At 32.1% G+C, this 116,546-nt stretch overlaps 14 protein-coding genes across 23 annotated transcripts in view; 8 read left to right on the top strand and 6 right to left on the bottom strand.

The window, feature by feature from the left end:
- LOC148239457 (uncharacterized) overlaps window positions 1–56 on the bottom strand; it is an 11,396-nt gene extending 11,340 nt beyond the window's left edge. Inside the window, exon 1 of the mRNA XM_088186139.1 lies at window positions 1–56. This exon is cut by the window's left edge and continues 221 nt beyond it. The gene's annotated coding sequence lies outside the window, so the exon portion shown is untranslated.
- The window catches only part of LOC148239456 (tRNA (guanine(10)-N(2))-methyltransferase TRMT11), a 3,940-nt gene extending 882 nt beyond the window's left edge, over window positions 1–3,058 (top strand). Inside the window, exons 2-9 of the mRNA XM_088186264.1 lie at window positions 848–1,132; window positions 1,207–1,584; window positions 1,657–1,791; window positions 1,870–2,059; window positions 2,136–2,209; window positions 2,266–2,404; window positions 2,467–2,665; window positions 2,729–3,058. Of these exons, the coding sequence (XP_088042390.1) occupies window positions 1,058–1,132; window positions 1,207–1,584; window positions 1,657–1,791; window positions 1,870–2,059; window positions 2,136–2,209; window positions 2,266–2,404; window positions 2,467–2,665; window positions 2,729–3,029 (1,491 nt within the window). The 5' untranslated portion in view covers window positions 848–1,057 and the 3' untranslated portion in view covers window positions 3,030–3,058. The remainder of the gene's footprint in view (window positions 1–847; window positions 1,133–1,206; window positions 1,585–1,656; window positions 1,792–1,869; window positions 2,060–2,135; window positions 2,210–2,265; window positions 2,405–2,466; window positions 2,666–2,728) is intronic.
- Window positions 3,059–3,127: 69 nt separating this feature from the next.
- On the bottom strand, window positions 3,128–4,679 carry LOC148239455 (ER membrane protein complex subunit 2-A-like). The gene is made up of 7 exons (XM_088186370.1): window positions 4,547–4,679; window positions 4,370–4,483; window positions 4,161–4,311; window positions 3,956–4,099; window positions 3,738–3,894; window positions 3,578–3,673; window positions 3,128–3,500 (listed from the first exon to the last, which is right to left on the bottom strand). Exons 1-7 carry the CDS (start codon window positions 4,575–4,577, stop codon window positions 3,282–3,284), a joined length of 912 nt encoding a protein of 303 aa, XP_088042496.1. The 5' UTR covers window positions 4,578–4,679; the 3' UTR covers window positions 3,128–3,281.
- A 2,438-nt stretch (window positions 4,680–7,117) lies between these two features.
- LOC148239454 (uncharacterized) lies at window positions 7,118–12,225 on the top strand. The gene is made up of 4 exons (XM_088191568.1): window positions 7,118–8,469; window positions 10,415–10,524; window positions 10,593–11,132; window positions 11,209–12,225. Exons 1-4 carry the CDS (start codon window positions 7,183–7,185, stop codon window positions 12,107–12,109), a joined length of 2,838 nt encoding a protein of 945 aa, XP_088047694.1. The 5' UTR covers window positions 7,118–7,182; the 3' UTR covers window positions 12,110–12,225.
- Window positions 12,226–15,286: 3,061 nt separating this feature from the next.
- Ppcs (phosphopantothenoylcysteine synthetase) lies at window positions 15,287–19,682 on the bottom strand. The gene is made up of 5 exons (XM_088191405.1): window positions 19,492–19,682; window positions 19,193–19,421; window positions 18,132–18,346; window positions 17,875–18,060; window positions 15,287–17,815 (listed from the first exon to the last, which is right to left on the bottom strand). Exons 1-5 carry the CDS (start codon window positions 19,624–19,626, stop codon window positions 17,630–17,632), a joined length of 951 nt encoding a protein of 316 aa, XP_088047531.1. The 5' UTR covers window positions 19,627–19,682; the 3' UTR covers window positions 15,287–17,629.
- A 791-nt stretch (window positions 19,683–20,473) lies between these two features.
- Tango10 (transport and golgi organization 10) lies at window positions 20,474–24,286 on the top strand. The gene is made up of 11 exons (XM_088198849.1): window positions 20,474–20,626; window positions 20,695–20,786; window positions 20,851–20,991; window positions 21,052–21,351; window positions 21,413–21,549; window positions 21,742–21,980; window positions 22,048–22,230; window positions 22,296–22,477; window positions 22,619–22,818; window positions 22,928–23,069; window positions 23,193–24,286. The coding sequence occupies exons 2-11, from the start codon at window positions 20,703–20,705 to the stop codon at window positions 23,256–23,258; spliced, it is 1,674 nt and encodes a 557-aa protein (XP_088054975.1). The 5' UTR covers window positions 20,474–20,626; window positions 20,695–20,702; the 3' UTR covers window positions 23,259–24,286.
- Window positions 24,287–24,316: 30 nt separating this feature from the next.
- Window positions 24,317–28,108, bottom strand: Dnali1 (Putative inner dynein arm light chain, axonemal Dnali1). Its single transcript, XM_088201193.1, has 5 exons — window positions 27,911–28,108; window positions 25,880–26,173; window positions 25,674–25,802; window positions 24,462–24,659; window positions 24,317–24,389 (listed from the first exon to the last, which is right to left on the bottom strand). Exons 1-5 carry the CDS (start codon window positions 27,995–27,997, stop codon window positions 24,354–24,356), a joined length of 744 nt encoding a protein of 247 aa, XP_088057319.1. The 5' UTR covers window positions 27,998–28,108; the 3' UTR covers window positions 24,317–24,353.
- Window positions 28,109–28,137: 29 nt separating this feature from the next.
- Window positions 28,138–29,723, bottom strand: MED4 (mediator complex subunit 4). The gene is made up of 4 exons (XM_088200066.1): window positions 29,582–29,723; window positions 29,173–29,505; window positions 28,595–28,767; window positions 28,138–28,530 (listed from the first exon to the last, which is right to left on the bottom strand). The coding sequence occupies exons 1-4, from the start codon at window positions 29,647–29,649 to the stop codon at window positions 28,343–28,345; spliced, it is 762 nt and encodes a 253-aa protein (XP_088056192.1). The 5' UTR covers window positions 29,650–29,723; the 3' UTR covers window positions 28,138–28,342.
- A 6,294-nt stretch (window positions 29,724–36,017) lies between these two features.
- LOC148239449 (salivary peroxidase/catechol oxidase-like) lies at window positions 36,018–41,901 on the top strand. Of its 2 annotated transcripts, none has more exons than XM_088195573.1 (9): window positions 36,018–36,196; window positions 38,033–38,142; window positions 38,214–38,749; window positions 38,825–38,987; window positions 39,103–39,299; window positions 39,724–40,123; window positions 40,195–40,643; window positions 40,716–41,020; window positions 41,091–41,901. In XM_088195573.1, exons 1-9 carry the CDS (start codon window positions 36,096–36,098, stop codon window positions 41,221–41,223), a joined length of 2,394 nt encoding a protein of 797 aa, XP_088051699.1. In that variant the 5' UTR covers window positions 36,018–36,095; the 3' UTR covers window positions 41,224–41,901. The 2 variants fall into 2 exon arrangements, with proteins under 2 accessions (XP_088051699.1, XP_088052481.1); XM_088196355.1 differs by having other exon boundaries at window positions 36,018–37,960.
- Window positions 41,902–52,796: 10,895 nt separating this feature from the next.
- Pxd (Peroxidase) lies at window positions 52,797–78,719 on the top strand. The gene is made up of 10 exons (XM_088197579.1): window positions 52,797–52,946; window positions 74,905–75,102; window positions 75,170–75,360; window positions 75,429–75,605; window positions 76,392–76,588; window positions 76,651–76,849; window positions 76,918–77,266; window positions 77,402–77,729; window positions 77,805–78,109; window positions 78,183–78,719. Exons 2-10 carry the CDS (start codon window positions 74,918–74,920, stop codon window positions 78,310–78,312), a joined length of 2,061 nt encoding a protein of 686 aa, XP_088053705.1. The 5' UTR covers window positions 52,797–52,946; window positions 74,905–74,917; the 3' UTR covers window positions 78,313–78,719.
- A 6,011-nt stretch (window positions 78,720–84,730) lies between these two features.
- Fa2h (Fatty acid 2-hydroxylase) lies at window positions 84,731–88,574 on the top strand. The gene is made up of 6 exons (XM_088186696.1): window positions 84,731–85,143; window positions 86,405–86,627; window positions 87,703–87,878; window positions 87,938–88,064; window positions 88,135–88,254; window positions 88,323–88,574. Exons 1-6 carry the CDS (start codon window positions 84,850–84,852, stop codon window positions 88,409–88,411), a joined length of 1,029 nt encoding a protein of 342 aa, XP_088042822.1. The 5' UTR covers window positions 84,731–84,849; the 3' UTR covers window positions 88,412–88,574.
- Window positions 88,575–89,561: 987 nt separating this feature from the next.
- On the top strand, window positions 89,562–94,645 carry LOC148239446 (peroxidase-like). 2 transcript variants are annotated; one of them, XM_088191953.1, is made up of 10 exons: window positions 89,562–89,755; window positions 89,823–89,996; window positions 91,189–91,382; window positions 91,446–91,638; window positions 92,448–92,645; window positions 92,705–92,888; window positions 92,978–93,205; window positions 93,269–93,332; window positions 94,072–94,270; window positions 94,332–94,645. In XM_088191953.1, the coding sequence occupies exons 1-10, from the start codon at window positions 89,563–89,565 to the stop codon at window positions 94,508–94,510; spliced, it is 1,806 nt and encodes a 601-aa protein (XP_088048079.1). In that variant the 5' UTR covers window position 89,562; the 3' UTR covers window positions 94,511–94,645. The 2 variants fall into 2 exon arrangements, with proteins under 2 accessions (XP_088048079.1, XP_088048090.1); XM_088191964.1 differs by lacking the exons at window positions 89,562–89,755; window positions 89,823–89,996 and adding an exon at window positions 90,052–90,283 and having other exon boundaries at window positions 94,332–94,525.
- Window positions 94,521–98,243, bottom strand: LOC148239445 (leucine-rich melanocyte differentiation-associated protein-like). 8 transcript variants are annotated; one of them, XM_088191996.1, is made up of 7 exons: window positions 98,107–98,243; window positions 97,693–97,754; window positions 96,691–96,807; window positions 95,586–95,762; window positions 95,330–95,440; window positions 95,117–95,266; window positions 94,521–95,043 (listed from the first exon to the last, which is right to left on the bottom strand). In XM_088191996.1, the coding sequence occupies exons 2-7, from the start codon at window positions 97,737–97,739 to the stop codon at window positions 94,791–94,793; spliced, it is 855 nt and encodes a 284-aa protein (XP_088048122.1). In that variant the 5' UTR covers window positions 97,740–97,754; window positions 98,107–98,243; the 3' UTR covers window positions 94,521–94,790. The 8 variants fall into 8 exon arrangements, with proteins under 8 accessions (XP_088048122.1, XP_088048132.1, XP_088048139.1 ...); XM_088192006.1 differs by having other exon boundaries at window positions 95,586–95,747; XM_088192013.1 differs by lacking the exon at window positions 96,691–96,807.
- A 4,304-nt stretch (window positions 98,244–102,547) lies between these two features.
- Window positions 102,548–111,555, top strand: asp (microtubule assembly factor abnormal spindle). The gene is made up of 7 exons (XM_088191543.1): window positions 102,548–102,624; window positions 102,781–102,966; window positions 104,001–104,189; window positions 104,257–110,176; window positions 110,246–110,430; window positions 110,897–111,016; window positions 111,082–111,555. Exons 1-7 carry the CDS (start codon window positions 102,613–102,615, stop codon window positions 111,442–111,444), a joined length of 6,975 nt encoding a protein of 2,324 aa, XP_088047669.1. The 5' UTR covers window positions 102,548–102,612; the 3' UTR covers window positions 111,445–111,555.
- The last annotated feature ends 4,991 nt before the right edge of the window (window positions 111,556–116,546 follow it).

The following is a 116,546-nucleotide window of genomic DNA, read 5'->3' as shown; positions in this document are numbered from 1 at the left end:
TCCACGCGGTCGCCGGTCACCGGTCACCGGCGAGGGCGAGCTCGACCTTCAGATCTAAAGGTCGCCGATCGCGGCCATTGTCGCAAAATAAACAACATGCGCCTTTTCGCCATCGAGCAATAGAGCGTCCTGTCCATGACCACTGGTAAATTCAAAAGCCTCATTAATAAAAAAACTTTTTAAAATTCTGTGTTGCCTATCATATTTTTTCTCCACTTCAGATTTTATTGGATTTGATAAGGGAAAAGTCTGAATTAAAAAAATACATGTGATAAAATGTGTAATCACATACAATTTCAGGAATATTGTGAAATGTTTCATGAAAAATATAGAAATCAAAGTGTTGAATCGTTGTCTGATTCCCAAAGAAGCAAGTTTGTGAAATATAAGAAACGTATACTTACTATTCAAAACAAGTACATATATTTAGCAAAAAATATACATTTAAATATCACAAGAAAAAAATATTATTAAAATATAAAAAAATTGCATATTCAATATTAATAAACATCGTTATAAAAGTAAAAAAAAAATGTCAGTTTAAAAATGTAGAAAAATACATTATGCATTCATAACCTATATAAGGTTCGTAAATTTTTTTTTTAATTCTATGTCTTTTAACAAAAAATAGTAAATAAAAAACGATTATCAAAATTATCATAAATTGGCAAAATAATACCAAATTGAGTCATTGTTTCCGAAAGTTTCATATGCTTTTTATATTTAGGTTTATCTTTTTCAAGGTTCTCCATTTCTTTTTATCAACCTATGTTTTGCGTTTAGTATGACATGGAAACAATGAAAAACGATTTATATTTTATAAAAATAAAATACCATTTTTTTTCAGTTTTCATAAATCCAATCCCGGTATTTTGAAGCATCCGTTTTAGTCCGGTATCCTGGTATTTTCGAGAGTTGAGATCCCGGTTTAATCAAGTCTAATTTCAAGAAAGGTTTTCAAGTTACTAAAAGAGCAGTTTTCAAATGACAAAAAAACATGGAAAATAGTGGATGGCAACATTAAGCACGTGTGAGCTGTCAAATCGGTTCAAACTGTATGCCGCAAAGAAACACAATGACCAAGAGATATCTCTTGTGGTTCGCCCACGAGCATGTAGATTTCCGAACGGCGGTATATTACAAATTAACCTAAAATTTAAATTAATGAAACGGTTTTTGACGACATTAATACATTTTTTTATGTAGGAAATTAATTCTCTGCTCCAATTGTTTAATATTGAAATGAAATTTGTGGAAGAGCCCCAAACTGATATTTTGTATTGGATTGTGGAGTTGGACAGCGAGGAATCTGCGAAGAAGCTGGCCTCCCGCTCGATTTCCCTCCGTTGGTGTTTAGAACTGTGGGGCAGAGCGAAGACCACGGAGCATTTGCACGATAACTTAAAACAGTCTCTCTCTCAACCGATAGACGACTGGACTTGTGTGTCGCACGAAGATTATCAGAGCTATGTCTGTTCCAGGAGTACTATTGAACCGTATTTTTGTTCGAAACATTCGTTTAGATTTACGGTTGAAACGTTTTGTAAACATTTTAGCAGTAAAGAAAAAGTTCAGAAAATAGAGGTGTTATTAAAATTTAATAATATTATAAATTATGTTTACACTTATGTATTTATACAAGTATTATTAATTTAGGATTTCAGTTATATGCCTTTCGAAGGTTGTGTTAATTTAAAAAATCCCGACATCGAAGTCATGTATTTAGAATATTATGGACTCGATCAAAACAAAATTCCGCAAATGCCTTATGACGTGTTTATCTGCCGATTTGTTAGTATATTCATTTTATAAACTGAACTAATTAATCTTGCATAGTTATACTTTAAGTAATATTTTTTTACTAAATAGATTGCTGAAGGCCAAAGACATCTTATATCAAAATTATCGTTAAAAACAAGAAAATTTATAGGAAACACGAGTATGGATCCTCAATTATCGCTGCTTATGGCGAATCAGGCTCAAATTAGAAAAGGAGACGTTGTAATAGATCCGTTCGTCGGCAGCGGTTCTTTGTTAGTAGCCGCTGCTACTTTTGGTGGTAAGAAATATTTTAAAATCTGTTTTTACTTATAGATAAATGTAAATATATTACATAAATATAATACATTTTACAGCTTACGTGTGGGGTTCGGATATAGATTTTCTAGTTATTCACGCTAGGTCTAAACCGACTAGAGTTAAACAAAAGGTATTTATATGTAATATTACATAACTGTATCTAAAAATAATTTAATTTAATAATAGGTTAGAGAAAAAGATGAAAGCATAAAAGCGAATATGAAACAGTATGGAATTCATCCTCAATATTTAGATGTGGTTGTGAGCGATTTTTCAAAACCTTTATGGAAGGATTCGATGAAATTCGACGCTATTGTGACAGATCGTAAGTTAGATATTCTAATAAAATCATATAGATATAAATTAATAATTATGTTAAAATTTTAGCTCCATATGGAATCCGAGAAGCGACTGAAAAAATCGGAATTGATAGAAAGAACTACACGCTTTCGGCCGAATATTTTAATAATCATATACCGTCGAAGATAGATTACGGTCTACCTCATATATATAAAGATTTATTATTATTTTCCGCACAGCATCTGACGATAGGGAAAAGGCTAGTGTGTTGGTATCCGTATTATAGGTCAGTGTTTGCAATCAATTTATGGATTTGAGATTATTTATTAACGACTTGTTCGACCTTTAGAGAGGATTATTGCGAAGATGCGCTTCCGACGCACGATTGTTTAAGGCTCATAGCAAACTCTGAACAAGTTCTAAGCAAGTTAACAGCCAGGAGATTACTAACGTATGAGAAATTCAAAGACCTTAATGATCAAGTAGAACAAGCTGACGGTGTGGACATTGCGATGAATGGGAACAATAATAATCTGATCGACAAAGACACCCCGGTGTCGTCGTTAAAATTAGATTTTAGGCAAAAGTACTTTTGTCAAGAGAAAACCAGAAAAGAACGGAAAGCTAATAAAGGTCTCGACGAAGATTGAGAATATAATAAATATTTTTTCTATACAAACATCCTAATTTTATTACCTTTCATAATTTCAATCCTGTTAAATGGTAAATAACTTTCACAGAAAAAAAATCTTCAGCAATACTCGATTATAAAATTTTATTTCTTTTATAATTATGTTTCATATAATATTAATATAATGAATGATAAATAATAACAATTTTATTCACACTACGTGAATAATGTGTATAATTACATAATTTGTAATAAATTATTATATAAAATTTTATGCGACTACAGATAAAGCTAGAAGAGAATCGATGATTCCTTCGGCGGGATCTGTTTGTTTTTCCGATTCTTCGGGACCTTCTAGGGCAGGTATGTTTTGTCCCAATGTTTGGTATCTGGCTTTGATACGTTTTAGAGCCCAAGCGCCCAACTGAGCAGATTTCTTCTTATTGTTACTTCCTCCGCTCTTGTATTGCGATATCAGATTATTGCAGACCTATCAGAACAATTTTAAAGAATAACTATGCAAAATTTGATTTAATTCGGTCAGTGTAGGGTTGAATAGTTTTATACCAAATATAGGCCGAGTAGAGCTCTCATGTTGGTCGAGTTCAAGTGAACAGCTTGACAGTAGTATGTTTTCGCCAATTCCAGATTCTCGATTCCTCCCTGGTGGAACGATAAAAAATAAATACATTTGTGCATAAGAAAGACGACATAGTAACACGCTCACCATAGTGTAGCGAATATCAGCTACTCTCTGATAGAATAGATGCGAATGGGGCTGATGTAGCAGAAGTTCTTCAGCGCAGAAAACTGCCTTAGCGTATTCCGACTGGCTCAAATACAAATCGCACAGTTCTTGCCACGCTTCCACGTCCGACATGAATCTAAACGAGAGATTAGTTTTAATACAAAATTGTCAGGAATTCGAGGGAAGTAGGGCTATACTTTTTCAAATATTCGGTGAGTTCTTTGATAGCTTCGGGTATGCGTCCTCTAGCTTTGTATATGGCGACTTTTCTCTTTCTCGGTGCGGCGTTGGTCTCGTCGCGTTCAATGAGTGAGTCTAGCACTTCGATCGCACGGTCGTACCTAAAGAAAGAGAGATGTAAAACGACCTATAAGCTCTGTCGTAAAACAGAACGACGCATACTTCTCGCCAGCCTCGGCCTGCATGGCTAAATAGCGACGAACTCTGAGACTGTTGGGAAACTCGTCGTTCAGGATCTCGATGCACTTATCGGAGACGTCAAACCGGTGGCAGTCCAGTGCGGCAAAGATGACCTGCTCCAACAGGACGTGCTCTGAAAGGCGACATACGATGAACGCTCGGACGACGCGAATCGAAGGCGTACCACTCACTTTCTTTTCCCAGTCTGTTGATGTTGTTTGATAGGACTGTCTGCCACATTTCCACGACTTCTTCGCTCGCCCTTTTGTTGCTCTCGCGCCATCCTCTGAGCAACGTCAGGATCTCTGAAACGAATCGGATTGATAATATCGTCGCGACATTTCTCTTGAGGCGAAGGATTTACGAACCGCTCAAGCTTGCCGATTCATAGTCGCACATCTTTTAACAAGTTCGATTTGACAGGTACTGATCAGGGTTGCCAGATTTAAAAAAATACAATGAAACCACAGAACAGAAATTATTCTGTTCTATGAAAGGGACAAATAAAAAAGAAGCTAAGTCACCAAATTATTTTGATTTAATGTTGGCAGATTCATTTTTCAAATTTAGGAATATACCTTATACCTTTTAAAATCCTGTTTCCATAAGGGATAGTAATGCTGGAGACCATTAGTAGCTAAATCGCGACGTTCAACCCGTCACTCGGACGATCAAAGAAGGAGGCCTAGCCTAACGCCTGTCCGTGCAGCGTGCAGGCGCGAAAGCTAGGCTAGGTAATAACCGGTCGCCCATGGACCGAAACTCCTGAGCCTAATGCGACCGTAGGAGGAGGGCGTGGGCCCGTTTTAAAATGAAATACCTTTTAAAAATAAGACTGTTTCGAATTTTGGCTAAACTTTTTAATAGGATTTTTAGTAAGGCAAAGAAAAATGCGTTTGCTTATTGTGTCAATAGCAGTAAAAGAAAAAAAGCCCGGAACGGCAAAAGGGCAATCATAGTTATTTAAATCTAAGTTTAGAAAAATGATCAATTTGAATCAAGATTATCTATCAAAAATATAAGAAACTTGTACACTTTCGAGGGTAGTATGAATAGTGACATTTATGTTTCAATGTTGAAATTAACTCTGAGGGATTCTTACGGGAAAATATTTCCAAGCACAGATCGCGCTAGCATCCTATTCCAGCAATAAAACGCTCCGTGCCATACTTAGCTAAAAATCAGGGGTTGATTTGCGTCGAATGAACCTAGGACCTGCCCTGATTAACGTGATGACATATGTTGTGTGTCAGTATACGCAAACTGGTTAGTTTTGAGGTTTGAATGCAAAACACTTGAATGTAAGCTGAGTTCGACGTGATCCGACCGTTTCGTAACGACGATCGGACCCGACTGCTTATCAAAACATAAGTATTTCCGAACGCCGTAAGACGGTGCTTGCGAACGTATACAATAGGGCTTCAACAACATCTGAAGTTATGGATATCGATGATATAGTGGACAGTCACATCCATGAAAACTTATTTGATGAAGAATTATCTTGTGAAGAAGAGGTAAACTAACCCATCCAATTCCAACAAAAGAAGATGCTATGAGGCCTATTGAGGACCTTAAAAGCTACTTTACTAGCATTGAAAACATACAAGACGAAACATTATTGTAAAACAGCAGCAAAATATGTACCATTGATTAACGTGATTATCCAAATAAAAAATAATTTAATGCCAAGCTTACAAGATGTTGAATCTACTAGTTACTAATTCGTAGGTGGATAAAGGCCTATGCTTGATAACGAGGAGCAAGTGGGAACATCTAAGTTAAAAAAATGTTATGATATTTGATTATTATCAATTCTTTAATCCCAGTGTCTTTTTACTAGAAGAATTGGTATACGATTTGCTGAGTTCTCATAGAAATTGTATGTTGCTACGCATTTTTTCTACTGAAGGGCGCTGTCATCAAACAAACTATTCTCGAAGAATTCCAGTTTTGGGTTCTGCGTTAGCCGACTATCTTATGGCACGGCGCATTATTACTGATCTGTTTAATGTACGGCCCATTAATACCGATCTGTTTAATCTCAGCTACGGAGAGATGATCCGATATTTTATGATTTTGCGGCTAAAAAAATTACGAAATCCCTGTGACATAATTTAAAGAAGCAGCTAAATTAGTTTATTTCCGTTTTTACTATTAGGCAGCTTCCATATATTATGGAACAGGTTTAGGGGGAAGGGTCAGGTGAATTGTAGCAAAGAGAGGGGGTTGTGTGGTTTTTTAAGAATGTTAAATCACCATTTTTTTAGAACAGTTTTCCTACTACAGAATAAATTGTATAATTCACCAAACTCCAATGTGTCAACGTGTGAATAATTTACAATATATGCTTGTAATTATCGAGTACATATTATACAGAAATAGTGAATGAAATTATTCAACAACATCGCTTCCGCACAAATATATATTATACTACCTACGATATTGTTGCCTTTGCAAATCAAATTGTGACGTGGCGTACGGGGAGAGGGGGTTGAAATTTCACTAAAAACCTGTGACATAATTTATGGAAGCCGTCTTATATGTTATATTATAGTCTTAATTGAATAAAGTAGTTATTATATATATGATATGTAAGTAATTATATGTAATTGTTGCGCGGTGGTTGTTTTAGTTCATTACGGTAGCAAAAAAATATGCATATTACTAAACGAGCGTCAATTCACTTTTCTCCGTAAATCACGGTGTGTATAGTTAGATTAGACGCACGTGTATAGTTAGACAGCGCATGCGCCGCGACGACGTCGTCCGTCAAAAGTGACTGTCGCGCGCGTGCGCGGGCGCGACCCGTCAGCTGCGAACGCGAGCGCTCCCCGCCGCGCGCTCTTCGATTTTCAAAATGCACAATCGGCGGTACGACGTCGACGCGGAATAGTCAAAATGGACGATTTAAATTGAGATCGAGTCGAGAGGGCCGGCTCGAGAAGAAAAACGACGGAGGAAGAGAATAATAGGATGAAATAAATCGGTCCAAAATAAGGATAATATGGAGTTGGATTATCCGTACGAAATCGGGTCGGAGTCGCAGGAGTCGCCGGTTCGATTTTCGATCGGGCCGGACCTCGTCGAGTTGGGAGCCTGGTCGAATTCGAGTTTCGCGCTCGCGAACCGGCGAAGCGCGACCCGCGACGGGGACGAGACCTCGGAGCCGCGGGTTGTCGACCCCTCTCCCGGGACGACAGCGGGGCGGCGCGCCGGGCACGTCCCGACGCCCCGCGCCCCGATCGCCATGGAGCGCAACGCGCAGTGTCCCGTGTGCACGCTGTACCTGCGCGAGGGCATCACCCTCGACGTCCACCTCGACACCCATCCCAAGGACCAGGTGATCCGGGCGCTGTGCGCGCTGGCGAGGGCGCGCTCCCCGCCGCCTCCGCCCCGACCGTCCTCCTCGCTTTCGTCGTCGCCATTCTTCGAGGCCTTCCCGAGGCGCCGCGTCGGGATCGAGGTCGCGACGGCGGCCCTGGTGCGCGCCCCCCCGCCTCCGCCCACCCCCTCGCCGGCGCCCTTCTCTTACTCTCCGGCTTTCGTCCCCTCCCCCCCGCTGTCCCGGACCTACGAAGAGGAGCGCCGCCGAGCCCCCTTCACCGACCGGGTCCCCGCGCCCTCCCGCGCGCCCCCCTTCGGTGGTGTGGTCGTGCTGCAAACGTGCCAGCCTCCACAACGCGCCTCCGGTTTCCGGATCATCAGCGACGTGAAGATCGAACCGCACGTCCAGGCTTCGGACGACTCCGGTGCTCCGCGTTCCTTCCTCGGTGCCGCGCCGACGCCCCGCGACGCCTTCTCCGTCATCAGGAACGTCGGCAACCCGCCCGAGGTATCCGCGCCCCCCTCGCCCGAAAAGTCAGAGTCGCCGGACCGCGGGATCGAATCGCCTCCTCCGCCTGAGCCGGCGGACTCGGAGAAGGACGGGCCCGACGAGCGCGCCGACTCGATCGACCCCCTCGAGGACGACAAGAGGGAGCCCTACTCGTACGGGAGCGCGTCCGTTTCCCCTCCGCGTGAGCCGTTCGAAGAGGCGCCTGCGGAACCGGACGCGGACGACGCTTCTCGGTACGCATGGAGCGGTCCGCCGCTCGCAGACGACGCCGAGTTCGAAGATGCCGGCCCTGCCAAGATCGAACGCGACTACGTCGACGCTCCGGATCTTACTCGCCGTCGGACGTTCCCGGGCGGCGAGAAGGCGGAGCCGCTCAACATCCGCAGCGACGAGCGCATGCCGCCCAGGGGAGAGCTCTCCGAACAGGAAAGCACAGGCGACGCCGACGCTCCTTGGGTGAGCTTTCTTTATTATTTCAATTATTCACTATTTTCACTCGTAACTCGTATTTAGTTAAGATTGTATTATATACCTATATATTTCTTGATTTTCCACTTTTAATTACATGTTTCCTCAATTATACTATTATGATGTTCGTAGTGAACTCCATTCAAACTCAAGACTTCCTTCTCTTATCATTTTGTCATTAGTCAAATTAATATTACCAGAAAATATATTTAAAAATAAAGTCGAAAACATTCTAATTTATTAACTTTAATGGTCTAATTTAATATATAAGTGTATTACAGAAAAATACCCAAAATATGCATTTTACTTGACATATTTATGGAGACATTTAAACGATAAGATGACATGTACACTCGGGGCCGGCTCGTGGTGTGTGCAAAGTGTTCGGCACATACAGGCATCATTAACGGGGGATCTAGGAAATTGGCAGGGTTTATGACATTACCTCGTTGTACATCAATTCCTAGTTCTTGCCGGAATAGTATGTATACCTACTTTTTTCCAAGAAGCTTGCGAAATTAACTGCATTATGTTAAAATGTTTAAACTTCCAATGTGTATATATTTTTTTGGGTAAATTTTTACTGCATATATGTACATTATGTAATTCTCTAGGGTGGGTGCCATTGTTCCCATACCCTCCCCTTGGATATGCGAGTGGACGCCATAAAGGAAAGTTACTCAAGAGAATCATTTAAATTATTTTAAGCATAGGGCCCCATGCTCAAAGTAAAAATTTAATAAAAACAGACGTTAATATTATTTTTATCACAAAACGTGAAATTACAATTCATATAGCAATATTTCATTTTCCTAAAAAACATAAAATCAAAATTGTCCAAATTCTTGGGTCAGCTATGCAGTCTCAGACTTTGTGTATCTTTGTAAAATTCTTATACCTAGACAGAGCCAGCTTCATGCTCCACCAAAACTCCATCGTCAATTTGGCCCTTAAAACCGGTGTAAAAGAAACAAGTGCCAAAACAACTTGAATGTGTCATTTCTATTAATCATTTCTTAATGTTTGTTTTTGTCGCAATAATTCAAGAAAATATACAAAAAACTATGCAAGACGCACATGTTAGATCTTATGTTTTCTTCTGACAGTATGTTTCGGAAATAATAGACGTTTCAAATTTCAACATACTTTGATTGCTAGCTGTGATTCAAAAGCTTTTTATGTCGCTATCTTTTTCAAAGTTAGCAATATTTTTACCAATGTATAAATTTATTAAGATTCAATAATGTAAAGATTTGCTATATAATATATAGTTCCAAAATGTATTACTGTGATATTGGAAATAACAAAAAATTGTTTTGCAGTTTGTGTATATGTATATGCAATTAATTTACTTGCGATTTTGAAGAATCAAAATGTCGAACTGATTAAATTGAAATCATTTGTAATTTTATTTGGAAATACTATATTAGTGTATTTTATTTATTACTAGCGGACCTGGTAATGCTTCGCTATTGCTAAATTTGAATATACATATGTACTGTGAATTAAATAAATACAATTTAAGTTTGATATCAATTCATTCAATTAAAACTACATGAATTAAATTGTGGAATAATTATTTTTTTCTGTTTCATTGCTGTTTCGTTTTTGATTGTGTTTTTTCTTTTTCTTTTTGATTAATAAGAGATGATAATCTCCATCATGCCAGTATTAAATATATCCAGAAAGTAAATGTTATTTTTATTCTGTTCTATTTTGTCTTTTCATGTTTTGTTTCTTCCGGTTGCCATTTAGAAGGTATCAAGATCTTCCTCTATATCAGTTATGTTATGCAGTACTCGATGACATGACAATATAAACAGTTAAATGCTATTTAGATACGATCTGGTTTTATTATTATTGCAATAAATAATATTTAAGCCAATGTCTCGATCCCCGATTACTTCACTTGATGTTTTTTTTATTTCTTTAGGCGTTTCGAGACATGGGCGGGTCGACATCTTATGACATTCTAGGAGGAGACGCGTGGCCTTCGGACGGCTCCGAGGCAGACGCGCATATCGACTCGCCGGGTCGCGACTCGTGAGTGATCCAAAACGTCAGCTAGTAGAATTTGCCACGATGCGAATTTACATTTTAATATATTTCAGCGCCGGCATCGAAGACAATCCTATTGTAGTCTCCGTCAAACCGCCGGAGAAAAATTACAAATGCGCCACTTGCGGCAAAGCGTTCGATTGCCCCAAAGAAAGGAGGGTGCACAGAACTAAGGAGCATCCGTCGACACCGAACATCGTCGAGAAGAGAAAGCGAAAGCAGACTTTCGACTGTGGGTCAGTCTCCGTCAAAAAGGAGACTTACGTGAAGACCGAAGTAGCGCCGATCGCGACGCATTCGTCGACCGATCTGGTCGCTTCGGTGTCCGTCGACGTGCCGATCGAATACGACCCGAATCCGAACACCGACGTCAAAGTCGAGAACGAGGTCAAAGTAAAGATTGTCAAAGTCGAGAAGAGAAAGCGGGGAGACTACGTCTGCGCCATATGCAAGACTGACTTCCTCAACGACACAGCCTTCCACGAGCACTTGAAGATTCATCCGTTGGAGTGCACGATTTGCGGGAAACTGTTCAACCGTAGATCCAATCTTCAACTGCATCTCAAGAGGCATTTGGGAATCAAAAATTACAAGTCAGTATTTATTCGATATGTTTATGCTATGCGGTGAGCGAATTTTAATATCGATACGATTTTGCGTTTGTTTCAGATGCGACGGATGCGGAAAAGCATTTATAACGAGACAGAAGATGTTAGAGCATAGAAACGTGCACACCGGAGAAGCTCCCGTCAAGTGCAATCTGTGCGATCTCACATTCCGTCGTTATTCCAACATGGCCCAACATCGAAATCGGCACCATCTCAAAGTGAAAAAAAAGCTGCGAGACTATATATGCGCGTGCGGGGAAGTGTTCCACTCGAAGAAGAAGCTCGCCTGGCACAAGGAGATCCACGACGACAAGCCCAAGGCGTGTCTGCACTGCAACGAGAAGTTCGTCCACGTCGCTTCTCTCACCAGGCACATGCGGCGGGCTCACAATAACTACTTTGTGCCCGACGAGAAGCGAATCAACGAAAACGTCCCGTGTCCGGTGTGCAACCAGGTGTACCTAAAGTCGTCCATCGAAGCGCACATGAAGACTCACGCGGGAGACAAGCCACACGCGTGCGTCATCTGCAACAAAAACTTCACCACCAAGTGGAATTTGAAGCTGCACAAGTGGACGCATGCTAACCGTTCCAGCAAGCCGTTCAAGTGCAAGCTCTGCAAGGGCGCCTTCGTCAGGCAGGCGGATTACACGTCTCATATGAACTCGCACAAGTCCATTAGGCCGTACACGTGCAACTACTGCGGATGCCAGTTTATCAGAAAGTACAATTGCTTAAGGCACGTGAAGGAACACGAGAATAAAAAGATGTACGCATGCCAAGTCCCCGATTGCGGAAAGTCCTTTCATAGAAGTTACTACCTCACGGAGCATCTGAAGGTGCACTCGGGGGTTAGGCCGTACTCGTGCAACATTTGCGGCAAGACGTCCGGTACTAAATCCAATCACAACAAACACATCAAGATCCATCACGCGAGGGAACCCGTCACGACCGAAGGATGAGCTCCAAAGGAGGACTTTTGTATGTTTATATTTTTTCCAACAGACTGGACGCGTTCGCATCGAGTAGAACAAAGTTCGAGGGTGCGATTTGTGCGAACGTAGTTTTAGTAGCAAAATTGAATTTCGATGAACGAAACGAGAGACTCGCACGTCAGTAGGATAGATACGTTCCGGAATAAATTATATCATTTTATTACGTATATTTATGGAATTTTATCGCCGGCCGTCGGTTGTACATATTCTATTCGGCGACTGGGTTAGTTGTTTTATTTTTACGGAGTGACTCGTTCGATTGAGAATCGTGTTTTGTATTGCCGTGATGATTTATATAATATATGTATTGTATATAGTATAGTATGTAAAGTCTTTGAGTTTTCGTCGTGACGACGACGATATTGAAGATATTTTTATATTCAATTAATAGTAGTTCAAATTGACAGGATATATATGCGTATTAGGCGTGGGCGGTGAGATACTTTCCCTCTCGATCGCTTGCGTGTGAAGTGACAAGAGTGAGTGAGAGATAAGAGCATGCGGTCAGCGTGCCCTTATCTCTCATTCACTCTCGTCGTTTAACACGTGAGCGATCGAGAGGGAAAGTATCTCACCGCCCGTCCCTGATGTGTGTGTATATATATATATATATATATATATTGAAAAAGATCGGCGACAGGTGTGGAAAATGTGCAATAAGATTGTAATTTTACATGTTGACATAACTGTTTCTTTTTTTTTGTATTTTTTTTACGGTAATGCCATAGAATAATATGTACAATTAGAAGTGTAACAAGCATTTATTTATTAAAACTGGCGGTCATATGTGAACTATGCGATTCTCATATTTTTGGGTTGTATATTACATATCATACTGCACCGTTCATGTACACTCATAATTTTGTTAGACAGCTTCGACTGAAAGCACTTATCAAGTATTTCATTATTTCATCGATCATATAGACTTTTTTGGTGTAGGATTTTGCAACAATAACAATAAAAATATTTTCTGAAGAAATATAATTTTCATCACAATAAAATAAATATTTATATTGCTAACAATATCGAGTGTGATATCAATATTATTTTTTGTTAATGTATCAGACAAGACTGGGTATATAGGACAGAGTGAGCTGACCGTATTCCCACTTTGAATAGTTTTTTTTTACCATTTTCTATAAAAATAAACTTAAAATTTCTTAAAATTAAAACTTTGAAGAGCCAAGTAAACCATATTTCTTTCATAAAAAATAATGTTCTACAGTTTATGAATTTTCCTACTTCATCTCTGACCCTGTGTCATTTTATCTTAGGGAATTATGGTCGGTCTACGTTTGTATTTAATAGAAATATTCAGAGGAATTTTACATTTTGTTACTTAATCCATTTATAAAAAAACATTTTAGATAAATAAAAATTAATGATATAGAACGCTTTGCAATCCTGAGAGAAATCCTCTCAAGACTTTTTGCAAAAATAGTAGTTTATATCCGGTACCGTTGACATTTCATGTCTATGAAATTTGTGCTGCATTTGTTCATTTATATTTTCATCTCTTACAATTCTTCTTGATTCGCATATGACATATTTGGACGTTAAATTGCGAAATTGGCGCAGCTTTGTTTTTAAGTATTGGCCAGTGATTCGCATCGAGTCGGCAATTATTAATTGACGAATATTTAAATTTTCACCAGTATTACAGTTAAATCGATGATTTCGTCTATCCCGGCGACTGAGCTGACTCGATGTGTAGGGCTGGATTTCTAAGTTATTCAGTTTTAAGTACTCAATGTCCGCATGAGGTGTTCACTTATATATACATATTTATATTATATTATATATGCGTTTATTTTTATATACAATTTGTGGATAACTGATGTTCAAGGCTGGATTTATTTTACTATTTCGTTTTGTGATATTAACCTTTTTGTTATATAAGAAATGTATTAATTCGTATAAAAATAAGGTAATTATTTTAAGTTATATATATATATATATATATTTCAAAAAATTAAAACAATAACTACTTTTTTTAATTATCGAACTTTTAGAATCCAGCCCCGTGGATGTTACTTTAATTTATAAAAAAATAAAATCTCAATCAATTTAATTGATTATATCATATTTGTAAAGTGGTGTAAGATTGTATATTGAATATTTTGTTTACGATATTTTTAGAGTGGTCGTTCTTAGTCAATCTATTGTTTTAAGATCGCGTCAATAATTTGAGGTATCATCGATTATTTTTAATTATCGAATGAAATCTGAACTAATTGACAATGAATTAATTTAATAGCGAATAAACCAATTGTTCTTTATTAAGACTTGATTTTAATTTAGTAGTGCCTGAATATTGTAGTGTTAATTAACAATCTGAAAGATCTACAACTGTAAATAGCAAATACAAAAATACAAAGGTGAGTAAATAATAAAAAAAAAAATTTTTTAATTTAAATGTGCCGTTCATTCAATTCTCAAGTCGGCTAGTGTGATATTTAAAGGAACTGCATGACATTGTGGTGTACTGATACATGATCTCCATGTGAGGCTATTTCGATTCTCTGCGACTTTCCTTCACGACGCAGTAAATTGCTGCAATGGAATGGTGTTATTACTCAGTGTGTGTAACCTCTGCTGATATGGACATGCATCAACTACCTGAATTTACGGATTCTGCTCCTACTACTGCGTTCTTGTGTTTCATATTGCTGCTTTTAAAACTATATGTGGCACTGCTCAAAAATTGAACAGTGAGAAACTGCCAAAGTGAGTCTCTTCTTTCCCTAAGTAAGCAAGCGCCGAGACTGATATGTTCTCTCATATAAAACACAATACAGTAAGCTGTTTAGTGCTAACAAACGTTAAATTTAGAAGTCTCTTGTGGTCATTATATACTAATATGAGAATTTTTCGTAAAGCGCCTATGTATATTATTACACGTTTAAGTTTTGTATATACAGTAGACCCCCCAATAACACGGTAAATTGTTAGTGACTAGAAAATACTCATACAATTTTTTGTCATATGTACGCATGAAATAGACGCGTGTGGTGAGATATCATCCCTTTGGCTCGCTCACACCTAAAGTAAGGGACATCCAAATAGCACGTCCCCAATTTACCGTGTTATTGGGGGATCTTTTATAGGTAAAACCAAATTTAGGCATCAAATAATAAAAATCAATTTTAAATATATGTATAAATATAATATATTCATTATCAACATTCATTACAGTTTTAAATAAATATGATCGAATCACCCACATAAAATTTTGACATTGATAAAGTAAAAAAACATTTTTTTTGATATGTTACATGATATTTTTAAAAAAGAAACAATACATCTAACACGAAAAAAGCTAAAAACTTAACGCTTGATCATAGTGATTTACACGTAACAACATACACGTATTAACGTAAATGCACTGGGAATGCATAAAGTATATAATAAATACAAACTAATCAATCAAAATAAACACATACATAATACAACACGAACAATAGTATACCAAGCTAAATTCATAATACATGTCGTTTGGCTAGTTACTCAGCATATGCATAAAATTCCTCTACGCGCACTGTGATGCAAAAAACCTATTTTAAATTTTGTTTACAATTTTTTCAGATAAATTTTACCCTGTCGTTATCTTAAGACTATTCAGTCTTAATCGTGAAATGATAAGCAGTCGACGCAACGCTTGCATTCAGCCTGATAAGTCTCCGCCGCCTATCTAAATTTTGCTTCAAAGTAAAAGTGTACGTGCGTAGAGTAATTTTAACATTCATACGAAAGCTACATATTTGGCATTTTATGCGCATGACAATGAAGCGCTAAAGAATTATAAATTTCAACAATAGGCATTTATTAGTTTTAACCGATTCTGCCACCGTTTGGTTTTTATATGTACATAAGTTTTAATATAGGCTTTTGTATTTAAAACACTCCACTCACTAGTTTATATATAACAGATGTTAAAACCGTGTACTGTAGCAAATCTTATAATTCAAAATATAATATATAAAAAATCAAGGGTTTTTACAATGGAGTAATAATACCAGGGAATAAATAACAATTATTCTAAAATCAATATTGTAGAAATATTCATTGAACAAAATTTTAGATTAATTCTACATAAATATTTTATTAAAATCTGATAGAATTATTTCTAGTTCTGAATCGTTGCATTGATTGGTTCCTTCGTCCTTATCAATCACTTTTTCTTTCTCTGGAATATTAAACTTTCCGGATTATTATTATGATATTATTAGTAGGTATGTAGGTACTGCCCTTTAAATTGTTAGATGGATATAAAATAGATGTAAGTATTCCAAATTTGTTAAAAAACAAATCAGTGTTTCTCAATCTTTATACTTCATATGGAATTGGAAAGATATATCAATACCTTCTATTGATTGGCACTTAAAAAAATACATATACATTGGCTTAATATAAGAACAATCCAGAGCTTTCTTATATAAGATATTTCATAACACTATCATTTGAATGCAATATAAACTATTGTCTTGTATACTTGAAAATTAACAAAATATCAAGTTTGGTTTAAATATTCTGGTTATGTTCCTTACTAGTTCTATTCCCAGATATATTTAAAGTAAATGTGTGTTCTGATTCTTAGAGAATTGAAAATGATCATCTTAAATAGATATGTTATTTTGTAAGTGGAACAAAATCAATTCTTCTTGTCTTTTAAATATAGATACAGAAGATTAACCGTTTAGTTGTTGATGGAGCCTTGGAGATATGTTCGTAAAAATATTATTTGAAACAAATGCCTTACAGCCCATTAAAAATGTATCCGACTCTTTCTTCAATGATGACGTCAGATCCAGCCATTCTCTCTAAAGTAACAAAATCCAATATATCGGACTTCGGTAATTAAAGGGTCAAACACCGAGGAGAAAATAGTTTATAAATTAGCTTTCAGCTCGGAAGAAGACTACGATGTTCTATATATATATATCAATAAAATGTGGTAGATTAAGCCGATATAACAATGTATAAAAACAAAATGTTCAGTCAATATCTTTTAAAACTTCTGTTCCACTCATCTTGTGGCTTAAGGAAGAAATACGTTAATGCTAAATAAACCGCATCAGTAATCAATATATTATAATAAATATTATTAGTGTTTTGGCCGTTTTTACAAACAATTGTTGCTTTTTACTTTGGTCATTCTTGTAACAAGCCATAGTAATTTTTGATCTACTTTCCTAATTCCAAAAAGCACAGATGAGAAAAGAATCATAAATTCAGCATTGTTATCCTAGCCGTCCAAGTATTTGTTAATTTTTTGTGACATAATACACTGAATTATATAAGTTTTGCTACATACACTGTTTACGTTTAAAAATACATATACATTTATATTTTGTGATTATTAAAAATTCTCTATCAGTTATACTAGTATATTACCGCTACTTGAATATACTTTTGGTTCTGTCGGTATACATTTTAGTCGAACAAGACGACGCGCTTGCCTAGAGGGTTTAGGCAAGTTGCGTGTCCTCAGGGAATGACCTCGTTGTGCTTCACGTGCTCGTCGTGTCTCTGAACGACACACTCCACTATAAACGACTCTATCTCCATTCCGGCGTGGACTTCTTCGCGCGTCAACACAATCTTGAAACTGTCGGTCGGCGTGACGAATACGACGCTGTGCCTCCTCGTTTGCAAACTATTGGCGATCACCAGCTAAAACCACGAATTAATTAATCGTTTTGATTAAAAAGTCACATACAACGAAGACTCACTTTATGTTTGTATTTGCTGAGCGACTCTCTCGATTTTGTGATCAATAAATTATCGTCAGTCTCGAGTTTGAACGACACAACGTACGCTTTAGGCACCCATAAGCTTACTAAAGGAGACAACATTTTAGGAACGAGTTGAAGTTGAATTATAGGAGCGCCTTGACCCGATTGTATTTTATGCGTTGGCTGAAAATAATCAATCGATTAGACAAATTGCCCTAGCCCTCGTATTCTTGTAGCTTATATATATGTCATACCATTTGATTACTGGGTACGTAAAAATCGGAGACGGCTGCCGCTAAATATAACAGAGCATTTGGTCCCGAAGGCGCAAGGCATTCGCACGCGGCTCGCAACAGCCATAGATAATCAGCAACTGTAGTAAAAGACACATACAGTATTTTACCGGCGCTTTGTGCGGCTTTGTACCGATACAAAATGGGCGCCACCACATCGACATTCTCGGGCTTAACTGAAATTAAATAAATAATTAATTTATATGGAAAAGGTATTTTTTTTTACGGTAAGAAAGAAAACAAAACAGATTTTAATCAATTATATTAGTGGTGGGCGTGAATAAGTGGACAACTGGAGATGCATGAAATTTTAAATTAATAAAACAGGACACCATTTTCAAATTCACCTCCCAGATTTCCATTCACAGGTAGCCCCGGAGTAAAATTTCAACCAAATGATGATTTACTTACATCAAAGTCATGTTTTTTACTATTTTTGACAAAAAAAATTCAGTAGCATGACACCAAATAGATTGGCATTACAAGTGGCATAACTATTTGTGATGACTTTTTTCTTATCGCTATTAATACTTTATAGAACATTAAAATTACAAGGTTTTATAAACGTTAAAATATAAATGACGCATAACTGAATCAGCGGCTTTTTAACAATAGTTTTAAAAATTACACATAAGTGCATCAGCGGTCTATAATATGTTAAGTATGGCAAAGATTTATGATATATAATATCAAATGTGAAATTCAATAATATAGGTTTGAAACCTCGACACTTGGATTAATCAACTATCGTAAACTAAGAACTAGAATCTAATATTTTTTTGTGATTCGAAGAACATGCAGATTTTTTAAACATTATTATAACGAGTACACATTTTTATAAGGTATTATTTGATTATTTTGTTATTGTGAAAATTTATATTAGTGATTGAAATTTTATTATTGTCATGGTGCAACGAATCGTTTTAAATTATTTTTTTTTCATTTTTATAAAGCAATTATGACTGTAGCCTTTTTCTGTGAGTTTTTATCCATTCTTTTCTAAAAAATAAGTAATTTAATACCTATAATTGTGGTGTTGTCGTCCTTCTCTTGTATATCCAACATATCCATGAACCGCTGTCCGTTGAAATGTCTGACGAACGGCTCGAGCGACTTCTGTCGATACATAAATATGACTGCATACCCGTGATCTAAAAAGTATTCAGCGGAGGCTGAGCCCCTGGTGCCGGCGCTGAAGTTATCCACAAATCGTACGGTGTTGTGCTCGAGCGGAACGGTAGTTCCGCCGGACTGTGAAGTAAACATTTCGATCATTTATACGTTCTTGTATACTGTTAGACTTTAACACTCGGTAACTGACAGTGACGAGGGCGAGACGCTGTCGATTGTCTCGGTGGCGCTGGCAAAACTCAGCCAGCAGCGAGCGGTTGTCTTCGAAGTCCGCCGGCGGCAAATGCGACCCGTAAAACTCTTCCCATTCCGGCGCCGTATTCATTGCTCCGACACCTGAACTGTCACACGGATGCCTGTTGATTGGTCTTAACAGTGCTAATAATAGCCATTACTATGATGGGATAAAATAATAATATTTGTTTTCCAACTCACTGTACAGAATTACTAATACCAGGGACGTCATTTGGAGTTGTTGGCAGGTAAGGGCATTTGCATCCCCTTGAATTTGGACAGAAAAATACATGTCATTTACTAAAATACAGGTGGCCCTCGACTTTCGACTAAAAATTTACAAATTATATTAATTACTAAATTAAGTGACATGTTTCACAGTTAATCAGTAACGAAGCAGAAAATACAGCTTATTTAGCGCCACGGGCAAAAAATAAGTTGCTCTTCTCCCCACATACTATCTACACATTACTTTTAAAACATGAGCTGATATATATTTAAATATTATACATTAATACTACTTTATCGTCAATTATCTTTCGAAAATAATTTTTAAATAAATAATAATTAAAATTAACTACAAGCATTTTAAAATTTATAGTTATAAAATATATAATAGTAGCCAACAAAAGGATGCACATAAGAGCGACGAGGTGCAGAGAGTAAAATATATAGTCAGTGATACTGCATAGCCGCTGAATTATTGTACTACAAATGACTACAACTACAAATATTGTAATATGTTACGATTTATGATTTAAAAAAGGGATTTTGCTGTTTTGTTACTATCGCTTCAACTACAGTAAAGTGTTTATTATTTTTTCTCTTATATTATGAATGGTGGTTAAATACATTTTTTGATAGAACTGTTTGAAATCTCATTACCGTAAAAATAAATAATGACATAAAGCTGGCCACTAAATATCATACTTAAGGCCGAAGTATCATTTTTTTGTGTCAATTTCAGGCAGGTTGACGTTTCGTTCTTTGGTGTAATTAAATACACACCCAACGCGATGATTTGAGGAGTCAGTCGTCCAATTCTTGAGAATTTAAACGTTCAATTTGTTGTATATTTTATATTGCAAACTGTAAGTGATCAATCTCATTACCTTCATTGTACACAATTGAATGAAACTTTCATTTATTTTCAATCCAGTTTCAACAATGGATCGATCGACGCCATCCTCTAGTGCCAAAAAGCGAAAAGAAGAAACAAAAATTAGCGTTGACAATTCAGGAGTTGTGGAAGTGAGTTTGTAGTCGGTTCAGTTTAACGTTTTATATGCTATATATTTTTTTTATATTCATTCAGGTCGATAACTCCGGCGCTGTGTTGACGAAGATAGCCACTTTGTACGCAGAGCAGCTAATGAGCGACATTAACCTTTTAGTCGGCGGTAGAAATTATCCGGCTCATAGACTTATACTTTGCGCGACCAGCGAAGTTTTTCAAGTAATTTAGATACGGCTTGCATATGAGTATTATATTATTTATAATTGAATATAATTTTAGGTTATGTTGATGAATCGCGAGTGGTCCGAGTGGCGCGAAAGTGCGATCGAATTGAAAGAAACGCCCCAATGCACCGAAGTGTTCCCCCATTTTCTCCGATACTTTTACACGGGTCAGATTAAAATATCTCAACAAAGTGTTCTTTCCGTGTTGTCTCTAGCGGATAAGTATAACGTTAAGGATTTGGTGAACCTGTGTCTCGATTTTATGCAGCAGCATATGGCGCACGCGGTCAAGCAAGGTCAACTGGTATCTTGGTGGCAATACAATATGGCTTGTGGTCATATTAAAGTGGCAAAGGTATTTTAATATACTTATATATTGCTTACAGAGTTATATTTATTTACCGTTTATTTTTTAGGAGTGCCAAAACTTCGTCAAATGGAACTTGGAAATGTTGGCGAATACTAACGACTTTGGAAACTTTGAGCCGGAAGTTTTAATTAGTCTTTTGCAGCAGAACGATTTGGTTGTTCACAACGAGATGACTCTTTACACGTGCGGATTATATTCTTTATATTATAATTAGTTACTGAAGAAGTTGTGTCAATTTTACACAGTAAAACGTATTATATAATAATAAAACAATATTTTTTATAAGAGCAGTAAATTTTTGTTCTAATATTAAATTAATAGTAGATTATTATTTATAATAATATATATATATATTTACAAGTTTTTTTTAAATAGATTTGTAACTCGCTGGTTGGAGCATCAACATAAAAGGCTATTGGCCGCTGAAGGGCAAGATTTATCAGAAGATGACGTAAAAGGTCATATGAAAGAGTTGGTTCTTGCTACTCTATCCCACATAAGATTTTCAATGATGACTCCCCGACAACTTGCCGAATTGTTATTGAATCCGTTCACTAAGAACTACAAAGAGTTTTTACTCGAGTGTATGGCCATCGGAATGAGCTATCATTCAGGTTCTTGTTATTATAAAATAAAATATACATTCATAGACATAATCTTATCATAATATTTGTTATCCAGGGCACGACGATAGGATCAGGGAAATTTTCAATACATCCGAAGGCAAATATCTATTCACGCCTCGTCTGTACACGGAAGACAAATGGAGCTGTATGTTAAACATTGAAAATTTCAACTCTTTGCAATGTTATCATACTAGGACTTTCATGTTTTCGTCACACGTGGCAATGCAAGAGAGTGCATGTAATATCTAGATGATACAGCTATTTCTTAAATAAATATAATATTTAAATATTTTTGCATTTTAGGCGATAAAATTTGTGAGTGGATGGTAGACGTTTATCCCAAAGGCGTTTGGTTCCACAAGTCTTTTATAATCTTCTGGAATAGAAAATACGAGGTTCCAGAGTCAGTTTTAAGAACAGTTCGTATTGCTGTGTCTTGCTGCAATCCGCCACAAGGAGATGATGATCCACATTTGAGAGTTAAGGTATATGTGTTTTCAAGCATTTGATGTTTACACGGAGGTGAAGTAATGCGTTGTATGTATCAGAAGTCGAACAATATTGATGGATTAATCCATTTTTTGTTCATTTTTAATAGTCAATTAACCAAGTGCTTATGATTACAGATTGGTATACTGATTTCTGGCGTTCGATGGGGCATAGAACATGTTACAAAAGTCAAAGAATGTATCTTTCATTTTTCAAATCAACAAAGAATATTAAACATTGACAATGTTCTCGATTTCGACGAACTGAATACTCCAATCTATTCGATGCCGCACCACGGTCTGCAACCGACAGATCATATTCCATCTGCCTGGTCTCGGTGAGTCTTATTCATTGACTAAAAAGTCTTGTTCATTGAACAAAATGTCTTTAAAACAAGTCGATTTAAGTCCGTTAATATAATATTAATTTTATTTATTTATTTACAGTCCGAATCCAAATTGCGGCAGTTGTTATCAACGTGATATTGCTAACGGGGCACCAATGGGAGTGCGTGACTGGGCATCTCTTAAACTAAGCCCCGAAGATTTGCCTATTAATCTCATCGGAGAAGCGCGAGATCAGTTGAGCGTAAGTAATTTAATATATTTTCAATCTTTACTCAATAAAAGTTAATTTATAAAGTGATTTATTTTTCGTTTGATTTATAAAGTTTTTGTTATTATTTTTAATACAAAACGTGTTTTGTTTCAGATACAAATTGTGATCATGCCACTGTCAAACGTATGCTGCGTAGCATCCCCAGAATTTGTTAAATGAAAGTACTTATGAGTACATCGAAATATATGTAATATTGTTACTATAAGATTATTTTATTTTTATTACTCGTTGCCAACTGTACGCACAAGTTAAAGGAATTTATGTTTTAAATGTCTGACAATCAATATTGAAATGAAAACAAACTTACTTATATTAAAAATTTAATTAATAAATTATTAATTTAATATATGCATACTTTGAGTTTGGATTTATATTCACCTCGATTTATTTTTATTTCATCAACGCACTATAATTTCATAACTTCTTATTAATAATATATCATCGCTATACAAAACAATCTGACCATCTGTTAAAACTCCTCAGATTAACTGGTTAAAAATATTATTACATACAATATGACTTAGTCTAAAGTATTAGTCATTTATCTCAATTTTTCAGTTGATCACATTTATTGTATTGCGATGATATGGTCTTCTAAAGTTTCAACTTCATCGTGTCGATTGTGATGATTATATTCTATGTAAAGCCATCTAGTCATTTATTGTTTGAAGGTTTATAAAATGTTTATATAATTGACTGGTTATTTAATGGCAATTAGTACTTGCGTTAATTCCTCAATTTAAAAAATGTGATAAGCATAAGTAAATATAGTTGAGGACCAATTTATGTATTATAATAAAAGGTTCCGTTCTTAAATAGCACTGCCATTCTGTAATTTTAAATGAATGCTTCATTTCGAATACTGTAAAAATATTTGCTTATCGCAATGCAATGCGATTTCTTATACGGTAAGATAATAATTTGTTAAATATTAACATTTGAGAAGACTGTGTATTTAACCAAATTTAATTGATTCTCACTATTAAGTTACTTGCCACGTGATTCTTATTGAATTGCACATTATACGTATAATTCATTGTACATTTGATAAAAATATGTAACATTAAAAATTTATATTTAAGCTATTGTAAATAAAATATAAAAAAGCTGATACTAAGTGTTTATAAATTATTATGTGTATTGTAAATTCGTTACCGACATGTTAATAAAAAAAATCAAATTCTCAATTACTTAGTTATTTATAAAATAAACATTAATTAAGTTTAAAAAAACATTTTTATTAAAAAAAATACATTATTTTTTCGGTGTAATAATTCCCTCTAGCTGAGCCTAAATTAATAAAAATAATGTATATAATCAATTGTATTTATAAAGTATTAAAAAATAAGATTAATCGTATACCTTCAATTGCATATTAGTCTTTTTAAGTGTCTCTACTTCCTCGTGATGTTTTCTTTCTTCGGCTGCTTTTAATTCTTCAGCCCTGCGTTCGATCTGTTCAGTCTTTTGCATCCATTCCGTGCATTGTTTTTCTAGAGCTTTCTTCTCATCTTGCAGACTATTAACTTGTTTAATCAGATCAGCTTTACCTTGCTCGGACTTAAAATACGTTTAATATTATCATAGTGAATATCTTATACATACAAATAAGGTTTCGACCCCTAAACTTTTTATTATAATTATAATATAAAAGCCTTAGTAGAGTATAGAGTGTATCAACTCAAGATTTAAAAATAGACTGACCCAATATAATAAACATTATTTGATACTTTAAGAGAGCAACTGTGAATGGTTTATATTATATAATAGATTGTATGGCAAGAAGCGCTAAATTTTCCATAATATAATTTATTATTTTATAATAAAACTACAAAAAAAACACTAATATACAAATCCCAAATAAATATCATCAGAAACAGCACTAAAATGAGGGCCAAAGTCGCCGCACGCATTTAGCTGCTGTTTGTTCTGTATAAAATAAATAGCACTATTTTATGACCATATATATTTCAGACTTTAGAGTCATTACATTTTCTTAGATAATGGAGAAGATTGATTTTTATAAATATTCATGAATTTCTTTATTATTTTACTGATGTAAACAACAACTTAATGTGGATTTTGTCTCCATTTCCCTCAATAATTTTTTGACACATCTTGCAAAGGAAACCGCAAAAAACTAACAGCAAATTTTGAATCGGAGCATAAATGTACTCGTTGACCCCACAGACTAACACATAATTTTATTGAAAAAATTTAATCTTCATAGTAAAAATTGTTATCATGTTTAATTACAGCAAAATAATGCATCCTTTGGTTGTTCTAAGAATGTATTACTAGCCACTCCCGATAATAATTATTTACTTTGATAAGTGACGTAATCGGTAGATAGAGCTATTTTCGTAGCAAGCAATAAGATTTAGATTAACTAGAGTCATCATACTTAAACGTAAACAATGATTATTTAAGATCTATGATAACAGTAAAACAATACATAATAAAAGAACTAAGAAATATGTTAAAATCATAAATGGTAAATCTATCCGCGAAGAGTATCAACTTTGTGATAATAAAAACTTCTTAATCCTTCTCCTTTATACAAAAAATAATAACCTGTAACGCCTTTCGCATTCCAAAGGCAATCGAACTACAATATAGAGTCTCGTACGCTTCCATCGTCATGTTGACTTCGTCCCGGATCCTCAACAGCAATAAACCTCGTTCCGCACAATTAATGGTGACCTATTGCATAAATTACTCATAGCAGTCATACGCATTCAATATTATTGTATTAACCACAATTAAAAAATAACAAATACTTGTCTTATCAATTCGTCGAAACATTGAGAGTACAGTTGCCTTCTAACGGGACAAATTCCAGTTTCTCGTGCTTGTCGTTGTTGCAACTTTGTGTCGAGGGTCTCTTGCAGATTCATCACGTCCAAACGAGTCGCTGGCGTGGAGGACACTTGCTGGATCCATATTTGACCTTCTTCCTCCCATTGCTTCGGTGGTAAGATGGCGTTTAATATTTCTTCGGTCTCTTTCTTTGCTTCGGCGGTGATATGTGATAAGCCCGATGTTCCTTGTGATGGAGATATGGGTCTTCTAGCCTTGATTTTTAAACATAAATATTGAATTTAAAAGTATTATTAATACTAATAAAAAATGACGGAGTTTATTTGTAGAGGCCAAAACATTGTCAATATGTTGCCTTTAAAAGGATTTACATATAAATTATTTTTGCCACAAAGATAAGAAAACTCTTATAGCTTCAAATTTTACATTAGTCATATCATTGTTTTAAAGGCTTTTGTTCCAACAAAATACATAAAACTTATTCTTTGTTACATAGCATATTAGAAGTTTTCGACAGAAAAATTTTCCGCTATGCGGCACAATTGGCTTTGAGATTTTCATTAAAGAAATCAACAGCTAATGTGAAAATATCCAAGAATTTGGTGCTACGTATCCAAATGAGCTTCCTTTGAAATCGGTGAAATCTTACAATATAATATGCTTTTTTAAAAAAGGAGTACATTGTAATGGTGATATAACATTGAAACCACGTTACACAAGTTAATTAACCCTTTGATTGCCAAATATCTAGGCGAGAATTCTCCGATTCTACGTCATGACTTAAAAAATAATATTATATTTTTAATGTTTTTTTCTGGTTTAGATTCAGGAACGTCATTTCAGCATTTTCCGGGGAGGGGGCGCGAAAGTTGACTAGTCAGTGGATGTTTTTTTTAATATTTCGATTTGATTAAGGTCATAAAAATAAGCCGTTTTTCTCAAAATGGACTAAGTACACGCAAAAAGGTGATTACGAAATTGCATTTGAAAGCGTTAATGTTTGCCGATAAAGACATGTTCAAGCTCTCCAATATATTTAATACCCATTTCAGGGAATCTATCAAAGCTCTCAGGATGCGTGCTTCCATTTAACATACATTAAATATGTAATATATTTAATATTCTTAAACTAAACTAAAATTGATCGCAAAAGTTTATTAAGACCAACAAAATTGGAAGCTGGCATACAAAATAAATAATAATAAATGGGGCGCGCCGCTCCACCTGTGCATTTAAACATCCATCAAAACAACATGCTGGATAAAAGTTAAAAATCTTTCTGTTGAAAGCTTTTAAACATAGTTATTTAGCGCTTTGTATTATGGATATAGAGGCATTGAGATGTGCGCAGGAAATGACTGTCAGCTATTGATTGATTTTAAATGGTTTGCAGTAATTTTTCAATGTCATCGAAGGGTCGCCCAACTTCTTAAGTACCTACCGAGTGTTGACAATGTACGACACATTCATGCCTTATAGTTTTTTATTTGTTTTTAGTTTTTCTTTACACCAATTTTTGCCGCCCCAAGCAAATGCATTGTTTGCCTACCCTAGCTCTGGGCCTGCCAGTAATATTGTATACACAATATATCCCAACTTAATTATTTGTCAATCTAAGCCAGGGGTGGGGAAACCTGCGGCCTTTTGACTGACGCCAGAATTTATTTGGTTTTTTTTTATAAATAAAAATATATTTCCTTTGATCAAAGAATTATAAGCAAGCTTTTGAAAAAAAAGCGTAATCAACCCATGATATGTTCCCAAAATTTGTGGTACTGATTTTGAGGTCATCAATTGAAATTTCTTGAACGCGGCCTTTTTTGTTTGGAACTAACTTAATGCGGCCTTCCAACGAGAAAATCCCTAATCTAAACTATAGTTTTAAATAACCATTTAAATGCAAAAAGCTGTTCTTAAGTTTAGGTAAGACTAACTTGTATTTATCTTAATTTAAATTTTTCACTATCAACGAAAATATCACAGCAACTTACCGATTTCTTTTCAGGATGTGTCGTAAGCAAAACGGGATTTTCATATTTCACTAACGTCTCATCGGAAGAAATTATTTTTTCCGCCATTTTATTCTAAGATAATAACCAAGTAGCAATAAGGAGCACGTAACGAACAAAAATAATTTTAGCTGTAACTATGCACTCAAATCAAACATTTCAACAAATAACCATAGCAACGCAAACGAGATAAATAAAAAAACGAACGATTAAGGTAAATTAGTTTATTTGAAAATTACGATTCATGAGATTTCACCACAAATACATAGATGGCAAAAATATGATTTTAATTAATGGTCATAAACATAAAATCTTTATATTCTTATAATATCATTGGTAAATAATCATATACGTATAATATAAAAATAAAAAAATAAACTTAGTCTAAATTACTATAAGAAAGGATTTGGAACATTATTGCGAATCACTACTAGAGCTTGAGCTGGAATCTGTGGACATGACTTCTACGTCTTCTTGAGGAGCGTCTTTCGGACCTCTAGTACCCGCTGAGCCCTCTAATGGAACAGAAGCACCTCCGACGGCCAAATGGAGCTCTCCAGATGGATGCCAAGCAAACTGATTAGCCGCTGAAGCCGGCACATCTAAAACATTCAACAGAACGTTATCTCTTTTCATCGATATAACCTTCCACACCTACAATAATACCTCCAGTGGTGATTCTATGAAGGTCGCTCAGAGACGGCGCGTGACCATTCAGAGGCAAGTCACATAAACGGCCCAAAAGTCCCAATCGCATTTCTATGTCGGTCGGATATGGACGACGTGGATCTCCCGGCTGCCATGACAACGGTGCACAAATAGCATTTGAGGCGCTTATCCTAAGTTAGTAAAAGAACATGTTTAGTTATATTTCCCATATGTATTTTTGATGAGATAGTTTTATCATTATAAGTATTAACGGTACTTTCCTGTTATCGGGAGAAAATTTTATTCTAAAAAAATATTTATTCATTTCAAATTATTTATACACATAAGTAAATTGGTTGCAGAGTTATTCATGGAGTGTTCACGTTTTGACCAACACTCACTCAATCACGCCTAACCAGTTTAAAGTGAAAACGTATTTACTGTAGGGCTTCTATTTCGGTATGAGGCAGTTTGAACAGGTTCATTTTCAATAAAAATGTAATTGTATATAAATAAATAAATATTTTTTAGAATAAATTTGACCCCCACTAACAGGAAAGTACTATAAATAAACAAATGAACTATAGAAAAGTAACCTATGTGCAAATTTGATAAGCTCTTCCGATGGTACAGGCCGCTTCCTCGATTTGAATATGGAAGACAGTTTCTGCCGAGCTTGATACAAAGACGTGGCTAAGATTTGTTCGGCGTCTTTCAACTGTCGTTGCAATTGACTTATATCTTGATCTTGATTGTCAACCTCTAGTTTTAACCTATTCATCTTTTCGTGTATCTTCGCCTGTTCGTCGGCCAACTCTAGGGTTTTCTTTAATTCCGCGTCCTTAGCTAAGAGTAATTCAGTTATCTGAGCGTGCTCGGCGGCTGACATTTTCTGCGGCTTCGGTGCGATACTGTTTTCGATTATTTCCCTGCAATACATCATTGATTGGAGGAGTTCATTGGCGAATAGAGCTTTATAGTACTTATGGTTTGAATTATAATTACTTGGCTATCAATTCAATGTCGTCTATGAGGCCTAAAAGACGATCGCGAGTTCCTAAATGAGCCGCCATTCCGGTGTGATATCAGTTGTTGACAAGCAAGAACACAACCTATAAAATAATTGCCATATGAAAAAACTAACTACCGCCATTATTCTGTGTGAAAAAATTAAATTAAAAAAATGCGTTTGTTATAATATAAATTTAAATAATGTTTTTAAATTAAAAAATGATCTAACATTAATATATTAATTATGAGGGGGTAAAAAAAATTGGTAATGTGACACAGAATTATTAATATTATTTATTCAGTATTTACCTAATTGTATATTTTATTACTTTTTATCACTAATTGCAAATTACAAAAACAACACATAATTTGAACAGACCTTCCATTCTATTAAATGTAAACAATTTTAATTTAGGTGTTATTCTGATTTCCGGATAAACTGTTTTTTCTTTTTGCCAGAAACTTGATTTTTAACAAATTTCGTTGACAATGCTCCATTATATATGCTGCTAATCTTCCAAAGTCCAATATCTATAATATATATTTTTTACAAATTCTTTTGCTTCTTATTTTTCCATAAAATTAGTTTTTTAGCTGTTACGTGCCCAGTTAACTCTAATTTATTTATGTGTCTTTGAACGCTTGAAAAATCAACCAAGGTAGATTGTGTAGAGTAAAAATCATTAGCCAATTCCGACGAAAACTTCTAAAATTAGGGCCGTCCGTATTAAACCTTCAAATATTAAAAAAAAACTGTACATTCCTGTATGTACGTATTTTTATGCAATTTACCATCTTTGATGAAAGGATTGCCATACCAATTAAGAGAAGATGAGATAGGAGATACTTTAGGGTACTAATTTCTAGAAGGGGGAAATTTTACGGCTTTAAATATTGAATGAAAAAAGACCACCACTAGTATATGTCACTTATGGCAAAAAATACTTAAAACGTTTTGCAAAATTGTAATTATTTGTATAGTTAAATGACCTAGGTAATAAAATGAGTGTAAAAAAGTAATTTATTTAATTATTATGGTAATAAGTACTTAGAAATAGTACCTATTAGAAATATATATTTCATTAATTTTCATTTACCATTAACTGCGTATTATCATTTTACCAAAATTAAATTTTATAACAACTATGCATAGTTAGAATCCTAAATTTTTCAGGTGAGGGATAATAAAAAATGTCGGAATTCGGATTTAAAATTAAGTAATTTCCTGAGTTGCTTAGAAAACGCCGTCAGCTTAGATTTATCTTATTGTAGGTTGCTATGTGACTGTCTGTTAATCAAGAGGGAAAAAAATATTTTGCAGTGCAATTTTCTTTGCATTAAAATGAAAGAAATGAAAATTCCAGATCTATATATAATTTTATTCAGTATTCGTTTTATTAGGCACAATACAGCATATGTACCTTTTTAATAAATCTATAATAATTTCTTATATATAAACGTTAATTTATGTATTTCATATTTTTTATATTATTTTAAAGACCGTGTTTTATAAGCCTGTCATTGTTCATGTTGTATTATTAATAAAAAAATGTCCGCATTTAACTTAATAGTTACATACCGTTGTTTTTTATGTGGATGTTTATAACATCTCTATATGTCTTATAGTTATCTTTAATTAGATAATATTTTACACTTTATATAGTTTTAATTAGACCCAGTAACTAATTTATTAAATTCCAATTGTATTAATAAATAAATACATATAAATTAGCGTCGTGCTAAGCAACTGTTATTCATCACTCATCGTGACTATTGGTTATATAATGATAAATTATTTTAATCGATTCAAGTTGAGAATGTACTTGCATTGAGTTTTAATAATATTGTTTACGAATTCCGTTACGTGTGCAAAACATAAAAATATAAACGAGAATATTTAAAATTGTTATTGCAATTATTGTGTTTTCTTTTAATCGTAGTGTTTGCTGCGAACCATTACACATTTTACAATAACACCGCAAAATGTTTATTGTTTAATAACATGACAATAAAAAGGATATACAACTTGACGTAAATCTCTGTGCATTCCGTTTTGTTATTAATTTTCTTTAGCGTGAATTATAAACATAAACTATTTTTCTCTTAGAACATACCAATTTTTATTTTTTTGTAAAATATTACTCGTACTTTGCATTGTTATTAAATGCTAGGTCTTGGTCATGGCTTCAACCACGGTCGAGGTTAATAAAAATTATTGTAGCACTGCACTTCATAAACATGTTTTTTGTTCTAGTATATGACGATAACGGATTTTATATCTATAGCGATACATGTAATTTTTAAGTAGTTACACTTATTTTTTAATTCATTTACAATCACGTTGTAAATATATTCCAGTATATTATTATATTATCATAAATAAATAAAATACTAGTAGATTCGTGCTCAAATTAGAGTTATCCAAATGTAAAATCTAGTTTAATTTAGTTATTTATATTTGTTTATTTACCGGTTATGGTTAGCTATTTTATCTAATAAAATGATGTTTTTTAAATGTTAAACAAGTTTTTATATTATTTTTAATCTGTTTATAATATGAAAACAAGCAATATTTACACATGATAAAATATGCTTAAATAATTAAACTACCAGCAAATTTATTTAGATCAAACCTATAGCAATGTCAATGAAATCAGAGTAAAACATATAAAATACGTGCAATGACAACCAATGTTAAAATAGGTTTCAATATTTCAATATACGAAGTTAAAGCTTTGATTATTGCAATAGGCAAAATTAAAACATTTATGAATTGAAACAAAGTATTCCAATTTTCTCTTTTTAATGAAAGATAATATTTATTATTTTTCTAAGAAAGCAATCTTCAGGACTCTTCTTTATCACCACATTTCAAAGACATATTCGCAATAAGCTATAATAATTTATGATTGAAGGTATTTTTCATATCAAAAAAGCAGTCCAAAGGCATAAAAATCTTTACTTGAGTACCAGTTTTTCCTCTCCTTTTCCAAAAGCATATCTTCCTTTTAATCTACTTCTTTTCGATCAGATTTATTTCGATAATGCGATTTATCACTATATTAAATCTTCCATTTATTATATTTTCGTAAATATTTGGTCAGAATATTCACTTTATTGCAGATTTGCTAATCTTTTGGGTACACAATTAATTTTAAAAACAATGCTTGTCACAACTAGGTGATAACATCTGCCCCGGTGTAAGTCATGATTGATTTTACACAGTTTTTTATATGTAATTATTATTGCTAATTACAATTGTGTTATTTATATGGGGAATTCGCTCTATTGTTCTATCAGAGTTCTGCTCTCTACTGCATTATGAATATAAACGTTGAAAATTTAAAAAACGAGGCAGACATCCATTTTATCAACATTTGATGTTTTTGTTATTGGTTGTTCTTGTTTCAATACGCGGATATGTTCAATTGTATTTATAATATAGATAAAACATAGTATTGTTACTCAAGACTCTAATTTTTAGTAAATAAAATATCAACGTAAATATTTATTGTTATCATATTTATGAAGCTACCTACAAGGCTATATAATTAAAGATTAAACAATTTAAGAAATATTATTACATTTCAAAGTTATTGTAAATACAATAGATATAATAATATACTTTAATATATTAGTACTTACTTACGGTTTACTTTTTAATGATATTTTTATTTTTCACACTAAATTTTAATTGATTATGTACCTACCTTGTTCTACGCTTATCTAAGCGCGTAGTAATTATCTACACTCTTATCGTAGCTTTTATTGCTGTGTTCAACATCGCAGGAGTCGTAATATATCGTAGCATCGTGAGACCACGCAGCGATCACGCCAAGTTCATTCCATAACCACGTGAAAGATGCATGATGCACTAGTGCGCATAATAGTGTCGCCACACTGCAGCCTAAGCCTCTATGAGACTTTATTAGCGTGCACCTGTGCTTAGAATATGTATATACAATTTAGATATATTATTCATATAAAACTTGCGACCTTTTGATTTGTCAGGCTGACTAGAATATTCTAGTGATATGTATTCTTTACAGATGTTCTATGGAGAGTTTCTGTTGTAAAACGACACTTACTGATACATTCCCAGACCCAATTCACCTTTTATTTGCTATTACAATAAACAAGGTAATGACTTGAGAGATGAATGCTTCTCACATAGTCATAATTAATATATGCAAATCATCCAAACACTACAATTATCAGTTCAATAGAAAGTAAGCCAAGAGTAGCCAATTAAATAGTCACAATAGTAGAAGTGCATACGTATAAGTAACTTATTATTAATTTTGATTCCAGCAGCAGAATCGAATTTTACTATTATATTTAAAATTAATGAAAAAACAGCCGTTGAATTACAATCGAAATAAAAACTTTTTTATTGAATAATACTGCTTATTACTACCACATTATATCAGCATGAGCATATGACGATATGACTAAAAATCTTGGATAAACTAGTATATATAAGTTAAAAAACATATGACATATAAACTGAAATATGAAATCCTCAAATTGTCTCAATAATATGTAAATAAAAAAAGAATATGTGGCAGAGTGGCCAACATTTTGAATTCCATGGCCTAATTTCTTCACGCTCTAGTTATAAAACATAAATGTTCCTTGATCCACGATGAGTACAATTTGGAAAATATGTATATTCGCGCGTCTATTTTATGTAAATTGGCATGATGTATAGTATTTTTTACAGTAGTGAAATACATATTGTTTGAGTTATGTTTAAAAGTAAATGATTCACAATTAAGATGCTAACGTTATTTTCCCCCATCAGGTATATATACCTGATGGGGGATATATATACCCGAGTATTTATCATAGCAATATTGTTAAAGCTATAAATGTATGCAAGACCATATTTTAAGTATTTGGCAAGTCGCATAAATAGTGCACATTTTGTTTACTGTGTAACACCATCGTTTGTGGTATTGTAACCCATTATTATTTGTGGTTCATTAGTTGTAGGATTAATATCTTCTCGTGGCTATCCCGAGAGGCAAGCTGCACAGCAGGGACGTCATTTAGGGGAAGGGGGTGGTGGTCATTTGCTCCCCTCCCTTGAACTTGCCCAAAAAATACATGTCATTTAATGAAGTATTATGAATTTTAATAAAATCTAAATATTAAAAAACGACCACTGGCTGCCAAATTTTGTCTCCCCCCCCTGAAAAAGACTGAAATGGCATCCCTGATTCTAACCAGATATTCTCGGGTTATACTTGAAAAGAAAACTAAAAAAAGACTTACCAGACATAACCGATCGTTCCTACTACAATGGTGACGGCACGATTTTATTGCTTTTGACGTGAATTTTTGACTTCTGAGGAGTGATTCAAAATTCGGTTTGAATTCACTTTGCCCGATACTCTTAAATGAGAAATCCATAGTAACATCGGTAAGAATAGCTATCATATTCTTAAAACCTAGTGTAATATTGAAGTGCAGACAAATTTATTTATTTTAGATTAAATTAAGACCATCGTGGCCTAACAGGTTACCTCAATGCGCCACGATGGTCGAAAACAAAACAAATATGTAGCAATATACGAGATGCGACATCTGTCTGTACATATGCTTCCACTTATTTTCCCTTAAGAGTTGACTTGGTTTGCTTGGTATTTTTGATGTAAAAAAATTCCCCGTTCGAAATGACGTATCTGTCTCACGGACCTGGCCTGCTACTGACCATCATGGAAACCGAGCGCACAGATCTTACGACTTTAGGAAGTTGAGCGTTCTTCTAGGCCTGATTTGGTTCCCGATTTCATTTTGAAGAGATGCAAGGTCAGTCTCGATTCTCATCTAAAACGAATTTTTTACTTCATTCTCAACAAGTAATCATTTCATGACCTTTGGAAATGCATAAAAGCTCTTATTTTTTCTCTAGGATTTTTAGAATAAAAGTGCAGACCCAGCAAAACTTTTTACTTAAAATAAGTACCCTAACCCCGAGAGTGTTAAATCTCATGAAATAATATTTTAAATATTATTATTTTTATGTATTAATTAATTGAAAACATTAAAAAATGAATAGGGGGTGGCTAAAATATACAGTAGTTCGATTTTTCTCAATATATTCATACACCAAATCTAGTTAGTTGACAAATAACATATTCTAATTGTAAAATAGTGTATAACTCATAAATAATGTGGGAGGGGGGATTTTTAATTAGTCAGAAAATTCGCTTTGAATGCATAGAGGCGGTCTATCGTATTTCACTGATAGCGATGGGTGATAGGTCGCATCAATGCGAAGATCCGTCAGGGGTTTGCATGTAAGTTCGCATTGAATATATTTAAAGATGTAAAATGGAGTGATGATAACTCGACAGCGATAAGCCGTTGAATAAAGGTAAACTATGCGAAAGGGACGCTCGTGGCGAATAGAACAATTGGAATCATTCGCCGCTAGCGGTTCGATGGAAGTAGTCGTGCGGCGTGTTTCGTCCACCACGCGCCTGCTGTTCCTGCTCCTGATATGCTGTTTAAACGACTCCTCCTCGGAGGACCGGCGCTGAAGCCTAAAGTGGACGCCTGTCGGGAGAAGCACCCGCCTTGCGAACGTTGTGACAACTCATTGTGCGTATTCTACATTTAAATTATTATTTTAGCCGTTCAAAATTTTCCACCCGTGCGTTGCTAAGCAGCTAGGCAACCGCTTCACATTTTTGGCAATCACACTTAGATAGCCGGCCATTAAAGCTTAATCATTCAATTGCCGACCATTAGCATCTGTCGCGCTATTTTAAGTGTATGAGTCGTCAAGTTTCAATAGTAGCTTTAATAAATTTATATTTATCAGGATATTCAATTCAAAAGCGACCATTATTTTTTCCTTTAATTGTTTTTCAATAACATTAACTTCTTTATAGATGAGCGCTCCTCTCCGAAATCAAATTAATTTGTTTCGAGCCGTTAAAGAAGCAGTTATTTTAATAGCTTGGAAATAACCGAAAGAAACGATTTTGATTAACTTCCATTTCTATGCTAAATGCAGCGTTAAACAGATAAACAAATGTTAGTTTAATACCCATGCACTTTTCCTGCACTGATATTCTTTAAAAATAGCAGATATCTAAAAAAGTTTGCTTATATAAGAATTAATATTCATGGACCTCAATGCAAGAACATGTGTTGAGATAATTATTGCAGAACATGTAGCCATTCTTTGAGCTGTCAAAGATGTGAAAATCACTGAGGGCATAATCTGGAGAGTACGGCAGATGTTCAAGATACCCGTATGGGCATTGCCATAACAAAACACACGAACTCGTTTATCCCGAAAGACGCTCTTAGTTCCCAGTTTGTGGTAGTGAACACATATCTTTTAATTCTGAAGTCTGCCGTTGTAATATCACTGCTTTACCAACTCAACTAACTTATCCTTTTAAGTGTTTGGTCGAGAAGAGTCTACTACAGAATTCGCGCCATTTCCAAACTTTCTAGTCCGCTAGTACACTTTCTGTGGTGGCATACATGCATCACCATACTGAACAATGGGTTTCACCTGTACATGTTCCATTTTATGCATATTGCAAGTATGACGGCTATTTTAAACTAAATTTATACCTTCATGTTTCATGCTTAATTCATACTGTCACCCGTCTTATACTTTTCAAACACAATAAAGCAGTGTTTTGAATTTTAATTGTGCTTTTATAATTGTTATTTGACTCACCTTCGAATATATTATATGTATGAATATGTTTATGAAATAATCATTTGAAGAAACTATTGAAGCATAATATTTATTTAACTTCAAAGAAACCACATTTTTTTTAAAAAGATATCGTTCTACCTCAATGTTAGTAAAGCTATTATATTAAATATTAATTTGCTAAAATTGATAACGAAATTAACGCTACAGTATATCAGTATGTATTTGTTTATTAAGAAAAAATAAAATTTCAATATTTGAAAGTCCCTGAACATTAATATTTGTATTCATTAAATATTTAGAGCGCTAAAATCATCTCAGATTCACGTGAAGATCCGATTCATTGATTATTTTAATTTATACTATTATTATTTTGTAATTCTTATCAATGTGACAATAACAGCTTTGCTCTCAATCTAAATATATTTTTATAATAATTAACACGAGCCACATTAATGTTATCACTGTCAACTACCCGTTTCTACGAGGCCATCTGAGCTCAAAAGGTTATCTCAGTTCACTAGCATAAAATAGAATTGTCAATACAGTTCGTTTTTCCCTCGCATCGCTTATGCGTTACGCTTCAAAACATATATAGTTCTTAGTAATTGAATTATCAGTTTAGAGTTGTACGTGTACTACGATCAGTCTCGATTCTTTCTTCGTTTTGATCGATCGTATTTATGGTGAATTTTTATTTATGTTAATTTGCCATGAAATAATATGTGGTTATAAAAATATATCTATTATTATTACAGTATTTTTGAAGAAATAATGAGGGTCATCTTTCTGAGTCTCTTGCTATGGGGTGGAATAACCTGCGGAAGTGTCGTCATGCCTTACTCTCTGAATTTCATCATCAATTCAGGTATCAAATTACTGTGTATCAATCGATTGATTTTCAATAGAATGTGGATGTGATGGTGTTTAATATTTTAGATGTGCCTCATCCTCCGCCGAAGTACGAATATCCGTTTCCAAGTCCTCAAGTCATCCAGAGACTACCTCAAATCAAAGAGAAACATTTGAATGATTCGTTGCAATTCGGAACGATGTCAGTCGAAGCTCTAAAAAGATTGGAAGACAACCTCAGAGGTTCTGGCGTATCGGTGATTCGCGACAATCCAGTGCACGGGCAGCTCATCAACGGCTATCCATCTCACGAAGCTTTGGAATTGCAGCGGATATCTTGGACGATCACGAAAGCATCGTCTCACTTGTCTTACGGTCACTGTGGTAGATATGGAATTCCAGACGATGAATGCGGAAGTTACATCAGCACGTTCAAACTTTTGAATACCAATTTGGGCAAAGACTGCCAAAATTTCCACAATCCGTCTTGCAGTGGCAAGGGAACTAAAAAATATCGCACTTACGATGGTTCTTGTAATAATATGAAGAGAAAATCTTGGGGAAAGGCACTCAGCGGTTTTAAACGATTAATTCATCCGACTTACTCCGACGGAATCGATCAGGTAGTTTAACGATTCATTATGTTCTATATGATGTATGTATATGCTCCATGATAGTAATTGTTTGTTTATATCTAGCCGAGACTATCTTTTGCTAAAAATCCATTACCGTCGCCGAGAATAATCAGCTCTTCAATGGCTATCGATTTGAACGTACCTGATTTGAAACACTCGCTTGCCTTAATGCAATGGACGCAATTCATAGAACATGATCTTCTTCACATCCCTATAAGGAAAATGGGTATGTATTTATCTTAATACGCCTATGTTAAATGTTCTCAGAAAGAAATGGAAAAACAACTAACTAGTGATAAGAGTATTGATGGACTGTATGAATATATTTTATCTTTTCCCAGTTCATAGTGATGCGTCAATAAATTGCTGCGATCGACGAGGAAATTCATTGGCACCACGTCATCAACATCCCAGCTGCTTATCAATAAACGTTCCTCGTAAAGATCCGTTTTACGGTCCGGAATGGATCAATTGCTTGAGTTATACTAGATCTGTTACTACGTTCAGGAGCGATTGCACTTTTGGAGCTGCCGAACAAGTGAGTTTTCATTAGTAATTAATACCATACTACAGCACAAGATAAGATAAATTCACTTTAATTTTTAATTCTGACCATCTGCCATTTAATATAAATTCTGACCAGTCCAATTTAAATTCTAACCATTTTATATATATTCCGACCAATTAATATTTATTCTGAACAATGTATTTTACTTTTATTATAAATTCTAACCCATGTAATAAAAATTTTGACCACAACTGTATTAAAATTCTGACCCAAAAAATACGAGCCTTAAGTTAATATACTAGATAAAGTTAGTATTGCAAATTAATGCATTATATTTTTGGAATACATATTAAGGCATTCCAGATAGGCAAATAGATAAAAAAGATTACAGTTGTATACTGTACAATGTTAATATTAGGGAGTAAATTAAAATAGATTAAAATTGAACTTTCAGATGAATCAAGCGTCTCATTTCTTGGATGGGTCTCAAATATATGGAAGCAACGTTAAACAAGCGTCTCTTTTGAGAGAAAATCGCAGCGGATTGATGACAGTCTCTGAGTTGGATAATGGTTCGGTTTTGCCGAGAGTCGAGCCATCTAATGTGAAGATAAATTGTCAAACCAATGACGATTCAGATATTTGCTTCAAATCAGGAGATTTGCGAGTCAACATGCATCCTCATTTGACGTCCATGCATATCTTATGGCTGAGGGAGCACAATCGCATCGCTCGCAAGCTAGCCGAGCTGAATCCAACGTGGAATGACGAAATTCTATATCAAGAGTCGCGAAGAATAGTCACAGCTGAAATTCAGCATATAACTTACACCCAATGGCTTCCTGTGCTACTCGGTAGTTATGCTTCTATTAAAATTGTGTATTAATTGAGGAGCTTAATTTTGATTAGATTTATTTTTGTTCAGGTAAAAAATTCGACGTGAATGACATTGGTTATTCTCAAGATGTTAATCCTTCGATTGCCAACAGTTTTGCGACTTCCGGATTGCGATTCTTTACGTCGATGTTGAGTGGCAACATTCAGTTGTATAACGAAGATCGGACAGTGAATGAAACATTGGAATTGATGGATCATTTCAACCGTCCTGGCATTGTTACCAGACACGGGAAGTTTAGTCAGATCGTGAGAGGCATGATTAGTCAAAATGGACAGAATATGGATCTTAATATGGTCGACGATATCACCGATCAGTTGTATGCGCCTAAGAATAAAAAATTGGGCTTGGATATTCTAAGCATGGACATTCAGCGAGGAAGAGACCATGGCATACCGCCGTATAATCAATTTAGAGTGTCTTGCGGACTCAAAGCTGCCGAGACGTTCGATGACTTCACTGATGTGATTTCAGATAAGGTAATAATGATGGTTTAAATTATAAAATAATAATTTATTGCAATGTATTCCTAAATTTGATTTATATTTCAGGCTGTCGATCAATTGAAGAAGTTGTATGAGAATCCTCAAGATGTCGATTTGCTTATCGGAGCGCTGGCAGAAGAACCGAAGGACGGATCCGTCTTGGGACACACTCTATCATGTTTATTGGAAGAGCAAATGTCGCGCACCAGAAGAGGCGATCGATATTTCTACACAAATATTGAACAACCAGAGCCGTTTACTCATCAGCAGTTGGAGCAAATCGAAAAAGCTAACTTGGCGAGAATAATATGTGACAACGTTCCTGAAATTTCTAAGCTACAAAAGGATGCATTTTCAGCCATATCAAATATGTGAGAATCAGTTTTTTATATTATTACATAAATAATGTTAACATATTTTAATGTTTATAATATTTTGCAGAAATGAATTGGTGATGTGCGAAAGCAGTCAGATAAAACGCGTCAATTTAGTGGCTTGGCAGGATCCGAATCACAAACCAGATATCATAACGAGAACAAAGAGAAACGTATACAAGTGGATGAAAGAGTCGTAATCGTCGATTCTAGTCACATATTGTCTTTGTATTTATTTATTACTCTGTTTAGTTGTATGTTTTTTATTCGATGATAATCGATTATGTATATAATATTATAATACTTCAGTATTGGTTTCTCTAATAGAAATGATGTATTTAAATGCATTTATATCGTCAATTGTGATAATTTCATCAGTTGTACGATTCTATAAAATACAGGGGAGACCGGAGGAATACGCCAAATTATGAAGCATTCGAGGCTGTTTTACTAATTGGAAATTATTTCTGCCTTAAAATATCTGTGATGGTTATATAATGTGATGCATTATTATACGATGCAACATGTTGCATGAGTCTTTGGAAGACTTTGAAAAGCAATCTAATATAATCTTGTTAGGATTATAGCAATGCCGAAACCCGTGTCTTATGTCGATTTTTTTGTTACGTAATCTCAATGATGTAAATATTTTGATTTTGTATATGATTTTTTGTAATGCAAATATCTGTTTTGTAAACAAATTGTCATGATTCAATGCATGCTAAGTGATTTTTCATTATGTATTCATTAAATTTCGTATATTAGTTTAGTTTTAAGTATAGTTTAAACAAGACTGAGCAAAATGTATCTGTGTTCATATGTACGTAGATATTTATTTTGTACTTTAGTTGATAAAATAAAATTTCAATTATACATAATTTGTTATTTTTATTTAATAATTTAGGGACGGTGATGGTGACGGGTGGCAATTAGACTCAGATTGAGCCGCTGCAGTAATATATTTATTGAAGATTAACGGTATTTACATTACAAGGGGTATTTACATTACAAGCCCGCAAGGGACGGACGGCACGCGTCCGAACCCTTGCGGGCTTGCCGGTAGAGAGAGAGAGAGAGAGAGAAAACCGTCACGCCAATGCTACTCAAGCGCCGACCAGTATTGGCCCCCATATTTATATCAAATAAAATTTAAACATAATAAAAAAACACATTTTTGGTATAGTATACATCAATTATTTTTATTGGTTACAATATCACCATTCAATACCATTATTACGTTTGTTTTAATATGATCTCTTAAGAACTCATTTATTGCTGGTAAATTGATGCAAGGCTAGTTTGTGGAATTGAATGCTAATCCTTAAGGTTCGTTCGATCAACAGTTTGATATTTCAATACTAGTAAAATTATCTCTTCAGTTACTTTCAAAATCATCACGCAGGGAATGATCTATAACACAGTAAAATCAAAATAGTAAAAGAATATCGCACAGTCGTTTACATTTTGTTTGTTTGACGTGCTGACAAATATTATTTAGTGAATACACTAATTAAGTAATAATTTTATTGGATACAATTTTTCTTATTTAAATATATTATATACAAAGTTTTCTTATTTTATTGCTAAGTAGGTGTCTGTTTTATCAATATTATAATACTAGATATGTTTAAAATCCAAGTTTTGAACCAATTTTAGTTTTAAAACTTTTATTTAAATTATCCACAGATGGAGATATAACGTAATATAAATAAAATTTTATGTCACTTGTCACATTTATATTACTTAAGTTAATCGATATAAAAAACACATAAGTATGTAACACAGATCAATTATTAATTATTTTATTATGATATTTAGAAAATAACAGATTAAGTTATAAGTGATTAATTTATGCAAATGTATATATATATATAAATTACATAGTACTTATATGTATTCAGTTAGTTTCATTCACACACAATTTTAATGTAACGAACGGAAATTTTCTTTCGACATTTCAAGTACTTTCAACGATCCCATTAAAAATTTTCGCACGCATAAATATCCCTTCAAACGTGTACCAAGGTTTTACATCTCACGTTTTGTAAACACAACCTTGCTGACCAATTGATTTATTTTCACAACTGGAGGAGTCGAAAAAAATGGGGAAACGACCTATCAACGCCAACGACTCGTAGATCATTTATACGATTGTGATAATAAATAAATACATGGTTTTTGATGTCAGTTTTATCTTAAAATCGGTAATAAATATTTAATAGTCCAGGTTTTTATGGTTTTCTATAATGTATAAGTACATACAAAAAATGTTTTATGTAGTTATATACATCCGTATTTATAATAAGGTAAGTTTATTTAATTATGTTTATTAACAAAAGCTGTGTCGATTAAAAATGTACATATCGGGCTTTGAATCTCTTTCAAGGCAACGAAATACAATTTCAACACCAGATGTTAAATTAGTATTTGCGATTGATTATTATAGCGCAACCGGATAATGTGCCGTTTGGCACGATTTTTTATAAATCAATTATTTTTGAGATTTTTTAACGCCAAATCGACTAAATCACTATAAATGCTAACGCAAATGAGGCGCGTTATGTGTTCTTTTATATACCATAACAATGAAGTATTTTATTGCTTTTTTCATCGTTTAAAATCGTAATATTTTATTGTCTTTATGTGATTAAAATTAATTAAGGATTAACTAAAAAGAAATCTCATGGTCGAATAGTCATGTATGCGTTAGCTTATTTTGGTCTAAAAAGCATTTTTATTGCTTTTGTTCTCACGTTGAATTCGTATTAAAAATAAAATTAAATTAAATTGCAAGAAAGTATTGAATGAAAACAACAAAACCGCCTAATTGTGAAACATGTCTATGTAGATTTAAATCGCGCAATTAAATTGAGTAACTTATAAATGCTATATATTTTTTCATCGATGCAAATAATTTTATCTGCATGTTATAAATGCTATGTAATTAATTTAAAAATTGCTCGCTTAAAAAATCATAATTGTGTCAATGGATGGCGCGTGTCGTTCTATGGTCAAATGTTATTTTCATGCCGTGTTAAATTCGCCCTTCAAATGCTGTTTTTACGCGCAAATGTTCTTAAGAATTTGCAAATATCTTTTCAGTCAGAAAGCTCCGGTATTTTGCTTCAACGAGCAAATTGATGAAGGATGCTCGTTAGACCTTTTGCTGCAAAATTCGAACAACCGGCGCATCCGATGCACTAATTAAGTTTTTCCCGTCACGTATTACTTTTAAACGCATTGGTCCAAATAGCGTAAAAAACGATCATGTCATATAAAATTAAGCGATTTATTTTTTATTTGCATAATATCGCAATATCAAGATGAACGTGTATAATTAAGTATTTTTTCTTATTCATAACGTTCAAGAACATATTTTTAAATTATTCTGTCAGTGTAAAATATAACGCATTGCTGTTTTCGCCTTCTCAGATTCACTAGAATGACCTGAAATGGAGGAATTACGTAGAAGCATTCTACGTTTCATCTTAAAGTGGAAATTTCTGTTATTGGCTGGGAAATGTTGATACATAGATCGTGGCAATTTGTCTCACATGTCAATAGCCAGCATTAAACGCTAAAGATACGTACACTATGATGTCACATTTTTTAATGATTTTCTTCAACTGTATTATGTTTTCGATCCACTCACATTCCTCTTATTTATACTGTACGTTGTCAGATCTAACTTCTTCCTCGTTCCAAAAAATATTATCCAGCGCTATAAATGTTCTAATTATTAAAATAAATGATGAACTTGAAATATTTTCTTTAATTAAAATAGTAAATTTTAATAAAATAAACCTATTTTTAGAATAACTCAGTATGCAGCCAAATAATAACAATATTATCAGAATTTAAAATGTGAATAAAACCGAACCAAAAATGACAATTGTAGAAATCAGTCTTCGGTTTCAAATTTATTTAAATACATTTATAGAAATTTACTAAAAAGTACATATTAACTATTTTTTTTGTGTAAACTTTAAACAACATGAAGATGCTGAATCAAAAAATTGTAATTAAATAAGAATCCTAACGGATTAATAACTGTCCAAGATATATTATAATTGGGCATGCCTACTTAACGATCCACGGTCTGCTGAATATCAATAATTGCATTGTATGCATGACATTGTATCGAAAATTTTTAATTTGTTAATGAAAAATACTATAATTTCGACTGCTCACAAATTGTGCCATTTGATGGCAGTCGAGAGCCATTGTTAATTCATTCGCACGCCGCTTTGCCTAATTGCTATGACGAAAACGGTCACTTATACGCAAATCGAATTAAGAAATTATAATTTGACTCGAATAACGATACTGCTGATTTGTAAACGTAAAAAATATATTTTCCCCAAAACTTTTGTGGAGTAAAAAATACATCATTTATTCCACGATAAGTTATGGATTATTCCATATGAGCTGAACGGGTATTTATTTAGCTACCATATTTGTGTTAAACCTTAAGATTAAACTCGACGTATGACTAACCGGTAAAACCTGAGACTTATTTTGCATAAAACTTCAATTTTCCTTGTCTCAATATAGGTCATATATACATGTAAATTGGACATTAAATGTGTTTCGTGAATAACCCAAATACACAAATACCGTCACCTGGTTTTACCGATTATTTATTTTTGGATTATAATAATATTTCTTATTATTATTAAATATTTTTATTCCATAAATAACTAGAGCTTCTTAAAATGAGAATATTGAGTACAATGTAAAAAAAAATTGAGTTTATTTATAAAATTTACTTTCTCCTATTAATGGATTTTACGTAAATTTTAATTGAAATAGTTTAGGTATATTTGATTTTTTATTTGACTTTATCTTGCCTTCTATTACTAAGTAGCAATAAAGCGTTTATAGATACTAAACATGACAATTAAATATAGTTAATTGCAGTGTAATAAAAAAACAATCAAACAAAAAAAATCTACAAGTCACAAAAGTATTGTTGCATGATTAATACATGCTTGCGAACTTTGCGAAAAAATCCAAGCATCATCGTTTCCTTAGTTCTAATATATCGTTTTCAAGAAATAAAATGTACTAATTTAAAAATAAATGATTTTTTCATGTCGATTTTTGCTCCAATAGGGCTGCAATACCGTTGATGCTGGATTGCAATCCCTAGTCGTGAGTACTATACTCTATGATCACGCTTATATACTATTTTTTAGTTACAGGAGGTCCTATACTCTATCCTTTCTCGGCCGTTGGGCCAATGTGGCGATTTAAGGCAGAAACAGATTATGATACTGCTGTCTGTACTTGCTATTAACAATTCTTTTGCGTAACGTATTTTTTTCAACCATCTGGTGATTTGAAAAAGTTGTGAGCTAAAAATATTTTTCAGCCTCTAAGTAGTTTTCATCAAATTTAATTTTTCTTGCGTACACATATTATAGGAACTGCCTATCACTTCTTGTCTTACACCTATCTTTATATTGGTGACTGTCAACGTGATAGAACATGCGATACAAAATCCTTTTATATATTCCCTATATAATAAGATTTATGTTAGTTTAAATTTTTATTGTGTACTTATTTAAATAAAACCATGAATACAATTTTCTTATGTTGAGAAACTTATATTTTCAATTCGGGAAATCCAAAAGTGGACAAAAACACAACCTCGCTGATGTCGAAGGTAGTCATCGATTACGTTTCACGGTTACAATTAAACGTGGTATCGCTATTACCAAATCAAAGCAATTAGTTCGAGATGGATCGATGCGTGTCTCAGTAAATTTATTTTTAGGAACCACCATTGAAAACGTGTGTAAAATGAAGAATAATAGAAAACACGCAACATCGCTCAAACGCGAGGTCGGCGAGATGACTAGTTTACGAAATGTTCTAGGAACGTGATAAGTTAAAAATATTAAGGTATATCGATCTTATAGTTTTACTATGCCTTTGAGATAATCTTGCGAAACGCTTAATTAAATGGGATACACAAATATGACAATCATGCGTAGGCTCAACCGTCAATTTTTTTTGTATTAAAGGCAAACCTTGAAATTTTTGAGCGAACGAATGTAGGTTAAGATTGTGATATCAATTTATAATTAATTCACTTTCACGGTTTTATAAGATGCATTCGCTCCACACATTATTTGTGGTTGTAATGATCATGTTACACAGTGATGAAATTAGAGCTTCAAAATTGTTCAGAACATTAAAGCTTAACATTTTATTTCGAGTGCATGTAATTTCGTTTGACATACAATTGTATGATTTTAATATAAATTAGAAACCTATTAATGTGTATGTATTATTTATATTAAACTATACGACAATGTAGCAAGCACTGGATCAACCAAATTAGTTGAGTTGATAACGAATTAATTTTACATAAACAATTCTCATATCTTTTCATAAGTTCCAATTTCCTAATCGTTTCACAAGAAAACATATTTTTTGTATACAGTAATAATAATTAAATTGGCTCTTTTTTATATTTTATGATACACCGATTGCGGACATATTTTTACGCAACGCATAAATTAATTAATATAGTAAAATTATTAAAGCAAAATGCTAAACAACGCCATCAAATCATTGCTCATGCATGCACTTTATTTCCGTGTGTCTGAGAGAACAAACTTTAAAATATTATATTTATAAATTACATTACTCTTTTAGTTCAATTATTTTTATGTTGGCAACAATTGTATGCAACTCCTGATTAATTTTTAAATAACAATAATAAAATGTCACACAATTATTATTTTTAAGGATGTTTGCAACGTTTCTTAAGATGTACACACTTCCTTTTATTATACGGTCATCTTACATTTAAAATTCTACTCCATTGTAGCGATACACTGTTCTGCTCTCGAGGAATGCGATATAACAATAATGACAAAACAGTAATGTCGAAAGGGACAAGAACAATAATTACAATGAACTAGGTAACATATTTGTACATAACCCTTTTACAATTAATTAAAAAAATAAATGGAAATAAAAATGATATAACTTAAATTACTATATACAATCTAATTACAATATTAAAATTATACAGTATTGCAATAGTGTATATTTTTAAGCAAATTGCTTCATAATAGAAAGGTCACGCAGGCTAATAGAACAGTAACCATAACATTTACAGTAAAATAGTATCCCATTGGCAATCATAACGAATAAATAAATAATCACAGTACAATCAATCAATAATCATAATTCGTGATTTTAAAATTAACAATTATTCACGATCGCAAAAATGGTCGTAATTCGATGCTTTAAGACTATATAGTACGATTTGACGGTTTAATTTTTAATTAGTTTCAGTAATAACGCTATAAAATTCGACCATTAAATTACAGCTGCTTTTTCTGAAATATTAAATTAATTTTCACCGTTATAATCGTTTATGTTTTTTAAGATATAACATTATTTATTCATTATCGCAAAAAAATAATGGCCATTATTCGATGCTAATACAGAGTAGTACCATTTGACGTTTGTATTTTTAATTGGTCGCATTAATAACGCTCTGAAATTTGACAATTAAAATAAAATTGTATTTATATGTACCTTTTTTCGAAATACTGAATAAACTTTCACGTTTAAAACCGTTTCTGCTGAAACAGTATGAATTTAATATGTATTTTTTATATACACGTGAAAGTAAACTAAATATGCGTGAAATGATAATCATTTCTTCAGTTTTTTCATAGTTTTCGACGCAGTTATTATTCAACAATTTATATAAAGAAAACTTTTATCATTAACATATATAATTTGTAGTTTTATGACTTTGGTAATTACATTTTTAACGATTTGCATGAAGGAGGAAATGTGGACAATTAATTATAATACATACATTGTATGTATATATAATACATATAAATATGTAATAATTATTTAATATCTAATTATTGCAATAAGAAAAAATTGTTATATTTTATAAAAAAAGAATATGACTTTCAACGGATAATATTTAACTTAACCCTACACTGTTAGGGGTAATATCATATATTACTAAAAATACATAATATAATCGCAAAATATTTTTCCCTGAAAGACATGCCGTTTTATTTATAGAGACATTTGATCGATAATTAGTTTTAATATCCACCATACTAAGATAATTAAATTGATCAAAAAGAGTATTTAAAACCGGCGAGTAAAACCACGTAGGTTCAAGTTTGTACGAAATCAGTGAGTCCAAGCTGGAAAGCTAAAGTAAAAGTTCTTAATAATATTGTCGGATGTCTCGAACGGAAATTATTGATTTGAGCACTGTTTAAATATGAGCACATAGTCAGCCCGAGGGAGGCTTAGTGCTCGCCCGCTTATGATATTGCTGTTGTAATTGGAATTGTTGATCCTCGTCTATTTTCTTACTAGACTTGTTTTGCGTTGAAGTTTAAACATGTGTCGTCTGGACAGATTTTAAATGACCATTAATATTTGGACAAATAATGAAGCGGCAATCTCGAATTCCATCTTTGAGACCATATAAGTTTTATTTCTCACCTTCCTTTGTAATGAAAGCATTTGTAGTCGCAATATATTTTTAATTTAATATCAGTTAGTATTTATTTCCATCAATAGCGATATTATAATAGTGATTCAGTTGTAGATTAAGAATTGATATATATGTATAATAGTATAACTATTAAGATAGATCAGTGGTACAAGTCAGTGCAAGGCCGACTGTGGGTTTTGTAGGGCCTCGAGAAAATATTATATGCCCCCTTCATGATTTTACAGGTACATGATTTTATGTATAGAGAAAAATCCCAAAATACTGAGCCGGCCCTGAGTCGGTGACAAATATCTGAAAAACATGGATTCGAATCCTATATGGACCTTAGAGTTGCTATCCTGTCTGGATCAATTGCTATAATGTATGAGAGATTATTATATGGATAGTAATTATTATATAATTATAATTCCGATCATTTCATATTAGGTTTTCTTAGATTTTGCAAACATCATAAATGACTAATTAATAAAAAAAATCAAACAAGGTCTAATAATTATTAGCTGTAACTGTAATATTAGTTAATAATTCATAAAATAGATGTCACTGATTAACGGACTTAGATTTTAGTCTGATGTCTCACTACTTATTTAGTAGATGTTTATTGTGTTTGCCTTTGCCCCGTTGTAACGTACTGTAATAAAGGCTGTCATGTTGTAACCTTGTAACAGAAAGTTCACGATAAGTACATAAATTCAAAGAACAATTTTTTTTATTATATCAATCATCTCAACAATAAATCTTTGTATTTTTGCTACAATTTTTTTAAAATAAAGAAACTAATTACATATATGTTAGTTAAAACGTTTTGCAAAATAAATTATAGAATATGTTTTTATGCTATGATACATGACGAAAAGTTTTAACGAAAAGCTCAGTGATTATAAACATACATATATAATAGACTTTATCTCAAAATTTAGTAACTACTAATACAAGTTCACAAATGCGTTCGAAACCTGAGGCAAAAACGTTTCGGTATTTTAATAGAATGTTAAACCAATGATTGTCATGGCATAACAATTCATGGGAAAATTCATATCAAACATGCGTCAATCGTTTAATAAGTTTCATAAGTGCATAATGATAACAGAAAGTATATTACAATTGAAGAAGAAATTCAATAGAAAAATAAAATGTTTACATTGAACTGAACTAGAACAAATAAACAAAAAAAAGTGAAATTTAAGCCAAAGCGTATACAATGTAAGTAAACAACATTGGCATATAAACAAACATATAGCATAACCTACACGTAATTTTCTAGCTTTGTACTTGGAAGAAAAACGAAACTCGTGAAAGGTCATTCATTTATCGTTTGTTTCAATGCAGCATTTTTACCTCAGTCTTATTTTACACAGCGATGACTTATTTTAGCAACATGTTTGTATAATTTTCCAGTTATTTCAAAATGCGAAAATTTTAATATGTCGTACTTCCTGTGTATTATTATATATACATTTATAATATCTGTATCATTATTACCTAACAATGAAATATCCAAAGCTCTGTTTCGATAATAAATCAATTCACCATGCATGCATAGTATTGCTAATAAAATAGTAAAAAATATTGAACAATAATATCTACTTATTGTGAAAATAAACTTGTCATTTTTTCACTCTCGCCGAGATCTTTCGCATCATCTAGTGCTGATAAATCACATAATACAATTTGCAACGTAACGATTGTTGCAAGATGTTCCGAATGTCATGATACAAACTTAATAAAAACCGTACTCGTTATACGCACGGAGAAAATCGTGATTAGATTTTTTTTATGTGCAAGAAACGTGTATGCACATATATTATAATATTACATAGTGCCAATAACTACTTTAAATTTTAGCTTATTTTTTATAGTTTGCTTAATATAACGAATATAAATGTGGAAGAACTTGTTTACTGACTTAACGCAGTTACGAGTTTCATTCAATCTGCATTTCATAATAAAATCTTATAATTGGAGTAATGATTAAAATCTTAATTGATAGAAAAAAACCTTATTTAATTCTAATAGTACAGCTGAATCATTTTATAATGTCTTAATTTTATCGGAATCATTTCTTCAACGTAAAAGACAATATATCAATAGAAATAGCTGAAGAAATTTGTATGAGGAATGCATGACATAACCTTAAATATTATTATCAAATTTTTTGGGTAAAATAAAATTTAATGTAAATAAGTTCATGCCTTATCTTATTCTTTTACAAATTCACAAAAAACATTTTTCCTCCTCATGAATAGATTTACTATGTACATATATAAAACTTTTTTTATTATTATTTATTATACATTTTTAATCTCAAAACAATTAATCTTAAATTTTTAACTCTCAGTGATTTTTTAATGGACTTACCGCCATTTTTAAACAAGAATTTGAAAAAAATTAGGCTGTAATTTTAGAATAAAAGTTTCATGTCAATATGATATAAAACTAAGGCAGTTATAGTGTCCTCAAAAACCTTTATATCCTTTATATAAATATATATATGTATATAAACATTTTGACAGAATGTGGTTTTGAATTCTCTTTGTGAAAGTCAATAATAATGCATTAATTTTTTTTCTAATGCATTGAAAGCCGCGTCATGAGTCCCTTTGCAATAGGTATATTTCTTAAGAAATCTACTTAAAAGCATACACAACCGAATTTCAAAACCCATTTATGGGAAAAACATGTTTCAACGTACATAGTTTAAAAAATATTACCGTTAATAATTTATTTTGCAAATATTATCTTAGAAATAAATGTACGAATTGATTTATATTTTCTATTAAAATAGAGACACTATGTTTTAATCGTAAATGCTAGTTTATTTATATATTTTTTATAATAAATATTTATGATCATAAGCATAGTGAAATTCATATAATGATGGAATTAAAAATTAATCATAAAAGCATAATTTAAATAAGTTTTATATAAAATGAAAATATTTTTATAGAGTGAATTAAAATTAATTTACTCGTTTATCTCAACTCAACATAACAAGATTTTCTACCTGATACAATTTGTTAATAATATAATATAAATATTTTGATATAAAGTCTTATTTTGTGTTGTAATGATTATGTAGCATGATTCAAAGAATTGAATTGGGACGTGCGGTCAAGTATTAATTGACAAGGGTTCGCGAACACAGCGGAATTCATTATTAATTATTTCATGTGTCAAGTGGGGGTGAAGAAATTCAGTGCACCTCTCTCCCGCGCTGCATTTTCATATATAAACAGAATACGTTGCGTTAATAACGTTTAGTCATAACCGAGTAGTGTCAGCGAGAACAACACTTGGGATTCTCGCCCAGATAAATAAACAAGATCAAAAATAGTGAACCTGTGATTTTTGACTGTGATTTAATTAGTGATTGTGTTTTCGTCGAGCATTTTCAAACGTCTATAGGTAAGATCGTTAGAAAATTATTAATCTTCATCAGTAACGAATATTTCAATCAACGCATCATTAATCAAACGGGTCGAGATATTTTGATCGTAAAAAAATGACACACATTTCGCGTTGCAAAATCTCAAATGAAGTTCCGAACAAATCAATCCGCTTAATTGACGTTAGCGAACGCTCGTTATCACCAATTACTGTCGCCTTGTAATTCGCACTCAAAAGTGTGCACATCCCTATCGATCAAACGATGATCCAAATGCGGCGGGAGCTCAAACATGGCGGATGTGCACAATTTTTTAGCGCTGTTTATCGAAAGTGAAATTCGATAATTAAAATCATTGCTTTACGTAGAAAGTGTATGGGTTTTCGAGTATTTGTTATTTACGTAACATCGAGTAATCGTCGTGAAAAATGGACTGTAATAGCCAAAGTTAACTTATTATGCGATCGCTCGCGTTTCCCTCGATTAATCTGTATCGGTGATGTCGAATGTCATGATTTTATATGACTGCGATTATCAAGTTTCACACAGTGCAGTATCATGCAATTTTCACTGAAACAAACGCACGAAACCGTTCGTTTTTTATTAATGGATTTTATATTTAATTAAAGTCATTTCACTGCGGATATTATTTTTACTATGAAACATATCCAAGCTTCGTAAGCTGAACTTTTGCGGAACATATTTCAATACATGCATTATATATATATATACTATATAATTTACTGTTTTTTAATTTCTATGGTGTCTAGAAGGTTTGAGTTTAAGATTATTATAAAATTATGATTCCGATCAATCATTACAGATTGAGTTTCCCTTATCCTAATCATACGGATATAATATTTTCATAAAAAAATAAGTTTATAATTAATAAAATATACGTGATTTCAGTCTAGTGTACCATTATTTTATTTAGTAGTTGTTGATTGTGTTGACCTCGTTGTAACGCATGTTGCAGCGGAATATTTACAATAAATAATTGCTAGCAATAAATATCTTGATTTTTAGAAAAGTTTTGCGTAGTCGAATTATACTTTTTAATTTTATACAATTAAAAAATTGCACAAATATACTCTTATATCTTGAATTTTAAAACACACCAACGCAAGTTGATGTAAAGTAAAGATTGGTAATGAATTTCTACTACATACAAGTATTTTATAATTAGAATTTCTCATTTTTTTCACAATCGTCGTCAAAATGAATTATCGTGATCACTCTACGGAAAGTATTCATTATGGAGAACCAGTTCGCGAGGAAACTGTCATAATATATCACGTTTTGTTATGAAAATGTCTCACTGAGTTACGTTAGACCTCTCCACGTGCAGCTTTGAATCTGAGAAAGCAGGCGATAATCACTGTTCGATTTGACATAAACCAAATTCAATATCTATGATACATGCGTTACATATCTTTGCGTGAAAGTAAACAGGTTTAGTACGGAAAATTCGGAATCAAATCACAATTGGAAAACGTAAACGTTTATATAATCAAATTATTATATGTGGCATTTATAGTTTGCGTCTAATAGAGCGGTTAAGGTCTTGTAAGGTCGCTGGTAATGGAAGGTGGAAGGTTGATACTAAATTATAGGTGAGTTATATTGAGTCAAAAGCTTATATTCAGACGAGCTTTTGATGTGGATATAATAAAACAATTATTACTTTTCCCATTTAAAATCATCAATTAGTTTTCTTTTAGCACACAATGACATAATTTATATATACTGTCGTTTAAAAAATAAAACTGACTTGAATAATATATACATGATACAAAAAAAAACTTATTCAATATTTGTAGCAAAAAAATCAGGAAAAGAATGCACATGTCACACTTTGCCGTAAAAAATATATAAAAACGTGTGCATATGTTAGTAAAAAAACAAACTGGTATATTTAATATATCATATACAAATATTGTATGTATCATATTTTATTTTAATCCATTATAGAAACTATTTTTTGAGTACTTTTTTTATGGAAAAGTGTAATTTTATTAACAAAAATAACACGGAAATTACTTTATCATTGTAGCTAAAATTTTATGGTTCAATTTATTTATTATAAGTTGTTTTATTGACATTATTATAGTATTTTGTCAGATGCATTTTTTACCACAAAGTGCTAAAATCTTTCCTATTGCTCCTTTTGGATGCCGCTTAATTTTTTTTTCTGTAAAAGATCTGCATAACAGTCCACATTTCAATTTCGCAACAAACATTGTTAAAGCACAATAAGATGCTAATTATATCGTTTTATTATTAACGCCAATCGTAAACGATGGATACGTGTGTCGAACACATACACAATTTTCTCATGGAAAAACTTATTTTCACACATTCGACTCAAAGACACTGTATTGTGAAATACGCATATAAATACAATGAAAGCAGTCGTGTCAAAAGTGAAATTAATGAAGTTTAACGAACTACAAGATAACCTGTAGTCCGATAATCCCTAGAACACTTAGAAAGCTGTTTCTCACAAATATGCGACACATAGTTTAATTGACGAATATGTTAACGGAATAATGTACGTTAAACTGCCTTGGAAAAAAAAGTAAAAGTAATATCGGTACTCTTAAAAGCATACACCCACGTGCAGATCAGGTGAATAAACTGCTTCATAAGTGTAGTTAATTATGCAAATGATCGAGGTTCAATAGATAGATTCACGCGAATGTATGGCTGTAAATTACACCACTGTGAGATAATGCTGCTGTATTGTAATTTTTCTTAATCGGTTGTGTAACGGTTATTAGTTACTTAACTTTGAACCCTTATCCATTTAAAATAATTCCAGTTAATAGTGTATATTATATGCAACACAGCTATTAAGACAATCGTAATCTTCTGAAATATATAACTAATAACAAGGATTGTACAATAAACTTTATTATTAAACATATATTAATATCTGTCTTTTAATTGCATATTTTACAAATTAAATTCTGTTAGTTTCGAAATAAAAAAGTGTTTAAAAATATTTTCATCGCTAAATTTGTAAAAGAAAGTTTAGATCCAGTCGAACTAAGTTTGTTTTTTACGATCTTATTAACTTCATGAAAAGTTTATCATTGTATCACTTTCATTTACACTTTCACAACAGATGCATATTTATATATCTATATATTATATCAATTTAAATTAGAATATTAGAAGCGACTGACTGTTTAATTTAAGTTCAACAAGTTTTAAGTGCAATAAATCAATTTTTATTGTTTTCTATAGTGTTTTAGAAATGTTGTTATTTACATTAAGATGTTAGCATCGCTCATAAATTATAGCCACGTGTGTGTATTAAGTATAATTACACTTTTTTTCTATTATACGTCAATTAATTATGCACATATCCAATTTAATTGTTTGATAACAAGCCTAAATATTGCGTAACGACACGTTTATGGTGTTATTTCAAGAAAAGTTTGATTACTTTCACTTTTTTACGTGTTGTACTTTCGCTTATGACATCGTACTTAGCTACTCAGTTACATATTTGGAAATTAGGGCATATCGTTACGAATTCACTCTAACAAGCGTGGAAGATTCGGTTGTTACTTTTACGCGACAAAATTTGGCGAACCACTGAAAAAATTCAATCAACATTTCAGATAAAAGCTTGTTAGGTAATTCGCATGCCCATAACTTAAAAGCGATTTTATTTTATGAATTTGGCCGTGACATGTTCTTTTCTGACATTATCAATGATGTTTTAACTACGAGGAAATATTACACTTTTTATTCATTATTAATTAGAAGGTCGAACTAGAAATGGTTTTGCTTATTTAAAGAGTTCATAGCTCGTATATTTATAAAAAAAATACGAATATGGTCCTAACATTGAAAATAAAAAATAATCATGTTAATTTAATTGATGTTTTTACATCAATTTTTTATAGCTATGTTTAGCTAATTTATTGTATATAATAATATATCACGTATATTCAAATCATGGAGTTATTAAATATTGTATATATTATATACAAAAAATGCCTTATCATAAAAAATAAAGATTTGAACCAATTTTTTTTTAAATAATAATTGAATTGATAAATTTGGCCAAAAACATTTTTTTAACCCGTATATGTCATTATAAAAGTGGAAATTCTATCCCCTAAGACACTGTAACTGACAAGCAATTTGAAACATTTTTTTTATTAATAAGAATTTATCATGTTTATTTTTTTTAATTTTTAACAATACAGTCATAATTAATTTTAAAACAACAATTTAATCATTCTATAATATATTTTTTAGTCAATGGTAAGTAAATATGTTTATGAATTAAGTAACTTTAAGTATTGTTTTTCTGTAAAATATTTTCACTATAAAAAAAAAATACAAGTAAAAATCCATTACTAGCTTCTATTGAAAAATGATTCTTAGCAACCATATTTATGCAGGGCCGGCCTGAGAATTCTTAACACCCAGTGCTCTAAAAAAAACAAAAGGCATTTGGAAATATTTTCCTTAGGGCTAAAAAAAAGGTCGTTACAGAGATTTTTGTTAGATTTGAGGAAATATCGGTAATCAAATGGCGCCCTAATTTGGAATAAATGGCGCCCCCATGTGACGTAATTAGCGCCCCCGGCGACCGCCCCTAGGGCCGGCCCTATATTTATGATTTTCTGATTCTACTATATATTAATAACCGTTTTCAATGGTAATTTAAATGGAATGCATTACATAACCTCAAATAGTGTAGTGTTTTTTTTTTGCAAAATATTTAAAAAATCATATAAGTTTATGTTTTACTTGGTTTTTCCACACATTTTAAATTTCCGCAATATTCAAAACATAAACATTACATTATTGCCTTTATAGAAAAGTGCACTTGTAGCAACCACATTTTTATTTATTTTTATTATAATCTTAAAGCAACGCGTATTCATTTAGAATAAATAGAGTAAAACTTTTTTGTAAGCTATTACGTGACTTTATTGTTATGGCCAAATATGTCAATTTAAATATGAATAAATAACATCGATTAAAGCATATATGTAATTTAAAAAAATGCAATATTTCACAATATAAGATATAAATATCTGTCCATTTTTGGACAAGTTTATATACGAAAATATTTAAATCTGAGGTATCAACATTATTTTTAAATTACTGGATTGACATATTTGACCATAACAAAAAAATGTTTGAGCATCCATATTATATAAAAAGGGGAAATTGTGTTAAATTTTATTCCGCACAGTATTAAACATTTTATTACCCCGGATATATACGATCACTACGCGCAGTGACCATACTAAGGAATTAGACATTTAATAATAAATTCCATTTAAATCTTGTCAGTCAGACTATAATCGATTATTCACAGTTTCGTTAGTCTGATCTGCAATACTGTCGTAACAATTTATGGTTTTATTGCATTTTTACAATGTATCGCAACAGATGTTCGATCGTATAAAAAGCTTGCAATTTTTTTGTGTACAAATGCAATTTTTGCACACTTTCACAAAAGTCTGTTCAATGCATTGACACTTTGACACAAGTAAAAGTCTTAAGACACAAGAAAAGTTATTTGGCAAAAAATGAGTTTTGTTATAATACAATAAATTTAAATACATTCTCAAACTGTTCAATAATTAATCTCGACATACATATATTATGACATGAGTTATTTGTTAACATCGTACAAGTCAAATCGTGTCGTGACTGTTGCGTTATATAATATAACCATAATTTTTATATTTAATCAGCAAAGCCTTTACAATTGATAGATTCATACAATTGCATAACAATAGTTTGTTTTCTAGCACGCAAACTTGTCGAAAAGTTTTTCATCTCGGGTACGCCATTAGGAATATTATACTTGAGAATTACAATAAAAGCCTTGAAATTTACAATACAATGACTATACGATATCAATGATAAATTAAACGGTGAAACCATGTCAAATTATTATAGGGTTTTCCAACGATTTGCAGATACGAGAAAGTTCCTCTTAACCGAGACCTTGAATGAACTGTTTTGTAACATAACCAGTGTTACAGCAACTATATCTAAAAAAACGATTTATGATTCAATTAAACACGTTTTGTATTAAACGCGCCGTTGATTGTGTTTAAATCGAATAAATTTACGTTACAATTAACGAGATTGTTAGATTAACTAGAATAAATCCAAATGTTGTTACTATTAATAGTAAATAAAACACATTTAATTATTGTGTTTTCTTTTTGTGCGTGTATAGTGCTGCTCAAATCGATTTACGGTTTTCCCGGATGTATAATATTCTGTTTCCTTGAAGTTATGGTTTATGGAGCATTTCACAATAGTGATCAAAGGGTTGTTCGAGGTTATATATATTATATATATATTAAATAAAATATATTGTGTTGTGAAAGTACTCGCATATGTACATATTTCATTGACATGCTTCCTGTATTTTTATTAATTCTTGAATAAATTGTATGAAGTATAACCTCTAGCTGTCGAATATCTATCATTACTTAATATGCATTTCATTAGCCACTCTCTACGTGGGTTTCCGCTAAAATAATGATAATCCACTGATGATCATCGAATAAATTATGTGCAGTCACGATTTCGTCTCTTAATATTTTTCATCGCAAACGAAACGTCACCGCACGTTGCCTCCCTTTGTCTTAAGGCCCAGGGTCATTTCAGCTTTTTCCATGGAGGGTGGGGAGGCAAAAATTGGCCAAAAGTGATATTTTTTTTTTTAATATTTTCATTTCATTAAGATACATAGTATTTCATTAAACATTTTTCTGGGCAAATTCAAGAAGGGGGGAAAATTACGTCCCTGGTTATATATAGTAAAATTGCCTTAAAATATTGCTTACTACTAAAGCAAATTATCTTAGGAGCACTAACACTATAAGAAATAAAGGGCGGGGGGTAAAAGTTGGCTAGTCAGTGGCTGTTCATTTTGAATATTTCGATTTCATTAAATTCAAGGGGGTAAATACCCCCACCTGCCTCCCCCAAATCCTTATCGAGTATATCGGTAGTATCAACATTGTCTAAAACCTTGATTTTTTTAACATACTATACATTGGGTAAGTTATTTTACGAGTGAATGGAATAGAACTTTTTAGAAACTTGTTTTGTAGACTGTAAACCTTTTCACGGTTATTTTAATATATTTCATTTCCTTACTACATCTGTGTTGAAAGATAATTAATAAAATATTATCTCGATTATTATGTATTACTACCAAGTTACTGAATTGCTTTCGGTGTTAATTTATCTCTGAATAAAGAATAAATAAGATATGAGTATTTGTTTTTCTTCCATATCAATAACATATCTATAACAAATTTTCCTAATCTTTGGAAAAATATATTTTAAATTATATTATTTTCAATGTTGTCATTATTGTTCATTCAACGTTTTTCTACTAATTTATTGCTCCCAAAAAAACGTAGTATTATATTAATGCATAGATATATTGACAACGTATCTAATTAAAAGCAACTCTTTAGATTGCCACCGCTTTTGAGATATAATGTACATCTTGATTCGTTCATTGTTCATTTCACGGTTTGTTTCCTTCAGTAGCTTTGCCGCATCCAACCTTGCGACGGTTGCAAAATTATGCCATTGTTGAAACTTTCCATGTGTTGCAGCTTCCCGGATCGATCGGTATAAGAAAAGATACCAATCTTGTGCAAACGCATAATGAATACAACCGATGGAAAGTACGCAAATATGCCCCCGGAGCGATAGTACACAAACAGTAACATAAGATAGGAATAGATGGAAACAATCGAGAAAGTTATATTGAATATCTTCGATCTGAATCTTTACTCTCACTCTCATATTTATCAATATGTAAGGCTGGGCTAAAATATTTTTTTAAATGAAAGTAACTTGTCGACTTCTTTAGCGACTGTTGATATTATTTCCGCTAGGTTGTCACGCAACTATTATATCCACAATTGTCGTCTAATCTGATCCCATTTTCCGGCTACAATTTCATAGATTTGCCCCGCAGATAATCCCGCCTCGCAATAACTTCGCCCTGCAGTTGTCGCAATAGCAATCGACAAACGACATGACAAGCCCTGGGGTCCAGTCGTGATCCGACCTTTCCGGGGTCAGAATTTCAAAAGGTGCAAATCGACATTTCAATATTGCGTCAAACTCATGTCAATGGATTAGCCATTTTTTAACGAAATAGCGTGCCATGAAACTTTTAGTTTATTGACGATAAATTGAGCTAATAATCATCAGCACATATGTAAGTACAAATATTTGGTCATAATGCTTAGCTTTATAGCGCAAAACGATTGTGTTATATATTTTGCAAGGTCATAAAATATGTCTGCTTTGAACCTACGATTGCTGGTATGTGCTAAGCGTATTGTATTGTATATTTTTAACGTATCACATTTTTATACCTTAGTTTTATTGTGTTGTAGCACCTATAGTTACGTTATGTCCTTGTTTATTGCAATTGCACAAACTACTTTCAAACTAACATTATTAAAGTATCTAATGTTTGCTAACATGAGATAATGCTCAATGTTTACCAAATTGGTTGACGAACTTTTAAGTCAAAGCTATAAAATATATTTCATTTAAATATAGTATTAAACATGTCTTTTTAAGTGATTTTTCGGCACAATTTGTTATGTCAGTTCATTTTCCGAACGAAGTAGATTTTTTTTTAAATATAAATGGTACAGTGAATGTGTACTATAAGTAATGGTATATTGTCACTGATATTTCAGTGAAATAATATCAGAATACATTATTATCGGTAGATATATATTTCTACTATTAAGAATATAATTTAATGAAAAATGCTGCTCTAGAATATCATGAAACTCAATTTAACAGTTACAAAACATCCATTTGCTGTTTAAATCCAATGCAATAATCAAAAACTACACTTAGTCATGACGACAATATGAAACTACATGAAATTAACGCATATTTAATGTCTAAATTAATACTTTTTGTGATGCATGTTTGCCAAGAACGGGTGTTTTGATGACATTTTTATTTTGTTGTTACTCATAACGAATGCAACGTCAATTATTTAATACTTATTTATTATGCAACAGTTTCACCACATTATATATGTTTTTTAAATAATCGAGTTGTACAAGTTTTTTTGTAAGAAACGGGCAAATATAGTAGTTTCCCGTTTCTTTACAAACGGATTCATTATTATGATATACGAGAATAGAATATAATTATATGCAAAAAAACTATAAGACAAATTAATAATACATACTAACTAAAAAAAACATTAAAACAAGCAATTTTATTCACCACTAAAATAACAAGGATCATATAAAAAAACTGTGCGAAATTTCCAGTACCATTTTTTTCAAGATCCTAAACAATGCAATATACTACGCGTTATAGTTTATGATAATCAGTAATAAAATGAAATTAATAATATTTTTTTACTGTTTATAGTTAAGCAAAACTATTGAAAAACGATAAATTTTTGTAGCAAAAATATTGTTGAAGAAATATGATTAATTCTGGTTTTAAACTATACATATAGATACATATTTTATTACCAGTATATCGAATTCAAGAACGGAAATGGAACTTCAACTACACGTTGCTGGGAACCGACCTTAATTTAGAGCAAGGTTAGTCGGTGGTTAAGTGTTGCGCAAATATCGTCAATTGTTACGCACCTGCGATTGATTGCGAAGAAAGTTCAACGTGTCAGAAATTACCTTGCTGAAATGGAATCCGATACATATATGTATACATAATAGTAAATTTGGCATTGACTCAGATTGATGGTGCGGATTATTGAGATCAGTTCCGAAAAGCAACTATTTTTTGCTAGTGCTAGTTTTTGCTACAAATTTTTTGTAACTCAAAAGTTATACTTATATTAATATTACATACTCAAATTAATACATATAATGCACACATGAAAAACTATAATTTGATTATCGATATATCTTTCGTATGAATCATTAAAGTCTGTCCTTCTGCTTGTTCCATTAAAACACGCAAAGAACAACTTTTTTTATTTCACATTACAGAACGTTCTGTAGCGAATTGCTAAGTCAAATCAAATACTATTATTGTAAATACAAAAATTATTGCATTGATTCAATAACTAGTTCCTGGATAACTTACATTATTTTTTCTTCGATATTTTAAATAATATTTTAATCGAAAATTCGCTATATTTTCCACTCCACTAAGTTTTATATGTTCTTTAAAATAAATATAAATTGTTCTTGAACAACTATAATATATAGAACCAGCAAGTGAAATTGAAGTTAATTGTGTTAAATGCAATATTCTGTTGTAGTTGTCATTTCACTCAATGAACATGTTATCGAATAAAGAATAACAGAATCTCTATTTGAGTTATTCCTTAAATACAAGTGGAAACTAATCCGCAAAGATGATGCCATATATTAGACAGACAATAGTAGTGACACGTCAGAATGATATCAAAGTCTATAAATCAGTGATATTTATTTTATTAATTGTGAACTAATATTACAGCTTAAAATCAATAAATATTCATCCGCAAGATTAGGGTAACTTAATTTGTAATGATTGATTGGAATTATAAAAATAAAATTCTTGATTATTTCGATCTCCCATATATGATACAAATTTAGAAACACAATGGTCTATTTGAGATTCGTGCTCTGGTCTTAAAGGCATTAGTCACCGAATTATATACCTTTAGTATAACGTTATGATGTACAAAGGATGTGGATTAAGAAGAACCGTTCATATACACTTGAGATTGTATAATTCATAGCAGAAAACTGTACCAAAATAGACAGATAAAATTTGTATTTATCTTAAATTAAATTTACCACTCTAGTCTATCAATAAAAATTATACAGCAAACTTACTTTTTCAGGATATGTTGTAAGCAAAACAGGATTTTCATATTTCACTAATGTCACACCAGAAGGAGTTATTTTTTTATATATTTTTTATAACTAACGAGAAATAACGAGCACGCAACGACAATTTTAGTTGTAACTATGCAAACAAATGAAACATTTCAACAAATAACTATAGCAACGCAAACAAAACAAATTAAATAGTTAGCGATTAAACTGAATTACTTGATTTGAAAATTGCGACTCATGAGATTTCATCACAAATACATAGATTTTTTAAGCATTAAAACTGGTATTTATGACCAACAATTAATTTTACTCTATATTTATTCATTTATGTTTTAAGTACTATGCTCACTTATTGGCGTACAAAATTTTTCTGTTCTACAATACACAATTACTAATAGTAAAAATAGCTAGACCAATTCGATCTGCTTAGTCCTCTTAAGCCGTCTTCTCGGATTGTCCACATTGAGGAGTTTGGCGCCTCGATGTTGACGTTTTGTTGGAGCGTCGTTTCATGTTTAGCAGCAAAACGTTTTATAGCACTGGCAACGTCTTCAATACCTAAATCACTATGTATGTCTTTATCGCGAACATACCAATGTTTCGTAACAGTTTATTTTGAATTTTTTTGAACATTTTAATGTGGTACTATTTGACACATCTCCAGAGCTGTATGCCGTAAACACAAACTGGTTTTAGGATTTGATTGTATGTCTTGATTTTGTTGTATATTGGTTTGGAGTTTCTTCCCATAAGCCAATATAGCTTTCATATTTTATTTTAAGTTTTTCGTTTAAATTGCTGTGCTTCGTTATTTAGAATATTTTTAATCTTAGGGTCTCTGGTTTGCTCCCATTTTTAATTTATTAGATTTCTTGTCTCTATTGTGCTGTTATTGGTTACTGCATTAATAGTTATTTGGTATTGTTCCAAGCTGCTTTTTACTTGTCCTTAAATTACCATTCAGATTCATCCTCGAGTTGGTGTTATGTTTTTAATTGTATATTTATCTTAATGTTGTTTTTCAGTTCTACTCGGAAGCTTTCGCAATCTGACGTTTTGTTGGTGAGAGTTGGTCTAATTTTTCTCTTAATTATTCCTTCAAGTCAAAACTAGTTTGCGATCATTCTGGAAATGAAAAAGCAAAGGAGGTCTGGCATGTTTTAGGATCAGTGGGCCAAAAGGTTTTTACAAATTCTTTATATTATTATATGATTCATATAAATATAAAAAATAAACTTGGTTTAAGTTACTTTAAAATACTTTGGAACATTATGGCGAATCACGACTTGAGCTCAAATTTGTCGACATAATCACTAATTCCAATATCACAGATACGACAACTTCTGAAAAAATTGGATCCACGATAACTGATGATTATGATTACTTAGTTAAAGAATCCTATTGATTCCCAGTGATCCTGCTTTTCGCTTTAAGCAGGTTCAGTTCCATATTCCCTTGCTTTTGCCATGTCAATAAATGAATCTTAAGAACACTCAATGTGAGAGTAATTAGTGCATGTCTTATATAAAATTAGTTTGTAGCACCTTAATTACTTTTGTAGAAAACTAAAAATCATAAAATTGATGCATTAAAATCGGCATTAAATTTGTTAAAATTGTAATATAATATATATTTACTTTAGATACATTTCATAATGATAAACTCTATTTCAAGCAACAAAAAATGCATTCTTGCTTAGTTCTTGAAAAATGGGAGATGTAATAAATAAGAGATATTTTAAAATCACACGAATTTCATATTCTCTCTTTATAAAACATGTATTGCATTAGAATAATTGCATATGTTTTTAAATGTATCTAAAACATTGAACTACATTCATATATTATAAGAAACCATATAATCATATATGTATTACTTATGCAATAGTATGAACTAATTTGCATTTATCAATTTATAAGTATACAGATACGCCTAAACTTGCACTTCAGCATTTACTCTTTTAATTTAATATACACATACCTTAATCAAACAATAATTAATATCTCTGAATCTGAGGAAATCTGAGGAGACTTGTCACGATTCGGATCGCCATTAGCGCCTGTATTCTACATACTGTTTATGTATTTAGCTGGTGAATGGCACCAGGACGGTAGCCCTTTTGTCGTCACGATCCTCTGGCCGGATTCCTGGGCCAACGTTCACTTTGCTCCATTGGCCAATCAGATACAAAGGACCTGGAAACTGTGTCATGCGTTTTGCATTTGCACAAGGCGATATATATATACCGCACACATGCAAAAATATTGTGCAAAAACGCAGCGAAGGACATCTAATTACCGGTCGAAATACTGTGAGGAACCAATTAAGTGGCAGCTCATAAACAAAACGGCTAAAATTGGAGCGGTTGCGAAGTTAAGAGTGTTAAAACTGTCGATAATGTTCGCTTGGAATTTTGCTATCGTAATGCTATATGAAAATTTAGTGTAATAGACACGTATTGCTTATAAATGCGACAAATTAAATGAATAAGGATTAAACAGAGTCACAAGACTCCTTCTGCTCACTTACTATATTATGTTTATCTGTTAAAAAGCATGTAGTAAGTGAATAAGTAAATCAGCCTTTTAGATGTACAAAATTTTAAACGAATTTGTAAGTAAGTTTGCTTATTAGATTATTCAGAATCCTTAAGTAACGCCCTACAATATAAACGTGAGAGGCAAATAGTAATAGATTCTAATAATAATTTAATACCACCGATGGCGAAGTATATTTTAATTATGATGTACTTTTTATGTATCAAAATAAATCATAAATGAATATATATAATATTAACTCTTTGAGTAGTGAGTTAATTTATACACATTTCTTAAATTGATAATATAAACCAGATATATATTTTCCATAATTATTTCTGATTCTCTGATTCTCAACGTTTTATTGCTTTGATTTATTTTACTACTTTTTTTATGTTAACGCTTTTCTATTATTTACTTTCGTTATTTTTTTTCATATATTTTATATAGAATTCGGTTTTTGTGAATTTTTTTATAAAATTATATAAAATAATTTTTGTTATGTTAATTTATTTCGTACTCTATAATTTATTGCTATTACTTTCTAAAGAAATCTAAAAAAAATATTATATGTATATAATGCTTTTTATTTATTATTTCTTCAGTTATATATGTAAAAACATAACTATCTGTGGTACGTCAAAACAGTAAAATATCGATCACCGTACATGTACGGCTATACCGCATAAAGGATTAAGAAAGTAAATTATATACGACAAAACATTCACCTGTCAAAAGTATAGAATTCAGGTTAAGAAATCGGCTGCTAATAAATACCTATTCCCTACATATATTAAATATGTTTAAATTTTCCTTTTGACTTTTTAACCACTTTTTTATATTGTGTGTTGTGAATTAAAAAAAAATAAACTAAATTTAAAAAAAAAAATCTTAACGTATGCTTTATTGTATTTATGTACTTATGTAAATAAATCTTCTTGCCCTTAGCCTTAATCTGCTGCTTTTAGCGTATCGAATTATTGGTAAAATTTTAAGATTTCTAGAAGTATTAATACAGTTAATTAAATGAATGAATCAAAAATCGTAAATGCAGTCGTAGATAGTTGTTGCTCGTGCTCTAATGTTTATGTATAACAGTAGAAAACTCGATCCAAACGATTAATACAATATATCATTAAAATCAAAATTGAAGGTTTTTCCCATGTAAATCATGTGGGTAAAATAATTCCAGAGGTACAATGGAAGTTATTGCACATTAATTAATTTACATTGTTCGAATAAGGAAGCATTCAGTTCTGTCATTAATACATAAATAAATCAACATATTTATTTAATGGAAAATCTGCTTAAGCTCTTATTGTCAACATATATGCATGTCTGAAAACGTTTGATGACGCTGTTAGATTTAACGTGAAATTTTATTGCATTCATGTTATGTATCAAACGTCTATTAAAAAAACAGTTTAAGATATAATAGAAGAACGTTATTTTAAATGTGACGAACGGCAGTTTTGATCTCAACAAAATATTTATTGGCCATGCTATCTGCATGCTAGTTGCATAATTTCTCTTTTCCCCAAATATTCCCTTAATAATCAAACGTCCGAGTTAATCCAGCCGAATTGCAATAAAAATTAGCTCCCAAGTTAGACCAATTACAATTGGATATAGTTTTTGGAGAATATTTAGCTTTTATACTATAATATTGAAACACTTATCTTATCACAATAAGCATCTTAATTTTAATTTGTTGGAACCCCCTTTTCTCAGCAATTTAAAAAAAAAAACTTTACGCGCATGCGCAACCATTTTTACTTAAGGTGGCAGCATTGTGCAAACGAATTAAAATGGCGTCATTTCTATTGATAGCATTTTATATATTATTTCATTAAATTGTAATTAGTAATTCTTTACAAAATGGAGAATTATTCAAATAAAGTTTTTTGAGTTTCCACGATAAAAATTTCTACTGAAATATAATATAATATTAATTTATGACTGGGAATATATGAAAAAGAGCTTATTATTTATTTATAATGAATAGATTTTAAAACGTATTGCGCAAATAAGTAGTATAACGGCCAAACTAATTAATATAATAAACTCCATGAGAACAAAGCAAGTGATTTACTACGGTTCAAGGATGTGCGAATGCGTGTTATTACATTTTTGGAGTAAAAAAAGGCATTAACGATCGAATCGATCAATTTGATGGATGGACAGTGATCGATAACGAACCGAAACGGTGTTCCGGTAAAATTGCACAATATTTTCCGCAGTTATTACGAGAAGAACTATTTTTGAAGGCGATGTTTTAAAGGTCAATGGTGCAATTACCTTGCTATATTTTAATTGAGATTAAAAACTGACCGACAACCTAAATAATTGCGTTTCAAAAATGTGCTTAATTTCTTCACAAAGCCATTCAAATTTAATGACAATTTTTTTCCGGTTGACAATTGCTCAGTATTGCTATATATTATAAAAAATAGATTCGAAAGAACGTGTACAGTTGCAAATGGCAAAAAATAAATAGTGTAATTTAATTTATATTAAATCCACTTAAAATTATGAAACTTACCATTATATGCTACAAAATCATTAAGGTTATTTTCTTAGCGATTGATTGCTATCATTAAATAATAATTAAACGCAACCCATTACATCTTGTGAGGGGATATTTATGCGTGTGTATATACAATATTTCGTAACGTTCGATTAAAACAGATCTAATTAACTAGTTCAATTATGAAAAAACGAAAATTGTACATTTACTCATAAAAATGCAGTTTAAAAGTGTTTTCATTTTTAAGTTACACAATTCGATCCGCCCAATCAAATTAATGCGTATATTACATAAAAAATGAACGTTTTCACGGAAATGTTATACAAACATAAATAAATTAAATTTTCAGTGCGTAATTATAATCAGTTATGTATAAGCCGTGGATTGTACAATTAGCGAACGGCAACACGCATGGTCGTAAAATCGTGTGTTATGGTTTTTCATTAAAAAAAATACGTCAAATTAGCGTGTTCGAGCTTTTTCCGAAACAACCGGGAAGTCGTTTCCGTCGGAGCATTGCTTCGAACAATTTTTTTTTATAATCGAAGATCAACAGTTGCAAAATGTTGACCATTGACGAGGAAGCGCGTCACGATATATTAATAATAAAATTTCCCACAATCGTTTACACGCGATGAACAACAATATTGCGCCATTCCATCGTTTATTATTATATTATAAAATGGCAATTTTGGTCAAAACAGCGTGCTTGATCGACCATGATATTTTTTTTAATCTATATTTTGCAAATATTGTTAGTTTTTAATATATATTATATAAGAGGGATTCCAATTAACACTATGCACGTATGAGATTCCATCAAACGCGACAGCTGGAGGTGTAACGATCGCATTTACATGCTTTAGCGAAAATTAAGCTTCCGCGATGCGGTGAAAGATTAATCTAGTGTAATTTGCATTTATTAGTTTGGTTACGCGTTTAACTGGGTTATTTAAATATGCATTCCTAGATAAATTGCTATAGTTATTACACGTAACGTGCGTTATACGATATAGTATAAGATTAAAATGTAGTACTACCTATTAGTATTGTGCGGTAAATGTCTAGTAATTGTGGTTATATAATATGTTTTATGATATAGCTTAGTTTCACTAAATTTTTCTAAAATTAGCATTTGACTTATAAATGAAATGATAATACAATTTCATGAAAATGATAATACCTAAATATGTGGTTTTTATTATATTTTGTTTCTTGTATAATATTAGATTTTACTCTCCCGTTTGTAAATTATTTTATTTTCAATTAAACCTTGAATTAAGTAGTATAGGATTTTTTTAAACTAATAAATATATCTCTGGCACTAATATTGATATTGCTTTATACACAAATGTACAACTTACGGCCCGCGGGCCATACTCGGCTCGCAATACAAAATCATGCGTCATATGTATATCTTCCAAATAAAATAGCATAAAACATAAAGATTTTTTTTTCTGTAAATAAAATTATTTTTTACATATTTTGAATATGTTCTTAAAGTGACACTATATTTTTAAGATGAAAAAAAACAATATTTAAAATTTCTTATCTACATTATTAATTGTAAATTATTTTTTGTATAACATCGATAAATAACATGACGCTTCCAACTAATCAGTACGCTAAATCATTAACTTAATACTAAAATGGCTTATTTCATGCTATGACAGTTGTATTATATAATATGTCACTATATGCAGCAATAACAAAAATATATATAAAAATAATTTGTGAGGCCATATTTGGGACACTATGCCGTAGGCGTAGGAGGTTAGTGGCCCTGAACGGCTCTACAAAAAATATATGCTGAGTAAGTCTCATTATGAGCAATATAGTTTAAGCAATAAAATTTCTTAAAGCTCTTGTGGTAAATCTATTATAACCACAATAAAAACACATACTGCAGTTTTTAAATATGTCAATGCAACTTTGCTATTATGTATTTTCATGCATTTTACTGTTCACGAGAAAGCCTCAAATTACTCATCTTCACACTCAAGTGCAATGTTAATGCGTGACTCGATCAATTATCGTGTTCGTATGTCGAAATTTCAGCGGATATTCTACTGCCTTCGATCTAATACGTTCAGACGGCAATGAGTCATGTTTGTTTTGACTGCGCAACACTTCAAATTGTTAATCAGGTGTGACCGTTCGCGTTCTGACAGTGAAAGTCACGATGTCCGTCCGATACGATTATCCGAAGTTCAAGTGTGTGGCGGAAGTGGCGGCGCGCAGCGCCAAAGCGACATGCGGAAGCTTTGCGCAACTCGAGCGGAGCCTATTTCCGTTTCCCAACATGGCGTGATGAAAAACTGTGATTTTTTATATTGTAGTTAAATTAAAAATATACTTAATTTACTGCTCAGAAAAACTATAATTATCGCAAAGTTTAATTATCACGATTTAGGTTGGACAAAACATTGTTCCAAAAACCAGTAAATATACAAACTTTCTGCACCAGAAGTTACATCTTCATTATTTATCTCATAGAGTTAAGCTGTTGAAACAATGATTTTACAGCCCGACCTTTGCTACTTAGTTTCATAATTGAATTGCCACTTAATTGAACGAAAAAATAATTAATTTATATTGTACAAGAAGCAGCACTTACACCGTTCAGTGTATTTTACCAGATTGTTATCTTTTAAAATATGTGCTTGAACTTCATTGTTTGTACCATTGTCATAACATCGACCTCTAAAATCACCAATTTTCAACTTATCTTTTTGTGATTTTTGATATTCTTTAAATAATCATAATTTTAATTGAAGAAATGAATGAGGTTACTTTGGCCAAAAAAAATATTTTTGGATACTTAAAAATTGACAAACAAATTGTTATTTCACTCATTTGTAAAATCAGCTTAGACTACGTGTTCGAGCGATCGAGTTTTTCTGACCCTTTTCTGATTGCTCTATAAATTTTACAATGTATCTATATCATAAATCTTTTGCGTGAGGTTCGTTTCGCAATTTATCTCGGCGTGATACATAATAATGCAACGCATTGATGAAATATATTACTCGTATCATACTTGTTTCTTTAGGGATAGCATTTAAATATTGGCGCAATTCAGAATAATAACTCTCGCAGTTCTAGAGCGCCGCATTCCTTGCCCATAAAATGGAAACTTTCTATAGATTCTGAGAGACAAGTCGCTAAATAGTATGTTAAATTATTCTCAAGAATAATTAGAAATTCCAGGAGGAAATCTGTATGACACCCCCTTCTTTCACTTTCGAAACTTATTAACTATTCAATCTGCGAAGCGACCGCATACTGTTTTTGCATACATCGCGTGCAAAAGTTGTAATTTTCTCAATATTTGGAGCGTTTAATAATTTCGTTAGGTAAGCACCATTTATTTGGGAAAAAAATTACTAAAAACTCCTACGATTTCCTGGCGTTCGTAACTCATTTCACGTAGATTAATTTGGTTCACAAAAAATAATGTATATACATAAATTATATAAATCAAATATTTAAGAACATAAATAAAAAAACTGTGTTATGAATAAAATTAAATGTTTTTTAACGCATAATAAAAATAGAAAATAGTCTTTTTTATAAGCTGTTAGCTGTTAATTTGTATTACTTTATTATCTTGTACGTTTTTTCAACGGGTGCAATATTAATTTATAAATGCTGTGAAAGGTGTTTGTTTAAATGATCGAGGTTCAATGTATCGTTTAAAAATGCTCCATAACCGACAGCGTGCAAAAAGTGATTGCAGTAATTTTTTGCCAATTTTATACACTAAAATAAACTATGTACACTTCTAGTAACTTTCTAATCTTTTGCTACTATGAATGCAAATGTACTTAACTCAGATGCTCTACTTTTAGTTAAAACACATGCAAAATACACTTTTATTTAACATTGCATTTAAAGAGTTAAACATATATATTACTAGAGAGTGAATTAATGACAACATTTATACAATGTGCGCGTGTGAATTCTGTCTGCATTTTTTGTATCAATTTTACATTTAATTTATGAATCAAGAGACGATTGACTTTTTATCTGAGTTAAGAGCTAACTCCCACGATTTTATAAATAAATAACAATGCGTAACGTAGATGAGCTGTCTAATTGTACATTAGCAATTACTTAACCTAATTAAAAAGCTACGTACTTAAGAAATCAATTGAAATGTAACCCAAATAAATTAAAGTAACATAAAATGATTTAAAGTGGCCATATTTTGAGAAAAACAATATGTTTTCAGTATTTTAACAAACATAAAATAAGTCACTATACACAAACAATTATTTATAGATAACTTATATAGTTACTATTAGTTTGCTTTTGGTTTTGTATTGTATTATAACCCAAGTAGTATAACTATATAAATAGTATAGGTATAAAATAGTATAACCTAATGGAAGAATAAACACATTTTTAACATATTTTTTTCAAAGTCTCCCAGATTGATGGAGCTAAATTATTCAACAGCATAATATGACTACCAACCTTTAGAGCTAGTTTGTGCTATAGTAATTCACTTAGATTTAGCGTAATATTTAATTCAATTAAATAGCTGATAATTCCATATTTTTTTAAAATACGGTAATTTCAATAACATAAATAATTTTGCAGATATACTAATAAAAAAATACAGGAAACCAATAAATTAAGTATTAATTTGAGTACATTTAATTGGAGAACTGGAATTATTGCTATGTTGTCTTTAGTCTCCTAAAGTAATATGTGCTTTGGCATTTTGTGCTTGTATTTAAGATTGTTTTTATCATAGTCACCGATACACGAAATAGTGGGTTAGTGTGATTTCGTGAGATATTTTTATATTATTTTCTTGAAAATGACGGTGTTCTTTAATTGTTGATATTTGAAGGCTATTGTGCATTTTTAAAGATTAGTATAAAAATGTGTAATATACATTATTTTTATAGCTTTGTTTTGTATGACTTGTAATTTAGAAACATTGGTATTACTGGTGTTACTCCACGCCGGAGAGATATATGTTAAAATGGGTCTAATTAAATGTTTATAGATTGAAATTTTATTTTTTATAGTTAGCGCGCTTTTTTTTATTAAATATCAGTCTATGGGCCGCAATGGCGGCAAGCCCTTTAAAGCGAAGTTTCAAAATATGTTTATTAAATTTAAGCTCGTAGACCAAGTGTAAGCACATGTATTTAACGCTTGTTTTCCATTTTACGATATTGCCCTATTCATTTAGGAGAAGAAGTGGCAAAGTTTGTCTATATTTTGTAAAAATAAATAATTCAATTGATTTTAATTTTCCACATCTCAAAAAATTGTATAAAGAACGTGCTGCAACTAACACAATCTTGCAAATAAAGAAATTAATTTCATTGACTTTTATATTAATTAACGGAAAAATAACTTTTTTTTTAAATTAAATTATTTATTTAAATTATATCCCAAATGGATTAGAATGCTATTTTAATAATTATTCATCTCCAGAATATTTTTTTTAAAGTGGCTCTTAAATTTGCAACATAAAATTTTGTTAAAATTGCTCTTCCACTTTGTCAGTTTTTAGTAGACCATATTGTAAATTATGGTTTATTTCAAAGTCGATGATATAAATTAATACAGAAGTAATATAAAATAGTTTCATATTGAAAAACATATTTTAACGAGTAATTGGTACATTACATAAACAGCTTGAGAAAAGCTCTGACGCAATGTGTATTGCTTTTTAAGAATGGTTAAGCGTTTACAGAAATATACCCACACTCAATATCCATATATGTATATATGTCTAGCTAACTTTTTCTAGAAGGGGCAAAAATTGGCTAGTCAGTGGTCGTTTTTATAATACTTCGATTCCATTATTCATAGTATTTTTCATTAAATGACATGTATTTTCTAACCAAATTCAATGAGGGTGCCCCCCACCTTCCTCCCAAATGATGTGCCTGGTCTAGACTTATATATTAATAATAGTTTAAAATTATTTAATAGGAGTATTTATTTTTAACATAGAGACATCTGTTAGCAATACATAAAACTTTATCAACAAAATGAAAACATTCTTTCTCTTTTCTTATTACAGATTCAAACCCAAAATGGGTTTTAAAGTCGGAGTAGTATTTCTGGCATGCTTAGCCCACATTCAAGCAGTGCACGAGAACAGAGCAACAGCTTATTCAGTGTTTTTGAATCATGATCCGCCGCAAGCATACAATCAACAGAAAGCTCCTGTGCATTATCAATCTTTTACTTCCAATCCGTACGCTTATAACGGATATAGGTGAGTAAACATATATAATTAATGTAATTTTATATAAATATTATTAATATTGTAATTTTATGAATAGAACATTCGGCGGTCCAGCAGAACCACAGCCCACTGTAGATCCTGCCACTTTGACGTGCGGAGTCCCACCTTCTTACTGTCCCAAAACTAAATACAGATCATTGGACGGATCCTGTAATAATTTAAATAACCCTGGATTGGGTATTCCTCAAACACCATACGCACGTCTCTTGCCAGCCAAATATGGAGATGGTAATAATTATTTTAAATTGATAATGCTTTATTGATAATTTGTTCTAATATCAATCTGAATGTTATAGGAATAAGCGCTTTGCCTGTGTCTGAAACCGGACGCGATTTGCCACTTCCAAGAATTCTTAGTTTGATCCTCTTCCCTGATCAGCCTTTAGACGACCCCATCTGGAATCTCAATGCTATGCAATGGGGACAAATTATGACTCACGACATGTCTTTGGCAGCTGGTGGAACTCAATCACGTATGTCTAGTTTTAAACTATATCTAAATATTTTCATGTAACGGTTATATATGTTATATAACTATAAACATTTAATAACGGTAACTACAGAAAAAAAATTATCAATTCTCAGAAAATATTTTATGTAAATTTTTTACATTATTATAAAATAGTAATTCAAAAGTATCTAAACAATTCAATCCTTCAGTTAACGTTGAGAAATGTGATGATTTTGTTTAATGTTACATAGTACTGATTAGCACTATATCCAACTCGACGTCTTTGTAACTTTGTAAATTTGAAACAGGACCTCTACTATCAAAAATAAATATGGTTTTTGTACATTCATTCATGTTTCTTCGGCTTCTATTCCATATAGAATGGCAAAGAACACCTATCCATTCTCATTCTTAAAAGCATTCTTATCATCAAAGGGAAAAGAAAACCCTAAAGAATGGCATCTTGGCTCTAGCAGTGTTTTGAAAAGAGCAATACGTCCCTATTTAGAATAATAGTGCTAGAATAACCGATAAGGCAATATAAGAAGAAGTACAATCATTTCCAATCAATGTTTTGCTAGGAGTTCTGCATATCTCAAATTTTGATTTCATGCGCTCCAATCATTCTGTTCGCTCATGTAATCGTCCTTAAAATGTGTATTGAAGAGTATGGGTGATAGCACACAACTCTGTTATACTCCTTTCTGAATGTGAATCGCAATGAATTTGTTCAGTCTTCATCCATTATGATCGTTACATAATAATTACGGTGTATAATATGTACTAAATTAAATATTTTTACAAATAGATGCTGAATTCACACAGTGCTGTACCGATGATGGTCAGTTCGTAGAACGCAGACTGTTGAATGAACATTGTTCAGCGATCATCATACCGGAAGACGATCCTATTCATAAGCTGACCAGAACAAAATGCATGAACTTTGTCAGAACCATTACTGATAGAGACAGGGGATGTGTCGGTGGACATCAACCTGCTGAACAAGTATATTAAATTTTAATTTAATAATAATTAATAGCAAATTTATTTATGAATCATATTTTTAGTTGACTGTTGTAACTGCATATATGGACTTGTCTCTCGTTTACGGAAACAACGAAGCTCAACATAGACCATTGAGAGCTAATTATGGTGGAAGACTTTTAGTAGAAGAGAGACGCGGCAGAGAATTCCCTCCGACTGAAAGCAACTCGACTCTAGTCTGTGAAAGTTCCAAGTCTCCAGATGAACCTTGCTATTTGACAGGTATATTTCGAATAAAATAATTTATTTAGTCAATTAGCAATGAATATATTATATTTATAAATTAATAGGAGACGTACGCGTGAACCAGAATCCACAATTGACCATCTTACAAATCATGCTGCTGAGAGAACACAATAGAATCACCGATGTCTTAGCGTCGCTCAACTCTCACTGGGACGATGAGACGATCTTCCAAGAAGCTAGAAAGATCAACATTGCTGAGTTCCAACACATTAATTATTATGAATGGAATCCCATTTTCTTGGGCATGGAAAACTCTGCCAAAAATAGGATCATATATCCAAATGCCAAGGGATTCGTTAACGATTACGATCCAACAGTCGATCCGACAATACTCAACGATCATGCCACGGCTGCTTTCAGATTCTTCCATTCACTCATCGCAGGACAACTACAGTAATTATATTTCCTTTTATTCTTATATTATTTAATCATTGCAACCATATTTTATTAAAACTTATATATATATTTATATACATATATTTATATTGTATATTTACTTTATTAATTAATAATTTTTATTTATAATAGATTGGTCGGTGAACATAGAAACGTAAACGGAGCTCTGAGACTGAGCGACTGGTTCAACAGACCGTCCGTCATTGAACAGGATAACAATTTCGACGATTTGACCAGAGGTTTAGGCACACAACCCGAGAAGGCTAGCGATCAATTCTTCGACAGTGAAATCACGCAATTCTTATTCAAGAGGAATAACACATTCGGCGGCGATTTACGTGCGATTGACATTCAAAGAAACAGAGACCACGGTTTGGCATCGTACAACGATCACAGACACGCTTGTGGTTTACCGAGAGCTCATACCTTTGATGATCTATCTGATGTTATCTCACGTTCTGTAAGATTACGTTCGTTCTATTTTATATTAAATGTGATATGTTATTAATCTATTGTCCATTTTCATTATGTTCAGAACATCCATCTTCTTGCATCGTTATATGAAACTGTTGATGATATTGATCTAACCGTCGGAGGGTCTTTGGAAGCTTTAGTTGAAGGAGCATTAGCTGGACCGACTTTCTTATGCATTTTGACTGAGCAGTTCTACAGAACAAGGAAAGGGGACAGATTCTTCTACGAGAACGATAATAAAGAAAAGGGATTCACAATAGAGCAATTGAACGAAATTCGCAAAGCTAGTGTATCAAGATTGTTCTGCGATAACGGTGACAACATATCGAGTATGCAACCAAGAGGCTTCCAAAGGATATCTAAATCGTATGAATATTTTCTGAACTAATATATATGTACTTACATAAATAGAATACTAATATAAATCTTAATTTTTCAGAAACCAAGTAGTTCCTTGTACTCATCTGCCACAAGTGGACTTATCGTTATGGCAAGAATCTTCACCGCACCATCATCCGCATCCTCACTCTCACCACGGAGGATTCCAACATGGATTCTTTAAGAAATAATCACATTTGTGTCATAATTTTTAGTCACAAAAGGTTTAATCTTAGCATATAGATATTTATTTAACATTGCTGCATAGTTGAAGTAAAACATTAAATTATTTCTGTCATTTCGCATTACGTTCCATTACCATTGTTGTAAATATATAATTTAATACATCAACTTATTACTGTTAGGTAAGATTATTATTTTAATTTTCACTAGGAAATGGTCGAATACTATTATAATTATATATGTAAGCAAATTTGATTATTGCACGAAAACATATAATTTTACCGTTTCGACGGAAAGTTACCAATGTATTCTATGGTTACCACTTGAAGTATTATTTTGTTATTATTTTTTTGTTAATGTGAATTTGATTGTATAGATTTGTACCTCATAATAAACTTAAGTTTAAATCACGAAATTGCGGTTTTATTTATCAAGTATTGAAACTACATACTATGTAATATATACAGTAATAAATAGTATATAATTTAAGATCAATAAAAAAAGAAACTGAGTATTATTATGTAAGTCCAGAAACTAAAATTTATATTTAAAAAATACTATTGCATGATTTTTTTGCTAATTCATTACATATTACATAATATAATAATAAATTTAAAAAATATATTTAAGAATTTTATATATACAATTCTGCTAGCACATTAGTAAATATGATTTAACTCATATTAATTCTAGACTTATTTCAATCTTAAAACAATAAACCTATAAGGCAAAATAAGAAGAGTTTGAATGAATTCCATAATTATAGATTGGACCTAAAAGCTTTTGGTAGCAATTCCAGTTTATTCTAATAAAAAAATTATAAATAATTTTAATCATTTATGTAAATATGGTTTTTATTATATGTTTCAATACCAAAATAATTTAACCAACCCATAAATGTTGTGAAATTTTTCATAATACCTCATTTATTTATTAGAAAAAAAGTATTTTTGCAACACTTGATTAATCTTTCATTGCTCTATTCTCAAAACTAGTTTTCTACGAGACTTTCATAGATGATGCTTAATTAAACTTGGTCAATCAAGACCTTTTGATGAATCACTATAGTTTTTAAAGCTTTTCAAACTTTCATAACAATTTAGAATAGATCCAGTGCTTTCAAAGTACATACATAGTTCTGCCAAAAATATTACAATAATATATAATAAGTCGAAATTTCAAAAACATCGACAATGAACTTTGCGCTTTGACTTTTTGTTTTTTTAACTAGTGACCCAGACTGACATATTGCATAATGATAGTGTAACTATAAATCAAAATGTGTGACTTTGACCACATAAATTTATATTTTTTATATAAATTAATCACTAAATATATTTAATATTGACATTGGCAAGACGAAATTTTTCACTTGCATTCATTGGATGGAAAAACTTTACAATATATGGGTTAATGATTAATATTATTCGTCAAGAACCATTTGATTTTCATAACAAACAATATGAAAATGCTACTGTGTAAATAAATTTAAGATAACAATACATAAATCGCAATATAAGCAAAACACGATATTTTCAGAGAACCCAGAATTCGAAATCACAATCAGACTTTTGAAAACGTGAACATAGAACGTTTCAAAGACCATTTTCAAGGACGTGACCAAAAATATAATTCAATGTAGTTAAAAAATTTATAAACACTGAATAATATAATGGATGCTCATTGAAAAATGTAGCTAAAAGATAATATAGTATTGCAATCCTCAAGACAAAGACTTTATTATCATTAATTTGTGGACAAATAATGTGTACACCATACGACCTAATTGGTCAAAGTAAACCTTTCAGCGACTCATCAAAACTGTTCGCAGAAAACATATAAAAGAGTTCGCAAGAACTCGAACTTTGAACACAATTAGAAAACAATCCTAATACTCTAAAAATATTTCATTGCTGTTACGTTACGACTTATATTTTTTAATTCTGACATTGTTTATATGCACCACTATAATTGTTTAAGTAAAATTTTATTTCAAAATGTAAAATAGCTTCAATATTTTCCGAAATAAAAATATTTATATTTCTTAAGCGACTATGCAGGTCACACTATCAACATATACACATATTTTTTTCTAACAAATTTGATAATAAATGTCTGATGAATTTTTTAGTAAAATAATGTATTGTACCCAAATTTATACTTTTATAAGAAAGCACGTTTCTATTCGAAAATCGTGACTAAAGTCACGTTATCACTTTAAAATACTTATTTTATAAATGTAAATGTAAACCGTGTTATATATTCTACGTATTATATGTAATACACAATAATGTTTTATAAACTTGAATATTAAATATATAATTTTCATTATGTTCGATGAAAAGATTATATTGATATTAAACAATAATTATATGTTATAACTGCTTTTGTTGTGAATGTCGTCTATTATTATATTTTAACAATATATTACAATAGATACGTAATTGTAGTTGTTCATATTGTTTCTCTTGCTCTTATTGTTAATAGTAATTTTTCGTTCTTCGTTAACATCAGTCCGCTAAATTAGTTGTTCAGTTCATTAAAAATCAATAGTAAAACTGGTTATATAAAAAACATAATGTTTTCTGCAAATTCTACTAGAAGGAAATTTCCAATTAAATTCTATTTTATTCATACATATTATCTCCATGATTAATGTCGAATTATGTAATTATTATTATATAAAGATTACAAATTCGTCCGACATTGAATTGCTAATGCAAATTTTCTCCTAGATTTTATTAGCAAATTTCGAAACTCGTATGTTATTTTAAAGCCTTTTCGCAAAAGATTAGCACATTATGGAACCTATTACAATATATACGCAGTATCGAAATTGTGCGTAAAAAACGACTATTTTATAAGCAATTTTTCATTTCTGGATGAAAATACATTGTGCAACTTTACGTTTTTTTACTGTAAAAGGTTAAACTTGATTTTTAAATTTACTAGTAACGTACTCATTGAAAACTCAACGAATAACATAGTATTATCCACAGCCGTGGAATATATAATTTATTTAAAAATATAATAATCTAATTCTTAGTTTATAAAATACACTTATTGGACTGTGAGTGATAATCATATTGTTGTATTTTATAAAATCTGTCAATACTAAAATAATCGGTTAATATTTTTAGTCAAGTGTAAAACCATTGCATATTATTATATATTGCTTTTTTGCAACTAACTTCATGCGTGTGTTTATTGTGTTAATTAAACAAAAATATCATATTTTGTTACTATTTAAAAATAACAATAATTATATAATTCCAGTATATAAGTAGTAAAAAATACATATATACAACATAATCAATAGGCCATAAAATTAATTGACTTGTATCGCTTGAATGTTCTATTAAACGAAGGTTTTTCGGCAATCAATATTTTTAAACCAGTTAGTGTCAAATATCTTCGCCGAACAGCATTCCCGGATCATGCATTTCATAAAATAACGACGTTGACAATTGTACCGATTGTACTGAATCTACGCCAAATAGTCTGATAAGAACTGTATTATACAATAACATAGAGTCTGATTCTTCCCCGAATCATCGACATTGCTGAGACAACTGCATGATTCTGCGCTCAAAAATGTATTTTTTTCCGGTAAAATACTGATCCAAGTTGCATTTTTCGGATTTATCAGAATCAAATGTTTTTATATTTATTAAGCTTTGTATTGCACAAATCAAATCAGATGGGGTAAGGTCTGGTGAAAATGATGGATGTGGCAGTAGCTGCAACATTTTTTTACGAAAGATCAAGGATTTGTGCGGTACATGTACTATTTTATGGCGGAATTTAACTTGTTAAGTACACATTCGAATCAATCGCTTGGTTCCTCGAAAGCAGCTCATAAAATGCAATTCCTTGAAAATCTTCATTGCAGATGCAATGTTTTGCATAAAATTTTGTCGTGAAGCAAATTCTCGTTTTCTTATTTAAAAAACTCGACAGACTTATTAATGTGTTCACTTTGTTTTGTTTCCAAATAATGTCGGAGGTTGGCGGATTACATATACTTTCGATTGATAAACATTCGCGACATAGAAGACACTTCTTTCCACATCTTTATTGCAGATATAAGTAAATCAAAATGATAAATACTCATCACAATATTTTCCAATTTTATGTATCTTGATGTATTTCAAGGTCGAGGCTCCATCGTCTGAGTAGCTCTCATCTATATTTCATTCCATTGTTTTTTTTTATTTTTAATAATGTTTAAAATATATGATATAAGCCATTCTTCAAATTCTTTGGTTCTCCAAAATGATGGATTCTTTTATGTTTTTTAGCAAAGCATTTTTGTTCAATTGTCGCTTTATATACTAATATTATATGCATATGTATGTATGTTTATGAAGGTAATTTTTATTATCAAAACCCCAAAAAATATATATGAAAGTAAAAATACCAATAATATCATATATATATTTCAATCATATGTTTGATACTGTGCATCGTGATTTTATTGAACTTTTATATTTTCTGGAATAATTATCAGAATTTATGACATACCTGCCCATTGAATTTAAAAAGTGTCAACTGCTATTGTCACAGTATGATCAAGCTTAAGCTCATAAAGCATAATATAACTTAACTGAGATTGTTTCATATGAATCATATCAATTTTTATTATAATTCATCATTACGATAACCATCCGTGAGATTAGGAAAACCTAGAAAAACTAAAACGTGTGATGTTAGATCAGAATAATAATTATAATAATTAATAATTTCAATCTCCCTGATACGATTATTTAAGTGTTATTCATCGACTTACACTTATTAATATTATTATTAATTTATCAAGTATAATAACTCCTTTTCAGAACGATATAAGACCCCTACTGGAGTACCTCAAGGATTCAATTTGGGTCCATTGTTGTTTTTATTGTTCATTAATGACATATAAACAGCAATAGAGCATACAGATTTTTTATTATATGCAGATGACTTGAAAATTTACAAGAAAATGCATTCGATTTCTGATTCCCTCGACCTACAGGAGGATCTCAACTCTATATGGAAATGGGCTTACTATAACCAATTGCCTTTCAGTGTAAAGAAATGTCACACAATTTCATTTTCAAGGTCATTAACGCCGGCAAAATATTCATACCATCTAGGCGGATATTTTCTGGAAAGGTTTTCTTCAACTAAGGATTTAGGAGTGACTTTCGAAGAACGTTGGAAATTTAGCCAGCACATTGCAGAGACTCATAGCAAATCCTTAAAAATGCTCGGTTTTATCTTGAGAAATGCGCGTTACTTCAGGAATACTTTAGTATTGCGCACTCTTTATGATACTCTAGTCCGCAGCATACTAGAAACTAGCTCCATCATTTGGATCCCAGGCGTAATGAATCAATGTAATGAATTGAAGCTGGAAAAAGTACAACGTAAATTTCTTCGATATTTATACTTGAAGGAATACGGGTATTATCCGTTCTTGTTTCCCAGTGCTTTTATTTTAGGAGCCCTGGGATACGTTTCTTTGTCGACTCGCAGAAGTGTTTATGTAATTAAACACTTCTGGAAATTGCTCAAGGGCATCGTAGACAATCCTTCAGTGCTCGAGCAGCTTCAAATGTGGGCTCCTGAAGGTGGTTATAGTTCTCGGTCGCGTCCACTATTCTTGCCTGTTAAGTCTAGAACTGGAGCACTTGCCAACTCTTCTCTGGCCAAGGCTATTTATCTGCTCAATTCTGTCCATAGTAATATTGACATTTTCTCTTGCACATATGGAGCTTTGGTTCAGTTCGTATGGGACAATGCACACCTGTTGAGGTGATTTGTGTCTGTTGTTTTGTCTTGTTTATATTTGTATGTATTATGATGTATTAGTACTTTTGACTATCGTGACGCATTGGGTTGGCCTGTCAGGTCACGATGGTTATAATTTTAATAAATAAATAAATAATAAATAAATATAATACTTTTATCATAATTCAAGAAATCTTACGAAAATACCGGTATTTCGGTATTGAGTTTTTAAAATATCGAAAGATAGATTTTAATAATATTATTGTATATGCATATAGTTATCTGAACACTCATTCAAAATATAAATAAGTAAATATATTTTCATTATATACAATAATCCTCTATCATCTGAACTTATATTTGCAAAAAATATATATTAATGGATCGACCCAAATATAATAATTAGCTATCTCATTTTCATATTAAGGACTATTAGTACAATATCGACCTACAGAAAATCACACATCCGTTATTAGTAATTGATTCGGCGTTATCGTTGGTTCGTTATCGTTGCCGTTTAAAAGTACTAAATGTGGATGGGTAGATATAGATTGAACGCGATATTCGGACAAACCGGAGATCTGCGCCCCACCGTTGCCGAACCAGAGACTGTCATGAAGTTTCGTAAGCTCCATCCGAATATTTAAATAAAGCTACCTTTTCGCAGCTGGTTTCCGCCACTTATGGTGCATCAGTGTAGTGCGAACAGGCATGGAGGTGTAGTTGGACCATTATTTTTATTCTGACCCAGTGCTTTCGAGTTATCATTGACAATGGCAGACGATAAAGAAAGCTTTGATATTTATTTATACAATGTGGCGTACAACATTAAAAAGTTCATGATGAATCATCCCGGTGGAACTTCCTTGTTGTATGGCATGGAAGATAAAGAGGTGGCCAAGCAGATGGAGAAGTACGAGCACAGCAAGTTCGCTTACAGGCTACTCCAAGACTACAGGAAGGAAGTGGAAGTGAACGGAAACAATAACGGATACCACGAGCTGCCTGAAATTGACCCAGCCACTAAGGAGACCATCAATCATATCAAGGAGCTACAGGAGATCGAAGTGAGTTACGTTGCATTTAAAAGTATTATGAATGTTTTGTATGGAAAACTCATATAACACATTATGGATATAGTTATTTTACATACGAAATAAAAGTAGGTGAAAATTAGTATAAAAATGCTTTCACTTTAAGAAGAAAAAAAAATAATCAATATTTTATGCAAAGAACTTTGCGTCATAATGTATAATATGTTATAATATCATTTTATACATAAATTTAAAATATTGATAATGGTGTGAGATAAGTAAAATTAGTTATAGTTGATTATACATAATATAATTTTATGGATATTTTACCAAGCGTTCCCACTGCGATGGTGCCGACATAATTTTATTGCTTTTGACTTCTGAGAAGTGATAATTGTTTTTGCGCCCTCCTATTGACCAAACTTTGATTTAAATATATTTAACCAATACTATTGTATCAGAAGTCATATCGATTAGAATAGCTATCATAATTTTAAAACATAATGTAATATCGAAGTGCAGACAAACTATGACAAACTTCTTTATTCAGAGGAACATACTTATGTTCCTCTGAATTTTCTCTGCTTTGTTTTTATTTTGCACTTGAACGAACGAATGAAATTACCGAACTATAATTAATTTTAGAATTTTCATTAAGTTAGGTATGGGTTTGAGCATCAAATGGACGTTTCGCAACTGTCAAATTTCATAGACATCTTAGAGCAGCATATTTCACTAGAACAGTTCAGCTAAATTATATTTTTGCTAGTAAAATATATATCTGCTGCTGAAAATATATTTTTACTTGCTTATTACTACGTATAGAAAAGTTGAAATCATATCATTTAACTAGCACCAACCATATAAAATATATTTTTACTGGTAAAAATATATATTCAGATATGATTTTAATGAAATGACATATCATAAAAAATATTTTTGGGATAGATTTGAAACTGTTTTTTTAGATTTTCACACATAACTGTATACCTCTTATGAAAATAATAGCTACCGAAAAAAGTGTTTGTTAAATGACGTACGCTATTTAAAATGTGTCCGATTGATTCATCATATTATTTTTATTATATGCCACTTAGATAAGCTCACGTTCCCAGTAAAAGGGCACGCCTTCATACAAATTAAAACGCACAGAAAATAAAACATACCAATAAGTAATTTAGTATAATGGCACGTATAACTGTTTTTGATTTTATCATAGTTTTGATAAACAATGGATATCTTATCGATAATGCATGGTATAAGATAAGACTTAACTTAATTTTTTCTGTTTCAGAGTCTCGTAGACTGGTCCAAACCAATGCTTTCCCAATTAGACAAACTAGGAGAAAACTATGCACTATGGGTGCAGAGTCCTGTGGATAAAAATCTGAGAATGTTCGAAAGTCAAATATTGGAGAGCATGACGTTCACGCCTTGGTACATTGTTCCCATAGTTTGGATACCAATCATATGCTTTTTCTTCTGGCACTCGTACAGCACGAGAGTCGCTTGTGGAGGTAATGTTATTAAGTATGATGTAAGTGAAACATTGTTATATTTTTAACAATGTCTTACTTATTTAAATAAATACATCAAAAAGTATGCTGATTTATTTTCAGTAATTATATATTTCTCAAATACGAAAAATATTCTGTAAGATTACAAAATTACAATGCGACATGAAGTAGTAACATTCGTGATAAAGAATGGAGTGGAAGGCTATCCGTTCTCACTGATAAACTCAATTAAATTTGAAGAAAAACAGGTTTTTTTTTGGGCGTTTCAAGTTTTCAAGTTACCGAAATATAATATCATTTGGTTCAATAATTACTGTTAGAAATAATTCATCATAGGGTGATTTAAAGATTTTAAATACCAAACCCAAAATAAAATATTTTTTTCATTTTAAATTTAATTTACATTTTTTAACTTTTTTTGTATGCATTTTTAGAGAAAATGTTATTTTCTTAGGGCAACATTTTTTTTTTTTTTTTGAAAGTTGGAAAAAAATTCTATATATTTTCGTCAGTAAAATGACTTGCTATTTTTAAAGTATTAATAAAATGACCTTAATGATAAAATTGAATTAAACGCCAATATTTTCTTCTTCCTTTGCGTCATATACCGGAAAAACTTCGACCATGTCAAAATTGTCTACTTTCACTGAACTTTACAATCAATAATATGTAACGCATGAAATTGCACTTTTTAATTCAGCAATTTATAATGCAAAATATTGAATATAGTTTATGTCGCAACACCAGTGGTATAAGTCGTAATAATACCTGAAATATCTGGGTTCGAATCCCAATAACTGTTTTTTTTTTATTTCTATCGTATATGAGAAATCGGAATTAGTTATTATTATATAATTATAATTCTGAGCTAACATGTATTGATTGTAAAGCTGTAATAATAGTTTATATTAAATAAAATATATGTCACATATTCACAAACTTTCATTCAGTATGATGTGTCACTAATTACTTAAGTCGTTATTGATTGTATTTACTCCGTTGTAACGCATTGGGTTAACGCCTTTATAGTTGCAACGAAAGATGTACAGTAAACCAGTAAATCGTTATTTCACAGATAGCTGCTCAGAACCTCGCATGACAATTTTTCTCTACGTTTTATACATAGGAGCCGGAATAATTTTATGGACTCTCATTGAATACATATTGCATAGATGGATATTCCATTGCGATCCTGGCAACTCGCTATATATGAAACAATTCCATTTCTTAATACACGGCCTCCATCATAAGGTTAGTCGATCATTTATTCCCTTAAAATTAAATTTGTATTATCACAATAATAATTTCAGGTTCCTTTCGATAACTTGAGACAAGTCTTTCCTCCCATTCCTGCAATGATTTTAACTTTTGGTATATATCAAGTTCTAAAAGTTACCACTCCAAATCCTTTCATCGTAGTAACTGGAGGAATTACAGGTAAGCTATTAATAACATTAACAATAATGTACTCAAATTATAGTGTATTATTAATATTAATCATTTCTAGGTTATTTAATATACGATATGATTCACTTCTACATTCATTATGGATCCCCGAAAGGGGGGACGTTTTTGTACAACATGAAACGATATCACGCAAATCATCATTTTATTGACGCTAGTAATGGTAAATGCCCTCATATTATTATTTATTAAAAAAACAACATGTTCTTAAATATTTTTTCTTCCACTTAGGATTTGGTATATCGAGTAAACTGTGGGATGAAGTGTTTGAAACAAAAACTAGGTTGAAAAGCTTAGGTTTTAATCTATCTTGGAAATAATTTTGTGTATTATGTATATCATTTTTAAATGATAAATTATTTAAATTTTACATGTGGAATAATATTTATAATGAAAAATTAATCACCTCATTTTTTTCTAAGCATTTTCCATGACTTACAAATGGGGTGATAAATAGAGTTGGAAAGCATTGTAAAACAAAAATATTTGTAGTATATACATATCAATTTTTAACTGTGATTAATACTATAAATATTCAATATTGATTTAAAAATATATTTTATATAGAATATGTACTATATTAGATTTATTGTAATTAGTTATTTAGCGAATGTATGATATTATAGTGAAAGAAATGTATTTATGTAATTATTTTTTAATTAAATTTACCTATATAAAGGAAATGGTCGTTTAATTTCGACGTTATGACTAATGTCATATTTGACAGCGATGACAAAATGTCGATAAATCGCACACAGCGATAAGGCGCGTAATTTAAATTGCGATTGAACATGTTCAGATAAATGCGACCTTATAAGTTAGGGATGCGAAAAAAAATCACACAACGAATTCTAACGTCGCTTTGTTCGCTACTGTAATGCGACAATGGTTAAAATGAAAATTATCCTCTTGATTTCGTTTTTGCTTTGCGCTCAGAGCAAAAGATGGGACTCGATAGTGGAAGACTATTTTCCAAAATCATGCTTGGCGGAAAACGCGTTCGGTTTGAAGAGCACGAGGATGGAGGGAAGCATTGGTAACTTTTTTTTAATACATATGTTTTTAATCATAGATTGTTCATGTTATTATTTTTAACAGTCAATCCTGCAACGGTGACACAAGCAGATGTGAATAAGTGTATTAAACAAGGCGAAAGACTAGCTAAATCCGCGAGCCAGATGAATGAAGATTGCAGCTGCTGTGATTTCCAGTCTTCAGCAATAAAACTGTTTTTCACCTCTAAACAATCACTGGAAGCTCAATCGACTATTAAAAATTCTAAAACATCGCTGTACGCATCCAAAATATTGCAAAACAAACTAACATCATGGTATGAAGCAATTTTATATTTGTATTGATTGTGTTATGGCCAACTTTGATTTTCAAAATGGCACTCAAAAATTGACGTAAGATTTGTAACTCGATATAACGAGCATAAGTGACTCGATGTAACGATTTTTTCAGCGGACAAATGACGCCTAATAATTTTGCTGCTTTCTTGGAAGCACGTGAATTTGAAACTTACAAAGCGCCACTTCAGCCGATATGTCTGAGGAATTATATGTGGCGTTCTCTGGACGGATCCTGCAACAACCTTCAACATCCTAATTGGGGATCTGCTAACATGCCGTTTACTAGAATATCTCCTGTCGACTATGAAGACGGTAATTGTTATTCATTTTAAAACTTAATTACAAAGATTTTAAATATAATTAAATTGTAATCGCCTAGGAATTTATACTATGTCGCCGGCGAAGAGTGGAAACCCTCTGCCATCAGCTCGAGACATATCAGCCAAACTGTTCTACGAAACGCGTGCCAGAAATCACGTCCTGACTCAGATCGCAGTTCAATGGGGACAGTTTGTGGCCCACGATATGTCGCTACGCGCTATGGAACAAACTGGTAATGTGGCTTTCGTTTTTTTATTAATGAGTTAACGAAAACTTTCTGTAAAGTCAGTCATCGATATTGTACCATCGTGCGACGCTTTCCAACATTTGATTTGCATTAATATTTTGCAATCAAAAGTTCGCTAACAAATTTATGTTATAAACTATTTTTTTGTGTCAGATGTGAAATTCTACATTTAAATACAGTTTTTTGTTTTGTTTTAGTTAGTCGTAAGACTAGCGATCGCTTAACTATATTTGAAAACATTTTATCGCTGTTGAGAAAACGTGGCAACAATGGTACTGTAAATCTTTGTTATTTTATTATTTTGAAAATATATTATTTATGCTTAAAATAATTATTATTACATATAAAAGGGAAACCTAAAGGCACTTTTTTAAATAAATTGTAAAATTCTTGATTTTAAGTTTGTTCGTCTCATATTCTCGCGTTTTACACCCCTTAATTTCACGCAACCCATATTATCTATATACCCATGTAATTCAACTCCCATACAACGCTTTAAAGAACTTTATATTCAAAACATTGCATTAATCTCATAACATTTTTATAAATAGTACGACTTACGCAGTAGATACATTTCACATAAAATTGTGTAAAAATAACTTAAATAACGTATAGAGAAACATTTTATAAGAAATAAAATATTACCGATACAAACACATATTTTTAAATACCGGGATTTACGAACACGTTAGTCAATTTTATCATGTTAATTAAAAAGTTACAGCCAAAAATAGCGACTTTGGGGACTTCACGTACCCCTCTTGGTCCGGGCTGGGTTAAGCACACATTTCACACAGCATCAGTTTAAATGTTTTATATTATTTAATTTACATCGCGTATGGAATTAAGAGTATAAGGATTTTATTATGATACCAATTTAATTGCAACTCATGTGACAACTAAAGTTTTAGTTGAGCTAAATAATAAATAATAAATTATTTATATATACCTTGGTTTATAATAGAAAGCAAGTATAGAGTAAAACATAATACTTATTTCGAGTTACCTCTCCTCAAAAAGTATGTTTATTACACAAAAATATGTTCATGGTGTACTTAAAAAATATTGACAGTTCATTTGTACACTCTCTGTTTTTTTTACTTTTTTCAATCCACTTAACTTACTGGTTTCATTGGTGAAAGTACAAGTGTATTGCAGTACATATTATACATTGCAGGAATCGGCGGAATTCAGTGCTGCTCAAAGGACGGTTCAAGGTTGCTGGAAGAAAACGAATTGCACTCGGCCTGCGCCCCAATATTGGTGTCCCCCGACGACTACTTTTATTCGCATTATGGAATCCGGTGTCTTAATTACGTAAGAAGCGCTACGGCCATGTCGGATAGCGGCGCTCTCGCTCCAGCTCAACAGGTGAAAGTGGCCCTTAGGGTAAATTTTTGATTAAAAAAAATGCTAAAGTAATCCGCCTTTCAGATCAACGTCGTCTCGGGCTTCCTAGACGGCTCTCCGGTGTACTCTTCGAGAATCGCAGTAGGTGCCGGCCTTCGGAAGTACATCAACGGAAAGATGAAACTTTCTCCGAGTCAATATCTGCCTCAAGTTCGCGATTATGAAGGAGTGTGCGACAATAGCGATAACAGCGAGTATTGTCCTTGCTATGAAGCAGGTGATTCGTTTCGATATTTATAGTATTAAGCTTGTTTTTAAATGCTCCACTAGTAGTGTTAGTGCTCCTAAGATAAATTTTCTTTAGTAGTAAGCAATATTTCAAGGTAATTGTATTATAAATTACCTATCCACGGTTTACGACCTTTTCTCAGCTAATAACCAGAGACGTCATTTGCCCAATTTTTTGTCATTTAATGAAATATAAAGATTTTTAATGAATCATAACTATTAAAAAAAACGACCACTGACTAACCAATTTTTGCCCCTCCCCCTGGAATAAGCTAAAATCACATCTCTGATTATAAATCAGAAATTCTCGGGTTATCCCTCTAAGAAAATCTAAATAAAAGCCTCGAAATATTTTTTATCCCGTTAAAATATGTCATTTCAGTAAAATCATATCAGAATCATTTTCACCCGTAGATATACGTATAGTTTTACTAGTGGAAATATAATTTATCTGTCAGGTGCTAGTAAATATATATGATTTTAACTTTTCCATCGAATTTTGGGCAATAGGAGGACGCAAAAACAATTATCACTTCTCAGAAGTCAAAAATTCACTAAATCGACCCACTGCGACGGCGACGATTTTATTGCTTTTGACGTGAATTTTTGGTTTCTGAGAAGGGATCATTGTTTTTGCTCTCTCCTATTGAGCAAAATTCTGTTTAGATAGGCTCTATTCGATTCTTACTTATTGTAAGTCGTAATATTCTTATAAAAAGTCTTAGATAAAATAGATCTTTGTGGCAAACATCTTCATTACTCAAAACCAATAATAACAACTATCATTCATTATTGTAGGAGATGGACGTATAAATCAAACACCATTGTTAGCCGCATTACAAACGATATTGGTCAGAGAGCACAATAGAATTGCTGAAAACCTTCATCGTGTAAATCCGCACTGGGTGGATGAGATATTATTCCAAGAGTCTCGCAAAATTCTCATAGCTCAAATTCAGCACATAACGTATCGAGAATGGCTGCCAACATGCATAGGTAATTATAAGAATTGAAGGTTTCAAACATACAATACTATTAATAAACACTTTCAACAGGTAGAGAATACATGAAGCATCACAAGATTACATCTGCAGGGCATTTTTCTTACGATTATGACGTGAATGTGAATCCAGGGGTAATCAACTCTTTCGCCACTGGTGCCTTTAGATTTTTTCACACTCTAATCGGCGGAGATTTTTCTATGAGACCAATGGAAACCACTTCTACAGACTACTTTAGGTTTGGAAATATATTCTTTATACCAAGTTGCGATTAACAATATTTTTATTAGTCAATTTAATGATTTTAATTTGATTTAATTATAATAGGTTAAGTGATCATTACTTCAAGCCTGGCATAATTGAGTCTTACTCAAACGGCTTGGATGCAATATTCAGAGGAGCCATTTCTCATTCTGCCATGGAGGCTGATGAAGGTTTCAGTGCTGAAATAAGCAATTTTTTATTCAAGTCCACGAATAGAACAGGAATCGATTTGGTTGCTATAGATATACAAAGAGGACGCGATCATGGTTTAGCCAAATATAATGTTTATAGGTAATTTTATGGTGAAAAACATTATAGTCATAATGGTGCAATTTAAATAAAATATAATTTCAGAACCATTTGTGGATTGAAAAAAGCTAATTGCTTCGATGATCTTGCTACTGAAATATCCAAAGATGTATGTATAAAACTGTTATGATGTGTAATATTTTATACAAGACTCGGATTAAATATTATATAAAAAGCACACTGAAATGTTGAGACCCAAAAATATGTTAATAATTATTTCTTCCCCCTTTTAGGCGTCATGTTTTTATTCCATTTCCACTTTGTATATTTTAAAGAGAAATGCTCCTCGTTTTCATTTTAAACTTTTTTTCATAATTTCCTTTTTTAACCTAAAATTATCTAGATTTTTTGCTTTTAACTTATGCATCTTGCCAATAATTATTCAAAATCTTAGCTTGTAATTATTATATACTTTTACTTTGACATTTTTGGCCATAACCGCAAAAATCATGTCACATAATTTAAAATATTTTTACAATTATCAATTAGGAATGTATTTTTATGTTTAAGTAGTACTAGTGATTTGATCTTGAATAAATCATTAGATTTAAATAGAAATAATTTTTTAAAGGACTCAAATGAAATTTAAGAAAAACTTAAATGACAATTATATTTCAGTTTTTACAAATTAGTGAATAATTATTTATGTATAAGTTAAATAGATTATGAAAACAATTTTCAACAATCCTTTTTAGATAAATATATAATTCCCCCATTTTCCTCAATTATACTCTCAAAATATCAATTTATCATATAATAGAAAAAAATCAATTTATTTATGTATAGATATTTTTATTTTACATGTATGAAATAGATGCAAAGATAAAATTTAATTTGAATTATTTTAGCGAATAGATTCTCTAAAACTGTTGTACGAGAGCGTTGATGACATTGATTTGTTCGTTGGCGGTGTCCTGGAGTGCGGAGTTTACGGCTCTGTTTTAGGCCCCACTTTCCAGTGCATAGTCGGTGAACAATTCTATAGGACCAGAGTAGGAGATCGATTCTTTTACGACACTGCAGATAAGCCGCATTCGTTTACATCAGGTATAAATTCATCGTCAGTTTTTTTGTAATCCATCATATAAAGCAAATCTTATGATTTCAGATCAACTTAAAGAAATCAAAAAATCAACCATGTCTCGTTTAATTTGCAACAACTGCGATAATATCAATTCCATTCAAGCGAGAGCATTTGAGAACTATAGTAAAAACAACGAAATGTACAGCTGTTCGGATCATCACACTCTACCGTCGATCGACTTTAATAAATGGAAGGAATTTTAATAAAATTTGATTATGTATATAATGTTTTAATATTTTATATAATATTTGTATAAATATAATGAAAAATTAAAAAAATCAGTATTATATCATAATAAAATATACAGGATGGTTCAAAAAGCCCCATTCACCTGCAAACAGTCGTTTGATTGCTTTAAATGCAAAATTTATAAAAAATCCTAAAACAATTAAATATAAGACACGCTCGATTATAACACGTATACTTTTTAAATAATATATCAAACATTTTTGGTAATAGGAACAGATCTGTTTTCAAACATTACTAAATCATAAAATTATTAGTGCTATTTGACGAAGATACAAAAAGACCGGTCATCCTGTGTTGTAAGTGTCTCCAACGATTTAGGACGTTGAATTGCATGGCTGTCGATAGAGGATACTCATTTTGGTTTAAATATCGCAAACGTTCCAATAATGGTCGTTTGTATAACCTTTTAGCTTCGTTCCTCTGATCGTCAGTGACGGGTCTGTCGTCTAAGTAATTTAGTCGTTGAAATAATGAAATCACATATAGCCTAAAAATAATAATAAATATGTATCATTCATCTAGACATCTCTTCAATTTTAAAATCTGCAAGACATTCATACCTATATTGCAGATATTCGTAGAATGTACCGCCATTCAGATAACTAGGAGCAGCTCCGTTTCCCATCAAAGATATATGTTTCAATCCAGGACAAGAATGTTGCAGTTTTTTGATCCATGGATGAAGTTTTGTTATTTTACAGTGGTTCATCCTACGAATAATTAAAAATTATGAATCTCATACAAATATGTAAAACAGCGATTTGAATACAAACCACAGCAGTTCTAATCTAGGCAGCTTTGGCAAACACGAAGAATCGTTGATTAGATTCTTGTCAGCGATCAGCGACGTTAAATTCTTAAAGTTTATAAGAAAATCCAAATTGCTGAAAAGAGACATTCCACAGATAAAGACAAAATTTCAACGCTGCTAATGTAAATAATTTTTTTAATAATAAGTCAAAGGTTATGTGATAAGATTCGTCCAACGAGACGAAAATCAATATAGCAACGTAAATTAAGAATCTGTACCATATTTTATTGTGGCTTATGTCCAATATTTTAATCGAGGTGCCGAAGCGATTTACTAATGTCTTTGGAACTGTGTGAAGCTTTTCATAAGCTAACGTTAGTCTATCTTCTTCTTCTTCGTCTGAATAACAATCTCCTAATGAAAAAGCCGTGTCTCTACCTCTGGAAAATGTATTACTAATATTAGATTAGTCAACGTTTTATCAACAACAACGCAAATAGTTTTAGTATTGTCCTGTCCCTTTTGTTTCATATTTCTATCTATATTTTAATTAATTCATAACTTTAACATGTGTTTAGAAGTTAATTTCAAAAACAATTATGTACTTCTAATAATAAATTCAAAGCAAATTTTATTATGAACTGGAGTTGTAATTTAAAGGATATAACAAAATATAATATGACAATATCGTATCCTTCATCACAAAATATTTTTTGTTTATTATTTTCATCTGCTAGCACAAATTTTTTTTGATGCTCCGAACGTGACATTTCTTCATAAAATTGATCATGAGAGAAACACTATTTTTAATTACATTGTGTGAATGTCCTTGTAACTTATGTATCTGTCAAAAGCAATCTAAATTTGGAATTAAAACTGCTTGAAGCGAAAATGTAAATGCGACGAATTTCACATTGGGAATATTTTGTAGATATTATTTATAGAGTAAATAAAATAAATCACTATGAATTAATGTGATTCTCGCCTTTAAAGCCAAATCATTGCCTCAATCACACGTGTCCAATGACTTCACAACAACAGTAATGCAGCGTAGTTAGGTACCTGCGCAGGGTGGGTCGCGTATGCCGACGAAATCGGAGGCAACCGACGAAAACCGAGACAATTTTTTCGCGGAAAAAATTTACGAAAACCGAAACCGACGATAATCGAAGTCAACGAAAACCGAGGTACCACTGTACTATCATTAAAAAAGCAACATAAAATTTTGTAAAAATATATTAAACAAAAGGGACATATTAACCTTTATTTTACATTATTTTTTTGATATAAAATATTATTTAGTACAAATGTTAATATGTATTATAAAACATAACAATGAAAACATTCCGTTAGTAATGAATTATGAATTTGAATCGTTCTCACCGTGAGCTCATTTCTGTATAAGCCAACGAAGCCAACGATGTCATATTTAATATATCGGGTAAATATCCTCGATAAATATCTATTTCGATCACCTCAATCGATGCACTATCATCGGATCTATGAAAAAAAATCACATATACATCACTACTGTCAATCTCTTATTTATCGCTTCTTATCAATAGTCGATATCTAGTCTAATTAATAACTGTTAAAAGCCAGTGAATAGCACGAGACTGACAGATTACGTATGCCACTAAGACTGACCGACGCAACACTGACAAAACTTCATCGATTAAAAATTCTCACTGACACAATTTGTAAATTTTATCTATCACAAAATTATCGTACTCTGATGTGTCGTCGTTTGTGCGATTGTCGTCGTCAACAGACGTTTGTCTCGAAAAGCAACTGAACATTTCACTACCACGCTCTTCGCTCGGCTACAATGAACGATAGACTGATTATATTTCGGTGGCATCCGCTTCCTTGTGAAAACGTTTGATATACACCTATCAAAATATTCTTATCAACTATTGACGCTATAAGAAATCACGTCGGTTATTAAAGGTCACTTAGGTAATGTCGAATTATCAAAATTTCGAATGACGTCATTGTCGCAATATGTAGTAAATTGTGAAAAAGGCGCTTTCTAAAAATGATGAATGCGAATGAATTTATTATTATGAAAATTATTAATAATTTTAGTAATGATCATATAAAATTATAAAATATCATTAAAATATGAATGAAACAATGAAAATACTCCCCAATATGATAATAATATAAAACACCGAAACTAAAATTTATTTTAATAAAAAATTCACGTATTATTGCTTATTATAATATCGATATAACGTTAAAGTGGACTAAGGATTTATTTAGCTTGGCATCCAATTAATAAACAATAATCGATCCCCTTATCTATGCATATCAATATAATAAAGCATCCATTATCATTCCCATTAATATTTATGTATAATAATATTATTGTAATTGACATACTCGCTTCTAAAGAATAATTTTCCCTTGAGATCGTTGATACATCCCATTTTTATCAGCCTTTCCTTAAAAAAATAATTAACACGTAAAAATATTACAAGTTTCCACTTGTCGAATAATAATAGGTTTGTGTTTTTTTTACAAAACTCGCTCAAGACAAAGAAACCATATAAATGCGTTTGAAACAGACACAAAACCTGTTTTAATATAACAATTACGAAGCGCTCACATTTTTTTTTATAAAAAACATTACTTTACTTTGATATTATTGATTATTATAATTGAAATATAACTGAATAAACTATTTTAATGTTATATATATGTTATTGTATAATAATATATAACCAATTGGAACTATTTATAATTCATTTAAACCTTATCTGATTTTTTTAATATTTTATTAAAATGTATACTTACTTTAAGCTTACTAATATGTTCTTAGGACAATGTGCAACTTTAAAATGAATTAACTAGAAAATTCGAGATTTTTCTATTTTACACAATGATAGTAAAAACACGTTATCACATCATTTTGACAGGTTGGTCTTAACACTAAAAAGTTTGTCCTAATGGTTTGCAAAATAAAAATATTTTCAATTAGGAAAAGTTTGTTATAAATTTAAATAAAAAAAATGTTTACAACAATACTGTATAACTGTATTTTGACACAAAATCCATATAATTCGAATCTCATCTAAAATTGCAATTAGTTTTCGATTTATTTTTCAATATTGCCCGAAAAATGCGTCAGTCACTCATTCGCTCATTCAACGTCTGCTGTACCACTTCGTCGTAACTGAACCCTTTTTAGTGTCTTCTAACACTTTATGGAGCTGCAAAACATTATAGACGATTAGGTATGATGGTTGGTAGCTGATTTTAAAATATCATTTTAAATAAAAAGTTTCACCTCTCCACTATTAAAGAAACAAATAACAGAGCGCTGCTACCCTTTGGTGCATATTGTAACTGCGGTAATCATTCTAAGCTACATAGTCGGCTCGATAATATTTGCTCAACTCAAATAAACAATAGGGAAACAGTAACTTCAACTGTTACGAATTCTAAAAAACTGGCTAAATTTTTGGGCCGGGCAAAAATATTTTTATCGGGTCATAAAATCAGCTTTTGTTAAAATGTTTATTGTTTTCACATATTCAACTTAGCTTTTAGCTATTCGTGGATATATATGTTTTAACGCATTCAGCTTAAGAACCACACAAAAAGTTTTTCCATCGCGAAAATGCCATCCCCAAACAAGTGCCGCTCGAGACGGTCTACCCCCTCCCCCTTTAGCTACGCTAATGATTAGACAAGTGTGGTGTCATGGCAACACCGGGGGAGGAGAAAGGCGGCCGAGAGCAGGACGCGCAGGACTCTCTTAAACCGGACAGCGACCCAGGCGGACGGCAGCACAACAAGTAAAGGGTGTGTACCCTTGTGTACGTGTATACGCGAATAAATTATTCTAAATAATATTTATGAACTAGTGTTAGTTCATAAATATTATTTAGAATAATTTATTCGCGCTCGTTCTTTGACATTACAACCTAGTATAATATTTTAAATAAACGATTATTTTTAGTTTACTAAATTATGAAAAAGTGATTTACGGTGATGAAACATAATTTACCCCTAATATGAAATGATCAAAATGAAAATGTGACAGCATATTTTTTAATCAATATTTTAATACATACATGTTTTACTATGCACTTGAATGAAGTGACCAGACGTTATTATTTTAGAAACCCTGTCCTCATCAAAAATTGTGTTCTTTTTTGTCCTCCTCGAACAAAAATGTTCGAGGGGAACTTTTTTGTAGCTCCCGCGGCATTCCTAAGTGAACAAAAATTCCGAGATGACTTTTTATCCTATCGTCCTATTTTGTTTTAAAAATCAATTTTAATAAATATATATTGTGAAATATATAAAATCACATTTTTAAAATGTAGTATTGTTTTTTAACCCTTAGACCGCCGACCGGTAAATTCTTAATTACTCGCTGTACGCCATGCGTTTTTAGCGATATAATTTTTTGGCTACTTACTTTGTTTAACACATCATTACAGCCAAAATACTCAATTTTTATATTTTAAAATTATATATGTATGATTAACATGATATAAACATTCTAATTATATCAATAAACAAACATTTTTAGTCGTATTGTTGGAAATATAAAGTGAACAAAACTAAATCTATTGGTCGGTCCGCGTGTTGGCTCGCGTTCACACACCTACACACACATGCACGCGCGCGGCACTATACAAGCGAACGACAAGCAGGGTCATGCTGACACTGAAACAATTTTAATATATAAATCTGCAACGCATTTTTTCTTCGTCTGACTTACATCCTGTTATAAAAATTTACAAATCGACAAGATTTCTTTGATGCATACAAAATCACATATATCGTACACAAAAATAACCCTAATAACCAAACCGTTTGTTTTTGATCAATGGTGTTTGCAATTGGTTGTTGTTGAAGGTTGTCATATTTCTTTATATATAAAAATAATAAATAATAAAACTTGATAGCAAGATACGATGTTACATTTAACTATATATAATTATATGTATAATTTATAATATATACATATTCTTCTTCTTCTTCCACGGCACTACAACCGGTGATCGGTTTTGGCCTTTCCATCTAATTTCTTGTAGAGCTTCTAGATATATCTTGAGTTTTAGTTTTTCTTCCGCTATTGTTTGCATTTTTCCTGGTTGTAATATTGCACATTCCAGCTTCCAAAATTGAAGTCCAATCGTTTATCTAGATTTCGATCGTCTAGGTCAGGGTTTCCCAAGCTTTTTGAGCGGCGGAACACTTCGCAAATCCGAAAATTTTGGCAGAACACTTAGCTTATTTTGCTGTACCCAACTTCTAGGTACTAAAATCTTCGCCTTCATTATGAAGTAAAATATGTTCATTCTTTTAATTTACTCCAAATTTTTGGGAAATATCTATTTAAGCTCCATGGAACACATATTTTGGATTCGCGGAACACCAGTGTTCCGCGAAACATAGTTTGGGAAACCATGGTCTAGGTCATTATGAATCGGGGCGGATTTATTATTTCTTTGTGATTTTTTCATAACTATTTGGATTTATCCACGTTGGTTGGTTTGCTCCATGATAGAAACCCTCCTCCTTTATCCGGGCTTGGGACCGGCAAGAGTGCAACATATCTACACTCCAGGCGGAATATGTAATATATATTGCACACACACACACATGTATATACAATAAATAATAAACTTTTCGACCATTGTGACGCATTGGGGTAACCTGTTAGGTCACGATGGTATTAATTTAATGTAAATAAATAAACACAATACAAATCAATTATAAAATAATAGAACAAGTAAAATAAAATGATTCTACGACAAGGAATCGTTTTTGTTATTATTATTATTATTTAATATTTACTAAGAGTTAATATTGATATTTTATTAAATATATCTTATTTATATTTATTAAATTATAAGAGAAATCCGAAACAGCAAAAATATAACGGGTTTCATAAATGGAATAAAAAAACACCTTCGTACATATAGAAATAAATTATAATATTAAGACTTTATTATTGTATATTTTCATTTTTTCTTTCTGTTATGTATTTTTTATATATTTTTATATATGCTTACTAAATTTGTTAGATGTAAAGATTAGCTATTAAGCTAAATAAATTAATAAAATAAATAATAATAAATAATTAATAAGTATTTAATAGTAATTATTATTATTATTATTTAAATTTTACAAACAATAAAAACCAATCACGAAAACAGTTGACTATATTAAAACAATCGAAATAACGTATAAATATATTCACAAGTATTTACAAATCACAATTATCATTGAAATATTGATGACATGATTTAATTTCGATTCATAAATTAAAGTATAAAAAAAAGAATTTCCGCGATGCGTTTGTGCTAACCCTAAGGCCGGTTTCACACGTGCCGGGTGGATTTGCCCGGCACCGGGCCGGCGCCGTGTAGTGGGGATGGTGTTGTATGGGCTAGTACTATCATTTCAGACGTGCCGGACAAATCTACCCGGCGCTGACTGCCGGTTGTCGCCGGCCGCGCTCACTAAACTGTCCGGCGCCGGGTACCGAGTTGAGTGTGGTGGGGGTAAAACTCAAACATGAACCGGGCCGTTGACAGTGTTTGTGGTATCTTGTAATAAAATATAATATATATTCCTCGTGTTTAGGCAATAGCGGAAGAAATAGACTTCGAAATTTTAATTATATTAATGTAATCTCTTTTAATTATCTTAGTAGAATACATACAAAAATAAAAAAATAACGCGAAATGTGTGGAAGGACTTATGTGAAGCCGTTAATCCTAAATTACTGGCACCAGTTGACGGGGTATAGGTCGGGTTGGGAAGAAACCGGCCAGAAACCGGCCAGAGACCGGCCACGTGTGAAAGCTTTGTAAACGGCGCCGGCCCGGTGCCGGGTGAATCCATCCGGCACGTGTGAAACCGGCCTAAAGAAGCACGATTGAAACCGCGCGCGAAATACAAACGACTAAAATTAAGGCGTGACTTTATAATTATATATACCACTGTTTCATCGCAAATTCTATTAATAAAATCACTGAAATCGTTTACTAGGAACTCAAACTGATTTTTAAAACATATATTGCCAACTTTTACCTTTCCGTTTCTTTAAAAAACGAAGGTTTTAACGAGCGCATCATATCATGCGCTTGGCGTTAGACAGTAGATTTAGTTGCGCATCATATCATGCGCTTGGCGTTGAAAGGATTAATACTTTAAATTTCTTGTATTAGGTATTTATTTTGATGCATAGTATAAGTTTTTTCGAGTGGCCACCCCAACGGCTGTGTTCGCAACCGTCGTCAGTTCAAGTTTTGATTGTCGGTCGCTTAGCGCGAGATGTACTTTGAGGTGAGTTATTGAACTAATAATCGGCCCTTTTGCCGTCGAAACCGTCTATCGTTCACTCGTTATCAATTGCGAGACATTGTAACGAAAATGCGCACTAAAATATCGATTATATGTGTAATATTAAAACATCGCTAACGGAATTATTCGTTCCATCAGGTCACAAACACTCCCGAGAATCGGAAACAACAGCGAAACAACGATGCGGAGAACAGGGAAGAGACTTACACATTGGCGCTGATACCGTTTTCGGCCACTCCCACTATCACCTTCGAAGATGTGTCGATTGGACAGAAATCCGTTAAAACGTTGAATATTTCAAACCCGAAGTCAACGGCCGCGCATGTCAGTACTCTTTCTTTTATATTTATAATAACTTCCTTTTCAAATAAAGCGGATCTACCTTTTGTTTCCACTCTCCACAATGTTTGTTTGATTAAAAAATGAAAATCCACCTTTATAGATAACAAATTTTGCAAATGCTTTAAAATAAAAAAACTTCATTCTCAATTACCAGACATTCAAAATGTATTCTCATTAATTCCCTGCGTTTGACATCTTCAGACGTCATGACGAACAAGCCCCAATCACAGATTACGTTCCCAGCCATCATCAACTTTTGAACCTTTTATCACAATTGTTTAATATATTTTAAGGTTGAAAATTGCTTGAACGGAATATTAAAAACTTTATCTAATGACATTTCATGAAGTTTGCTCAAAAACATTTGTAAACACGGAAGACTGAAATATAATTTTTTATATGATAATTTACATAGTTGGGCAGTGCCCCCAACCAATTTTATTCAGAACCATTTGTTTTATTGCTTGTTCAGAGAAATGCATTAAAATCATAAAAATTATATCATACTAAAGTTGAATTTGACTTTAGTTTATATTCGATGCAGATACACTACATTTTTCGTGGAAACAAAATAAACGCATTTCGTCAACTAATGCTGAAACCCACATTCTTTTATATTTATTACAATATTTAGTTACTTTGTAAATATTTTATTTAAACTAGAAATAAAACAAATTTATGATTTTAATTTTAATCTACTGCAACCCACAGATTGAAAACCACTAATAAAATAATTTTAAGATATGTACCAATACAATTCAGAACACTTGATATTTTTTGTTTTTTACTTTCTTTTAATTCAAAAGTTATCATATTTCTTTTGTTATATCTCTGTGTTGTGCGAAGTTCTCGCAAAACTGTCCGTTTTTGCACATCACGCGGTGAAAAAACGAGCCATTGGTCAAGTTAATAAATTCCAAGCACAGAGCTTGCTACGAGTTTATACTTTAAACTGACATATATACATATATTATACCTCAACGAGTAAGTCTTTCATTAAATTATGTTGTCTTTAGGTTGTGATTCAAAAACGAGCCGATGATTTAAATCTGGAATTTACTTGGTGCGAATGCACAATACCGCCATACAAAACTGCAGAATTGGAAATTTCATGGCTTCCGAAAAGTGTCATCGCTCAACGTACGACAGTTCAAGTTGCCGATGGGAGAAAAGGAAGATATGACGTGGTCGTCGTATGCAAATCTGTTAGTATTGGCAATAAATTATTTTTCTTTTTTGTAATCCACACTTATCATGCTTTTTATATTTCAGATTAAAAAGGGACCGAACAGCAAAGGGATCGACAGGAAAAAGATCAACAAACCTAAACTGAAAAAGAGCCCCTTGAAACCCAAGTCGCCGAAACACTTTGTCACGAAATTCTTCGATAACGCGAAAGAAAACGACAAAGTCTTCAAAGTTTTACAAGAAAACGTTTCAACCAACGCTCACTTCAAACAGAAATCTCCAGTGGTAGTAAACGAGCGTAAAGCGAACATCTTCAATAATAGCAACATATCTTTTGATATAAGCGACTATGACGTTAGACGCGAAACATACTTTATTTCCAAGGCAGTCGAAAAAGAAAACAATTTACCCTATGAGTATACGCCCGTCAAGAGAAAAAATGATTCAAAAAACCGAAGAGTTCACGACTTATCCGTTTTATCTGCCATCGAAAATATGGGCTTTTCTCCTTTGAAGACTTACAATAAGTATGTCAAAAAGGATCTGAACGAAACTACGACTAAAATCACTCACGAAACGCACATTATAGAGGAGAGCGTCTATTACATAAACTCGATAGATAGCGAGGTTAACTTTAAAAACGACACAACTCATCCGATCATAGATTTAATTAATTCGAGCAATAGTTCTACTGAGCATAAAGAAATCTTAAAAACCCCTCACATTTTTGTTATTCCTCAACCGATGCAAGATAAACCCAGTCATTCGGTTCCTAAAAACTTATATGAAACATTCAACACCAATATACTCCTGACGCCGAATCAAAAAACAGATGAACCGATCAATCTGTTCAATCCAAAACGATGCTCGACGGAAAAGAAAGTTTTAAACTTCACTTCGAGCTCTGACTTTGAAGCTTCCCAACTGACGCCAAAAATCTTGATCCAGGATATGTCCCCGAATACAACGTTCAAAAGATTGAGTTCGGAAACTTACACGAAAGGAGATTCTCCCATTGTTCCGCTTGACCCCGAGAGCAATCAATATTTGCAAAGTTCGCCATATTCTTTAGACGATTCGCCCGTAAAGATCCACTTTCCGTATAGCGCCCAAAACTTAATGATGAACGACAACATGAAAGGCTATAATGAAAGGATCAACTTGAGAAATACGATCCGAGATAAAAACAATTTCAATACCGTAAAATCTGTGATCGAAGCGAATATGTGGCAGCAAACTCCGCCAATTCGGTCAGTCAGTCCAACTCCGTTGTCTTCAATACCGGAAGAATCATCTGCGATTTTAGCTGAAACTACTTACGAAGTCAGCAAAAAAACGCATTACGATACATTTATCTTGAACCAAACGTACGAAGAGTCACAAAATATGACAAAAACTCTCCCTAAAACGGGATGGAGCAAAACTAAACCGACCAACGTTGTACCGAAGATCAAAAAAACTCAGATTTTAAAATCCAATTCTTGCTATTCGGATTATTCGATCGACGTTTACAGCATGGCTTCGATAGTCGATCCGTTCTTGGCTTCTTCCGGTCTATACGATGAAGAAGCGTTCTCTAGATTGGAGACGGAATTCAAGAGATGGTTGAATTATCTATTGACGCCTCCGTCGGATTTAGATACGAAACCTGACATTGATATCGGAAAGGCTTGGGTCGAAAATCGGAGTAAAACGGTGCCTTTAGCGCCGACGAACGAGCAGATGTCTTTAAAATATCACACCTCGCACAGACTAGCGAGTTTGAGGAAAGCTGGAGATGCCCTTATCAAGACTACGCAAATGTCGCAAGTGTTTTTGAAGGTGTCGTGTCAAGTTGAGAAGAAAATTTTAGCAATAAGGACGGATCGAAACCTTCATTTGGATATTGGCTTGCAAAAGACTATCTTGAGTATATTATTGTGCTATAATCCGCTCTGGTTGAGGATCGGTTTAGAAGTTTTATACAATAGAGTCATACCTTTAGCTTCCAACAGTGATGTGGGAGGTTTATCGGAGTTTATTGTCGAAAACATGTTCAAGAACACGTCTATAACGTCAAAGCATCTCCTGGTTCAACCGGCATACGCGGAAACCTTAAAAAAATTCACACTGAAGAAGTTTCTGTTCTTGGTATATTTCTTAGATCAAGCCAAGGAGAAAAAAATGATATTTCACGATCCGTGTCTGTTTTGTAGAAACGCTCAGTTTAAAGAGAGCAAGCTAATGTTGTTTGAGTTCGCTAAAGATGTACTGTCCGGTATCGGCGACATCACTAAGCATCTCAGACCGACGGGATATGTCGTAACGCATAAACAGACGCATTTGAACGAGTTTAAATATGCCGTACATAATTTAGCCGTCGATTTGAAAGACGGCGTTAGATTGACTCGGTTGATGGAAATCATTTTGATGAAAGAAGGTCTGTTGAACGGACTCAGAACGCCGGCGATATCTCGGCTGCAAAAGGTTCATAACGTGCAGATTGCTTTAACGGCTTTGGCGTCTGCAAATTTCAATATTGTCGGCGATATCGCCGCTAAGGACATCGCCGACGGTCACAGAGAAAAAACGCTGTCTTTATTATGGCAACTGATTAATAAGTTCCGAGCTCCGCTCTTCGAAAACGCTGCAATCTTGATACAGAAGTGGTGGCGTAAAAATTATCTGAAGATATGGATCAGAGATAGAATTGCCTATAAAAAGACCATTAGACTATCGCGAGCTGCGGTTACGATACAATCATGGTGGAAAGGTATAATAAGCAGAAGAAGAGTCGAAGTTGAAAGAAAAGTCAAAGTTCAAGCTTGTTCTATTATTCAGAAGAACATGAAGATGCTGATAGAACGACGACGATTCCAAAAATTATTAAGAACTGTTCTTTATATTCAAAATCGTTACCGTAGCAAGATTGCCATATGTAAAGCTAAATTAATTTTAGACAATCTAAAAAAGAATAGATCTGCTACTGTAATACAGACGTGGTACAGAAAATTAAAAAATCGTCAATATCTTGAATTGAACAATACTGATAGACCCGCCTACTTGTCGAAGAAGAACTCGGCTATTACGATTCAGATTTGGTATCGTAAATGTGTATTGAAATCTCAAAATAAAGATAAACCTATGTATCTATTAAAACGATCGTCTGCAATAACAATTCAAAGATGGTATCGTAAAGTCAAGTTGAACGAATATCTAAGATCGCAAAACAGTGATAGACCAGCTTATTTGCTATTGAGATCTTCAGTCATTACGATACAACAATATTATAGAAAGATGATCGAGTATCAGTATCGTAAATCTCAAAATCAGGATAGAGCTAAATTTTTAATGCAAAGATCGTCCGCAATCGTGATCCAAAAGTGGTATCGTAAAATTATGTTGAACGAAGAACTCAAATTGAAGAATACTGATAGGATCGATTTCATAGAGATTAGATCTTGTGTAATTGTGATACAGATGTGGTACAGAAAAGTTAAGTTATATCAATCGCTAAAAGAACAGAATCTAGATAGACCGGCGTTTATGCTAAAGAAAAAATCGGTTTTAACGATTCAGAGATGGTACAGAAGAACGATGCTTAGAGCGCAGAATGAAGATAGACCATCATTTCTGCTGAAAAGGCAATCTGTCATAATTATACAAAGTTGGTATAGGAAGATAATTATGCAACGTTATATGAAATTGCAGAATACGGATCGTCCGATATTCTTGAAGCAGAAAGAATCTGCGATCGCAATACAACAGTGGTATCGGAAAGTAATGCTTTATCGATTGCTCAAATCTCAAAATCAAGATAGAGATCGGTACCTGTCGATGAGAGGTGCAGCAATTAAAATACAAATATGGTATCGAAAAATGTCATCCAAGTCGAAGAATGAAGATCGTATGAGATTCTTAATTGTGAAGAGTTCGACTGTTACGATTCAACAATGGTTTAGAAAGAAGTTGCTATTGCAAGAGTTGGAATCTAAAAACACCGATAGGTCTATATTTATATCGAAGAGAAACTCGGCGATCAAAATACAGTCGTGGTATAGGAAAATAAAGGTGTATCGAATGTTGAAAGCTCAGAATACGGACAGATCTATGTTTTTGCTTCAAAAGAGCTCGGTTATAATAATACAGAATTGGTATCGCAAAATTATTACTTATCGGTATCTGAAATTGCTAAATACTGAACGTACAGAATTTTTGTTGAAGCGTAATTCTACAATTGTCATTCAGAGTTGGTATCGGAAAATAAAGATGGATCTGTACCTTAGAACGCAAAATGAAGATCGACCGAAATTTTTATTACAGAAAAATTCGGCCACGATCATTCAACGGTGGTACAGAGAAACGATGAGAAAATCTCAAAATGTCGATCGTCCTGCATTTTTATTGAAGAAAAATTCAGCGACTGTCATACAGAGATGGTATCGTAAGACGATACTGAATCGTTATTTAGAATCACTCAATTTTGAGCGACCGTTGTTTCTGTTGCAAAAGAAATCGGCTATTACAATTCAACGAGGATTTAGGAAATATAAATTGTATCAATATCTCAAATCGCAAAATACTGATCGGTCGTTGTTTATTTTAAAGAAAAACGCTACGATTCAAATACAATCGTGGTATCGAATGGTATTGATGATTCGTTATCTTCAATATATAAATGAAGATCGTCCTAAATTTTTATTGCAAAAGAGTTCAGTTGTGATTATTCAGAGATGGTATAGGAAAAAGATGATGCATCGTTATCTAGAAAGTCATAACAAAGATCGGCCGTTGTTTTTAATAAAAAGAACAATGTCGATCAAAATACAGATATGGTACAGAAAAATTAAAGCTGTGGAAGAATTTAATAGAAATAATATAGATCGCATTACGTTCTTGCGACTTAAGTATTCTGCAATTAAAATACAGCAATGGTACAGAAGAATAATTTTAGAACGAGTGTTAGCTTTGAATAATATCGAGAGAGATTTATATTTAGTCATGAGATGCTCGGCGGTCGTATTGCAAAAATGGTTTAGAAAATTGAAAGCGAAACGAGATTTTGAAGCAAACAATATGGACCGTTTTATGTTTTTACAGAAAAAATACGCTGTAATCACGATACAGAATATGTACCGAGCCACAGTTGTTATGAAACACGAACGGTATCATTATTTAATGTTAAAAATTACGACTATAAGAATGCAAAGATTATATAGATCGTCGTTTTATACGAGACTAGTGCGAGAGCATTATTTATGTATGAAGTATTCTACGATTCTGATTCAAAGAAGATTCAGAGCTTATTTGTTGATGAAGAAGTGTAGATGCGAATATGTTCAAAAAATAAATTCTGCAATCACAATACAAAGATTCTATAGAAACTATTTGCTGACGCAAAATATCAGGAATAATTATTTGAGACTTAGATCGACGACGATTTATCTGCAGCGAATGGTGCGACAAAAACATATAATGATCGAAGCTAGGGAGTCATATTTGAAAAAAATACGATCTACCCTTATCATCCAACGGTTTTATAGAGCTTTTTGTGTCGTGAGATATGAACGTATTGAATATTTAAGAATAAGAAGCGCCGCTGCTGTTTTACAACAAAAGTTCAGGGCCAACCAACTTATGAAAAAACAACGAAAACGGTATTTGACTCTGCGTAAGATTTGCGTTATAATTCAGATCAGATACAAGAAAAAGTTTGCCATCAGGAGGCAGATTATCGAACACGAAAGAACAAAAGAGGTGCTCAGAGCTCAAATGGATGCCGAGGAGAAAAAGATCCAAGAGTTGAAGTATAAAGCGGCGCTCAAGATACAGTCATATTGGAGGGGATACGAACTTCGTAAGAGACAGGACGATAACTCCAAAGTCAAGCAATTGAGGAAGAAATGGCAGAAAGGCGGCTTAAATTCCAAGCAGTTGACTTTGGCTGAACGCAACGACGACGCTTTGGACGTGCTGATTCGCTTCAAGGATATTGCGTCGGTGATCAGAGCGTTTGAGACTTTGAGTGAGTCTTATTTTTCGTAAGATGATTGCGATTGAGTTGTTTTGTGCTTGATAATGATATATTTTTTAGATTTTGTAACAAACGTCTATCCGATGATGTACAGCGCCGAGAACGTCAAGAGTGTCACGAGAAGCTTGACAATTTACATGGGAGCCACAAATAGAGCGGTGTCGGTGCTGGAAACGCTTCACCCAGGAATCGCAATACTTATCAATCTGACCAGATATGCGCCTACAGCTCGTCACGCTTTCAACGTAATAATAAAGCATTTTGTACATTCATATTATTTTATTAGTTATGTAAGTTATTATATAAATAATTCACAAGTGGGAAAAATACATATATAGGTATATTTAGCTGCTCATGTGAAAACTACCTCTTGGATTTATATTCAGGTCAATAGTAAATAAGCATAACCTCAATATAAATCCTAGCGGAAGTCTCCACATTGTTCCACGTTGTGGTTTAATCCGAAAAACGTGAGTTACAATTATGTCACCAGTTGTCTGATAAGATCAATATCATAGTGACAACTAAATTTTTTTTAGCAGTGCTGCCAGTAATAAAAATATTTTTTGTAGTATGAATTTAATAAATTATTATATGTCTAGGGGTATGGTCAAATTTGCTTGTTCATTATTAGATACACTTTCTTAATTTCTGATAAATATAATTATAAATAAAAAAAATATGTTTCTTACAAGATATTTTAATGTTCAGGTCGCCTACTTAAATACTCTTCTATCGCTAATGACAAGATGGTGCGACAAGGATAATAATCTGTCTTGTTCCCTATGCACTTTATTCTGGCTATACGGAAAGTACGATGACATCAAAGAGGTGAGAATATTTTTGTTAACGTTAATATGAATAAATCATATATTAATTATTTTGTATATGTTCAGGATGTAGCGCGGTTCTTGAAACTGGAAGATTCCTACAAGATTATTTGCAAAGTGCGATGTCTCATAATACGCAAGCGAAAGATGGACAACCACAAACGCAGCTCGATTAACTTGAACGGATCGATGCACGGCACTCCCGTAAAGAACAACAAGAATCCTCACGTCAGATATCCGATGCTGGAGCCGGACTTTGGAATTCTCAACCCGGCCAAAGTGAGGGTTTTCCAGAATGACTTAGACGGAATCAACGCAGTGTTTGACCGATTCGATTTGCCGCTGAATGTGATAACGGATGTAAAGTCGCCGACCACAGACAAAAGTAGAAGCAGAACGACCCTGAGGAATTTGATATTTGACAAGTGATCTATTCATAACATTTTTATGTGTATATATATATATATAGACTCGCATGTGTAATTTTTGTATTTGTGTTTCGAGCATTATTACCTCATAAAATTTTATTTTAATTTTTAATTTATGTGTTTTTTCATTTTTCATACTGTATATTGTTTGGATTATTACGTATTTTATATTGACTAACATAATTATAAATATATTAATATTAATAACAAATTAATTGTGGAATTTCCTTTTAAATTATCTCGTTATGGTATAAATCGGTCTTAAATAATAATTGCATAACTAGGGTAAGGATTGTGATATGCATTTATTTATCGCAAGGACAACACTTACCAGTAAATATGCAAATCGCCTCAAGAATCATCATGCCTCTTAACATAATCCTAAAATGGTTTTACCATTGGAGTCCAAAGGCACCTATGTCATGCCCAATATAATTCTATTTTCTAAAGCCTTTTTGAGTGTCTTGATCATAAAATTTCCGCTATATTTCTATTAATGTATTATGACAAAAAGATTTAGTTATTCCCAACCATTTTACCTGGAATCGTCCAATTGCTAAAATTCGTCATAAAATCCGTTTATCCATCGATGGATTTTATAAACAATTTTTTAACCAGTCTGTGCCAGCCGCTCATCAAAGCCCAGAGGTGTGAATTATCAATAGTTCTCAATCAAAAAAGTTCGTTTTTAAATTTACGTAAATATTTTCTTTAACCCACTGCTAGGAACACCGTTGGTCACAATGTATCAGATACACCTTTTATTTTAATAATTATTCACTTAAAAATAAATTACAATAATAAACTTTAAAAAAATTAAACTTAATTTATTTTTTTATATTATTTTTAACCTTGTTTATGTACTACACAATAAAATTGGAAAAACAAACGGTGATATTATTTATACGAATACTTTCTACCTTTCTATTGAGAAAATGTTTTATCTTTTAATTTATAATCATTATAGCATATTTCGCCAACAATAATTGTATTCCACGCACACATACTACATTTTTCGCATCGATGTCTCGTCTATCATGATATTTTATTTTTTGTGCAAGGCATATAACGTTTTCCTTTATTGCCAGAAACATTTTGATCATCTGCACTATTAGTAGGCTTACTGTTTCATATAAAGGTTTGGCAATGGATTGGTGATGGGTGGCAATTATACACAGATTGAGCCTTATTGAGTATTTTTTTGAAAATATAATAATTATATGTTTATAATTTTAATATAAATGTGGACAGTGCGCGAGACAGCACCGAATTGCGATCTGCCAAAGCACGCCAAGAAAAGTATCTACGTCACGTCAGTGTTACCAGAGGGCCGCCAAGTTTTGGCCATATTAAAACCTATATATATATATATATATATATATATATATATATACATAAATAGGCCCCCACAGACGCATTCAATTTGTCCAATTTTAATTGGAGGTTAGACAGAATTCCTATTTTTATTGTGCTTCTTCGTTTTAAATGATATGTCAACAAATTAGAAAGTTTCCTTAAAAAATCTATTCTACTTTTTATAAGCTGATTGTTACAAATAAAAAGTACAATAAATCTAGGAACAAAGTAGGAAAGAAAAAAGTATGCTATGGACGGTCGCAATGTATCGTTATTTTTATTTAATTATTGAATCTAAAATGTTTTATAAATTAAGACTAATATTTGATGTTACAAATTAAAAAAAACAAATTCACAAACTTAAATCAGATCATCTGCTTTTCTTTGTTTTGATTTCTTCTTTTCTATCAAACAAGCAATAAGCATTTGCGGCACAAGCAGTTTCCGCGTCAGACATTTCCCGAGAATTTCACAAAATAATCTGAGGCTTGCACAAGTCATTACCAAACCGTACCAAAGTTTACGCAAACATGACGTTGCGCAATTTTTTTGATCGTATATGGGGGCCTTACCATGCAGGTTTGCGTTTATTATGCTCTTATGCATTATGTTGTAGACAAAAGATTAACATCTTCGTACAAATTCAAACTGAAACGTGGGCAACAGGAAATATCAATTTGGGGTTTGGCGAGGGTACTGTTAGCCAGAGAATTTTTTTAAAAATATGAATTCTGTGTTACACCTAATCATAATCAAAAACATAGTAATCTCATCTTAATGATTCAGTTTTCATGAATTTCCTTTGTACCCATGAAAAGAATTCAAGTTATATTCTTCTTAATCTTATCAGATAATTGATTTTTTCTTGAAATAAAATATAACATGTGAGTAAAAGCATATTTATTTCATTCAAATGTAAGTAAAATGGTCACAATGATATAAAACAAAACGCAGCGGGGTATGATGCATTTTTGACTAGAAAACAATAGAAAAGTAAGAAAACAACACTCTGCGAAGAACTGGATGATGTTTCAAATGATAATTACAAAAAACGCAGTAACAAAATAGTAATTCTAAAAGTAAATTATAATAAAAAAAAATATATAAATACATACATGGCTGCCGTTTTAATATATCAAATACAAACAATAATAATTATAACTAAAACTGGGACACGACAATGCAATGGCACAAACTGGTAAATGTCATGAGTTAAATAAATGCGTCGTTATAACATATATAAAAAATACATAATATCGTTTATTATGAGCAGTTGCAAAATTAAATGCAAAAATCATCGTTCATGGCACGTTTCGTTTAGAACAATTATCTTAATCGCAACGTTATCCATATCCACACTGGGTGTACATATAAAATATGGGAATTACAAACAAGCTTCCCAAATGAGTTAAATACGTATTGGTGCAACCTTAAAACGCTTACAAATAAAAGTATGCATAAAAAATGTCAGATTAATAAAGAAAAATACGTCAAAGAGGCTTAAGTTCCTTTTTAAATGGAAAAAACTACAATATATATGTATATAAATACGTATGTATATACGAAGAACAGTCTTTGATTTTGGTTTATTGTGCAAACATCTGTGAAGCAGCTGAGGATTGTCGGAAGATTAGATCTTTGATTATATTAAGCTGCTGCAAGTCGGTCAAACTAACAATAAATAAATATTTCAATAGCAAAGAGAGTGAATGAGAGATAAGGGCATGCTGACCGCATGCTCTTATCCCTCACTCACTTTCGTCACTTACCACGCGAGTGATCAAGTGGGAAATTATCTCGCCGCCCGCGCCTGATATATATATATATATATATAATCAGAGCAATAAAATAAAACTACCTTAAACACAAAAAATTGTAATATGATCAAGTAAAACGGTATAAGAAACTGGAGTCAAATGGGCAGCTCAGTCAACATAGTAAATAAAATCGCCGTCATACCTTCAACTAGTTTTTAAAAATATCTTAAAATATATAGGACATACAATAGCGCAGTGGATAAGCGATTTTATTCAAAAGTGAAATTAAACTAAAATAAATGATGATATTAGTTAAACATCCAATCGCTATCAGAAAAAAATATGGAAACTATAACAAACTAAAATCTTATTAATTAATTTTCAACGCGGGTGAATATTTTTCATCCCAATAAAAATGGCTCAAATATCATGGAAAATTTCCAGAAATTATAAGTTCGTATCTAGATTGCGACCAAAATTTAGTTTTAGAAAAATAACTCTTGAAAATAATGAATTCCTGATTATTAATTTGGTTTTTAGCATACTTTAATTAGTAAAAATATAGATAAACATAGAAAGTAGTAGTGACTAAAGTAATAATTTAATTCACAGAACTAACCAGAAATTTTAATTGTAATAATCAATAACATTGGACACATCACAGGTGCTCCATCAACAAGATATATTGTGATTAGTTGGGTTTAATGAGGCAGTAGCATGGGGGATTGCTAACCTTTAAGACAGACAGCTATAGAGAAAGTAATATTAATATTATGGCACAATCAGACAATTGTAAATAAAAATCTAACAATAATTATATAATGTAATCAGAAATAATTAATTAGTTTTCTAGGGAAATGAAAAAATATTATAATACACGACTTTTGCAGCAACCAAATAAATTTAGATAATTCAGAAAATGTATCTTTATAAACTATTTCCCGAACGATCTAATAATATACTTAAAATCAAATCTCGTCATTATATACACATTATGTTTAGCACCAAATCAGCCGACATCCACCAGTAGCTCCCTACTTTTAAGAGGTAGTACAATTATTCCGATATACACGAAAGGGGGTTGAGCAGTCACTTAACATATGACCTGATCTATTAAATCTGAACTCTTGGAAGCACATTTTATCGTAAATGTCTTACGCAAGCATACAAAAATCACACGTTGTATATAATTAATGAATTAGGCCGTATCAATCGCCATTACGCAGGTCGAGACTTTGGCATTTGAGATACTCGGTTGCACGCTCGCGTTGGAAAACTTGAAGCGAACGTAACATGTATAGTATTATATAGTGCAAAGATTTCATTTAGTTTACGTTACAAAAATATTACTAATCATAATTTATCCTAGATGTAATAAATAATATGTTTATAAAAATAGATTCAAATGCGTAGAATAAAAGATGACAGCGCGTTAAAATTATTTAGCGTATTGAGTTTTCTTCAAAATAAAATATATCATATAAAAATTTTACACACTTCTCTTTTAAAAACTAAATGCCTTAAATCATATAATATATATAAATTAATAAAAAATCAAATTTATCGGAAAAAGATTGGTATACTACGTCAAACGTTTCAAAGTAGGAATAATACTTCAATATTAGAAATATATAATGTTAAATTTTAATATAAAAATAAAATTACTTTTAATATAAATAGTAATTTTTTTTATATATATAAATATTTGCGCACAGTTGTCTCGTTTTTCGTCTCCAGTCTCATTCGGTTTCAATTTTTTTTTAGAAACCGCAAGTTGTTCCGTTTACCTAATTATATTATAGTATGTTGCATAATTTCTAAAACATTCGAGTACAATTTGATTTTGTGTCTTTCAGGTTCTCATTTTTTTATTAGACAATAATTTGAATAAACTATTTTATTGATTACTTACTTTTTAAATTTAATACAAACAGTTTTACTCAACTCATTAACTATTGTTTTATTTTATGAATTTAAAAAAATAAATTAA

The sequence above is a fragment of the Plectrocnemia conspersa genome, unplaced genomic scaffold (assembly GCF_051122295.1).
Source record: "Plectrocnemia conspersa isolate PC_06_02 unplaced genomic scaffold, ASM5112229v1 ptg000001l, whole genome shotgun sequence".
Lineage (NCBI taxonomy): Eukaryota > Metazoa > Arthropoda > Insecta > Trichoptera > Polycentropodidae > Plectrocnemia > Plectrocnemia conspersa.
Note: the sequence above shows the minus strand (reverse complement) of the source record. Positions and strands in the feature narration are given on the sequence as shown.

Bases quoted from the DNA above. Each gene is read 5' to 3' on its own strand.
- LOC148239446 (XM_088191953.1), top strand. From the start codon at position 89,563: ATGACGCCTAATAATTTTGCTGCTTTCTTGGAAGCACGTGAATTTGAA. The intron at 92,889-92,977 runs GTTTGGAAATAT...TAATTATAATAG, and splicing joins ACTTCTACAGACTACTTTAG to GTTAAGTGATCATTACTTCA. The intron at 93,333-94,071 runs GTATGTATAAAA...GAATTATTTTAG, and splicing joins CTACTGAAATATCCAAAGAT to CGAATAGATTCTCTAAAACT.
- asp (XM_088191543.1), top strand. The intron at 110,431-110,896 runs GTAATAATAAAG...TTTAATGTTCAG, and splicing joins CAGCTCGTCACGCTTTCAAC to GTCGCCTACTTAAATACTCT. The intron at 111,017-111,081 runs GTGAGAATATTT...GTATATGTTCAG, and splicing joins AGTACGATGACATCAAAGAG to GATGTAGCGCGGTTCTTGAA.
- Ppcs (XM_088191405.1), bottom strand. From the start codon at position 19,626: ATGAATACGGCGCCGGAATGGGAAGAGTTTTACGGGTCGCATTTGCCG. The intron at 18,347-19,192 runs GTATTAAATTAC...ATTTAATTTCAG, and splicing joins CGACAACACCACAATTATAG to TTAAGCCCGAGAATGTCGAT. The intron at 17,816-17,874 runs GTGAGTCTTCGT...TCGTGGTTTTAG, and splicing joins TCAGCAAATACAAACATAAA to CTGGTGATCGCCAATAGTTT.
- LOC148239455 (XM_088186370.1), bottom strand. From the start codon at position 4,577: ATGTGCGACTATGAATCGGCAAGCTTGAGCG. The intron at 3,674-3,737 runs GTGAGCGTGTTA...TCGTTCCACCAG, and splicing joins CTGATATTCGCTACACTATG to GGAGGAATCGAGAATCTGGA. The intron at 3,501-3,577 runs GTATAAAACTAT...TTGTTCTGATAG, and splicing joins CTCTACTCGGCCTATATTTG to GTCTGCAATAATCTGATATC.
- LOC148239449 (XM_088195573.1), top strand. From the start codon at position 36,096: ATGCTGTTTAAACGACTCCTCCTCGGAGGACCGGCGCTGAAGCCTAAA. The intron at 38,143-38,213 runs GTATCAAATTAC...TTAATATTTTAG, and splicing joins GAATTTCATCATCAATTCAG to ATGTGCCTCATCCTCCGCCG. The intron at 38,988-39,102 runs GTATGTATTTAT...ATCTTTTCCCAG, and splicing joins CATCCCTATAAGGAAAATGG to TTCATAGTGATGCGTCAATA.
- Tango10 (XM_088198849.1), top strand. From the start codon at position 20,703: ATGGATCGATCGACGCCATCCTCTAGTGCCAAAAAGCGAAAAGAAGAA. The intron at 21,550-21,741 runs GTGCGGATTATA...TTTTTTAAATAG, and splicing joins AACGAGATGACTCTTTACAC to ATTTGTAACTCGCTGGTTGG. The intron at 23,070-23,192 runs GTAAGTAATTTA...GTTTTGTTTCAG, and splicing joins AAGCGCGAGATCAGTTGAGC to ATACAAATTGTGATCATGCC.
- LOC148239445 (XM_088191980.1), bottom strand. From the start codon at position 97,106: ATGTTCAGTTGCTTTTCGAGACAAACGTCTGTTGACGACGACAATCGC. The intron at 96,808-97,038 runs GTACGATAATTT...TTTTTTTCATAG, and splicing joins ACAAACGACGACACATCAGA to ATCCGATGATAGTGCATCGA. The intron at 95,044-95,116 runs GTATGAATGTCT...TATTATTTTTAG, and splicing joins TACGAATATCTGCAATATAG to GCTATATGTGATTTCATTAT.
- MED4 (XM_088200066.1), bottom strand. From the start codon at position 29,649: ATGGCGGCTCATTTAGGAACTCGCGATCGTCTTTTAGGCCTCATAGAC. The intron at 29,506-29,581 runs GTAATTATAATT...GATGTATTGCAG, and splicing joins GACATTGAATTGATAGCCAA to GGAAATAATCGAAAACAGTA. The intron at 28,531-28,594 runs GTATTATTGTAG...TGAATGTTTTAG, and splicing joins TCATAGAATCACCACTGGAG to ATGTGCCGGCTTCAGCGGCT.
- Fa2h (XM_088186696.1), top strand. From the start codon at position 84,850: ATGGCAGACGATAAAGAAAGCTTTGATATTTATTTATACAATGTGGCG. The intron at 88,065-88,134 runs GTAAGCTATTAA...AATCATTTCTAG, and splicing joins AGTAACTGGAGGAATTACAG to GTTATTTAATATACGATATG. The intron at 88,255-88,322 runs GTAAATGCCCTC...TCTTCCACTTAG, and splicing joins TTTTATTGACGCTAGTAATG to GATTTGGTATATCGAGTAAA.
- Pxd (XM_088197579.1), top strand. From the start codon at position 74,918: ATGGGTTTTAAAGTCGGAGTAGTATTTCTGGCATGCTTAGCCCACATT. The intron at 77,267-77,401 runs GTAATTATATTT...TATTTATAATAG, and splicing joins CTCATCGCAGGACAACTACA to ATTGGTCGGTGAACATAGAA. The intron at 77,730-77,804 runs GTAAGATTACGT...CATTATGTTCAG, and splicing joins CTGATGTTATCTCACGTTCT to AACATCCATCTTCTTGCATC.
- LOC148239454 (XM_088191568.1), top strand. From the start codon at position 7,183: ATGGAGTTGGATTATCCGTACGAAATCGGGTCGGAGTCGCAGGAGTCG. The intron at 10,525-10,592 runs GTGAGTGATCCA...AATATATTTCAG, and splicing joins GACTCGCCGGGTCGCGACTC to CGCCGGCATCGAAGACAATC. The intron at 11,133-11,208 runs GTCAGTATTTAT...CGTTTGTTTCAG, and splicing joins TTGGGAATCAAAAATTACAA to ATGCGACGGATGCGGAAAAG.
- Dnali1 (XM_088201193.1), bottom strand. From the start codon at position 27,997: ATGGCGGAAAAAATAATTTCTTCCGATGAGACGTTAGTGAAATATGAA. The intron at 25,803-25,879 runs GTATTTGTTATT...TTTATGCAATAG, and splicing joins TCGACGAATTGATAAGACAA to GTCACCATTAATTGTGCGGA. The intron at 24,660-25,673 runs GTTATTATTTTT...ACGTATTTTAAG, and splicing joins GAATGCGAAAGGCGTTACAG to TCCGAGCAAGGTAAAGCTGA.